Source organism: Salmo salar, chromosome ssa03, assembly GCF_905237065.1.
Source record: "Salmo salar chromosome ssa03, Ssal_v3.1, whole genome shotgun sequence".
In the NCBI taxonomy this organism is placed as follows: Eukaryota; Metazoa; Chordata; class Actinopteri; order Salmoniformes; family Salmonidae; genus Salmo; species Salmo salar.
Genome location: NC_059444.1, coordinates 69,776,814 through 69,898,709, shown reverse-complemented (window position 1 = coordinate 69,898,709; position 121,896 = coordinate 69,776,814). Strand labels below are relative to the sequence as shown.

At 43.8% G+C, this 121,896-nt stretch overlaps 8 protein-coding genes, 2 long non-coding RNA genes and 1 pseudogene across 24 annotated transcripts; 4 read left to right on the top strand and 7 right to left on the bottom strand.

Moving 5' to 3' along the window:
• The first annotated feature begins 1,527 nt into the window (after positions 1–1,527).
• Positions 1,528–5,812, top strand: LOC106601418 (butyrophilin subfamily 1 member A1). Of its 2 annotated transcripts, none has more exons than XM_014193624.2 (7): positions 1,528–1,725; positions 3,166–3,246; positions 3,907–4,005; positions 4,126–4,227; positions 4,336–4,611; positions 4,730–4,808; positions 4,914–5,812. In XM_014193624.2, the coding sequence occupies exons 2-7, from the start codon at positions 3,187–3,189 to the stop codon at positions 5,498–5,500; spliced, it is 1,203 nt and encodes a 400-aa protein (XP_014049099.1). In that variant the 5' UTR covers positions 1,528–1,725; positions 3,166–3,186; the 3' UTR covers positions 5,501–5,812. The 2 variants fall into 2 exon arrangements, with proteins under 2 accessions (XP_014049099.1, XP_014049100.1); XM_014193625.2 differs by having other exon boundaries at positions 1,529–1,725; positions 4,339–4,611.
• A 1-nt stretch (position 5,813) lies between these two features.
• On the bottom strand, positions 5,814–7,675 carry nupl (Nucleoplasmin). 4 transcript variants are annotated; one of them, XM_014193613.2, is made up of 6 exons: positions 7,430–7,675; positions 6,683–6,796; positions 6,498–6,580; positions 6,143–6,353; positions 5,989–6,039; positions 5,814–5,879 (listed from the first exon to the last, which is right to left on the bottom strand). In XM_014193613.2, the coding sequence occupies exons 2-6, from the start codon at positions 6,732–6,734 to the stop codon at positions 5,860–5,862; spliced, it is 417 nt and encodes a 138-aa protein (XP_014049088.2). In that variant the 5' UTR covers positions 6,735–6,796; positions 7,430–7,675; the 3' UTR covers positions 5,814–5,859.
• On the top strand, positions 7,231–22,659 carry LOC106601412 (ATP-dependent DNA helicase Q5). Of its 7 annotated transcripts, XM_014193617.2 has the most exons (18): positions 7,231–7,388; positions 7,647–7,768; positions 7,924–8,445; positions 9,301–9,397; positions 9,554–9,828; positions 9,994–10,076; positions 17,430–17,651; positions 17,936–18,038; positions 18,560–18,596; positions 18,699–18,757; positions 19,491–19,564; positions 19,681–19,774; positions 19,903–20,079; positions 20,315–20,973; positions 21,066–21,111; positions 21,236–21,460; positions 21,561–21,633; positions 21,711–22,659. In XM_014193617.2, exons 1-18 carry the CDS (start codon positions 7,295–7,297, stop codon positions 21,935–21,937), a joined length of 3,189 nt encoding a protein of 1,062 aa, XP_014049092.2. In that variant the 5' UTR covers positions 7,231–7,294; the 3' UTR covers positions 21,938–22,659. The 7 variants fall into 7 exon arrangements, 4 of the variants coding, with proteins under 4 accessions (XP_014049092.2, XP_045571167.1, XP_045571166.1 ...); XM_045715211.1 differs by lacking the exon at positions 21,561–21,633 and having other exon boundaries at positions 7,248–7,388; positions 21,711–21,795; XM_045715210.1 differs by lacking the exon at positions 21,711–22,659 and having other exon boundaries at positions 7,248–7,388; positions 21,537–21,633.
• On the bottom strand, positions 10,562–14,577 carry LOC106601430 (uncharacterized). The gene is made up of 3 exons (XR_001328009.2): positions 13,948–14,577; positions 12,062–12,251; positions 10,562–11,818 (listed from the first exon to the last, which is right to left on the bottom strand). It is a non-coding gene; the product is annotated as an uncharacterized lncRNA (long non-coding RNA).
• A 268-nt stretch (positions 22,660–22,927) lies between the features above and the next one.
• On the top strand, positions 22,928–34,255 carry LOC106601417 (cerebellar degeneration-related protein 2-like). The gene is made up of 5 exons (XM_014193623.2): positions 22,928–23,375; positions 30,009–30,121; positions 31,157–31,305; positions 31,578–31,742; positions 31,924–34,255. The coding sequence occupies exons 1-5, from the start codon at positions 23,297–23,299 to the stop codon at positions 32,909–32,911; spliced, it is 1,494 nt and encodes a 497-aa protein (XP_014049098.1). The 5' UTR covers positions 22,928–23,296; the 3' UTR covers positions 32,912–34,255.
• Positions 34,206–50,049, bottom strand: LOC106601413 (rho GDP-dissociation inhibitor 1). Of its 2 annotated transcripts, none has more exons than XM_045715214.1 (6): positions 49,896–50,049; positions 39,160–39,355; positions 37,491–37,574; positions 36,737–36,813; positions 36,449–36,512; positions 34,206–36,015 (listed from the first exon to the last, which is right to left on the bottom strand). In XM_045715214.1, exons 2-6 carry the CDS (start codon positions 39,347–39,349, stop codon positions 35,816–35,818), a joined length of 615 nt encoding a protein of 204 aa, XP_045571170.1. In that variant the 5' UTR covers positions 39,350–39,355; positions 49,896–50,049; the 3' UTR covers positions 34,206–35,815. The 2 variants fall into 2 exon arrangements, with proteins under 2 accessions (XP_045571170.1, XP_045571171.1); XM_045715215.1 differs by having other exon boundaries at positions 39,160–39,352; positions 49,896–50,043.
• A 945-nt stretch (positions 50,050–50,994) lies between these two features.
• LOC106601423 (THO complex subunit 4) lies at positions 50,995–54,403 on the bottom strand. Of its 2 annotated transcripts, none has more exons than XM_014193632.1 (6): positions 54,026–54,403; positions 52,436–52,582; positions 52,165–52,312; positions 51,723–51,789; positions 51,468–51,639; positions 50,995–51,310 (listed from the first exon to the last, which is right to left on the bottom strand). In XM_014193632.1, the coding sequence occupies exons 1-6, from the start codon at positions 54,266–54,268 to the stop codon at positions 51,296–51,298; spliced, it is 792 nt and encodes a 263-aa protein (XP_014049107.1). In that variant the 5' UTR covers positions 54,269–54,403; the 3' UTR covers positions 50,995–51,295. The 2 variants fall into 2 exon arrangements, with proteins under 2 accessions (XP_014049107.1, XP_014049108.1); XM_014193633.2 differs by lacking the exon at positions 54,026–54,403 and adding an exon at positions 53,072–54,015.
• A 2,586-nt stretch (positions 54,404–56,989) lies between these two features.
• Positions 56,990–59,935, bottom strand: LOC106601427 (mapk-regulated corepressor-interacting protein 1). Of its 3 annotated transcripts, none has more exons than XM_014193641.2 (5): positions 59,615–59,935; positions 58,507–58,598; positions 58,187–58,305; positions 57,874–57,978; positions 56,990–57,769 (listed from the first exon to the last, which is right to left on the bottom strand). In XM_014193641.2, the coding sequence occupies exons 2-5, from the start codon at positions 58,509–58,511 to the stop codon at positions 57,705–57,707; spliced, it is 294 nt and encodes a 97-aa protein (XP_014049116.1). In that variant the 5' UTR covers positions 58,512–58,598; positions 59,615–59,935; the 3' UTR covers positions 56,990–57,704. The 3 variants fall into 3 exon arrangements, with proteins under 3 accessions (XP_014049116.1, XP_045571164.1, XP_045571165.1); XM_045715208.1 differs by lacking the exon at positions 59,615–59,935 and adding an exon at positions 59,276–59,502; XM_045715209.1 differs by lacking the exon at positions 59,615–59,935 and adding an exon at positions 59,225–59,371.
• A 10,118-nt stretch (positions 59,936–70,053) lies between these two features.
• ppp1r27a (protein phosphatase 1, regulatory subunit 27a) lies at positions 70,054–72,161 on the bottom strand. Its single transcript, XM_014193634.2, has 3 exons — positions 71,295–72,161; positions 70,768–70,918; positions 70,054–70,477 (listed from the first exon to the last, which is right to left on the bottom strand). Exons 1-3 carry the CDS (start codon positions 71,782–71,784, stop codon positions 70,357–70,359), a joined length of 762 nt encoding a protein of 253 aa, XP_014049109.1. The 5' UTR covers positions 71,785–72,161; the 3' UTR covers positions 70,054–70,356.
• Positions 70,762–104,807, top strand: LOC123741694 (uncharacterized). Its single transcript, XR_006769212.1, has 3 exons — positions 70,762–70,887; positions 71,285–71,456; positions 104,394–104,807. It is a non-coding gene; the product is annotated as an uncharacterized lncRNA (long non-coding RNA).
• On the bottom strand, positions 96,958–112,375 carry LOC106601429 (platelet endothelial cell adhesion molecule-like; annotated as a pseudogene).
• Between the last annotated feature and the right edge of the window lie 9,521 nt (positions 112,376–121,896).

Sequence of the window (121,896 nt, the reverse complement as noted above, 5' to 3'; positions counted from 1 at the left end):
AACACTGGTTCATACTACAGAGAGGATGCCTTTACAATGTACTGAACAGAGCCCGGTTTCCCGAAAGCATCTTAAGGCAAAGCTAATCATGAAGATGCTTTTGGGAAACAGGGCTAAGTCAACGCTAAGGCCATCAGTTTATATATATATATATATATATATATACACACACACACACACTAGATGATGTCAGGGCTGTCAGGGCTACATTGACGGGACAGTAGTGGAGAGGGTGGAGAGTTTTAAGTTCCTCGGCGTACACATCACAGACAAACTGAAATGGTCCACCCACACAGACAGCGTGGTGAAGAAGGCGCAGCAGCGCCTCTTCAACCTCAGGAGGCTGAAGAAATTCGGCTTGTCACCAAAAACACTCACAAATCTTTACAGATGCACAATCAAGAGCATCCTGTCGGGCTGTATCACCGCCTGGTACGGCAACTGCTCCGCCCACAACCGTAAGGCTCTCCAGAGGGTAGTGAGGTCTGCACAACGCATCACCGGGTGCAAACTACCTGCCCTTCGGGACACCTACACCACCCGATGTCACAGGAAGGCCAAAAAGATCATCAAGGACAGCAACCACGAGGCCAGTACAGGTGCATCAAAGCTGGAACCGAGAGACTGAAAAACAGCTTCTATCTCAAGGCCATCAGCTTGTTAAACAGCCATCACTAACATTGAGTGGCTGCTGCCAACATACTGACTCAACTCAAGCCACTTTAATAATGGGAAAATTGATGTAATCAATTTATCACTTGCCACTTTATATTATTTATATTAGATAATGTTTACATAACCTACATTATTCATCTCATATGTATATACTGTACGCCATACCATCTACTGCATCTTGCCATCTTGATTTAATTAGATGTATCACTAGCCACTTTAAACAATGCCACTTTATATGTTTTCATAACCTACATTACTCATCTCATATGTATATACTGTACTCTATACCATCTATTACATCTTGCCTATGCCGTTCGGCCATCACTCATTTATATATTTTTATGTACATATTCGTATTCATTCTTTTACACTTGTGTGTACAAGGTAGTTGTTGTGGAATTACTTGTTAGATTACATGTTAGATATTACTGCATGGTCGGAACTAGAAGCACAAGCATTTCGTTACGCTTGCATTAACACCTGCTAACCATGTGTATGTGAGAAATACATTTGATTTGGCTGTTTTGATGCCACCTTGCCTCCATCTTGGCACTCCCCCAATGGAGTAAAAATATTTTGGAAGCTATAGAAATGCATTTATTAAAAGTCTACATTTGTTTTTACCACGTTTATTATATTACAGACACCTTCATTCTCCTCTACTGATATAAGAAGGACACGTTGATGGTCATGCATATTCATGAAATTAGGCTAGTAGCGTAGTATCTCTCTCCATTGAATACAGGCGGTTGACGTCAACAAACCTCATCGAATATTCAAAACGGGATTACAATAATGCTATGTATCCACCAATCCAAAGAAAGGATAGGCGGAAGCTAGACAGCCCGCCGTTCCACAACAATCATGGCGGCGCTGTTTGTCTGCCTTCGGATTCAGAAAACGGAGAGAGCCGAACCATCTTCGTTCCTAGGAAAATCTTGTATGTAAACAAGGTCAGTCATACTGCAGCATACAGTCAACTTGTTCTCCAGTAGAATTACTCCTGTGTATAGAAGACACCAATCGGCTTACATTACAACATTGTGACAGGTATGTCTAACAAGTTTGTACGACTCAACTGCATGATTGTGTCAAATTTTCCATAAAATATAATACATTAATTTCGATTGCATGAAAGTCCACAGACGTCACATAACAGCATGGCATTGTTTAGTGTCGCAAAAATAAATGAACCATCATGCATAGTGCAAAATTCGACATGTTGCAATGTCAACCAAGGATATATAGGATCAAGCTCTCTGGCAGTGCCGCAAAGTCACACGACCCTGCTCATTACTTTGTGCGCAGACTGCGTGTGTCTTGACTGGTCTGTAACTGGGTCACTGTCAATCAAACAAAAGATGCAATACACATAGGCCTACTCTGAATACCTGAACAATGTTTCCTGTTTTTGTTTTCATGATTTAATTTGCCTACTCACATTTTTGTTGCATTGTATTCCATTTCCTTCCATTGTATTTATTTGTATTCTATTACTAAAGGTTGACATGAGTTTACCATGAATTTTATAACAAATGCCACCTTGTTTTGCTCTCCACAATGTGTGCTGATGAATATGCATTTCATTTAGCAATATCAGTCATTATTATTTGGTCTATATTGTGCTTGCCATTCTCTATCTATTTGTGCTTGGCTGTATCAGGACCTTAAACCCTGTTTGGAAGTCCTCCTAGGTAATCTGTTAAGGGCTTCAGTGGCACACTGACCTAACTCACGTGCCACATTTACCCTGCTGCTGACAGCAGACTTACTGGCTTAGCCCACAAGGTGTGTTTGTGTGTGTCTGTGTTATGGAAAAACAAAGGCCAAACACATTACTGCTGGCAGATGAGACAGCAGCAAAGAGCATGCAGGGCCAGTCACGTTACAGAGGGCCAAGTAACCTCTGCTCTGACTCATCACTGATCCTAACCAAGTTACTGATCAGTTGATGCCCCAGGCTCTATAAGTGGGTAGGACCCCCTGCTTACCTCACAATGATAATATGACTTGAATAACATCCACACAATAACTAGGTCAGAGTATCATTAAAGATTCCAAAGGGGAGGTATCCTTCATGTTATGATGACCACAGAGGTGTTGCTGTTATGATTTGGTCCAGTACGATTAGCCATATGTTGCCTGTCCTCTGCCCTATGATTAACGATTTAAAGCAATCTTAACAGTGGAGCTGCGTTATTCCTTTTAACTTGACTCGGGACAGAATATAGGGCAGTAGGGTGTAACAGCTGACACATTTCTAATGAAAGTAGGGCAGGGGTAGTTTTAGATTTCAAACCATTTGAGCCCCCTTAGAGAATGTAGGTGGTCCTGCTACCACGGAATCAGATCAGTGGTGTGGTTTTAGTTCAGCAGTAGCACCTGTCAATCTGAAATCCTTACACGGGTAGTGTATATTCTGTCAAGTAGAGGTTCCCTGTCTGTCAAGGTACTTTTATAATGCTATTTTATCTGTCTTTTTCTTTGTAGAGGCTCAGCACAGTTTCCAAGATGATGCAGTGTTTCCACTTTATAGTCGAGCCGGTCAAGAGCATCACAGTCAAGCTTAAGGTACAGTAGGTCACACTCCTGTAATGCATTAAAATCCTCCAAACAACAAAAACCCCATTTACATGTTTTTTTTGTTAAAATCTTTTTTGCTACGGTCAGAGATTTTATCATAAAGGAAAGTGACCTTGAAACGGCTGTGTAGGGGTTGTCATGGTAGCGTCACCAGTCACATGCTTACTCAAGTAGATAGGTTTTAATTGTTTCTGTAGTTTGATTTATATTTAAAACAAATCAAATCAAAGTTGACATGTGTGTGAGTGGTATGGAAAACCCCAGGGAAAACAGATTACTGCTGGCAGGTGAGACAGCAGCAGTGAAGGGCCAAGAACCTGCACGGACTGTTGATTTGATTTAGTTTAATTTGATTGTCTGAACAAGTAAATGAGGGTATTGTTGGGTAGATAATAGATGCTGTCAGGGGGGTTATGGGAGAGAGGAGATCTCTTTCTTTCCTGCTGACAGGAGAAGAGCATGGTGTGCATTTTGATAAGACCAAGAAGGTCCTTTTCTGGGTTGACCTTATTACTTTCTAAAGCACTAGTAAAACACAAATTTCTGTCCTAAATCCGTTTCCTTTCCTCATTTCCTAATATTTATATTTCATTGTTACTTTATGTGCTCTATGGCTAACTCTTTTCACTATTTTTTTTTGTCTGTCAGGAATCTCGCAAGAGGGCGAAGAATGAGAAGAGAGAGCCACTGGAAGAGAATCAGCTGTTTATAGTGGAGCTGGCTAGAGATCTCAATCGAGTGTGCCAGGTACACTGAAATATATACACACCTTTTGTAACATCCATTATTCAAGTATCCATTGTCAGGCCTAGTTTGGAGGATAAACAAGTCTACTAAATCCCCCACTTGTCTATGCCCTCTCTGCAGAGGTCTGAGGTGCTGGGGAACATTTGGAAACTAGAGGACATCTGGCCCACTCCTCTTTGCAGGGCCTTCATCCTGGAGTGGGCGTCTCTGCTGGAGAGCAAGGTATGGAGAGCAGGAGCCAATATACTGTAACAGCTATTAATATATACTGTATAGCTTGCAGGTGACTTTCTCCAAACACGTGTTGAATGAGTCTTCACCTGTTGTCAGCAGAAGAGGCCAATGCAGTCGGATGGCTGGCCAGAGGAGAGCGAGTGGAGGGAGCAGGACCTGTTCAGTGAGAATGAGATGGAGAACGCTAAGAGGACCATCATCAACTGGACCAAGGACCTGAGAGCCCAACCTGAGCAAAGTGTGTGGCCTGGGGAGGCTGTGGCTCAAGTTCTGGAGGACCTCCAGGCTGCATGGAGGAGTCGCCACATGCCCAACCTCCTGACAGCCATGGAACTGCTCATGTGGGTCTTACTGACACAGGGCCTGGACAAGGTGGGGGCCTCCTTAAATATCAATTGTCCCCCTTTAAAATAAATTAATGTATATTCATGTTAACAGCTCTGATATTTACCAAAGCCGCTTTTTTCCCTCTCCATCTTTGTGTTTGCAGGAAGCCATCCCTCAACAGTGGCTCATATGGAAGCAGAGGACTCAGAAGATAGGTGCTGCCCGCTACATTCCTCACTCAGGTATGTGATGCCTTGGACAGGCATTGACAGAGCCAGATGTGATGTTCACAGAACGTATTGTTTATTTGACTAATATTTGTTACTAATCTGTTATGTATATTCCAGTATGGGACTGGATCTCTAATGCAGCAGTGGAGATTTCCCTTGACCTGGACACGGCCAACCCTGACCTGCTGATCTCCAACGACGAGAAGAAGATGCGCTGCGGTTTCGAGAGAAAGGATGTGCCAAACTACCACCAGCGCTTCGATGGCTGGTGGTGCGCCACAGGGGTGGAGGGTTTCAACTCTGGCCGCCACTACTGGGAGGTGGAGGTGGGGGAGCGGGACTTTCGGCTGGGTGTGGCCAAGGAGTCAGCCCTGAGGAAGGGCTTCAAGTCCCTGAACACAGACACGGGCTACCTGACCCTGCGCCTGGAGAGGGGCACAGAGCTCAAGGCTCTGACTGTGCCCTTCACTGCCCTGCCGCCTGGTCTCATCCCCCGCAAGGTGGCCGTCTACCTGGACTACGACCAGGGCCAGCTGTCCTTCTACGACGTAGACAGCCGCTCCCACATCTACACCTACAATGAGAGCTTCAATGAGAAGCTGTTCCCTCTGTTCGGCACGACGGAGATCATTAAGGACCTGGTGATCAAGTCCCCTGGGAGCAAGGCCTTTTGCCTCTGTCCCTCCCTGTGCCTGTGGGGCTGAACTTTCCCTCTTAACACCATCCCTCCACCCTATGGTTACCCTTTCACCACTCCTGTAGAGTAATCAGAACCTTCGTTACTGTAAAGAACTAGACCATCATGATATTGGATAGCTATGTGACCACTGATGCTGCTGCTTCTATGTGATTCTTTCTGCCTCTTCCTTACTTGAGTTATGCTATGCGCTCACATGCTCTGTATTTTCATACATTTGAAAGAATACCGTAGTATTATTGTAATCTATTGTGAAATATTAATCCTGCAATAACAATGCACTTTCCGTGATGAATAAATATACGAAACTCAAAAGGTTCTACTTTTTGTGCTGTGTTTTATTGAAGTCCTTCAATTTTGATCATGTTATTGAAGACCACTGTGATCTGAAATAAAAACACAATAACTATTTCATACTGAACTGTACAATGTCATAAGGGATCAAAATAGGTAATCCTGTTATGAAGCTTAGAAGTTCTAGATTTGTTTACTTACCAAGTGGGGGTGTTGATGAGAAGACCTCCTCCTCCTCCTCCTCATAGACCACTATGACAGCACAAAAATACCAGGTATCATTTGAATTTAACTTAAAGCCAAATAAAGAACTGAGTCCCATTTTCCATCATTTTCTCTTAACTCAATTACTTACATGTCAAATGCTGTCCAGAAATGAAGAGGGGGCCCTGCCCAGAGCGAAGGTTGAAGATGACAGGTGGCATGAGCTCAAACCCACTGAAACTGACCATAGGTTGGCACATAGGGTGAAGAGTGGCAATGGGCACTGGCTTGCAGTATTCCCCAACTCTGTCCTGTACCTCCACTACATGCATCTCCTTACTGGCCCCTGCACTCAGACACATCTATACACAAGGGGAGCAGAGAATAGGGGTTGGGCTGTCATTGGACTATGTTTATTTTTGTGTCACTGACTAAGTCAAAGTGATCTCTGCTAATGGGGTGTGTGGAGAGGGCTGGAGGTGGACTAAAGACTTGAACAGACTGACCGTTCGGATAAAGAACTGATGCTCCAACAAATCCTCTGCTATTTCAAACACTGCGTTTCTCTGGGTGTCATTCAGCTCACAGCCTAGTCAGAGGAGAGAGGAGACCCTGGGTTTACAATACATTGTTGTGCATCTAGGTCACCAATTTCAAACCATGTCAAAGTGGCATTAACCTCAGTACATACCCCAGAGCACACAGACAGTGTCAGAAACAGAGGGTGAAAGGGAAAGATCCATGGAGATGAAGTGGAATTATCCTCCTTTTAATATTCTGCAATCCTATGCCTCTTCTCTCTCTGCTTTAGTGATAAATAAATCAAGGTTTTTGATTGTGTCAGTGTTTTTGGTTTGGGTGTTGATAAAGTGGTCTATGGAGGTCACCAAATTCAACCAGAACTCAAACGTAAACGGAGACTCACCTCACCGATCGAGACAACAACAAAATAATCTAGCATTAAAATCTGTCCTGGCCTGGGTTGTGCTAATCAAGTGCTAATCACAGCGCATTCGACTCTCATTGGCCAGGAAAACAAAGACGTGTACCCATCGATGATGAATCCAATCAGAGTTGTGTGTGTTTGATGTTTTTTGCACAAAACATAAACAGATCTGTTTCGGTCATTTGACATTAAATAAAATGTATATTTAAAAGAGAACCGTAGATAAAATATGTTTAAAGAGATTCACTGGTTAAAATATGGCTTTCTTTATTATGCGCAGACTGGCATGATGTCATCGATACGCGACGACGAGAGAATGAAGTTTGTTGTCAAGTTGGACGTTTTTCTGGATAAGAGATGACTTCCATTAAAAAGGCGTTAAAAACCCATTTTGGGTTCGATAAGTTCCGATCCCAGAAGCAGGAGGACGTTGTTAAAGCAGTTGTTAAAGGTGAGGACCACAATAGACATGTTGGACTTACAATAACTTACCTAGGAACGGCTCTTCTAGTTTTAGCTAATCTTAGCCAGCCGCGGGCTATCTAACTAGCTAAGTAGCTAATTAGCCAATTCTTCAAACAGTTCATTGACTGTTACCTACTACTAGCTAGCATGATCAGTTATTGTCATTAAACATATCTGAGTAATGCCGTTGCCCAAATCGGACTGTCGATGGAATATTGTAAATTACTGCCGCTTTTGTGTGCAGGTGACAGGGATGTTTTTGTGTGCATGCCCACCGGGGCAGGGAAGTCCCTCTGCTACCAGCTTCCTGCAGTGTTGGCTAAGGGTATTACCTTGGTCATATCCCCTCTTATCGCTCTCATCCAGGTCAGTCTCTCTTCTTTAGTATTTTATTCTGTTGTGTAATTTGTCCTGATTACGTGATTGATTCTGATATAGACTGAGGTATCCTTAACTGCATAGCTAGCTGTGTATTTAGGTTTCTTCAATGATGATCCCTTTCTCTGTATCCACCATAACAGGACCAAGTGGACCACCTAAGGGACCTGAACATTCCTGCATGCTCCATCAACTCCAAGCTCCCTGCAGGGGAGCGCCGTCTGATCCTGGCCGATCTGGAGAGTGAGAGCCCCAGGTTGAAGCTGCTTTACATCACCCCAGAGATGGTGGCCTCTCCTGCCTTCCAGCCCTGCCTTACAGGCCTGCTCTCCCGGAGCCTCCTGTCCTACCTGGCTGTGGACGAGGCTCACTGTGTCTCCCAGTGGGGGCATGACTTCAGACCAGACTACCTCAAACTGGGCAGTCTGCGTGCCCGTCTGCCCGGGGTACCCTGCGTGGCGCTGACGGCCACGGCACCCCAGAAGGTGCAGGAGGACATAGCAAAGTCCCTGAGGCTGCGATCACCGCTGTCCTTTGCCACACCTGTGTTTCGCAGTAACCTGCATTATGAGGTGGTGTACAGGGAGCTACTGGAGGACCCCTACAAGCACCTGCATGCCTTCATCAGAGAGGCCCTGACCCTGGGGGAAGGCCCCAAAGGACAGGTTGGTGGACTAGATTCCCCTCTGACTCTCTCTTATATGCAGTATCTCTTCCTACTGTACCCTATATCTAAGGGATGGTGTAATCAGGTAGGGCTGGGCGATATGTCCTAAAAATCACAAGTATTTTTTTATTATGGGTGATTCACGATATATATCTAGATTTAAAGGTCAAATACACCGCATTTCAAACAGTCAGCAATAATCTAATGAATTCAGGGCTTGTGAAATTATACCTAGGGTAAATATAAGCCTTCCACAACCATAAAACCCACTAATAATGTAATTATTTTATCAAAATAGTTTAACCTGCTTTTTTGCAATATTCACTGATCTGGCTGAAAATGCCGTTTTGCAACAAAACTGAACATAAATTTACCAGAATCAGTATTCATTGATTATCTGGTTTTAGTAGTCTGCTCTGCATGCAATTTGAGGAGTTGAAAGGCTAACTTCTTCTCCTCAATTACAGTAAAATCATGGATGGTGTAATCAGAGTAATGTCTTTCGGTGTCCCTATGACCGATTCTGTTGGAACAAACCTTAAATGCAAGTAGCGAGTTGAAACCACTTATCAGGGAGGAAGTGGTGTGTGTGTGTGTGTGTGTGTGTGTGTGTGTGTGTGTGTGTGTGTGTGTGTGTGTGTGTGTGTGTGTGAGAGAGAGAATGGGAAGGTGCAAAGGAGACCAAAAATATATGAGAAAAAGCAGACATAAACGGTCATAAAATACAAAAAGTGATTGTTGCGATACAGGCATTTGGAATATTGCGCTAAAACATTAATTCAATATGTCATCCAGCCTTATAATCAGTGCATGGTACTTAGCTTGGGATATTTATCTGTATGTCTTTCTTCAGGGTTGTGGAATTGTGTATTGTCGGACCAGAGAAGGTTGTGAGACGGTGGCTTACCAACTGACTAAGCTGGGAGTCCTGGCCAAGCCTTACCATGCAGGTGAGACATTCCTCAAGGGCTTACAAACATTGTGGGGTAGGATAGTAAATGTTAAAGTTTAATAAAGACAAGAATCAAGCAGATTATTTTATTGATGGTGAGACGAGACATAAAGTGGGCGGCATTACTCTTGACCTTTAACTCCTGCTTGTGTAGGGTTGAAGGCAGGAGATCGCACAGAGGCTCAGACTGATTGGATGCAGGGTAAGGTGCTTGTCATTGTGGCCACTATCAGCTTTGGCATGGGGGTGGACAAATCTAATGTCAGGTTTGTGGCCCACTGGAACCTTGCCAAGTCACTAGCCAGTTACTACCAGGAATCTGGGCGTGCGGGGCGAGATGGGCTGCCCTCTTCCTGCAGGACATACTACTCCCCCAAGGACAGGGAGCAGTTGAACTTCCTCATTCGCAAGGAGGTGGCTCGCAAACAGGTTACGTCTAACTACACTGTCAACCTGCCTCACAGGCTTGTTAGTAGTATAGCAATATGATGGTGCTGTAAATGCATGGGGATTGCAATTGGTGTGTACAGTATTCAAATATTTGTATGTTTGTTTATTTAACTTTGAGCGAATGATTGTGTAACTTCTCTGCAGGCAAAGCGTGGCTCCGAGAAAGATCAGGACAAGGCTTCCATCACAGACTTCGAGGCCATGGTGTCATTCTGTGAGCAAGAGGGGTGAGTGTTATATAACACAGGGGTTCCCAAACTATTTCACTCAGGCCCCCCCTTCCAGCATTGGGGAACATCCCTGCGCTCGCATGTCTATTTCTGTGGGCACAAGCACTGTTCATGACACACCGCTCTTGTTGGAGCAGAGAAGATTTTGCAGGTTTAAAAGCTTATAATATTTCCTGCAAATCTACACATTTTGTCATGGTGTGCGGAGAAACTTTTGCAGTTTTAAAGGACATTTTCTTGCAATTCTATGTTTTGTCATGTGATATTTGAGTGACTCAAACATTACAAAAAAATCAACAGGCTAGTGGATCTGGACATTTCTGACAAGTTATAAATGGCTCTCTAAGGTCTCAATGACTGAGAAACTGATGATACACTACATCATTTTGAAATTGCAACTTGTGCATTCTATTATTTAAATGTTCAAGAGTGTGTGGGGGGGGAGAGCACCGTTTGGGAACCACTGATATAACTCACCACAATCATCTGCATTTTTGTTTTATTTCATGCAAGAGAGATACAAAAGCGTATTGCACTATTTTAGGCAGGCTAAGAAAATGCTTTTTCAGAAGGAAGAGATGCCCTTTTTAACCTATGCAACAACTATACGGAAATGACAGCATTACTCTTTCTGTTTTTGTGTATAACTGTGAAGCATATTACAAGGCTTCCACACTACCTCAGTTCCATGTTTGTACAGCAGAGGGCAGGCATGGTCCTCTGAATCCCCTGAGGAATGAGATAATGGCTTGTTTTTGCTGAACTAATGCTGCGTTCATGTGCTAGTCGGAACTAGGAAACAAACTTTTTTTGACTTGCTAACTGGTTGTAGTTATACACGTGCCGCGTTCAACCAGTTAGCAAGTCGGACATTTCTGAGTTTCCTAGTTCCATCTAGCACTTGAACAAGGCAATAAAGCAAAGGAAGTCCTTTAGATCGAAGACATATGGCAACACTCTCACAACGGGTTTGGCAAGATGCCTCCATTTAAATGAGTTGTTGATGGGATCTGCAGAGGGCTCTTTCTTAGTCTCTGAGCCAGTGGCAGAGGTTGAGTTGACACTCATACAGCCTAGAACTGACAGACATTCATCTCCCCAAGCAATCTCCTGTGATTCTGTTGGGATCTTTTTGTTACATGTATAGTTGTGTGTGTGTGTGTGTGTGTGTGTGTGTGTGATTCCATGCTCCTGTGTTCCTTGTGTCCTTGTGTTGTGTGGCTCCGTTGAAGCCGTCCTAGAGGTCTAGTCTTGTCCATCTGTCACGTCAAAGACTGCTTTATTAGCCAGCAGAGCCCAGGGATGCCCCATGGAATGTTGATACTCCTGAAAGCCTGGAAGCCAGGCCTGTTTGGCTGCTTCTCAGGGAGGCTCTGTATGTGTTTTCTATGGAGGTGTGTTGTTCAAGGGCCGGGCTCCTTTATAGATGGGCTCCACACCCTCCCCACGGAACCTCCTCATTCCTCCGGGGTTAAGAGGCCCATAGAGTGCCTCTCCAGAATGTCTCTCCTGGTGATACAGTAGTGACAGAGGGTTTTCAGTTCACACCACTCTGCATGGGTCCTCATTCTGCTGGGGTTTAGAGGGCCATAGAGTGCCTGTTTGTTATAATGTCTCTCCTCATTATTGGGGGAAGTGGGGATTGGCTCAGGTTAGCTGACTATGTGGCCCCTTGGTTCTGGTCCTGTGACAGCAGCAGCACGTCAAACAGGTCATCAGCAGCATGAGCAGGAAGACCACTAGGAAAGAACACACGATTGACAACACCTTTTTATAGTAGCAAGCCTACATATTTGAATTATGTCTAGGCTCTGTCCAGACAGTGTGAAATCAATCATCCTATCTAAAGTGATATTAAAGATGTTGGAGTTTCATCTTTTGCAAGACATGTTCTGAAGGACATGGTTAGGTGTATGGAGTATATCTCCACTGAGAGGTGTGTGTGTGTATATATATATATATATGAGAGAGGTGTAGCTTACCGATAAAGATGACGAGGACAGCGAAGGCCCCCATCTCCAGAGGGCTGGCGGTGGGGAGATCCTGCAGTTTGGCCCAGAGCTTCTGTAGCAGGGTCAGCATCTCCTCCCTGGCATCCATCATGTCACTCACACTGAGGGTGGGTGCAACTCTGTAGTATCTGGGTGCAGGTTGGGTGATGTGACCACTTTGCTGAAATAAAAGGATGAAAGATGGATTATTAATTAATAATGGATTATTATTACAATATATTGTTAGAATTATTAGAATCTAGGCATTTGTTTCATTCCTTATTCTTCACCCATAATGGACTGTGAGTCTAGAAGTCAGAGATGCTGTATGTTACTGTCTAACTATGTAGATGACCTGCCACCAATGGAATGTTGACAAACCATTGTGTTCATCCTTGAATATATAGGCTAGCTGCTAGTGCATGTGTTTCTGATGAGTAGGTAGGACAGAGTGAAATCAACTGATTCCAGCTCCTCCTATAAGAAAGAGGGGGATCTAGAAAGTGTGTTATAATCTGGTAATATGTCGGTGTGTAAAGGACTTAGTTTTTCTGGGCCAGTGGGATTGTCTCTGTTCCAGGCTTACTAGAGTAATTCTAGGGCTCTCCCAGCAGCATGGCTGTGGACACACCAGTTATCACAACAGTCATGAGACCGAGAGGAGGGTCCCACTGGCTGACTGTATAAAGGGAGAACTTTTATCTATGTTATTTCAAGGGCAGACACCAATGTTTGCCTTGTTGTGTGTTAAAATATATTCTGTCTAAGTTTCTGTCTATTCTTTATGCACATATGAGTAGGTCATATGTTGCTGTTGCTATGGGAAAGTATGTTCCTATAAACTGTAAATAGCAGTTGGGTGTGACAATTGATGCCAAGACAGGATCCTGCTCATATGAATTATCTCATGATCATCACTCCACAGTTCTCCTCCTCATCACACTCTTTATCTTCTTCTCTGTAGCTGTGCAGCTACGCCACAGTGTTACTACTCCTCTCCCAACCCTCATCACACTGTAGGCTACTTGATTACATGACATGTCTGTTCTCTTCATCACAACACTAGATTGACTTGGATTAGGATAGATTTGAATGTATTGATTCTATTAAAGGGGAAGTCTTTAGAAAAATAGAATAGTGCTTCAATTCATTTGACAGTAAAATGCTTTATTGACTATAGGTGTGGCATGTAAAACAGATGCCAGACTGTTGGCTCAGTCTCTTTGTCCTGCTGTCTGTGTCCCTTTTAAAGAGTTTCTGTTCCTGTTGTGTTGCTGGACCTGCCTGAGTCCATCGTGGTGGAATGTGTTCTGTCCAATGTATTTTGTATGAATTTCGCTGACAATAGTTTTTACTTTAGTTCCGTTTCCACAGCTGCTCTGTCTCTCTCTCCCAGGTAGACTCCCACCAGCTGGTGTAGTGATAGATCCCAGTCAGACTGGGCTTTCACCAGTCTCAGGTTTCATGGCTCGGCTGGGGGGTATGGGAGCAAGTCTTCCCACAGTAGTAAAGTGTAGCTAAATATTCAGCTGTTAGAAATGTCATTATGGTAATGACATACAGGAAGAGAGCTCTCCTTCTAGAGCTGTTCCAACTCTGGTCCACACTGTGTTCACATGTAAATAGCCTCCCTATTAATACACAGCTGGAATACACTGATCACAGCTAAATTACACTCTTCACATTCTTTTGGTTAGGCTATAAAGTATGCTAACACTGTTATTCTGGCCTGTATTTGCATGTATATAGGCCACATGTACACACTCACAACCAGCATACACTCACCTGAACTGTATGGGTAGTAAATAAAGGTGCTAAACTGTGCTTGTCTAACGAAGCGAATCAGTTAGTGATGTAACACAAGAACCAACACCTACCTGAGTGAGTGTGGAGAGCGATTTCCCTGTGTGATGCTGGGTGAGTTGGAGCCAGCAGTGAGACAGAGGTGGTGACCTCGCCTCTTCGACCCAGCGGTTTTGTCAGGATTAGGGTTAGCAGAGATAAGTCCTCAAGTAGCGATTAGCATCGAAGCCAAGAGATGACCGAAAGCCCATCCGCTGCACTGCTGTCCTCTGTACAGTCTGTTCTGGGTTTCAGAAAGGAATCAAATCGGGCTGGAAGTGAGCTTTCTCCAGCTGTCATTGGTTTGCTTTCCACTGTCTCTCGCTCCACTCTTACTCTCTCCTTTTATTCTTGCTTCTCTCCCAGTTAGTAGTAGCTGTTGTCGTCTCTTGGTGCCAGTGGAAAAGGCAGCGGTTGTGCAATAGCAACACTGTTTATCTCCACTTACAAAGGACTCGTGCTGTGTTTTTGTGCTCTCTGCCTGTTGTATTAATATAGGCTAGTTCATCTCCTCCTTCTGCTGTGGGTCATTATCTTTCCTTCACTCCTCCTCTGGAAAGACTCTGTTGCTTCATGAGCTCTGTCTCTTTCTCGCTCTCTGTCTCTCTCAATCCTCTCTCTGTCTGTCTGTCGTCTCTCTCTCTCTCTCTTACTCTCCCCTCCTCCCTTGGTGAGACTGCCTCTTTCCCCCCTCTTTGAAAACTGTGGAGACTGGGTTTCCATCCGAGGTAGTCTTGCTTTGTGTGTTATGGAGGTGGCTTGACTAGTATTCCTCCGAGACACTAGCGTGTGTGTGTGTGTGTGTGTGTGTGTGTGTGTGTGTGTGTGTGTGTGTGTGTGTGTGTGTGTGTGTGTGTGTGTGTGTGTGTGTGTGTGTGTGTGTGTGTGTGTGTGTGTGTGTGTACATGACATAATATTGTGTATTGAGTGAAAGAGCAAGCTGTTATACAAAGAAGCGGAACAGCCATACCTAAAGAGTGATTAGACATTCAGATGTTGAAATCTATTTAAAAGTCATTTAGAACAGTAATGGCCAATCTCACTCGCCTACAAGTCTCGTTAAAGTAGATCATTTTGGTTTGCTATTCAGACTAGACTCTAGGGAAGCAGTTATTTTATAGAACCTCGTGTCTGTTTCACATTATTCACACAGGAGTCATTCCACAGCCACAACCCCTTTTTCTCCTCATCATTCGAGTTTGTCAGAATAGAAGGGAGTGGTGTGTCTATGAGTGAGCAGAAACCGCATCCAGTTCACAGACGTATTGTTAAACTGGTGTTCTTTTACTGGAGAATACACTTCACACTCCTGCAGAGTCACTGCATTTGATTTCCATAACTGTTTGACCGCATCCCTTTTGATTTGAATGAAACTTCCATACATATTTGCCCATGGTAGAAGTGGTCAGAAAGTGTCTTTTTTCTTTGGACCTGAATGCCAAAACATTCTAGCTCAAAGTTGACCCATTGCTCAAAGTGGACCAGTTTTGCATACCCCACATTTCCATGAGACATCCATGTCTTCATCACTGGAAAAGATAAACAGTTCAGTTTTAAATCATTTAAAAGCTTACAAAAAGGGTTGTCAAAATATTTGATCAATTCTTTCGGTTGAGACACAACATGCTCTTGAATACAGGGTGGGTGTCATTTCAGTCATAGAAATATAATTCATAGAATGGACCTATCCCTTCAGACCCCTGCAATTAAGCTGATAAACCATTGACATTTTAAATGTAATTAAAATGTTTACTTCCAATTACTACCATAAAGATGGCTGCTGGTCCACCCACAATTGAATGTCTATTCTATAATCTATATTTCTTTGATTTCAATAGGTTTCCTATGGAAGATTGACAGTGTTATTTAAAGAAACTGATATTCCCATTCAAGTCAACATTCTCTGATGTGTGGACCTCCAACCATCTCTGTGGTACCATTTAAAAGTTGACATTTTTATTTTAGTCACATTTTAGTAAATTTATCAGCCAAAACATGACAACTACCCTGTATTCAAGAGTATGCTGTGTCTCAACCGATGGCAGGCACAACACAAAAACCTCAGATGATGGAAATGGGGTCTACGCTACAACATACGGGAAAATTAGTTTTTGTTGTTGAGTTTGCACGTTTTTAGATGATTGACATCAAAGGTAAAAAATGTTTTGGGAAGAAATGATGAAATAGTTTGACAACCCTTTTTGTACGTTTTTAAATGATATCAAACTCAATTGTTTATCTTTTCCAGTGATTTAAGACATTGATGTCTCATGTTATGGTGGGGTATGCAAAATAAGTCAACTTGAGCACCTATATCGCCTAAATGTTTTGGCATTCAGGTTTCAAAAAGCAGTGGTGTAAAGTACTTAAGTAAAAATACTTTAAAGTACTACTTAAGTAGTTTTTTTTTCTTTGGTATCTGTACTTTACTTTACTATTTTATATTTTCGACAACTTTTACTTCACTACATTCCTAAAGAAAATTATGTACTTTTTAATCTTTACATTTTCTCTGACATCCAAAAGTACTCCTTACATTTTGAATGCTTAGCAAGACAGGAAAATTGTCCAATTCACGCATTAATCAAGAGAACATCCCTGGTCATCCCTACTGCCTCTTATCTGGTGGACTCACGAAACACAAATGCTTAGTTTGTAAATTTTGTCTGAGTGTTGGAGCATGTTCCTGGCTATCCGTAAATGTAAAAAAAAATATAATTGTGCTGTCTGGTTTGCTTAATCTAAGGAATTTAAGATCATTTTGACTTTTGATACTTAAGTATATTTTAGCAATTGCATTTACTTTTGATACTTAAGTATATTTAAAACCAAATACTTTTACTCAAGTAGTATTTTACTGGGTGACTTTTACTTGAGTCATTTTCTATTAAGGTATCTTTTACTTTTACTCAAGTATGACAATTGGGTACTTTTTCCATCACTGCCAAAATGTCACTTTCTGACCACTTCTATCATGGGCAAATATGTATGGTAAGTTTTGTTCAAATCAAAAGGGGTGTGGTCAAAAACGCATTCAAATCAAATGGAACGACCCCTCTCTGCACAAGTGGGATTAACATCTGGTGATAGCGAGTCGGGTCAAAGCCTTATTTGGCCACATGATGGCCAGTTGAGTGTGACCTTGTTTGATCACACAGTATGCGCACACACACACACACACATCGATCATAGACAGAAATGGGGAATCTGTTACACAGTGGTAGCTATTGATCAATGACGATCCTCTTCGTCATTTCTCCATGACACAATCATTGTATAATTCCTCCAATCAGCAGCATTAGCTACCTTTCTGATATCATACTGTGTCATGTGCACTTTTCTGTATTGTGAGTCTTAATGAGGCATGCACAATATCTTGGCTCTGAGCATTTTGAGACACTGTGGGCTCCACTGAGCTACTCTGTGAATGCAAGGCCTCCTAGGGGTTTGACCTCTAGCATGTCTGTGCAATATGTTTGTTTGTCTCTCTCACACCCGTATTTCTGGGCTCTCTCAGGTGCCGCCATGCCACCATCTCCAAGTTCTTTGGGGACCAGAAGCCGGACTGTGCTGGGGCCTGTGACTACTGTCGTGACCCCAAGGCTGTGCGGGCCCAGCTGGAGAAGGGGGCCACTTTGTGCACCAAGACTGGAGCAGCTCGGAGCACACAGCCCAGGGGCCCGTTTGGGTTTGACCGTGACCTCTACGCCGGGGGGAGGAAGGGCTACGGCTTTGAGAGGTCAGAAATGCAACGGTCTAGTAGCCTGGAGGCCAGTCTAACTCTGTTGGTTAAAGCAGAAACAGACTGGCATCCAGGCTAACATTTGTTGTAGTTTTTAGATGCTAACAGGGCAAGATGGGGGGGTCTTTCCTTCTGACTTGCTAGTCATGTTTTGGTTGCAGTATTTGGTTGGATTAGGATTATTTTCATATGTATTGTTGATTTTAAAATGTGTTTTCTAGCTGTCACTCATAGATAGTACAGTAGGAATGCTGAGGTCTGTGGTGATGTCATCTCCTCAGGCATGATGAGGAGGGCTGGGAGAGCGGTGGTGATGATGATGGCTCCGAGCATCGGAGGAAGGAGTTTGGAGATCTCTTCAAGAAACAAATGAACCTGCGCAAGGTGAAACCTCACATTCATGTACTGTGTACATGCTGTACATGGACAGCCCTACTGTTATACACAACATCTGACTCATAAGCATTCCATTGCTTCAGTAAACAAACCTTCATACACTGTAGCAGCTCCCTCTCTCTCCACATCTGTGTTCCAGCTGTGGCCAGCCAGTCAGCCAGGCAAGGAGGCTATGGGGCTAGGGGCCCCTGTAAGGCACCATGTGGTAAATCTCTCCCATATGTGGAGTCAAATCAGCACAACAGGGCTATTCAAATCCATACTATTAATCCTGACAAACAAAAGACGTGTTGAGTTGAGCCATTATTTTCAGACTGTTGGTTTGAGATGCTGCCAGCAACAGCACGGGGCTTGGAACACTGAAACACTAGCAACTAGGTGAGAGAGGCAGCGGTCTAGTGCTGGAGTGAGGGATTTGAGGGGCCCTCTGTAGGTTCTCTGCTCTAACTGACAATAAGTGTGAGGGGGTGTCTTATTTCCCTTTGTTTTCTTCTCTCTTTCCTCTGTAGGTGTCTGAGGGACACAAAGATTCATTTATCCCCCCAGGTGGGTTCTCTATTGTTGTAATATCAGTGTAGACAAGCAAAGTGACTGACTAATAATACTGTTATGTGACTGAATGGGTTTGGATATTGTGTGTCTCTACAGATGATAACTGCCCACTCAGGGAGGCCAGCAGCCAGAAAATCCCCAGGCTCACTGTCAAGGTACAGCTCTACTATGGAAACGTTTCACACACGCGCATGCTCACGTACGTGCAAAGCAATATGTACATTTGCATGTTTTTGATGTTTTTAATGCACATGTCCTTGTGTATTCAGCGTCTCCACCATCATGACCATCATGAGCTTGTTAGAAACTATTTATTTATCCATAATTAAATTCTGCTTTATATCCTTTACCCAACAAGATGCTGGCTTATCCAGGGTCCCAGTCTCAATATGTGATCAAATGCACAGAGCACTAGTGGTTAGAGCGTTGGGCTAGTAACCGAAAGGTTGCCAGTTCGAAATCCCCGAGCTGACAAGGTACAAATCTGTCGTTCTGCTCCTGAACAAGGCAGTTAACCCACTGTTCCTAGGCCGTCATAGAAAATAAGAATTTGTTCTTAACTGACTTGGTGATAAAATTAATACAAAAAATAAATAAACTGAACATCTATGTTTGCAGATTGAGGGAACAGAGGGGATTGTACTACCACTGTGTGGTTCATACATGTATTACAAGAATACCCATTTTCAAGGAAAATATTTAGCCCCATTTGTATTTTTAAAAGTTAAAATAAATGTATGTTAAATGTTGATTTTATTCTGGAGCTGCTACTGACACAGGTACCCATCAATGGCACATTCCTTTTGAATAGAGGATGAAATCAAATGAATACATCTTCACTTGCCTTTAAAACGACGAGAGTGTGCCAAATGTGTGCATCAATTCTAGGCTCGGGAGCACTGTGTGGCCCTGCTACAGGAGGCTCTGAACAACCACCAGGTGGCAGCAGCAGACACACACAGGTACCCGTCACTACTAACCACAGGCACCTAAAATGCCAAATCACTGATGCCACTGGGACAACTGAACTGACACTTGGATTTCTTTCTTTCCCTTTTTCCCCCCGCCCCTCACCCAGCTCTGACACACTCTCCTTGGCAGTGGATATTGAACATGAGGTCTTCAAGATCACCAAGTCTTCCAACCTGTACAAAGCAGCCGTCCTGAAGAGAGTAAGTAGCTCCTGACTACTGTCTGGTTTATTGTACAACTCTAAAGTCACTTTATGTATCGATTCCTATGGAAGATATTCTTTTTAAGTTATTCTTTCACTCATCTAACTTATCTCTTGTTCCTAAAGGTATCAGAGATGAAGAAGGGAGGGGCTGCCTCTGCAGGAGGAGGAAGAGGAGAAGGGACCAGCGGCTCTGGGGAATCCACAGAGATAAAGACCGAATTCAAAGACGAAGCAACCTCCTCCTCTTCCTCCTTAACTGAGGAGCAGCAGGGCTTCACCCCCGCCTCACAGATCTACTCAGTAAGGCCCAACACCACAGCACACAGAGGACTGCTTTTACTTCGCTTTAGAAAATACTGTAGTGCTCCTTTATAAGCAGCAGTAATGACTAAATATGTATCTACTGGCTAATGCATTGAGACTGTCTCAGCCCATTTAGTAACAGGATGCAGTCAGTGTTATTGTGAGTCAGCCTCATACTGGGTTCTATTAGTAACTAAGCATCCTTCCATCTGTGTCTCCTTCTCTCCACCAGCTAAAGCGGAAGAGAATAGGAGCAGGTCTGAGGGGCTCCTCCAACCCCTTCCAGACTGCTAGTGAGCTGCTGAGGGCCTCTAACTGTGAGGGCTCCACTACAGGTCCAGGGGCCAACAGGGGGACAGGGAGCGGGGGCCCTGACTGCCTGGCTGGGTCTGGAGAGTCAGCTGGTGAGAAGGAAAGGGGGAAGAGGAAGGAGACAAAGACTGGAGATACAGCACCAACCATCAGCTCCTCCATCAGAGCTAAAGCCAGTGCAGTCTCTGCCTTCCTGAACAGTCCCACCAAGACAGGAGGCAAGGTCCTGAGCAAGAAGCAGAAGCTAGCGGAGGCTGCTAAGAACTCCCGCAACATTACCCAGTACTTTGGGAAGAAACCGATTGAAAACAGTCAAGAGGTGGAGATAAGAACCAATGATGTGTCGTCTCAGGCCTTTTCAATACCACCCCAGTCACTCCCCACTCAGGAAATCACACCTGCTACTGTCTCCATGGATAGCATCCCTATGGACACTAGTCCCATGGAAATCATCCCCACGGAAACCATCCCCATTGAAACTATCCCTATGGACACCATCCCCACAGAAATCAACAACTTGGATAATGATGATGAGGAGGTTAAAGAGGAAGCTAAACTGGACTTGGACTCTATCATAGTGTAAGATGTCCCTCAGAAGTTGTAGATAAAGTCTTTGACTGGTTTATTCCGTTATGCGCTTCTCTCTCTAAACTCCTTTGTGTTCTTCACAGGCAAAATGCACATGAAAACAAGGCTAAATCGTTGCGAAAACAAAGGGTATGGAGATCAATATTATATTGCCACAACAGTATTATTGTGTCGTCCATGTTTTTTTTAGCAGTATGTAATGATGACATCATTGTTAACATCTACTAGCACATGTTCTCTGTGTGCTTGTCAGCTATGTGAGGACAGTGAAGAGAGGGAGGCCCTCCCCCCAGCCAAGCGCAGCTGCCCCCTACAGGACAGCAGGAAGAAGGTCACCTTTAACCCCAAAGTCCAGGAGACTGTACTGGAGCCAGGGAGCCCAAGCAAAGCCCCCAAGCCTGTGTCTCTGAAGGAGGTGGCTGACATTGTGGTGCGCTGTCTAGACCCCTTCTATACTCAGGGCAAGTTTGCCACCAAGGTGAGGGAGAGAGGGAAGGGGCATAAGCTGGGATGAAGATATTTGGTTCTTCATTTGTCACTTTTTCAAATCGTAGTATTCCAAATCTTCCTTGTTGTAGGAGCTGTTCAAGTCATTTGCCCGCTACTTGTCTCATCTACTAGCAGAGGGGAGGAGTAGGGGAAGAGGTCAAGGTGAGAAAGACAAACATTGTGTGTGCGCACTAGCGCAAGCTGCCTTTTCTAATAAGGAACTATATTTGTGTCCACAGTGAAAATGCAGGCCAAGAATCTGATAAAGAAGTTCTTCAGCGGTGTGAAGCGCTGTGAGAGTGAAGCAGATTGGAAGCACCTGACGGGACCACACAGCACTGAGACCTCTGAACACAGAGGGATGGGAGGAGGCGGGACTATGAACGGAAAGGTGGAGGAGGATAACAACCTGGGGTCTGATCCCTTCATCCACTCTCTTTCTCTCTCTCGCTCGCTCTCCAACTGATTCCCTCACATCTCTCCCAGGCCAAGATACTGAGCCGTTACAGAGATGATATGCTGCTATGCTGTGTGAACTCCAGGCTCATGCTGTCGTGGCGTGTAGAGCCGCTGTAATGGCGGCCATAAAACATGTACTGTATACAGTATGTCTGCTGGTGCTGCTGGGGAACAATTAGTCATCCCTGCTCAACACTGAACAGAGGTGCTTTTTGTTTGATGTTAGCACCATGTGACTAGGACATGGATGCTATGGTTATACCAGGCCAAACCCTGCTGCTACCTGGTCTGTCATTCTGCCTGACAAAAGAGGACAGCCAGCTGGATGTGTAACAACCACACTCTATCCTTGATTGATTTTTAGAGCTGTAATTTAATGTATTTTTCATTGTTAGTTTGTTAGTTAGTAGTTGTTTTCATGAGATTCTCAATGAGAACTTTTGTTTATGCTTAGGAATCCCCCAAAAATATGAATTTGTTTTTTTCTCTTGTCCTTATGGTTATCTGGTACAAAGTTATCTTGTCTAAAATGATCAGAGCTGGTCAGTCTGCCTGGGATGGTTGGTGACTGCATGGGTGCCATTTCAAACATGATGGAATCCAAAGAGCACTTGATGCACCAATGGGGGAAAAACTCCCAGCCATCACAGAAATGTATCCAAAAAACCCAGCCATCACACACTGTTGCTCCATGTGAGACCTGTTTACAATAAAATCTCTAACACTGAATGTCTAGTGATTGGTACTAAATGGCTCATGGGCTCTATACAATTAGATCAAGTGGAAAGACTTTTTATGGAGCAGCATCTTCCCCTGTATAAGGGAAGGGGGTTGGGGATCGTTGCAGAATGGATCAGGAGAGATATCGGTGCAAAGCACGAGTGAGTGGGGGCTTGTAACAACAGCTGGAGGCCTACGTAAAGCACAATGGTGGGGGGAATTATGCGTGGCATTTGCCAGTGTCACACATTTGTTCAGTGAACGTACACGTCTCAATATTGTACAATTTATTTCGTACGTTATTCTCTATTTTTATTGTAGGCCGACAGTGCTGTCGTTGCGTATAGGGACTTGCTTACATTGTCCAGTTTGTGCGAGCATTTGTCGGCCTTGAGATATTAATTTAGTGTCAGGTGCGGTAAATTGATGCATCTGTCTCATTCGAATGGTTCATTGCATAATGTTGGGGGCAGGTGCGCCCGCGGCTTTCCTACTGAATGATAAAGGTTGCTGAAAGGGTTACGGTTTGGGAGGCTGCGCTGTGCGAGATTTCTTGATCATACGAGGCATGCTTTCGCTTCCGGGCGAGCGGTCAGAGATGTTACAGAGCGCACGGTGAACATCCACAACGATAGACCGAGCATCGATGCTTCGTGCAGGCAGGATGGAAGAGTTTGTTACGGAGGAAGATGAGCCATGGTACGACCAACGGGATTTGGAGCAGGGTGAGTAGACTGACACACCATTTGTTGTTACTTTGTGGTCGTTGTGGTTATGTTTGTTGCAGGTTTTGTTTAGCCTTGTATGCGAATCGTTCCGATACAATAAAAATTGTCCCAGCAGAAAACAGCTGATGCTGGCTACCGACCTCATCGCTGTCATTTAATGCAACAACCTGAAGATGTCTCAAAGGATGCTATTGACCCTTCAAGAAAATAAGACAATATTATTGACATTAATTTTAAGAATTCATGACATGTTCTGCAATTTTGGCTCGATATACAAGCGTGCGTGTCTGGAATGGACTACTGTCTTAATTGTCGATATTATCCTTGATATGATCAAACTGAGATTTTGTGATGGCCCTCATGCACTTTCAAGACAGACCCCCATCACCCAAAGTCCCGTACATTTGAGAACGAGGCGTGGGTTCTATCGAAATTCTGCTGCAGGTTTCACCTGTCAGTCCATGTTACACTCTGTTATTCTCTCCTCTGTGTGTGTTGCTCTCTCTGACACACACAGGCCTACTTCCATTTCTCTCATTTCCACCTCTGTGTATAGGCACTGCTCTAGACTTCCCCTTTATCCATTATTTGCCAATTATTCTGATCTTGTCAGTGACGTGCGTGTTCTCAGAATAACCCTGCTGTTTTGTCTGACTTCACCCTCCATCTCTCACATCATATATGATGAACGGTCACGTGCCAACCCTCTGCCCTCGGTTATTTTCCTCAAGTCACCAAAATGCTGAGTCGTGGTTCTCTCTTGCATGGGGATGTGCCGGTGAGGTATTCGGTGATGGAGCCTGACATCAGGCTGACAGACCGAGAGAGGATTTAAAACAAGTGGGATATTCAGGGAGACAACTGGTTGACATTTGCATTAATCTGTGGAATTTTGAACAAAGATTCTATGCAGTTGCAGTCTCTGAGTGAGGGAAATGTCAGTTCTGTCTTTTATAATTTATTACTGGCTAGACTGAAGACACAGGACATTTACTAACCTCATGTCTGTGCTCTGATAAAACATGGGGCTCAACAATGGAGACGCTCCCAAAGAATCTATGTTTCGAGATGCTTGAAAAGGCACATAATACACGCAACCTTTTCCAGTCTGATAATATCCCCCCTATAGAGTGACACACCCCTTTTGTGTATCTTCCTCAATTGTTTGATTTAGTTAACTCAATTGGACCCCATCGTCTGTCTCTTCCTCCACTAATGGCTAGATAGATATAGATGAGGGCCTGTGTAGTCTCTGCTCTCACTCCCTGTGTATTGATCTGGCAGAGCAGTGTCTCCCACCTCTGGTCTTATCCCCATATTTTGAAACAGAACGGGAAAGAAGCAATTGTTTTAGCATTTTAAATGTCCCACAAATTATGATATAGGTCAAAGCTGTATTTTTCCTAGCAATCATTCATTTTAAAGGGTAAGGTTGGTATATTACGATAGTAGGCGGTGTGAGTTCCAGATGGCGTGATGAGGTACAGTTGGAATCGGAAGTTCACATACACTTAGGTTGGAGTCATTAAAACTTGTTTTTCAACCACTCCACAAATGTATTGTTAACAAACTATATAGTTTTGACAAGTCGGTTAGGACATCTACTTTGTGCATGACACAAATAATTTTTTACAACAATTGTTTAGACAGATTATTTCCCTTATAATTCACTGAATTACAATTCCAGTGGGTCAGAAGTTTACATACACTAAATTGACTGTGCCTTTAAACAGCTTGGAAAATTCCAGAAAATTATGTCATGGCTTTAGAAGCTTCTGATAGACTAATTGACATAATTTGAGTCAATTGGAGGTGTACCTGTGGATGTATTTCAAGGCCTACCTTAAAACTCAGTGCCTCTTTGCTTGACATCATGGGGAAATCAGCCAAGACCTAAGAAAACATTTTTTAGTCCTCCACAAGTCTGGTTAATCCTTGGGAACAATTTCCAAACGCCTGAAGGTACCACGTTCATCTGTACAAACAATAGTACGCAAGTATAAACACCATGGGACCACGCAGCCGTCATACCGCTCAGGAAGGAGACGTGTTCTGTCTCCTAGAGATGAACGTACTTTGGTGCGAAAAGTGCAAATCAATCCCAGAACAACAGCAAAGGACCTTGTGAAGATGCTGGAGGAAACAGGCACAAAATGTCTATATCCACAGTAAAACGAGTCCTATATCGACAACCTGAAAGACCGCTCAGCAAGAAAGAAGCCACTGTTCCAAAACCACCACAAAAAAGCCAGACTACGGTTTGCAATTACACATGGGGACAAAGATCGTACTTTTTGGAGAAATGTCCTCTGGTCTGATGAAACAAAAACAGAACTGTTTGGCCATAATGACCATCGTTATGTTTTGAGGAAAAAAGGGGAGGCTTGCAAGCCGAAGAACACCATCCCAACCATGAAGCACGGGGGTGGCAGCATCATGTTGTGGGCGGGCTTTGCTGCAAGACGGACAGGTGCACTTCACAAAATAGATGGCATCATGAGGTAGGAAAAGTATGTGGATATATTGAAGCTCAAGACATCAGTCAGGAAGTTAAAGCTTGGTCGCAAATGGGTCTTCCAAATGGACAATGACCCCAAGCATACTTCCAAAGTTATGGCTTAAGGACAACAAAGTCAAGGTATTGGAGTGGCCATCACAAAGCCCTGACCTCAATCCCATAGAAAATTTGATCCTAACTGACCTAAGACTGGGAATTGTTAGTCTGATTAAATGTCAGGAATTGTGAAACTGAGTTGAAATGTATTTGGCTAAGGTGTATGTAAACTTCCGACTTCAACTGTATGTACAGTGTATGTCCTTCCATAGCCCAGGCCTAGCCTTGTCCTCCACATCACCCCATCGACCGATGACACAGAGAATAAAACAGCTTTGCGTCTCATCAGTGTTTCCCTGGTCAGGGTTTGGGAACCAGGTGGGTCCTGCTGTTCTGCAGCCAGCAGCAGGCTCAATCTCATCTCACAAGCGTTATTGAAAATGGAGAGTTGAAGCATTAAGCCCAGCTGAATGATCTGATTAGGGGGGCCCCCAGACATGGCCTCTCAGGCTTGGATCAGAGATTTCAGCCTGGGGCTAGAGAGATTTGAGGCAGCCCTGCATGTAAAATTGTAATAGTACAGTTTTAGCATGCTGTTCCAACCAATGTGTCATATTGTATTTGCTATGGTCTATTTCCACTCACTTTCACAGAGTGAATATGTGATTATTATGTAAGTGATCTGTATTCAGGGCTGCTCACCTATTGCCCTCAGTGGTCATAATCATCAGCTCAACATGTGTATCCTGTCTGTCCAGATGGTAGGGTATGATGTCGTAGTTGTAGCAGCTGGTGCAATGTGGTTGTGATGTGCTTCACTAGATGCTATATGAGTTATACACATCCGAGGGCATAAGGATGATGCATAGCCACACGTGCAGAAGGCTGCAGTGCACATGAGCTGTGTGTGCCAAGGTTGCCATGGGGAGATGTCAGTTTGACAGTGTCATTGCTTTGTCCTGTTACAATTCTTATGTTATTCACTTGTATTCAATGAAGTGGGTACATGATTTCTCCTATTTACCGGGATGTCTCTTGCCCTCTCTGCAAATGTAGATTCTCATCTGTTTGCCTGCGCAAACAATTGTTGTGCGGCAGCGTTTTGATAGAGGCACAACCATAAGATTACATAACTTTTAAGCTTCAGACAATGTGTACCAGGCACTTTTGTGTTGGTCACATAGCGTCTGTGTTGTAGTGATTTATTTGGAATGCTTGCTCTATTGTCTCACACACACAAGAGCTGGTACTGTTTATAATACAGACCCTTATCACTCTTCTAGTTCTCTCTGTTATCTGTCCATTGTGTTAAAACAGGAAGATATGGTAGCCTACAGATGAGCTAATTACATTTTTAGGTACAGTACCAGTCAAAGGTTTGGGCACACCTACTCATTCAGGGGTTTTTCTTTATTTTTACTATTTTCTACATTATAGAATAATAGTGAAGACATCAAAACTATGGAATCATATAGCCACTTTGTCTTGACAGCTTCGCACACTTGGCATTCCCTCAACCAGCTTCACCTGGAATGCTTTTCCAACAGTCTTGAAGGAGTTCCCACATCTGCTGAGCACTTGTTGGCTGCTTTTCCTTCACTCTGCGGTCCAACTCATCCCTAACCATCTCAATTGGGTTGAGGTTGGGTAATTGTGGAGGCCAGGTCATCTGATGCAGCACTCCATCACTCTCCTTCTTGGTCACATAGCCCTTACACAGCCTGGAGGTGTTTTGGATCATTGTCCTGTTGAAAAACAAATGATAGTCCCACTAACCGCAAACCAGATGGGATGGCGTATCGCTGTAGTCATGCTGGTTAAGTGTGCCTTGAATTCTAAATAAATCACTGACAGTGTCACCAGCAAAGCACACCCACACCACCTCCTCCTCCATGCTTCATGGTGGGAACCACACATGCGGAGATTATCCGTTCACCTACTCTGCGTCACACAAAGACACAGCGGTTGGAAACAAAAATCTCAAATTTGGACTCATCAGACCAAAGGACAGATTTCCACTGGTCTAATGCTCGTGTTTCTTGGCCCAAGCAAGTTTTCTTATTGGTGTCCTTTAGTAGTGATTTTCTTTGCAGCAATTTGACCATGAAGGCCTGATTTCACGCAGTCTACTCTGAATAGTTGATGTTGAGATGTGTTACTTGAACTCTGAAGCATTTATTTGGGCTGCAATCTGAGGTGCAGTTAACTCTAATGAGCTTATCCTTTGCAGCAGAGGTAACTCTGGGTCTTCCTTTCCTGTGGCAGTCCTCATGAGAGCTAGTTTCATCATATTGCTTGATGGTTTTTGTGACTGCACTTGAAACTTTCAAAGTCCTAGACATTTTCCGGATTGAATGACCTTCATGTCTTAAAGTAATGGACTGTCATTTCTCTTTTCTTATTTGAGCTGTTCTTTCCATAATTTGGACTTAGCCATATTTGGTAAAAGACCATCTTCTGTATACCACCCCTACCTTGTCATAACACAACTGATTGGCTCAAACGCATTAAGAAGGAAAAATTCCACAAATGAACTTTTAACAAGGCACACCTGTTAATTGAAATGCATTCCAGGTGTGTACCTCATGAAGTTGGTTGAGGGAATGCCAAGCGTGTGCAAAGCTGTCATCAAGGGTGGCTACAATAAAGAATATCAAATATAAAATATCTTTTGATTTCTTTAACACTTTTTTTTTTTTTGGTTACTACATGATTCCAAATGTGTTACTTCATAGTATTTGATGTCTTCACTATTATTCTACAATGTAGAACATTGTACAAATAAAGAAAAACCCTTGAATGAGTAGGTGTGTCCAAACTTTTGACTGGTACTGTACGTGTTGAAGAAGGGCCTCTTGTCCTCTGCCTCTGTCCCTTTTTGAATTGTTAGCTCCTGTTGCCGTTCATTGCATTATCTCTGACACACACACACACACACACACACACAGCTACTGCTCAAGACAGCCATACTATAATTCAACTCATGTTCCTTAGATGTGTACTGTGCAGCAGCAGCATGGTTTTCCCCACTGTTGTGTTCCTGTTAGTGCTGACACCATGCACTTTGTTGATTTAAAATGCTGCATTCATGTTCCGTAATGGAGGTAAATTGTTCTCAGTTTAACACCCCCTCTCCTCCTCCCACTGTACTGTCATGGTCTCTGAGTAGTGGGGCAGGCATGTTGGAGCCAGCACAGCTCCCCTCCTCATCCTTACTCTCAGTCCAAGTAGGCCTCGTCACTGCAGCACCCGATGAATAATGGATCCATCAAGCTGCTGGTGGAAACCAAGTGGCTCCGTGCCCTTAGCCCTCCCAGGTCTAAAATGGGATCTTGTTTGTATGTGTGTTTTATTTGTGGAAATGTCTGTCAAAGCAGATTGAGAGCAAAGAGCATAGATGTGCTGGAGTTGATTGGTTTCTGGGGAAAATGTTAAACAATCTTGTTGTGACAATAAATATGTTTGTGTAGCAACCAGTGCAGCTAAAACCTTTACGCTTGTATGTACAGACTGTACAGCCGCTCTTCTTTTTTGATTGGGGTTATAAGAAGAGCGATATCTCTGTCATTCTGACCAGGAGTAATAGTAAATGTGTTCTGAGATGACCTGTGTAATCCAGACAGAGCCTGCGCTAACTCGGTTTTCTCCCTTATCCTCCTCCTTTCCCCTGCAGTCAGACTCCATTTTCTTGAGCTCATCTTGGCAGAGATCACAGAAGCTGGTCTTAATCAGAGAAGATGGAGGATTACATTTTTTTTTTTACTCCAGCAGGGGAATTGAATGAGGGGATTTTCTCTCTATTGCTCGTTCTTGTTGAATTTGAAATGAGGGGGCAAAGTCTTAAATTCATCCCTTTTTAAGGAAAGCCAGAAAGCATTGCATTAATGGAGTTAACAGTCTATAATGATCCAATGCAACACTTGAACTGAGCTGGGCTAATGCCGCAACTACCAATATTACTGGCGGATGAAATGTGAATGAAGAGTTAAAATAGTTGATTTATTTTAATTAATTTTTTTCCCCAGACCAGTACTCTCACCACTCTCTCTCGTCCTCCTCTCTGTCCCCTCTCACAGATCTGCACCTGGCAGCTGAGCTGGGGAAGACCCTTTTGGAGCGCAACAAGGAGCTGGAGGACTCCCTACAACAGATGTACATCAACAATGAGGAACAGGTGCAGGAGATCGAGGTATAGCATCATACCACTTTGGCACCACTTTCACTAACTATGTGTGAGCGTGTGTACATGTCATGATTGATGTTGATGTCATGAATGATCCTGCAAAGTGCCCTGGCCATCTTCTGAAAACATCTGAAACCCTACCTCTTCAAACAGTATCTTAAATAATCCTCATCACCTTGACCCCCCCCCCCCCCACTTGACCCCTCCCTCCTTTCTAGCTCTGAGTCTACTGAGAGCTACTTTATTGAGGAAAAATGTACTTTCAATGCCTTTATGTGGTTGTCCCACCTAGCTATCTGAAGATGACTGCACTAACTGTAAGTTGCTCTGGATAAGAGCGTCTGCTAAATGACTAAAATGTAAAAATACAATTAAATGTTGAATTGCTGAGAGGCCATATTGTCAAGCATGGCATCGGACTGGTATGTTAGCTGGAGTGTGTGGGTTTTTAAACTACTGACTGTGCACTTCATGATCCTGCAAAGTGGCTCTTCTCTCTAGGCAAGCACAATTACATTCTCCTTGACGCGCCATCAAGCCAATTAAACCCTGCAGAGCTCTGATAGGAGAGGAGCAGAGTGCAGCTGCATGGGAGAGCGAGAGCGTGTGTGTTCACTTAGTGTGCAGCTGTGCGCTGTGTGGGAGAGGGGACTCCTCTGAGCCAGACCTGCCACCTCATTAGACAAAAGACTGGCTTCCTTATTAGGCAACAACAAAGCTGATGGCTGAATCAACCAATCACACACTTTAATCTTCTGGAGAAGAATAAAGTTGATCCACACTTGTTTGTGTAGACAGGAATTAGGAAACTGTGATGCTATTTTGCTTAACCATCATGGAATCCTGTCATGTCTATGTGACGGATTTAAAACTGTACAGAAGTGTCTGGCATTGGGTGTATCTCAATAGTCTAAAATGGCTTCCTCTCCATCTGCACTGATGTAACATATAGATGTCCAGTTATTTTATATCTGTTTTTAGACTCTTTAAATTGTCTCCCTGTAAGGTCCATGTCTTCATTCACATCTATTCCCCCTGCAGTACCTGTCCAAGCAGCTGGAGATGCTGAGGGAGATGAACGAGCAGCATGCTAAGGTCTACGAGCAGCTAGACGTGACGGCCAGAGAGCTGGAGATCACCAATGAGAAACTGGTTATAGAGAGCAAGGCCTCGCAGCAGAAGATAGACAGGTGAGGGTTGTTCTAGCTGCTATGATCTACAATATGAGTATTCACTCTATGTAAGACTGTACCATGACCTCTTTCTTCATGGTGTTTATACCAAGGATTTCTAAGAAATATTTGGGTTAAGAGTTAACAAGCTTAGTTCTTGAATGGTTCCTACTGTTCAGAGTAAATAAATGTCTCACCGTTTTTGTAACACAGGCTCAGTATAGTCACGGTACATTATGTTGTGATGTAAATAAGATTTAGTCCACTTTCCTGTGTGCGCGCGCTTTCAGGTTGACTGTTACCATGGAGACACTGCAGGCTCAGGTGGATACCATGACAGCTCGTGTGGAGGAACTACGTACACTAGAGGAGCTGAGGGTCCACAGAGAGAAGCGGGAGCGACGCAAGACTGTCCACTCCTTCCCCTGCCTTAAAGAACTCTGCACTGCACCAAAGTACAGTAAAGAGCAATGCTCTATGTAGTCTCACTCAAAAGTCCAAAGTACTGTATGTGAAGTATGCTAATATGCTTAGTACATTTGCCAAATGACCTGAATGTATGGTGTTCAGATTACATAAGAATGTAATCTCCCTGCTGTATCCTTGTGCTCCTCTGTGTGGTGTATCGCTCTTCAGGTATGAGGATGGCTTCCTGGTGGCCAACCCCGGCAGTGTGGACCTGGTGTCTGAGCGTGAGCGCCGGCCCCTGGACGAGGAGAACGAGCGTCTTAAGGGTGTGGTCTCCTCCCTGAGGTCCGCCATGGTGGCAGAACGGGGCCGGAGGGAGGGGGCAGAGAGGGAGTGCACAGCTGTGCTGGAGGAGTTTGAGCTTATGGAACAACGCCTCCTGGGGGCTGAGGGCTGCCAGCTGCGAGTGCAGGAGCTGGAGGCAGAGCTACAGGAGATGCAGCAGCTGAGGAGGTCCCGGGTCTGTCTGTTGGATGAGGGTCTGGAGCAGACCCTACTCAGCAATGCCCCTGAGACCGACACACCCGAGGAGGGACCGGGGCAAAAGGAGGGAGGGGAGGGGACGGGGGAGTCCGGGGGGACAGGAGGAGGAGGGCAGCAGGGAGGCCCCGTGAGGAAGAGCTGCAGCGACACGGCGCTCAACGCCATCTCGGCCTGCGACGCCTCTGGCAGGCGACAGGGCAGCTACGCAATCCACGCCAACGGTGTGCGCAAGCGGGGCATGTCCATCCTGAGGGAAGTGGATGAGCAGTACCACGCCCTGCTGGAGAAATACGAAGAGCTGCTGGGGAAGTGCCGGCGCCACGAGGAGAGCATGTGCCACGCGGGGGTGCAGACGTCACGCCCTGTCTCTAGAGACCCCTCCATGAAGGACTACGGCATGGCCACGCCCGGCCCCTCAGCCATGGCTGCTGCACCCACCACCCCGCCCCAGACCCCCTCCACCCCAGAGGCCCTGGAGGGCATCAGCCGGCAGGTAGACCAGGTGGACAAGAGGCTGGGCCAGAACACCCCAGAGTACAAGGCCCTGTTCAAAGAGATCTTCTCCCGCCTGCAGAAGACCAAGAGTGAAGTGAACTCCACCAAGGGAGTCCCCAAGGGTAGGAAGTCCCCAAGGGTAGGAAGTCCTAAGGGAAAAAAGTCCAAAGACAAATGAGCAGCCTTTGTGATACTACTGAACATGACCTCTCCTGGTACTACTGAACATGACCTCTCCTGGTACTACTGAACATGACCTCTCCTGGTACTACTGAACATGCACTGAAATGGGTACAAAAGCCACAGTTTTCTTTTTCTTAATTTGTTTCTCTTTGTTTGACCGTGTTTGTTCAAAGTGGTCACTTGATGTCTTAATGACAGGTTACCTGTACTTCTGCACTGGGGAACTGATAGTCTACGGTGGATGATCCCCTCCGCTGTTATATCCATCTCTCTGGATACTGCCACGTTTTATCCATCTCTCTGGATACTGCCACGTTTTATCCATATCTCTGGATACTGCCACATTTCACCCATCCCAATATGAATGAATTGTACATCTGACGACATTCATCATCTGGGTAGATGAAATGCCTTGATTCTTGACCTAACTTAAGATCATTTATGACAACCTAGTCGTGCACTAAAACCTGTTTGGCCCGTCTTTGGTCAAGACAATCCAGTACAATGTTTAAATGACTGAGCGTGTATACTGAGACTGCACTAATTCTATTTAAAATGTATAAATAATTGCCATGTAATGTTTTTGATGGCGGACAATGAATAACATGTGCAGAGCTATTCATAAAATGTGTTTTAAAAAAACAATCTAGTTAAATATTCCTGATGTTCTCAATGAATAACACTGTTGCCTTAACATCGTAGGCTTCACATATGCATCTATCCAACATATACATTGGTTTTGAAATCAGTAGACTTCAATTGAGGGAGACCATGGTACTCAAGGAAGTAGTAACTTGTTCTAAAATACTGTAAAACTATATCAGTGTATTGGTGAATTTACCTTTTGTAAAAGGATTCTCAAGATGGATATGATAATGTTGTCTAAGCTAGAGAACTGAGGACCTCCTGATGATGCACTGTGTAGAAATTGAACTCTCAACCACACTTGACTAAGCTACTGTAACTATGTGCTCTCTAAGCACTGACTCAGACCATGGGTACATCTCCATGACTGCTTATTTCAAGTACACAAGGGGCTCTAGCTGCCCTCTTATCAGTACTTTGGTTTTTCATTTTAATATTTTCCTTGTTCTTTTCTGCTCTTCATTGTGTACAAACTTCATGTGATCTGGTCTTCTATACATTGGTAGAAGACCATCTAAATGTCTAACATTTGTTCTGTTCAATGAGAAAGGTTGTTGGTGTGTTAGATGGAGCATGCATGATAGACGGGTAAAGATGCTTTACAGAACGTTGTACTTTAGAGCTGGATCAATAAGAGAACAGTGTAAAAAGTAACATGACTTTATTGATTAAAGACCATGACCTCCAGTCTGAAGACTTTGACAGGTGAACAGTATTCTCCAGGTGGCACAGAGGGTTACAAAGAATCAAAACCATACTGAAACAATGATCCAGTGAAACCATACAAAGCCTGAGCCCAACATCCCAAGTTATGACGTTGAAAAATGGAGTGTAGAAAAATAACATGGTTTTGTAGTAGGTCTTGGCTGTTCTTGTTGAAACTCTGGGTCTGTGCACAAGTTAGACCTGACCTAAAACATCAGGGCCAACGTTCAAATAACTATTTGATGTTGAGCTCCCATTCTGAAAGTCAGACCTTAGCAGAGAGCAGCTGGTGGTTGTAAAGGCTAGAGGGACAGCCAGTTTTGGTAATCCTGGAGTTGATTCATCCTGGAGTTGATTCATACTCGAGGTGAGCGGATTAACAAGCCTTGTGTGACATTCCTCTCTGCTCACAAGGGCCACCAGCAAGGCCCCATATCTGAGACGCTACAGTAATGGAGTTAGTGACTGGAAGAAGGTCTGCTTAGAGGGCATTTGACATAGAGCTAATTTCTTAGTTGTCAACAAAACCAGGTTCTTTATATCAACGTAAACACATTCACATCAGGATCAGCACTAAAGGTGGTCCACGTTGAGACCACCTGATGTGGTGAGAAGGGAAGGGAGCAGCGATGGCTGCTGTTCACTTTCATGGTCTACTTCTACTGGCTAATCTGGAAAGGTAGTACAAGCATCTCAATGGTCTGTCTGAGCATCTGTTAGCACCTGCACTCAGCCTATAACTCAAACCCTGTAGGAGGCTCTCGTAACAATCTGACAGTTCTGTTCTGAAGGCAAATGGCTCTTTGTGATCATTTCTTTCATCGTTAGTTCTACAGGAATCCTCTTTAAGGCCACATGGCTGCTGAATGAACTAGGTAGGGAGGTGAAAACCCTGATCAGGAAGAGGCACACTTGCACCTTCAGCAGGTGGTCAGAGTGCCTCTGGTGGACTGCCGGTAAGTGCTGTTCATGCCACCTCTTAACGGTTAGGAATTCACACTAGTTCCAGAATAAACTAATTGTGTGGACTGGTACATATAATCTGCTCAAAGGCTTTCCACTGACAGAGGGCAACATCCCCAACAAAGAGTACAGAGTGTGGACCTACCACAGCCTTTAACACACAGCAACACCTTTACAAGGCAGATCATGGTTGTATAAAACAATCAGCAGGAAGGGGGGTAAAAAGGAGTGTAAGAGATGAAGGGGAAAGGATGGAATTCACACAGTTGATTATGACATCCATATCAAGAGCATTAACAAATCAATCTTTCATTTAAAAAAAACAAACATTTATATACAAACTAACCAAAACAAATTCATGATTGTGCACATGATTTGCTTTCTCCACATATTCAATACTCAGCATCACAAGGAGTGTGTGAGGGGGGGGTGAATGGCATGTCAATGTAATTGGAATGAAACTACTGCAGGGATTGGCGTGGACGAGAGAGCAATTTGCCTTATCACTTATCACATAATTATGAATTCAAAATAATGGAGGGGGAATAAGAAGAGGGGGATGGGGAAGAATTAAGTCGACAGGGACTCAGTCTTTCCACTCTTTCTTGATGTTAAGGTTCCACTCCCAGGAGAGGTGGTCGTGCTTATCGTCATCAGTGAACTTGGACTTGATGTTGTAGGTGCCGCGGGCCAGCATGCCTTTAGGGGCCTCCTCCAGAGGGGTCAGGAACTCGTACTCTGCCGGCCGCGGCCCGTAGCTCCCCACCATGTAGTCTGACTTGTCAACTACACAGAGAGACAGGAAAGAGAGAAGGGGCTTAGATTTATTTTCCAAAGTTGCCTCTTGACAAAAACAGGCCACTTCTCTGTGTCATCAAATACAAATACTATGGCCACTCCGGAACTATTAACAAGTCATTTAATGACCGTCTAGGAATGCCAATGTAAATACCTCATCTACTAACTTGACCTAATTACTGTGTGCACAGGCAAATAGTCACCGGAGTTGACCAAGCCACTCCCAACATCGGATACATCCCTAACCCCTGTCTCCAATGCACTTGTTGTGGATATCTGAGATAATTGGATAAGTATAAGCAATATGGTCATATCCCCATGTTGTCCTCTAGATGGAAGGTACACTATATTGCTTAACCTTATCTGGCCTTCTCAAATCCTCACAGTAGACAGAGCAAGAAAATGAAACAGCAGAACTTACCCTTGACTCCTTTCCTGTAGGTCTGCTGGGCATACTTCAGTCCTGACACAATCTCCTTGTTGACCTGCAGACAGAGACAACAGTCAGTGATGAGGTCACATCCTCTTTCCACATCCACCATTCGGATAAGACAGCAGCCCTTTCATGATAGGACATGGTGTGTATTCAGCTTACAATTGAATTTCAATGTCCAAAATAGCTTGATAGCGGCCAAGCTGACACTGGTCATGTTAGTTGGATTGGATAAACAGCCATAACACATTGTTGAAAAAGGCCAGGCTCATTCACCTTGAAGCTGATCTTTATCTTGTACTCCACGCCTTCCTTCAGGACAAAGGACTGTTTCTTAAAGGACTCCAGGTCTCCTGAGGCGGTCGAGCAGAGAGAAAGAGGCGGCCAGACCACAGAAAGAGAATGTCAGAGACCCTCAGGCAGAGTGAATGCAGGAGGAGTCTATAATTTTGTTCCAATATATGCAATGTGCAAAGTTCTCCCCTGGAAGTAATCTTGTTAGACTGGATAGGTGAAAGGTGTTAGATCAATCTTTAAAATGCAAGCACAAAAGCAGGATTTCCTAAGCATTCCAACAGGGTTGTAGCCTGCTATTATAGTGTCCACTAGATGGCGCTTCCCTGTATGTGAGCATCTCTATGTTCCTGGTTTCTTCCCTGTAGGTGGCAGAAGAGTCTCAAACCAGCAGAAGAAATGCCTCATTAACTCGAATAATAAAACCAATCCATTAGGAATGGCCCATGGAATTTGCCTGATATGTCTACTGGAAAACGTATGTTTGTAAACCATAGGTGGCCAGGTGTTGCAGCTGCTATGAGGCAATGTCTTTTGTCCCCCCAATGGTAAGCTTTAGTTCCACCCTCACACATTCATATGGAAAATATTACATGTGCTCACTACAAAGGCTTCTTTTCACACTAAAACACATTAGAAGTCTTTCAATATGGAGCCTTTTCTCAAAAAGTGCACCTCAGCGATTCATAAACACACCCTCCAAATACCAGTACAACCACTGTGCTGCTCTACTCACCCTGTAGGTCAAGGGTCAGGGGCAGCGGCGCCGTCTCACACATCAGGGTCAAGCGTGTCACCTGGACATTGGGAGCGTTGGGGTCTAGAAAAAATAAAACAAAGCAAAGTACAAAAATGTAAAAATAGTTAATGGTAAGCACAAAAAACATTGACTATTATAAGCAGTGCATGTTTAATTATTTAGAGTCTAAGACATTGGGGGGTTAAGATGCTCATACTATGGATCATTTAGCTATTTGATTTAGAATTTTAGGACCCCTAATTTTTTTAAATAAAATATTGATTTTGGCCTTTAATACTATAGCCCATAGAAACGCATTGAATAACACATTCATGAATGGAAAAAAAGGTCAGTCAAAAACAAAATCCTAAGAAATAAGGTTTTAAAGTCCTAGATCTAGGAGATATAAAAACTCTGGAAATATTTTTTTTTACATATTTAACCACTTTTTTGGGTAGGCACAAAACTACCATACTTCCATTTGTTTTTAAAACCAGTGACACAAAATGGAGAATCTCCCCTTTCAATGGCTCCCGAGTGGCGCAGCGGTCTAAGGCACTGCATCTCAGTGCTAGAGGCATCACTACAGACCTTGGTTTGATTCCAGGCTGTATCACAACCGGCCGTGATTGGGAGTCCCATAGGGCGGTGCACAATTGGCCCAGCGTCGTCTGGGTTTGGCCGGGGTAGGCCATCATTGTAAATAAGAATTTGTTCTTAACTGACTTGCCTAGTTAAAAAATAAACAAATAAATAGAGTGGTCATAATAGTTTCTAGGTCAAACCGTTCCGACACTACAGATATTTAACGTGAGAAGACCAATTTTCAGGATGTCTCATGGTCTGACAAACACTGTTCTAGCTGTGCCAACTTTCAGATGCGGAAGTACGACATCGGAGGATGTGGTGGATTGAGATGCATACAAATGCAAAAAAAATAACTTGTCTCTAGGTTAATTTGACTGATTTTGATGGGGATTTTTTTGTTATGCAACTTAGATTGGTGCACCGGTGCGTCAATAAACTCAAGGGGGTTAAGTCAATAGGCTGAAGTAGAGAACTACTGCAGTTCATAAAGAACAGTTCAACTGTGAATAATGACATTTGCAACAGATGGAAGTGAGTATCAGACATAAAACAATGTGAAACTATTTCTACCAGCGATCAGTGGTTCATCACAGTCTTTGATACCGCAGCTCTAACTAAAGCCCAGTTAGTTGGCCTCCTTTCCAGTCAGCAGCCTGTATCTTGCCAGCATGCATCTTGCCAACCTGTATCTTGCCAGCCTGTATCTAGCTCACAGACTGTTGCAGGTGTTACCCCCCCATCTGAGGGGGGAGGGGTAATTGTCACTGCTGTACCCACTGAGCACCAAGACTGCCAGCCTGTTGCCCTCTCCCACCCTCTCTTATGGTATTTGCAAACTCATTCAATTAAATCCCTGAAAAGAAATCCTGCTGAAGGACTTGAAAGTAGGAGGGGATTATAAGAAAATAAACAGAGATGGTTGTACGAGATGTGCATTGTGGATGTGGGTTTGTTTGTTAATCAGGTCGAGAGGGAGAGAGAGAAACAGTCTGCAGGGCTGGTGTGTCCAAATTGCATGAGTGTGTCTGCAGTGTGTATGTGTCTCTACAATGTGTGTAGTTGGAGCAGCAACACAAACCTGCAGCCGCGGCGGCGTTCCCCAGCAGGGCCTCCTTGTACTTGCGCAGGCTCTCGTCGTCCTTGTCCAGCTCCTGGATCTCCTGCAGACTCTTCTGAGCGGGGGGCTTGTAGTTGACCCCACCCTCCGCTTGCTCGTTGGCCGCGGCGATGGCCGCCAGCTGTTCCGGGGTGGGATCCTGCTCTGCCATAGTCTACTGAGAGCGAGAGAGATATACACAGGTCAGGAGGTTTGGTCCAATACGTTGAAAATAGATCAATAAACTGCAAGGCAAAACACTGAAAAACACTGCTGTTGCGTAGTGAGCACAAAACACTTAAAAACCCTCCAAGGCAATGTCTTACCGAAAAATGTTAAATCCTTGATTTAGTTACATCGCAGGTGGACTAGATTAAAAACAGCACCCTTGAGCGTACTCCCTGAATACCTTGTCAGGGTGAAAAATGTGTCCTCCCTACAGTACCTCAACTTGAGGTAAACCACTGGTCTGAAATGACTGAATTGGTAAAATGTGTGTAGTAGAGACCTCACATGCTACCAACTGATGAATCTAATGATTGGTTACTTTTACAAGGGAGGGAGCAGGTAAGGATGTTGTATTTCCAAACTATTCAAGCAGGGCCAGAGTTTGAATGATGGTAGCAGCAAAGATGGTTTAGTATGAACCAATAGGAATCCCAGATCACGCTTGTAGGCGATGTCATGGCGACGTTGGCTAGCTGAGCTCATGTGCAGAAATACATCATCAGGTCTAGCGGTCGTCTCACGCCGAACTGCAGGCCGTCAAATCAAAGGCACTCCTTTCATTTAAAGTTGTTTTTGACAAAAATGAAAACGTGTCACTTTGTTGAGTAATAACATGTTTCTCGAAAATAAACAACTAAGGAATCAATTTTGCACTTCTCAAACTCTGGTCTGGCCTCCAGTCTGCTTCGCATGGGTTCCCGGAAGTCTTGCGATATTGGGCATCTGGGTTTAGAAACTCTGTGGCAGTCAACACGCCACTTCCCAGATGCTCATTAGGATCCTTTAAATACATCTGATTTGCATGCAGTGTGAGGCAGGCACCAGGTTAATAGTGTCCTGGTAGATGATTATGGATTTACATCCTTCTCTCATTGCACTTTGACCTCAGCAGCCTCCTTGCTGCTCTGAAACAATACCCAATCACACACACAGAGCCAGGGCATGTGACTGAGCCTAACCAGAGCCTTCTATTGCGATAAAGATCTCTGGGGGTGACTCACACGTCCTGGCTTGGACTACATTGGACACAGTCCCAGTATGGAGGTAAGACCAGAGGGGCCAGCGCTGTACACGCGGGGGGGAACCACGGAGGGCTGGTTGGTCAAAAAGCAGAGCTTTATCTCAACTCAAACCCTCTCCCTCCCTCCTCTACCACGATGTAGTGAGCTACAGTCAAGCTTCTGTGGATCAAGCAGATAACAACATGCTAATGTGGGGAGCAGCACCCAGCTGCACTGCATTACCAGTCAACATCAATTAGGGTCTGGGGAGAGTGATGCTACGCAGGAATCAGGACAATGATATTAGGGGAAGGGTCCTCTTGCCAGAGAGGTGGGTGTCGTGAGGAGAGAGCTGCGAGTGTTGAAATCAACCTTTCCCCCCAGATAGGGAGGGGATACCTAGTCACTTGCAAAACAGAATGCATTCAACTGAAATGTGACTTCCGCATTTAACCCAACCCCTCTTAATCAGAGAGGTGCGGGGGGGCTGCCTTAATCAACATCCCTGTCATCGGCGTCCAGGAGCAGTTGTTGTTGGGGGTTAACTGCCTTGCTCAAGGGCAGAAAAGCAGATTTGTCCACCTTGCCAGCGACATTTCGGTTACTGGCCCAAAGCTCTTAACCTCTAGGCCAGGGGCTCACTTTTTTACTCAGGCCCCCTTCCAACATTGGGGGACATTCTACACATTTTGTCATGGGGTACATAAATGTTGTTGCAGTTTTAAAGCTAATGTTCTTGCAATTCTATACATTTTGCCATATCTAATGTTTATTCATGTGTTATTTGAGTGACTCAAACATTGCAACAAAATCTATGTGCTATAAAATCTTTAGCCGACATGGCCTAGTTGATCTTCGGACATTTCTGACAAGTTATAAATAGCTCTCTAAGGTCTACAATGACTGAGGAAAACTGATGATACACTAATCAATTTCAAAAATCGCACCTTGTGCATTCTACTATTACAGCTTTCAAAAAGCCGGACAGAGTTTTTCTTTGGGGGGGGGGTGTGTGTCCTTGCCCCACAGTTTGGGAACCACCGCGCTAGAGGCCTACGTCTACCCTACATGTCTAAATGTATATGTCTAGCTGGTGTAATACCTCTGCTATACTGCTACACCAAGGTGATTTCATAACACTGATGCTCTATGCTTTCTGTCTTCTTAGAAGACTGTCTTTGTCCTTGGGTAACGCCTCAATTTCATAACACTGATGCTCTATGCTTTCTGTCTTCCTTCATGAAGACTGTCCTCCTTGTTCCTTGTGGTATTGTGAGTGATTGGCACAGAACGCCTCTCTGTATCCGTGTGCACACCACAGACAGTCAGCAGTGCAGTCTTCAGTGGTAGCAGTTCAGCGTGATGGCGCCAACGCCACGCTGCATTTTCTACCGATGCATTAGTGATTTACTGCAGTACTGCATCTAATACTTTAAAAGGTTCACTTTACCACAGACTAATATTTTTTCCCCCACAGCAATAAATGACAGGCCTATTCCTTCTCTGGGTAAAAATCTTAAACTCTCCACCGACAGGGCAGGTCAAGGCTACTTCTAGTGCTTTTATCAGCTTACTGTACTTTGTTAAGTGGAATTTCAACTGAGAGACTGTAAATCCATTGACTCTATGTGTTACTGGGGAACTGACACAAGCTGGCCCCAATTACATTGCAACAAAGCAAATCAACTCGGAGAAAAAGCTAATCAACTTGGCCTGTGCTGTAGCACTGTGTAATTACACCGTAATACACAATTGTGTATTAGTGTAATACAATCAATTAACTGAGCAACATTGAGTATCTCTGACGAATTGTAAAACAGAAAATGGCAAGAGCAAGAATACTACTTTGACAAAGGGCACTGGCAGACCTCCACTGACACCACAGAACAATGCCAGTATGTTTGTGGATGTCAGTCAGTTCACAGGAAACCACCTAACCAACAATGAGACAGGAAGCCTAGACTATGCTATATATCACACACTGTCATGCTCATGCAGCAGTCGAGTTTGAAACATACTTGTTCAAGGACCGTAGTAGCTCACACATTCCAATATAACGAGAGAAACCTTAGGCCCATAACAATAGTAGAACAACATTCCATAACAAAACAGGCTTGTGCTCTAAAAAGCCACGTGGAACACCTCGAGGGAAGAGCAATGTGTGAAATATGTTATTATTGGGCTACACACAAACATGCACTGCAAAGAGAGAAAAAAACAAGTTCAACATTGATGTTGTGCCATGAGCAAGGCTCCAGATGTTGAACACAGATGCCGGTATTACCTTGGTGACATAACACACCATAAAATCACAGCTCAACATGCAATCCCAGCAATAGTACATTAAAATCACACCACTGCAAACAAGGGCTCCTGCCTGGCTCTCAAACCTCTCACCACACTAACCAGTTCCACCCCCCTCCTCGCTCTGTAATCCTCTCCCTCCCTCTGCTTTGCATAGCGCCTGACATACACAGCTGGACCTGCACCAAGCAGGAAAAGGGAGCACATTGTACCCTTTTCCCCCCCAAACAGGGCCTCTCCACGTTCTCATTAAAGCAGAAATTCCTGTTCTGTTAGCAGAATGTGTATTTTGGTAGCTCAGCTGTGCAAATGTGTGCGAAGTTGGCGAAATAGTGAGAAGGACTTGTTGTTAGGAGTGGGAGGATGGGACCAGATTCAAGGATATTGTGCCATCTTTCTCACGTCATCTCTATTCATTTGGCAGTCGCTCCTCCTCATGTGCTAGCCTAGATCCAGACCTGAGCCTTGGTGGACTGCCGCTACATACCGAGCTGTCCCCCAGGATTGGTGTGGTGATAAATGAGAGGGACATACTTTAGGAGTGCTATATTTCTCTACTGCTAACGCACACCACAACACAGCCCCTCATGACTGGCCTACTGTTGGGTCAAGCGGCTACAGCTGGAGGGGATGTGTGCTTCAGAATAAGTGGATCGATAAAAAGAGGGGGTGAGGTGGGGGACATCAGGAAATAGTGACAAACAAGAGGGTGAAAAACAAAAAGCATACTGTTGAGAGTACTAGGATGGGAGTCAGGGTGGCTAGAGTTTTAAAAAAAATTATCATGACAACCTTAAAGAAATACATATTTTAGTAGAAAGTTACAACGGATGTGAGGCAGGCACCCTCCGAGCAGTGACCCACTTCAGTCTCACACGTTTATCAGTGTGGCCATTGCTTGGCATGACTGCCTAATGCCCATAGGTAAATAAGTAGACTATAAACCCTGTTCAGTAGTTGGCAGCCATCTCATTCTCAACACAGTTTGGCTTCCATAGAATAAGGTATTGGAGCACATTCAGTTTCTGGCTTGACCTACCACGTCAAGATAATGATTCATATGTGATCTTCACTAAGCACGAAATGGATGATTGGGTCAATTATAGGTCCATTGAGCTCAATGAAATAGATTAGGCCAAGTTTCAACAATAACATAAGTCCCAATACACATTTTTCCACCAGCTGACATGGCACAAATACTGACTGACTACAGAAATAAATAGGCCTTGTTCACTCGTCACTGCTAAGTGACATGTTTTGGTATAACTGAGGTATAAATTCAGGTAGTGATCGGCTTATGTGTCAACATTGAACCCCTCACACTGGTTCTTACCATTGGCAGCTAAATAAATACCACTAGCTTTAATTGGAGGATTATCCCCATTTGATCAGGTTCAGGAATAGTCATCCAAGCACTCTGGTTTCTAGAGTAGCTGACACCCAGATTAGGGCTGTTCCTTAGTAACAATTCGAGCAGTAAGATTATTGGGACAGAGATTACTGCTAATAAGGCATTGGGGAATAGCAAAGGGGAAGTGTTTGGTGGTGTCAGTGGTGACACATCAAGAGGATTCCACTGACAAACCTCTTTGGTGTCCTCTAGCGATTCAAGGGTCTTCATTACCAAATTGAACAAGGGCGAGACGCCTCCTGAGTTGATGAAAATTAGAGGTTGACCGATTATGATTTTTCAACGCTGATACCGATTATTTGAGGGCCAACAGCCGATGCCGATTAATCAGCCGATTTTTTTAAACATTTTATTATTTTACAATTACAACAATACTGAATGAACACTTATTTTAACTTAATATAATACATCAATAAAATCAATTTAGCCTCAAATAAATAATGAAACATGTTCAATTTGGTTTAAATAATGCAAAACAAAGTGTTGGAGAAGAAAGTAAAAGTGCAATATGTGCCATGTAAGAAAGCTAACGTTTAAGTGCCTTGCTCAGAACATGAGAACATATGAAAGCTGGTGGTTCCTTTTAACATGAGTCTTCAATATTCCCAGGTAAGAAGTTTTAGGTTGTAGTTATTATAGGACTATTTCTCTCTATACGATTTGTATTTCATATAGCTTTGACTATTGGATGTTCTTATAGGCACTTTAGTATTGCCAGTGTAACAGTATAGCTTCCGTCTCTCTCCTCGCTCCTACCTGGGCTCGAACCAGGAACACATCGACAACAGCCACCCTCGAAGCAGCGTTACCCATGTAGAGGAAGGGGAACAACTACGCCAAGTCTCAGAGCGAGTGACGTTTGAAACGCTATTAGCGCGCACCTGATAACTAGCTACCCATTTCACATCGGTTACACCAGCCTCCTCTTGGGAGTTGATAGGCTTGAATTCATAAACAGCGCAATGCTTGAAGCACAGCGAAGGGCTGCTGGCAAAACGCATGAAAGTGCTGTTTGAATGAATGCTTATGAGCCTGCTGGTGCCTACCACCGCTCAGTCAGACTGCTCTATCAAATCATAGACTTAATTATAATATAATTAACACACAGAAATACGAGCCTTAGGTCATTAATATGGTCGAATCCGGAAACTATCATCTCGAAAACAAAACGTTTTTTTTTTCTTTCAGTGAAATACGGAACCGTTCCGTATTTTATCTAACGGGTGGCATCCCTAAGTCTAAATATTCCTGTTACATTGCACAACCTTCAATGTTATGTCATAATTACGTAAAATTCTGCCAAATTAGTTCGCAATGAGCCAGGAGGCCCAAACTGTTGCATATACCCTGACTCTGCGTGCAATGAACGCTAGAGATGTGACACAATTTCATGTTAGCAGGCAATATTAACTAAATATGCAGATTTAAAAATATATACTTGTGTATTGATTTTTAAAAAAGGTATTGATGTTTATGGTTAGGTACATTGGTGCAACGACAGTGCTTTTTTCGCAAATGCGCTGGTTAAATCGTCACCCGTTTGTCGAAGTAGACTGTGATTCAATGAGAAATTAACAGGCACCGCATCGATTATATGCAACGCAGGACATGTTAGATAAACTAGTAATATCATCAACCATGTGTAGTTAACTAGTGATTATGTTAAGATTGATATCTTATAAAAAACTACGTTTAATGCTAGCTAGCAACTTACCTTGGCTTCTTGCTGCCCTCGCGTAACAGGTAGTCAGCCTGCCATGCAGGCTCCTCGTAGAGTGCAATGTAAGGTAGGTGGTTAGAGCGTTGGACTAGTAACCAAGGTTGCAAAAACGAATCCCCCCTGAACAAGGCAGTTAACCCCCGTTCCTAGGCCGTCATTGAAAATAAGAATGTGTTCTTAATCTGACTTGCCTAGTTAAATAAAGGTATAAAAAATAATTATAATAATAATAAATAAATAGGCTAATCGATTGTTATGAAAACTTGAAATCGGCCCTAATTAATTGGCCATTCCGATTAATCGGTCGACCTCTAATGAAAATGGCTAAAGACATTGTGGTTGATGGAGGAGGCTTTCTGTAAGCAGGACACAAACATAAAGAAGTTCAGCACAGGTCAGAGTTGGAGGGGAAAGTGATAGGAACTCAAAGAACTCAAAGGAACCTTAAGTTCCTCTTTTCCTTCAAAGTTAGTTCAGTTTAATTTTTAAATCCTTTTTACTCTGACTCCTAATGTCACACACAAAACATCTATGGCTAGTTTGATCCTCTCTGTTCTGTCTCCCTTCCTGTCATAGACCTAGCTGTGAGAGTGAACTTTAGCATTTCTCCCTTTCCTCCCCACAGGATGCCCTGTTTCATGTGTCCTTGTGATGTAGCTTTGTGACGCCCTTCTAGACTTATGTGCCATTCACCAGAGTGCTTGACTTCCTTATGCTCTGCAGCACTTTTGTCAACTATGATTGCACGTTTCCTTCGTGTTCTGCCGACAACATGACTCACATCCGCCAGTTAGAGAAGAGAACTGTGTTTAACCACATAATGTTGGACTGCACTTAAACACACATGGTAATGCAAAAGGCTTCTAAATGATCCCCTTGACTTCCCCTGTAAGCCTTTCTCCACCTGACGTAAACCCCATTGCAGTCTTGATTTGTTAACAGGTATTCAGGTAAGCAACGCTGGCTTGATGTTATGTCAACAGACACACGCTGGGCTGCTGCACAAAGCAGAGGATGCAGCACTAAATGCAGAACAGTGCCTTCAGGAAGGAGGATTGTGCCTGGCAGCGCTGATGCAATGCAGGAAGCACTCATTTCCACAGAGTGAGACATGAATAAACAGAGCAGAGAGGACTCAAAATTGAGGAAGTAGCAGACGAAAGAGAAAAATATATTCTACCTCAAGGGGGAAAACTAGAACAAATATGGTCTGAGCATTAAAAATAGCCGGTCTGAGAAATCACTCTGTATAGACACAGCAGGAAGCTGAGAGTGAATGGAAGTGCCAAGGTGCCAGCTGAAAGGTCAGGGCTCTCTCCCTGCACGGTGGGGGGGCTTAGCGAGTAGCGACACATGCCCAGATTATGTCTGCCTCCCTTGGTAACAACAAGGCAACAGCATCCACTATGGACAGTAATAAGCCCACTGTTGTATGGTGGCTCCATTCAGTTGGGATTTTTAATGTGGTGTCATTGACAGAGCAATGACCTGATGATGGGTGGTAAACTTGATGGCAGTAGTCATGTGGTCTGAGGAACATCTCAACATCCGCAACAAGAAACAGAAAAGTATGCACAGTGTAACGTTTGCCCTCTGGTAGATGATAGCAATGACTAAATAAGGACATATCCAGCATGAAGGGAAGCCATTTCCTTTTGAATGAGGTGTATGTGAAGGCTGATATCCCCTGGGGGACATTTGGGGGTTGTGTGCTCTGTTGTTCAGTCTAAGCCACAGTACAATGAGGAGGAACAGCAGAAGAGAAGAGCTAATCTTTAACACTGCTGTATGTGTAGAGATGCTGGACAGTGTCCTTGTTTCTAGTCCCTTGCGAGTTACAGCAAAAACAGAAGGGACTGATGTGCCACTTAAAGGCAGAAACAGGACAGATAGCCAACTGGCTCTGAGAGAAAAGGAGTCACCATCAGGCCTGGTTCTTGTCATGACAGGCTATAGGAGGGGGTGGAATGTGTGGGAGGCGTCATTAAATGCCTCCATACCTCCATTGTGGCGAGTTGTCTTTATGTACACTGTGTGCTACATATTGTAGGCCATCAGATGGTGCTGTGCTCAGCCCTGAATTTAATCTCCTTTGGTTTGCTACAATTTCCCCAGCCAGATCCCCTCCCTTAATGCAGAGTGACAGGGAAGTAGAGACAAGGAGAGAGAAGCGTAGTGATTACCCACAGCCATGTAGCTTATCCTGTAATGGAGGTTAGAAATCAGCTTGGAGAGAGATGGACGCTTGCTCACTTTTAAGAAGAAATATAGCTGTGCATCTTGATCAAAAATCAGGTTAAGATTAGTTCCTGGAATCATGTGGAGTAATGTCCAAGGCATGTGGTTGTCAAATGAGAAGTTAACAGTTACATATCAATCCAAAGGCAGGAAAATTCTCTAAAAAGTGCTATTAAATAACATAGCATAGAAAACATGAAGCCAATTATAGTTGAATGGGGTGTACTGAAAAACATCACATCAGAGATTTCAAATCTCTAGTCCTACTCAAAACAAAAAAAGCCTGTAGAAAAACAGCATTCCGGATGAGAAAGCTATGGTGGTTGCAGTGGTGAGCTACCATTGATTGGATAGTGGTAAAGGGGACAGATGCCCAAAGTATCCCTATGAATCAATACCCCCTCCCCTCTCTCCATTGCCACAAACTGACAGGGAAATACAAAATGTCACATGAACTGAATAACAGACTAGTGAAGCCCTAAGGCTGAAAATATGAAGACGCTATTTGGCTTGAAGTGTATACGAATTAAGTCAACATTACATGTCCCTGGTCCTCTGGAAAGATAAATATTAATATGTAGAGTTATTGTTTTATTCCTGTTGCATAGAACATTGTAAGCTTGTTGAGTTAACAATAACAAGGCTAGGGGACCTTTGAGCTGCTGAACATCCAGCAGATACTATAGTGTTCTTATGTAGGTCGATATGCGCAACAATTGGAGTAGTCTGGCTGTTGAACTTTTAGTATGTTTGCTTTACTTTACAGATACTAGAAATCGTTTTACTTACAGTGAGTGAACTGCCTGTAAATGGATAATACTAGGAGGAAAGAGTTAAGTTTGGTGAAGACCTAAGACTCGCCCTGGCCTACTCTCCAACAGAAGGAACTAGAACTCTACCGCGCCATTCGTCAGAAACAGGAAGGAAAGGGAGGCTTCACGTTCGGGAAAAAGCCAGCCCTCGTAGTTTTGCAAGCATGTCACCGCCAGTCTATCGGGTTACTGGGCCTAATGATTTTCAGAAAAGATGCACACGTTTGTATGCCACAAAAACACGTCGTAACAGATAGGCTGACTGGGTTTAAAAGTTGCATTATTTGAAGTGTGCCCTCCTGGATCCGTCTGTCAAATCCGAATTTCACTAGGCCTATTTTAAATACACATCTGTAAGAAACTCACTTTCAGAGAGGGTATATAAATAATATTTGTAGCAATTTACAGGATTCGCTCATTCCCTTCAATCAAGTTTAAGAAAAACATGTTCAATTATGAATCACCGCGGGAAATGAACTTGCATTCCAGGAAGTGTCAACTGCTGACAGAACGTGAGCAACTTTCATGAGATGAAAAGTTAGCCTATACATACCCATTCATTGGGTCTGATCAAACAAGTAACTTTTTTCCCCTTGAATAGTGTTGTTTTGAAATTCATTTAATGACTTGCTTTGAAATTCATTTAATGACTTGTTTAGTCAACAGGATCTAATCACAGATCAATTTAGTGGATATTCACAAGGATAGCCTACCCCAATGGAAAGAGAAATTATCACTGTATAATTAAACTGGCAGTAACCACAGAGCAAACATCAGTGATAACAGTTCCTGGTCTGCGTCACATTTAAAATGAGTAATCTACGCTAGTCGAATGAACCTAGACATCATGAAGTTGCTAGTTAACATGTAACAAGTTGCACGAATAACCAGAGCTTGCGACTTTGTACTACCAAAAATGAACATACAAATGAGCTATCCGCGTTTTAGCTTAAATGTATAGACAAATGTTTGAAAAGTTGATCAAATATTTTCTCGGACCTTACCGTTATGCTGCTGCTACGCTGGAGTACGCGCCACTGAATGGCGAGGAGGGAGCAGCTAAAATCAAACGCACAGCACGCTTCCGGGAATATTGACTCACTACAAAAGCTGTCCGAACGTAGGCGGGCGCTCAGCAACAAGCCTGGTGTAAAGTGCACTAGTCAGGTTAATGCTCGTTACTATAAACTCGCAAATGTATTTGTAGACTAGAATACACGTATAGTAAATTAGCGCAATTACCTTAATACAGTATGAATATTCGCAGTCAATCACGTCATTTGAGAGCCCAGACGGGACAGGAATGACCTTATCAAGTACACAGAGTACAGACCAACATGTTTTTAAACATCAGTAATGGACAGACCGCAAACTTCACAAAGTAGCCATAGCAAAGCAATGTTTACACTCAATGGACTACGCGGCCATCTAGTGGTTTAGCCTAGGTAATGCAGTCACTCATACAGCCTTTGGATCTGGGCGACATGCAGCAGCTTTCAAATCAAATGGGTCTCAGTTGCGTCAAAGTTTGCGTAATTCTAGTAAAACGACATGATATTTTACGTCACCAAATATGACAAATCTTTAGTTTCCCATGTCCTAGTGCACCGTTGGGTGCAGTGTATTTCAGCTAAGATGTGCATGACAACCACAGTACTGTGTTACACAATGTTTGGAACCAGGAAGATATTTGGCACTGCAAAACTATTTGGCAGAGCCCTCAAAGCCATAAGAACGCAGAATAGCTAAGATGACCGCACTGACCATCTTCCTTGCCCCTTTTATTTTTTGCTCCATGCACACTACTTGCTCACACTGACCCAAAACGCACTTCTGCTGCTGTTTATCATATACCCTGATGCCTAATCACCTTCACTCTACCCCTAATATCCCATTCCCTGCACATTGTAAATATGGTATTGGCACTAACCCTGTAGAAAGCTTGCCTTTGTTGCGTTTCTTGTACTTTATAGTACCAATATTGATCACTGCATTGTTGGGAATGAGAAATCAAATCACATTTTAATTGTCACTTGCTTTGTAAACAGGTGTAGACTGAAACCCTTACTTGTGCACTTGACAATAAAAACAAAGCAGTCAGAGTATGGTTAATATGTACTGTAGGGTTTATTACAATGATCTACCGGGAAAGGAATCAGAGCAACAGGGAAAGCCCCACCCACCCCCTTAAACCTACAGTCAAAACCAAGATTTTTTTCTTCCAAAAAACAAAAATTGGTAAAAAAAACACATCGGAGCATTTAAAAGGATTGATAAACAAATATAAATCACATCAGAAGACATCCAAGTGTAAAATGTCCTGCATCTTCAACGCTGTAACAACTGCGACTGTCCTCATGTTCAGCCTGGAGTGTAATGCAGCCTGGAGGATTCACCTAGGCTCTTAGCTTGTTTCCATCTGGGGTGGGTGGAGGAAAGGCATCAAATAAGACGCATGCTAACATAGGCCTGTCCCATCATTAATTTCCAACGTTACATACATGTAGGCAGACAAATGTTTTTTTCTTCCCTATAACACTACATAACCTTTTTCTCATATTCAAACCAAGACTCACCCTGGCATTGTAGGCATCTAGCTGGGCATCCAGCTCTTCAGCGGAAAGTGGCTTAGTGCTTCCCCCACGGCCACCTCGGCCCCTGCCTCCTCCACGACCTGCTCCACGTCCTCTCTGCATCCCTCTAAACCCACCACCACGAGCCCTGTTCATGCCACCGCCTCGGTTCATACTGTAGAACATCAGCACATTCCATTCATGATACTCATCATTGGCTCATGTTGTTTTGGTAAACAGGTCAATCTTAACACTTACCCCTGCATGGGTGGTCGTCTTTGTGTGTCGATCTGTGATGTGACGAGTTGTATGTTCATGGGACGCCCTGCAAGAGAAAGTATTCAGGTTATCACCAGCAAGAGTAGTGTGCTGAAGAAAGAAAAACATGCGTAAGGCGCTGTAGTTCTTTGCATCAGTGTCGACTCCAGAGGTGTGGTTATTTGTTTACATTTTTCTTTAAAAGCCACGAGTTGGCTTTGATGAGTTAAACGTCCATTTTCTGAAAGAGAACTAGCAAAACAGGCTAACTACCTGGCATGAACATGGATGGCAACCAACTGAGCACCCAACTTGAAGGTTGGATGAATATACAGTGTCAGCATGGTGAAAGACACCTCAGCAGCACAAAACAATTGTTTCAGCAAGGTACAAATGAGATGATTATATGTGCGGCAACTATCAAGCCACTTGAGAAACCTACCATCAAGTGGTACACCGTTGTACTGTTTCATAGCTTTTAGAGCATCTGCTTTCCTCTCAAAGTGGACGTCTGCAGTGCCTAAGCTCCTGCCCGACCGGTCATAGTGGACAGCTGCCTTCTTCAGTGTACCAAACTCCGCAAAGAGCTCCTGCAGTGAGAGAAACCATGTATTATGACTAAGTGATTTCAAGTGCCATTTTGGAAATGCTAAGCCAAGGTCAATACCCAATTTCTAAAGAGTCAACCAAGTCAAAAAGAAAATAAGATGTACCTGAATATCTGCGTCTGAAACACCAAAGTCGAGATTGGAGACAAGAAGCTTCCCTCCGGTTTCCACACCAGCGCCACCCCCAACACTGGCATTGAAGCCATGATTGCCGTACATGTCGTGTTGCCATTTATCAGGAAGCTGCTTGGGCTGCAACAGATGAAAGAGAACGAACCTGCTGACTTCAGGCTCCCCTGTCTCTGCCAATCACAGAGTCCAGTCCACACAGCTGGGTAGGTGCTGGGGAGACCAGGGACTACACAGCCAACAGGGCCAGGTGGTTGGCACACTGCTACCCCATTGAGATTCCCAGCATTCCGTGCCCACCCCATTACTACAAGCAAGTAAACCAGTGCAAAAACAGGACACATGGCAACATATCAATTCTAGACACTAGACCGAGTTAACAGGCCATAAAGCATTTAGCTAAAACTGATGGGCCCTACTTGTAAAAAATGAAACATTCCCATAATAGAATGAAGAAATGTATGCATTGACATCTGTTGAGGCTATTTTGATCAACATTTAGCAGTAAACAAGTTATTAATAACAGTACACCTTTACTTGCTACCATCTGCACTCCGCTCCCACCCCCTTGTTGGCTAACTAGGCTAGCAATGTTGCCCACTGTTCTCTTGCCATCTGCTCCTCCACCAAAGGCTCTCCAGGCGGCCATCCCCAGCGAGAGTAGTATGCTGAAGACATCCATCCGTATGGCGCTGTAGTACTTTGCATCAGTGTCGACTCCAGCTGTGGTTATTTGCTTAAATTGTTCTTTAAAAGCCATGAGTTGGCTTTGATGAGTTAAGTGTCCATTTTCTGAAAGAGACAACTAGCAAAATAAAGTAGGCCAACTACCTGGCCTTAACATGGATGGCAACCATCTGAGCGTCCATTTTGAAACCACGCCATTTTGATTGAGTTGTGACTAACATTACTAGAAATGTGGAGATAAAAATATGTATGTAATAAGAGGGGAAAGTCCACTGCCCCATCCATAAAGGACACCATTCTGTGTTGATATGGTGCTGCTCAAAGGGGATTGTGTTAACCCGCCAGCCACTCCCAAACAAAAGGATAGGAGTGCAGGATGAAACTCCCCAAAAGTTGCCTCTGCTACAAAAATCATCCAAATGCAACGATATTCTTCGATGCAGTGCCGTTCGGTGGTCCAACAAGTGACTTTCTGGGACGAAAGATACTGCGACAGACCATGAAATAAATATTTCATTGATTGAAGATGCTGAATTCAAAATGGCGCCGTCTGGGCCTTGTAGGTTAGCAGCTATTCCAGTGTTAGCAACTAGCTAACCTGCTCCAAAAGCTTATTCTCAAAAAGTGGTAACACATGGGTTTGGGTGGACAAGGACATATGTGCATTATATTTCCATATCAACCGCAATTTAAAGGGTTTCCCTTCGTTAATTCGAGAGAAATTCGATTTGCTAGCTAAGTGCCTCTCGACTAGCAAGTTAGCCATTGATTGCATTGGGAGCAGTTAACAAGCCTGAAGATTAGAGGACGTCGCGCAGGCATTTTCAGGTTACGAGGCGTTTTCCTTTTTCTCAGCCCATTCCTCTAAATTTCTCATACCCTGCTGTATGGCGTAGGTCTTGCTCTGCCACGGCTCAGGTTCGGTCGGTTCCTCATGGGGCCCGATCCTCCACCTCGGCCCCCAAAGCCTCCAGCTGCTCCACGGCCAACACCACCACCTCGGCCCCCGCCAGAGCCTCCCCGGCCACGTCCTCTTCCACCACCACGGCCTCCTGCGCCCCCTCTCTGCTGCCTGTTCTGCTTGATGATGTCGTCTAGAGACATATCCATCTTATCGGCCATTATGAAGTTTCAATAACGCTAAGAACTGTTAGCGAACTAAAAACTAGCCTGACTGATCCCTGCCTTAAATAAAAAACCTTGGTAATAACCCGGCGGTAGTACTCAGCTGCGTGAGAAAAAAAAACACTAAAATAGAGCGCAAGCTGTCTTTATAGTCACGAGCCCTCGTTACGTGATGACGGATGACGCTGTCAGTGTCCGCTTGCTGTGCACCGCCCCTTCCACAGTTTTACTCAGGTTATGCTGTCAAATCAAGATGGGACGATTTGAAGAACCCCCTCTGCAGTTTAGAAAATGCTGTCATAATGCTGTGCTGATAAACATTTACAATACATGCTGTCATAATGCTGTGCTGATAAACATTTACAATACATGTTTAACGTTCTTATTCCTTGAGTCATATCACTACAAAGACCTGTGCTACTATTATCAGTGCAGCAGCTTAATGGTCTCGAATTTACTGTAGTGCTGGTTATACAAAAATAGATAGATCTGACATATTCCTTGATAGTTGGTGCAATTCGGCTTGGCCCCTCAGCCATCCGAGACATGGCCTGGTCACCCCTCTACCATCTAGAAGGCCGAGACAGTACAGGTGCATCAAAGCCGGGACCGAGAGACTTTAAAACAGCTTCTATCTCCAAGCCATCAGACTGTTAAATAGTCACCACTAGCCAGCTTCCCCCAGTACACTGCCCTGAACTTAGGGCACTTTTACTAGCCAGCTACCTTAGGGACTGCTGCCCTATGTACATAGTCATTGAACACTGGTCACTTTAATAACGTTTACCCACTTCATATGGATATACTGTATTCTAGTCCAGAATCATCCTATAACTACCGCTGTACACACTGTTCCTGTTCATACAGTATACTAGCCATACTGTCTATGCACACCATTATATTACACAATAAGACACGGAGGGGGGGGGGGGGTGCCACAAACCCCTGAGGTACCTCATTGCTATTATAAACTGGTTACCAACTTATAGTAAAAGTAAATGTTTTGTCATACCTATGGGATATAAGGTCTGATATACCATGGCTGTCAGCCAATCGGCATTCAGGGCTCGAACCACCCAGTTTATAATTGCTATTATAAACTGGTTACCAACATAATTAGAGCAGTAAAAATACATGTTTTGTCATACCCGTGGTATATAAGGTCTGATATACCACGGCTGTCAGCCAATCAGTATTCAGGGATCGAACATCCCAGTTTATAAATATATATATATCCCAGACTCTGACATTGCTCGTTCTGATATTTCTGAATTTCATTATTTTTAGGATTTGTGTGTATCGTTAGGTATACTGCAATGTTGAAACTAGAAACATAAGCATTTAGCTGCACTTGCGATTTTATTTATTTAACCTTTATTTTACCAGCATGCGATAACATCTGCAAAATGTGTACGCGACCAATAACATTTTATTTAATATAAGATTCCTGAGACAAAGGTGTAAATAAATGTGTTGCGTTAATACCATGGCCTACACCAACTGTATCCACATGTGAACTTTGTCAACACAGATGCATCAACACCTACATTTGAGTGCAGATTCACATAGACCAAAATATCGTTAAAATATATCATGCCGCCATGATTGTATCTTCTTGTACTTGTTTGCACTACTAATAGGTTTACCATTATGGAGTAATTCTCTCTTTGCTAACTTTTGTGAATACTGGCTGAGCCCTGTTGTTATAACTACTTTCAGACCATAACCGAGCACTTCATGATTCCCTCTGTGATATGAAGGAACTAGATCAGAGAAAGAAATATGGCTGACTATACATACAATGAAAATAAACGCAACATGTAAAGTGTTGGTCCCATGTTTTCCATATGCACAAAAAGCTTATTTCTCTCAAATTTTGTGCACAAATTTGTTTACATCCCTGTTAGTGAGCATTTCTCTACATCCCTGTTAGTGAGCATTTCTCCTTTGCCAGGATAATCCATCCACCTGACAGGTGTGGCATATCAAGAAGCTTAAACAGCATGATCATTACACGTGCGCCTTGTGTTAGGGACAATAAAAGGCCACTAATTTGTCACACAACACAATGCCTCAAGTTTTGAGGGAGTGTGCAATAGTCATGCTGACTGCAGGAATGTCCACCAGAGCTGTTGCCTGATAATTTTATGTTAATTTATCTACCACAAGGTGCCTCGAACATTGTTTTAGAGAATGCGGCAGTACTTCCAACTGGCCTCACATCCGCAGACCACGTGTAACCACGCCAGCCCAGGACCTCAACATCCGGCTTCTTCACCTGCGGGATCGTACGAGGGGGGTGTGGAGGGGTTGCTGAGGAGTATTTCTGTCTGTAATAAAAGCCCTTTTGTGGGGAAAAACTCAGTGGGTGGGCCTATGCCCTCCAAGGCCCACCCATGGTTGCATTCCTGCCCAGTCATGTGAAATCCATAGATTAGGGGCTAATTAATGCATTTAAATTGACTGATTTCCTTATATGAACTGCATTCAGTAAAATCTTTGAATTGTTGCATATTGCAATTATATTTTTGTTCAGTAGCCTATTACACTGTTTTCAGTAACAATGCACAAACAAAACAAAGAGCATGAGACAACAATTTACCATCCTACTGTAGGTTCTGTGATGTTTGTACATACATCATTGGGGAGTATATAGGCAACACACCCAAAAAGAAAATTTAGGTCAGAACATCTATGACCAATGCATTGAGAGTTAAATATTGTAAAAGTATTTTATTTAATATTTTTTTTCAAGGCTGGGAAGTCAATGTGGAGTTGTCCATTTTAGGGGCATGAATTTATATGAAAAATGTTGGCATTTATCCTAAACAATTTTTGGTTTCCAAAACTCGCCCGTACAATCGGATTCCATTCCAATATATCTACAATTCAACTATCTTCCAAAAAAAGAATGTCAGCCCTTCAGCATTATCCTTTGTAGATTGAAAAGAAAACAGTTTATATTTAAGACTGCAGTCCTTTAAAGTGTCCCATTAAGAATTTGTACACAGTCTGTACTTCGGCATCAGGATGTCAGCATATTTCATTGAAACTCTGCATCAGACCCATTCACATAAAAAAAAGAGTGAAAATGAAAAATTCATGGCTGTAAAACCAAGAACCGGAAGAGAGAATCCCTGGAAATCAAATGCCAGCTTTCTTGCATTCCACGTCAACCAGATGGGAGGTAGGGTAAGAAAATATTGAGCCTGGACAGAGAAAGAGAGGGGGGGGGGACTCCAAAAATGTTGTGGTTGTTAGGACATCAGCCCACTGCTGTTGAATGGGCAGACTGTTAGTCCAGGTGGGCAGAAATAGGACCGGCATTCTGGGCAGGACTGGCCAAAAGGTTGACTTGCTGGCTGACAGAGGAAGAGAAAGTTCTCAAGGATAATTGGTGCAGAAAAAAAGCTGTTGACTATAAAGAGAAAGACTAGGACTTCTTGGAGTCCTGTGTGTTGCGTTTCTTGAGGTCACTCAGGTCAACTGGTGTGAAAGCTGCAAGAAAGAGTAGTAATGTTATTTTGATCCTGTCTTTTTGACAAATCTAGTAAATAGCCTGTTTAAATGACAAACATACTCAGATCCATCAAGTCACTTACAATTTAAGTTGGGATTTGGGTTCTTTTCCACATACTCCTGTGGTCCACGGTCTTTGCGTTCGCTGCTCTGTGGTGACCGGATGTCTCTGAGCACACACTGCCAGGCTGTAAAGAAGCATACACATGCCAGCTTTCAACCATCTCCTTACATACAACATTCCATCCAAATGGCTCATCTGAGCTCAGTGGTACAGGGGCTCTGTAAGGAGCTTCTTACAGTGGATCATGTTGATCGCCAACATATAAGCCTACTCAGGTGAGAGACGTTAAGGGCTAGTCTTAGTAAGATATCGGCCTTCTGAGGCAGACTCACTGTCGTGGATGAAGCGCACATTCTCCTCATGCGCTGGAGTGAAGAGCTCCCCACTGTTCGTAGGAGACCGAGGGCTGGAAGTACGCTTGTAGTTGTTCACCATCCTGGGAGCAGATGAGCTATAAAGCAGCAAAGATACAAATAAAAAACAAACAAAACAAACAGCAAAACAGCAAGAAAGAATGAAAACACAGGACACAGGCTGGAAAACAGAACATATGTTTTTCTGGCATGCATGCAGTATACCTGATTCTACAAGATACAGCTTGATATACAGTCAGCACACAACAACCATAACAGGTAAACAACTCTCTTCCAACCTCATTCTGTGTGCAGTCTGTCTCTTGCTCCTTTCTAATGAATAGTTGGGGGGTTGAGAGAATATGAACCTTCTTTAGCCTCTGTTGGATAGCTAGTGGAGGAAACAAGGCGTGACATGATGAATTCTAAATAAAGACACCAATCACAAACAATAGAGGAATGTTGACATTTGAAAGCTAGCTAGCTAAAACAGACTGCGAAATACAGTTACTTAACTATACAGCCAGAAAGCTACATTGGACGCCACACTATCGGCATTAGCTTGCTTATTGATGTTAGTTATGCTTCAATGTTTACATGTTTGTATCTGACACTTAACGTTACACAAGCGAGATAGCTAACGCAGCTAACAATAGCTAGCAAGAAATTATACTAGCCAACTCATATTGACCAGCGACTCGTAAAATATAAAACACCTAGCTTGCTAACTAACGTTACCCAATAACGTATATTTTAAATTGACATTTTTGTTGGTTAGAAATTAGCTTGCGGTTGAAGTAGTGGCTGACAGATAAAGGATAACGTTAACTAAGTAGCAAGCTAACGTTAGATTATTCGGTACCATAACGTTAGCTATCCAGCGAATGTTTGCTACATGTTATCAACATCTAATATTATTAACTAAGCCATTTAACTTTATCTAGCTGAATATATCCAGACAATAGTACAAATTAAATGTTTCCAACAGCAGTGGCATATTAATTAATAACGCTATACCTAGCTTGAAATAATCCGAAAATTACCAAGATGTAAACTATGTTTACAAACCCGTATTTAGATCCGGCTTCCTTTCGCTTTCTTTACTCAGCCAACAAGATGTAACTAGCGTTAGCTAACTAGGCCTCCCGTCGGCTAAAACGGTTGCCAATGCCAACCAATCATTTCTGGGCAAGTAATTTAAAACGGAAGTCAACAAAACTTAATAGGTTTGTTGGTTCAAAATAATGTTAAAATCCCAAAGGAATGCTCGGGTCTTTTTGGTACCTGTCGAAGTTAGAAAAAGTATTGGCTAAAAATACCCTTACCTGAGTTTATAGGCCCTAACAAAATGCACCCTAGCAATTAAAAAACATCATCATAATGCACCATAGTTATTAAAAATATTACCAAGCCCTAGTCAGACCATTACTGTTCCAGCTGGCTTATAGGCGTTATTAGGTAGGTAATGTTAAGTGTTGCACAGATCATTTTCGACACACTTGACGATGTTCCCGACTTGGAAGAACGCATTTCTTCTAAATGTCCATGTCTAGTTGCAGTGGGGTTCGTTTGAATTTAGAAATTGCTCCAATATTAAATTAAATACTTTCTTGGGGCTTCATGAAGTAATCAAAAAAATGTGTACACCAGCATCTTGTCTGTTTAAAATATATTCTCATTGATTGAGAAAGGTGTGTTGCTTTCTTTTTCTTCTTCGTGTGGTTTTCCGGCAGACTAGACACTTTGTTGCGTATTGCTGCCTTTCACAGTTTGGAAAGTGCATTGCAAATTTGTTCACAATAAAAGGAAACTGAACCGCCATGTAACCCTATATTACCCCTGTAGTGGCCTACTACTCAAATCAAATATGATTTGTCACATGCTTCGTAGACTAACAGTGAAATGCTTAGTTATGGGTCCTTTTCCAACAATGAAGAGTTAACGATAACAAGTAAAAATAGCATGGCTATATAGAGCCCCACGGAGGCGCTGGAAGATGGCGGCGAGTGTAGACGAGATTTCAGCTTGCTCCGAGTAACCTTAACTTTTATCCCTCTCAAACTTACTTAAATGTAACGGAACTTGGCTTATAGTAAACACAATAGAGAACAACACTTAGTTGACCGATAATTTGATTCATAACTTTGAGAAATGGAAGGAAAAAATGTGCGAAAGAGCAAAGGGAGGAGAAGGCAGTTGCTAGCTGAGCACTCATACGTTGGAGAAAAACCGCCACCTGACTCATCAGGAGAAGAAATGGAGGATTCTGGACATTCGGTTGATTCTGAAAATGCAGTCAATAGTCCTGCACCCAAAAAGACACAGAAATAATTGTCTTTGCGCGAATTACAGGTCAACATAATCGATGCTGTCTCTGCAAAGATAAACGAAAGAGCCGACGGTCTGGAGAAAATGATACGCGAAAACACATCAAAAATAGTTGACCTCGAGACCTCTCTGAATCATGCATACAAGAGTATCGAAGAGCTTAAACTTGCAAACACTGCTACGTCTGAGAAATGCATTGCTCAGGAGAAGACCATCGCAGACATGCAAGAGCGCTTATCGGAAGCAGAGCGATACCGGAGAAGGTGGGGGCTACGGCTTTACGGTGTCCCCGAGAACCAGGATGAGAATGTGAAGCGCTTAGTAAGAGACATCTGTAACCGTGTGGCACCGGACTTTCCCGATGGATATATGGATATGGCTGTGGATGTCGCTCATCGTATTGGAAAGAAACAAGATGCCATCGTCAGCCGATCGATCATCATCCAGTTTGCTTTTCGCACAGCGAGAGATGCAGTTTGGAAGAAAGCAAAGGAAAGCGCCTTTCTGAAAGAAAGAAAACTTAGATTCGGTGAGGACTTGACTGCAGCAGACAAGGCAGCAAAGGCAAAATTGTGGCCTCTCGTACAACAGGCCCGAAATCAAGGAAACGGTGGATACTACAGGGGAATCAGAGCTTTTTTCGCCAACGGTAAAGAAATACGACCGGGGTGATTTGATTTGTTCTGTCGGTAGGTTTACAAGGTAGTTCCTTCCCCAGTGCAAACTGAACGTTCTACTTTTGAAACATGGTGTTACTATTTTACAAGTTAAGAATTCTGTTAATGCATATATGAAGCAACTTTTTATAGGTAAAGTTGAGATTGCATAGGATTTTTCTTTCTATTCTATAGATATGGACTTGAAGTTTATGTCAATCAATGCCAGGGGGATACGTAACATGTTGAAGAGAAAAGCTTTTTTTTTGTTTTGTAAGGACTGCAACGCAGATCTTGTATTCGTTCAAGAAACACATTCATGCAAAGAGGACTATAATTATTGGAAAAATCAGTGGGGCAGTGAAATTTTTTTGGCCCACGGGACAAATTATTCAGCTGGGGTTGCAATTGTAGCACACAATTTCAAAGGGAAATTTTTGTTTACTCAAATGGACTCCAATGGACATTGGCTAGTAGCGGTCATCAACCACATGGACAGATTATTTGTGTTGTGTAATGTATATGGATACTGTTCTAGTCCTCCAAATAACTTACTTCTAGAGGAAATTGAAGAAATTCTTAAAAATCTTCTGAGAAAATATCCATCCAGTCAGATAATAGTTGGTGGAGATTTTAATATGGTTTATTCTAATGAGACTGATAGATTGCCTCATAGGCCTAACATTGGTGTGAACAAGTTGGTGAATTTCTGCCAAAGCCTGGACTTAATTGACATATGGAGAGTAAAAAACCCTGGAGAGATACAATACACATGGAGTAATAGAGATCGTTCCTTACAATCAAGAATTGATTTGTGGGTGATAACCTCTAGTCTTGTGCCCAACACTGTAGAGGTGAAAATACTGCCTGCAGTCCTGACAGATCATAAAGTCATATGGTTGACTGTAAGAATATGCAGTAATGATGGTAAGAAATACTCTGGTGGTTACTGGAAACTAAATAACTCATTGTTATTGCATGATGATTTAAAAAATGTGATAAAGAATCTAATTTCTGTTTACTGGAGTTTAGCTACATCTAATGCAGAATATGGGAAATATTGGGAACTGCTGAAATTTAAAATCCGCTCAGCCTGTATTACTTATGGAAAACGGCTTGCTTTAAGAAGGAGATGTGAGGTAGCTGAACTCTAAGACAATTGCCGATATCACAGATATTGAGCATCTTGATCTTAATGAGAAAGCTAAATTGAATGATTTACAGAATCAACTAGATACATTGTATGAGGAAAAGGCTAGAGGAGCTTTCATAAGATCTAGAAAACAATGGCTTGAAAAAGGAGAAAAGAACGGTAGATACTTTTTTAATTTGGAGAAGAGGAGAGGGGAACTCAACACACTTCGGAAACTTAAAATTAATGGGGTTACCACTGAGGATAGAGAGTTGATATCAGAATTTACCACTAAATTTTATGAGAATCTTTACTCCTTAGATAACAATTTGAGTGACTCTAAGGATCTCCTTGATTCTATAGAGAATGTTAATTCGATTAGTGAAGAACTCAATCAGTCTTGTTGCCAAGATTTATCCATTATGGACATCCAGTACGGGGTTGCTCAGTTAAAAAAGAACAAATCTCCAGGTTGTGATGGATTAACCTCTGAATTTTACAAAACCTTCTTTGAAGAAATAGCACCTTTTTTACTTGAAACCTTTAAGGAGGCTATAAAGAAGGGAGAACTACCTGCCTCTCTGAAGCAAGGGGTTATTACTCTTATACCTAAACCACACAAGGATCTCCTAAGTATTGATAATTGGCGTCCAATCACACTCCTAAATAACGACTACAAAATTATAGCCTTAATCTTTGCAAAAAGGTTAAAGTCTTGCTTAAATGATCTGATTGATGAATGTCAATCAGGGTTTATGAAAGGGCGCCATATATCTAATAATCTGAGGCTGATATTAGACTTGGTTGAGTATCGTGATCTATTAGATGACTTCCCTGTTATCCTATTTCTGGATTTTCAGAAAGCATTTGATACGGTAAGTCACAATTTTATCTTTGATTGTCTTAAGCATTTGAAATTTGGTCGTTTCTTTGTTGATGCTATTAGAACTCTGTATAATGGTGGCAATAGCTGTATCAAACTCTGTCATGGAACATCCTCAAGATTTAACATTTACAAAGGAATACGACAAGGTTGTCCAATTTCACCTTTTTTATTTTTGTTAGTTTCTCAAATGTTATGCTCATTAGTTCATAAAAGTCCATTTGAAGGCATTACATTCCAGTCCAGAGAGATCAAGATATCCCAACTGGCGGATGACACCTCACTTTTTTTGAAAAATGTATCTCAAGCTAGATTAGCATTGGATATCGTGAAGCAGTTCTCCAAAATCTCAGGCTTGACTTTAAATCTTTCCAAATGTGAGTTGTTTGTTGTGAAAGGAGCTGTCAACCCAGCAGATTGTAACATCTCTGAAAAAGATACTGTAACCTACCTCGGTGTAAAGATCACCAAAAATCTTAAGGCTATGAATGATCTTAATTTGAACCCTGTAACTGAATCTGTCAAAAAAAATTATCCTCATGGTTAGGGAGGGATTTAAGTCTTCAAGGAAGGGTGCTTTTATCCAAAGCTGAGGGGCTATCTCGTGCATCCTATCTTTTTTCATCTATTGACATTCCCAAATCCACTTGCTGTACCTTAGATAGGCTTTTGTACAACTTCATATGGAAAAACAAGCCACATAAGATAAAAGAGATGTTATCACCAACAGGGTTTGTGATGGCGGTCTAAATGTCTTAGATTTCACTCTCTTCAATCAGATATCAAAGGTCAACTGGATTAAAAGGTACATAAAAAATCCTCATAGCTTCTGGAATATTATACCTCATTTTGTTTTTCAGAAGTTCGGCGGGCTTAATTTTTTACTACAATGTCCATATATTGTGGGTAAAATTCCTGTGAAACTGGCGGTTTTTCACAAGCAGGCTTTAATGTGCTGGGCTTTGTTGTATAAACACAACTTTTCACCTCATAAATGTTTTATTTGGAACAATGGGTCAATATTACATAGAAATAAGATGTTATTTAACCATAAATGGTTCTCGAAAAACATTGTTCTTGTCAGCCAATTGGTTAATAACAGTGGGAATCTATTTACACAGAGAGAATTTATGGAAATATACAACTTTGAGGTTTCAAGCAAGGAATATGACACTGTTATTAAAGCTATACCTAGTGGGATAAAAACTTTACTTCAGAATAATGCATATTTTGGAATATCTCCGATTGTAAGCGATATTCAGGTGAATGGCATTGGTCTACTAGATACGAAATTCAACAATCGTTTAATAAGGGATATTTTCTACAGGAAGTCTATTCCCTCTGCGATATTTTGTTGGGCTTCATCGTTTGATGTAAACTGGCGCCGTGCTTGGCTCACTCCACACAGATTTATGGTGACCAATAAAGTAAAGGAGATCTCCTTTAAGATAATCCATAGATGCTATCCGTGTAATAGCTTGATTTCTAAATATATATTTGACGTTACCAGTGAATGCAGTTTTTGTGAACTAGAAACTGAATCTATTGAACACTTATTCTGTAATTGTTTATATAGTGAAGTGTTTTGGACTGATGTAAAACTATATCTTAGCCGCAAATTGCATACAACCATTGATATTACTAAGTTTGACATATTATTTTACTACACTGATTCCACAATTGAACGTGAGTATGTCATAAATCTCTTTATTTTATTAGGAAAATCTTTTATCCATAAATCAAAATTTATGAAGAAAAAGCCCCTTTTCTTAATTTTTTTATCTGATTTGGAACAGTACGTAGAATCTTTAAAACGTATACAAAACAATATGTCAAAAAAATGTATTCGATATATGTCTGTATTTGATTTGATATAATAGTTTTTTTTTTTTTCTCTAATTTCTTTGGATTCCCTCTGGCTGTTATGTTATGTTATGTTTATGTTTTGCATGTTACTGTTATTTACAGCAAGTTAAATAAAGATTTGTGCAAACTTAAAAAAATTAAAAAATTAAAAAATATATATAGAGCCCCACACCATTTCCCTGTTTGACCGCTAGGTTTTATGGGTATTATGACACCACTGTGGGGCTCTAAGCAGTGTTGCCAACTTAGCGACGTTGTCGCTATATTTAGCGAGTATTCAGACCCCTCTAGCGACACATTTTTTGGAGACTCTGACGTGAAAGCACGTATCGTTCTTACTCTTCTCAACGAGCAGCGGGTGCTGCCGTGGGCCCCACCCCGTCCCAAAGCACTCACAGGCGGCCCAGTCCTCGCGCAGCAGTCCCTCCCAGCTGCAGTCAGACCAGGAGATCTTCACCCCTCTGCGTCCAGACTTCAAATGAATAGTGCATGCGGGAAGCCGCCGCTGACTGATCCCGTCAAGGCTTACATTCAGGGCGGGATGTAAATGTAAAAAAATAAATAAATAAGTAACTCCGCCAGAGTGTCACTTTTGCCAGTCCCAAGCCCGGATAAAGAAGGAGGGTTGGAATTGTGACATTAAAAAAAACAAGAATCGAGAGAAGGAAGTTCATTTCTAGTTCTAAACATATTTAGGGTGTTTTTTACTCACTTTTTGACTCTCCCAAGACGTTATTCCTCTCTCCTACAGCATCCATCACAATTACATGCACACGGCCAATCATGCAAATTACGCGATGTCATTTAGCGACTTCTAGAGACTTTTAGGACAGCTAATAGCTACTTTCCTTACTGAGGAGTTAGCAACACTGAAAGGGAGTACCAGTACCTAGTAGATGTGTAAAGGTATGAGGTAGCTACAGTTGAAGTCGGATGTTTACATACACCTTACATGCTGACCAGACCTGACACCTCGCGAGCGTTGCAAAATAAATGTAGAAATCCATGTTATTCAATTATTGCACCCACACTGCTTGCGCGCACCAACGAGCATCTGCGTTGCCAAGGGCTAAAATTGAAGTCATTCCTATTTCTGACGCAGATCGCGCTGCAAGTCCTGCCTCTCCCATAGGACAAATTAGCTAGCAAGTATAGGCTAACTAGCTAAATTGCCATACATGTTTAATGCTTTTTGACCTGTCCCCAAATTAATGTCATTGGTTCAGAGTTTGTTTTGATATTTTAACCTGCGTGTCGTGATCACGTTTGGTGTAGTTGGACAAAATAAATGTATGCACGATAGCGCACGATGGCGCACACGCACAGCCGGTTTGGGTTCCGTGTTAGCCAAATACATTTAAACTCACTTTTTCACAATTCTTGACATTTAATCCTAGTAAACATTCCCTGTCTTGGGTCAGTTAAGATCACCACTTTATTTTAAGAATGTGAAATGTCAGAATAATAGTAGAGATAAGGATTTATTTCAGCTTTTATTTCTTTCATCACATTCCCAGAAGTTAACATACATCAATTAGTATTTGGATACCTGAAACAAACGTTTCAGGTAGCCTTCCACAAGCTTTCCACAATAAGTTGGCCGAATTTTGGCCTATTCCTCCTGACAGAGCTGGTGTAACTGAGTCAGGTTTGTAGGCCTCCTTGCTCATGCACGCTTTTTCAGTTCTGCCCACAAATGTTCTATAGGATTGAGGTCAGGGCTTTGTGATGGCCACTCCAATACCTTGACTTTGTTGTCCTTAAGCCATTTTGCCACAACTTTGGAAGTATGCTTAGGGTCATTGTCCATTTGGAAGGCCCATTTGCGACCAAGCTTTAACTTCCTGACGGATGTCTTGAGATGTTGCTTCAATATATATCCACATAATTTTCCTCCCTCATGATGCCATCTATTTTGTGAGGTGCACCAGGCCCTCCTGCAGCAAAGCACCCCCACAACATGATGCTCGTCGGATAGGCTCGTGTCAATGGACAGCTCACAGCTGGGTTTCCCTTTGTAATCCGTGATCGTTTGCAAGCCCTGCCACATCTGCCGAGCATCAGAGCTGCTGTAGTAGGATTCGATCTTAGTCCTTTATTGACACTTTGCCTGTTTGATGGTTTGTCGGAGAGCGTACGGGTTAGTGTGCCACTCCTTGAAAGTGCCAGCTCTGGCCTTTAGCTCAGTGCGGATGTTGTCTGTAATCCATGGCTTCTGGTTGGGATATGTACGTACAGTTACTGTGGGGACGCCGTCGTCGATGCACTTATTAATGAAGCCGTTTACTGATGTGGTAAAACTCCACAATGCCATGAATCCAATAACATATTCCATTTCAGGTGATGTCAATTATTTTGCCCTCTAGTTGCACAGGTGACATGCTGGTAGAAATTAAGTAAAACAGATTTCAGTTTTCCCGCATTAAAATCACGGCCAGTAGGAGCGGTGCCTCTGGATGAGCTATTTCTTGTTGGCTTATGGTCCTATATAGCTCGTTGAGTGCGTTCTTAGTGCCAGCATCGGTTTGTGGTAATAAATAAATAGGATCCTCTCAGGCTCCCTCACACTTTGCCCATCAACCTCTACTTTCCTTACTGTCTCAGCATATGACACTTTCTGCACTGCTCTCACCCTGGAAACTTCAATCTGTCTCACTTGCACAGGACATTTCTGATTCCCAGCAACATGGCCACCCCCACAATTGAAACACTCCCCCAGCCCACACCCACATGCACACTTCTCACATTTAGGAATCTCCCTCCTACATACTGCTGCAACATGACCATAAACTTGGCACCTGAAACACCATAGTGGGTTCGGAACAAACGCTCTCAACCAGAAAATGTATATACCCTAGCATGACTTTATCCGGCAAACACTCTAGTCTGCGCAGCACTAAACAACGTATGTCACAAACATCGGGGATCCCCAACTTCAGTTCATCCACTCAACCCCACCTCAGTTATCACTCCTGTCAGCGGCGGTCTGCTCCGGAGATCAAAGCAGGACATTGCTTTTGTCTGAGCAGCAGACACACAAAAAAATCAATACCAGTCCATCTCTGGTACTTTGACCGAATTGACAGAACCCCACTCCTTCACCCAGTTTGATACCACAAACGGATTGGCCAAAAGGCATGGATCCACTTTCTCCATGAATCGTACTCCCACTGGGCCAGAGTCATCTCATGCATTTTCCTGATCATTGGGGTGAGGCTTGGAAGTCTTCACTTCACCTGACGACGCAGGTTCTTTCTCCTCACTTTTGTCAGGATCAATTTCAAGTTCATCATCCGTCGACTGCTCAGGATCTTCAGGTGCGTAACATGCATTTTTCTCTCCTGTACTTGACCCAAAGGAGAAAGTACTCAGCTTGTATTTCACCGTCAGTTCAGGTTTGCACCTCGCACCCTTCTTTCTGCCTCGCTTCTTCTCGCCATCCATCCTCTTGCTCACCAAGTCCTCCGACAAAGGTGTGCTACCGTGTTCAAAACTTCTTCTTCTTCATGTGGTTTTCCAGCAGAGTAGACGCTGTGTTGTGTATTGCTGCCTTTCGCAGGTCGGAGTGCAGATTGCACATTTTGGTCACAAACAAAAAAGGGAAAAGTGAATGGGAAAATCTTAAATTGCACCACCATCTAAACCTGCACCTATACACTATCCCCAAAAACCCACCACCCCATCCGACTACTTTGACCCTAAGCGAAATAAATGTTTTCTCATTGGAAGAAACATGATGGAATTTTGTCATTAAAATTGTATGCTTGTATTATTATATACCTGTGTAATTGCATCATTCAAGTCACGAGTGTGTCCCGAAGTCGATGGGTTTATTTGGTCCCCTCGCCACTTTTGCAGTCACCCTCGGAATTTTATCAGTAACACGTAAAATTGAGGGCCCTACAAATGAGTTAGTTGGTAGGAGCGAGGGCCTGGTTTGGGATTCACTGTATGACTTGAGGGTCGTTCAAGTGAAACTTCCAAGTCAGAACTCCACACTTCAAATGATCTCTGACAGCATGTGAACGCCACACTAAGCCTAAACATAAACCTCAAGTTGATATGAAATTACTGTTTAAAAAACGTAAAAATGTTATTTTAATGAAATGATGTGAATTAGCAGCTCGTTACCCTTTTCCTCTAGGTGATCCTTATCATAACCTATAATAGGCTACATAGATTTTTCCATCATGGGTCAATCAGTGATATAGAAAAGAGTTGCGTCCCCACCAATTCATTTCATCATAATTTATAAAAAGCACCTTTATGTGTGAAAATATTTTGTAAAAAAATAAGTTTTTCATTGGTGAAATTCATTAGGTTATTTGAAATGGGCAGAATACCACTTACACTTTCAGCAACACTGTTAACTATTTCAGAAAAGAACAACTGCCAAGCATAATAGGAAAAATGCCAATACAGCAGCACCAGCGTATGTATGGTATAGCAGCTATTTTCCAATGATCTCTGGCCTACCAAATGAAATGTAATTTTTGATGTGAATTGTTATTGACGCCCTCTCTCTGCTCAGCAGAGAGGATACACACAACCTTTCCAAAGCCATAAACATACAGGCTAAATGCAGAGAACAATGTCAAATACAGTCTGTACTTTATCTGTATTTTGGAAGCAGTGAGTTGAAAATAGTCTCTGCCCATATGCAGGAACTCTCCTCAATGCTGCGTAGTTTTGTGGAAAATTCAAGCAATGGACAGTCAGATTTTTATAAGATTGACCACAGAATTGGGCTGGATGATCTCATGGGGTAATCAGAATGAAGACATACCCTATTGATTCATTACACAGATTAAATAACAACTGTTTACTGTGGTGTGTCACACTGTATTTTTTGGTATGTGGTGTTACATGATCTGGGAAACTGAAAGCTGCTGGTGCTATGAACAGCCTGAGATGCTGTTTGTGACAACTAAAGTGACAAGACTGGTTTGCATGTTTTTGTGGAAAAGCACCAAACAAAAAGTAGCCAACTTCTTTTAAGCGAAGAATGAAAAAGATACAAAAAATTATAACCTTTACAAAGCATTGTCCAACTTGATATACAAAACCTCTCCAAAAAGCATTGTCAGTCACAATTATGCATTTAGCAAAGAATAGGCTACAAGTGCTCTGTAGCAGGAAAAGTGGCCTGGTCCCTTGTCCCAGTCTTTCTCCTTCTCTCTGGCTGGGCTTTTCCATTCCAAGAAGCTAGTCTCAGGACCAGGGTACACTATCCATCTGTCCACATCAAGCTCCTTCAGGTCCTGTACTGTAGGTGGCCAGTGAGTTACACACAGCCTGCCTCAAATAGATTGACCAGCTCCTTACAATCTGGGTCAATGAGGTCCGCTGGCTTCTCCCCGTTCTCGTTCTCTGCAAATGCACTGGCACCAAGAGAGAGCAGGTAGCTAAGGAGGGACAAAATACAGTGTTGTTCAGCACAAGTCACATTCACACAAGGCATCGTCATTGTCTATATTCACACTGGCTATGAAATGCTGCATGTCTGGTTCAATCAGGTCACCGAGGTCAGTATGGTTAGCAAATCACTACCTGCCTTTTGTCAGAAGAGTTATTTCTCAAAGAGGCAGCAATGTTGCATGATAGATCAATTGAATGTTATGTTTTGTGGTCTCCGTACTGTAGGGAAATATTTCTGTGGACGTTTTGTGAGTTTGTGTTTCATTTGTACACCAACCTGGCGATTTCGGGGAAGCCATCACTGCAGGCCATGTGCAGCGGCGTCCAGCCATCCTCATCTCTCTGGTGGACATCAGCTCCATATCTCACCAGCAGCTTCACGCAATCCAGGTTCCCTGTGAGTACGGCCTCATGGAGTGCTGCCATACCTGTACACAGAGCACCATACATGGGCACAGTCAGAAGAGGGCTCAGCTGCACTGTACATACCCTTACACTGCTTTTCTGTCATTTCAACCCCTGCTTTTAACTTCAGAACTTTTCAGAACTTTCACTATGCATTTGTCAAACAATTATTTCGAGCCTTTATTCTTTTACTGGTTTAGAATAGAAATAAATATTTGAGACCCTTTAACTTCTCAGTAGTTTTCTATTTGTCAACACAATATCACTCCGAAAAATATGCTGTTGTAGTTAGTGACTATATTTTCATGCAGACAGCTGTAGGTGCCATTGCCTGCTGTGGTAATTCCTGTCAATCTCTCAACACTTCCTCTGTCTTTATGTATTTGTAGATTCACTCACCAGATGGGAAGAGGGTATGCAGACGTACTTTCTTCGCTCTCATAAAGCGTCCAATCTGCTCCATCTCACCATGTCGGACAAGGTCCTGGAAGATAATATCATTGGAGAAGTGCACAGCCCGGACTGGCTTGAGTGGTAGAGGTGCAGGAGTCTGCTGTGCAGGTATGTGTGCTGTGCGACGTGTAGCAGCACTGTAGCGTGTTCCTTTGCTGTACGAAGGGGTGTAACTGGAACTGGTTTTGTGTGTAGGTGTGTAAAGTGATGGGGTGTAGCTTGTGGGGGTGTAGTGAGTTGAGCTGTACCTTGTTGGGGTATATGAAGTGGGTGTGTATTTGGTGGGGGTGTAGTGTGTAGGTGTGTAATTGCTGGGGGTGTAGTGCGTAGGTGTGTAATTGGTGGGGGTGTAGTGTGTTGGTGTGTACGTCATTGGTGTGTACTGACTATATCGCGTGGTGTACGATGACACTGGTAGCTGGTAGCTATACTTCATCCCTGCGGTCAACACGGTTCTTCCTCCCCCTATGCGCTCAGCCCAGGAGGAGGGGTGGGAGAAATCCAAGAAAACTTTGCAATCCAGTCAGGGGAAACAAATTCCTTTGTCCTTTTCACGCTTATCGTCCTTGACTTTTCTCACTTCCTTCTGATCCTTGAGTTTCCAACCAGAGTAGCACGGCTACTCTCTCTGCAGAGTACCAAAACTTTCCCAAAGTCAATTCTCACTGGCCAAACTTCCTCTTTTTATTTATTTATTTCCTTCTGTTTCTCTGGATATCTCCCTCGTGCCTCTTGTCTTGTTTCTCCAGTCCTTTTGTATGTCACTACAGTATCCTCTGGCTTTGTACAGGCTGGTGGTCTGATGGAGCAGGTGGGAGAGGGTCCCTATATACACTCTGGAGGGCTATTTTGGGGCCCGTCATCCCTCATATCGAGTGACTTTAGCTTGGAACGGAGTGGTCTCTGCCAGGCCAGGCTCCTCCCACTATGCGGTCACATGACCCCTGACACTGCCTCCACCCCTAACCCCATAGCACAAACATTTATGGAGCTTTATGGAGCTTTCCCAACATGTCTAATACCACATCACATCAAAATGTCCATGATCAACATCAGCAGAGGAACAAACTGTCATTAACAGTTGAGGGAAATGAAATGTTTACAGTTCAGTGTAGACGTGTTTTTATGGCCCCTGGGTACAGGTCAGGCAGCCTTTTTTGGAATTTCACAAGCGACAGCACTGACACATGGTCATGGTAGTCAACAGTGTGAGAGTCACATGTCGAGTCAAATGGCTTATATGTGATTTTCAGAATTAGTTTGACATTTTGTTTTTGTTACCTTGGAAGGGTTCAAGAACTCTCGCCTCAAAACAAGAAAAACCTGAATACTTCAACTATTTCAACAGAGGTAATGTACGAGAATTTAGGACACGTTATTTGACATTAAGAAAATAGCAGACAAACAAGGTCTTCAAAAGTTATTTTATTTGCCATGAAAGGATAACATACTTTTTGGTTGCTTGAACAACTACGGTATCTATTCTTATTGTGACAGGTCTTGAAACTTTGGAAGGATCAATATTTTGACCGTAGCATCTCTGCTATTAGAACAAACAGTAACCCCATCACATGGTTGACATCTGATCTACACTCACTTGCCTGGACCCATTGGACCAATAGTATCCTGCCATACAGGACGTTCAGGAACCACTGGGCCAATAGTATCCAGCCATTCAGGGAGTTCAGTGCAGGAGCGCAGTCTTGGCCAACAGTTGTGTCATAGGGACATAAATCTATGCTGCGAAAGGTAACCCATTTCTCTAGATGGCATTAAAAGATCAGATGGTTTTGGTTTAAAAAAGAAGGCCCTTTACAGTGCAGTGATCTTTCAATCTGTGTGACCTTCAATCATATTGGAACATCTGATTAGCTCAAATCCCAAAGCAATGTTTTGAAATGTAGTAAAGCTGGTACTGTGGTTACTCCATTTTCATGTCGTATGATTTTGTGAGTTGGAAGTTGTGCATGTGAACCGTGACAGCCGGGACATTGTGCCAGTGCCAGCTGTTCTCAGCAGGCAGGCAGGAACTTCTAAGAGTGGCAGAGCTGGTTCAATCTGGATTTCAAAGGCTTTGGACTTGGACATTTCACAGGAGCTGCTCCATGCTAGCCAATGAAAATAGCATGGCTACCATCCCACTGGTTTTCTCTTACCAAGGTCTCGCAGGGTAGACTTTACTGTGCCCTAAGGGGCAACCTTTATGGTTGACTAGAATCCACAACATAGGCTTCATCTTACTATAAGGCTTGGCTTGAGAAGCAGTACATTCTACTATAATGTATATCCTGTTATGTGTGTCCTGTATTTGTCATTAGGTACAATTCCACTATAAGGATCCACTGGCTCACTTACTGTCAAAATGTCAAGGCTTATGTTATATCACATCATGGCAAATTGTATTACAATGAGGGAGGAGATAACAGCTTGTTGCAAAACCATCCTTCTTCTAGAACAGTTGATTGTAATTAGGGGTATAATAGGCTTGTGTATTCAGTTACAAAGAAATGAAGTTACATACATCCATTAACTCTATCCATGACCTAACTGGAGGGTCCCTTTAAACTCATTATGATTATCCACGTTGGGATTGGAACTGTATGGGTGACTTTACCTTCGGATTAGAACTGACCCCGGCCCTGAACATAAACCTTTTTTAGCCCTGCACTGTCTCCACCCAGCACAGCTGGCCATTCTGCACAGAGGAGCTGGTGGAAAAGTCTTAGAGCTCATGTCTAGACAAATTGAGGTGAGAGTAATTTATAACCGCAGCTCGGGGAAGAGACTTTATGCACTGATTATAGAGTTCACCAGTCCCTCATAAAGAAGTGTGGTGAGAGGGTGGTGGTTCCATGAACTATGGTGCTACCCCTTCCCAAAGCCCCTACCCACCCAAGACTGAGAAGGGCCTCGTTTGGTGGGAGTTGTTTGTTTGTTGTCCTCTTGCATCACACTTGGATACATGCCAAAAGGAGTGCTCACGTGATCTGTTGGGGTTGAATCACCCTCCATTCAGTGTGCTATACATAGATACAGGCCCACCTCCTGCATGCCTTATAGGGCATATACAGTATTACATACTGTCAATTACCACCAAGCAGTTCCATGTTAAAAGCTTCCTGGTGTGTGAATCGCTGTAATGTTTCAAGTTAGTAATCACTATAATCACTATAGCAGTAGCATATGTGGTGAGTGGGTCTGTGCATGGTGATGAGTGTAAGTGTGTGGTGTCATTTGTGAGTGTGGGTGCGCGTGTGTGTGTGTGTGTGTGTGTGTGTGTGTGTGTGTGTGTGTGTGTGTGTGTGTGTGTGTGTGTGTGTGAGTGAGAGAAGAGTGTTAGTGTGTGCCTGTAGGTGTGTGTGCCTTAATGGGTAGACACAAACAGAAGCACACACACACACGATAACAGCAGCTAATGGGGATTCATAATAAAAACCTATGGATGAGCATAGAGTCCGTGCAGGTCGTGCAGTGGTAGCTGTCTATTGAACAGTCTTATGGCTTGGGGAAAGAAGCTGTCTCTGAGCCTTTTGGTCCGAGATCCGATGCTCCGGTACCGCCTGCCGGACAGGTGCAGAGAGAACAGTCCATGAGAAAAGAGAGAACAGTCCATGAGAAAAGAGAGAACAGTCCATGTTTTCCAATTGCAGCTGTGTCATGACTTTGGCAAAGCCTTTATGTATACAGTGCATTCGGAAAGTATTCAGACCCCTTGACTTTTTCCACATTTTGTTACGTTACTTCCTTATTCTATAATGGATAAAACAAAATGTCCCTCATCAATCTACGCACAATACCCCATAATGACAATTTATTTATTTTTGCCAAAAAAATGTATAATAAAAAACGATATTTACATAAGTATTTAGACCCTTTACTCAGTACTTTGTTGAAGCACTTTTGGCAGCGATTACAGCCTCAAGTCTTCTTGGTTATTTTACATTTTACATTTTAGTCATTTAGCAGACGTTCTTATCCAGAGCGACTTACAGTAGTGAATGCATACATTTCATACATTTTTTCTCCGTACTGGTCCCCCGTGGGAATCGAACCCACAACCCTGGCGTTGCAAACACCATGCTCTACCAACTGAGCCACACGGGACAAGCTTCACACACCAGTATTTAGGGAGTTTCTCCCATTCATCTCTGCTGATCCTCTCAAGCTCTGTCAGCGTCGCTGCACAACTATTTTCAGGCCTCTCCAGAGATGTTCAATCGGGTTCAATTCCGGGCTCTGGCTGGGCCACTCAAGAACATTCAGAGACTTGTCCCGACGCCACTCCTGAGTTGTCTTGGCTGTGTGCTTAGAGTCGCTGTCCTGTTGGAAGGTGAACCTTCACCGAAGTCTGAGGTCCTGAGTGCTCTGGAGCAGGTTTTCATCAAGGATCTCTCTGTACTTTGCTCTGTTCATCCCTCCCTCGATCCTTACTAATCTCCCAGTCCTTGCTACTGAAAAACACCCCCACAGCATGATGCTGCCACCACCATGCTTCACCGTAGGGATGGTGCCAGGTTTCCTCCAGAAGTGATGCTCGATATTCAGGCCAAAGAGTTCAACCTTGGTTTCATAAGGCCAGAAAATCTTGTTTCTCATGGTGTGAGAGTCTTTAGGTGCCTCTTGGCAAACCAAGCAGTCATGCAGCCTTATGTGCCTTTTACTGAGGAGTGGCTTCAGAGATGGTTGTACTTCTGGAAGGTTCTCCCATCTCCATAGAGGAACTCTGGAGCTCTGTCAGAGTGAACATCGGGTTCTTGGTCACCCCCCTGACCAAGGCCCTTCTCCCCAGCTCCAGGAAGAGGCCAGCTCTAGGAAGACTCTTGGTGGTTCCAAATTTCTGGTCAGAGGAAGAAAAAAAACAATTCAATCAATTTTAGAATAAGGCTGTAATGTAACAAAATGTGGAAAAAGTCAACCGGTCTGAATACTTTCCAAATGCACTGTATAGTTTAAGATCTATGTTATAAATTACCTGGCAATGCACATTTTCCTTCTATAAATAAGCGGTTGAACCAGTCAGGTATCTGTACCCACTGCAAAGTATTAGGATCCTTATAACGACCGACCTTCAATAACAGACCAAAGGTTTAGGACACAGCCGAGGACAGACAGAGGCATCGTGATGTTAACAACCTGTCAAATAGGTTTATCATGTTGACCGGACAGCTATGGATTCCAAAACACTTTGATGTTGACGTTCATCAAGCTGGTGGCTGGACAGTTGGTGACTCACTCTCTAAATATGTTCAAGGTGAGATGAAACCATAGAAACCAGAACAGTGAAACATCCAATGTCAGCAAAGATTTCACAAGAATTCATAGAATATTGGCTATTCCTGGATCAACACTGGAGTCCCCTGCTGCACTCCATTGTATGATTGACATACACATTATTTTCAGGATCATCCTTAGATATGAGCATACATACAGAGTGGACAAAACATTAGGAACACCTTCTCTTTCCATGACATAGACTTACCAGGTGAGTCTAGGTGAAAGCTATGATTCCTTATTGATTTCACCTGTTAAATCCACTTCAATCAGTGTAGATGAAGGGGAGGAGACAGGTTAAATAAGGATTTTTAAACCTTGAGACAATTGAGACATTGTGTATGTATGTCATTCAAATAGTGAATGGGCAAGACAAAAGATTTAAGTGCCTTTGAATGGGTATGGTTGTAGCGGCCAAGCACACCAGTTTGAGTGTGTCAAGAACTTCAACGCTTCTGGGTTTTTCACACGCAACAGTTTCCTGTGTGTCAAGAATGGCCCACCACCCAAAGGACATCCAGTCAACTTGACACAACTGTGGGAAGCATTGGAGTTAACATGGGCCATCTTCCCTGTGGAACGCTTTCGACACCTTGTAGAGTCCATGCCCCAACGAATTGAGGCTGTTCTGAGGGAAAAAGGGTGTTCTAATGTTTTGTACACTCAGTGCATATTCTGAGCTTTGATTTATCTCCTAACAGATTTTGAGCAGGACTAGGGCATGGGGCTGTCTGCAAAACGCACACCTTTTGCCAAGTTGGCAGACAGCATCCTTGTACTGATGATGGGGTGCCAGGTATCGCGTGCCTCCTGTGCATGGCGTGATGAGCCTCTTCTCAGAACAGCCTGGCCTGCCCCGGTCACAGTGAGCCCCATTGGTGGCAGCACTATGCTCTCATCAGGGGGGCAGAGACAGGGAGCAGACTAACACACCTGGATTACTGGACAGTGAACACTGTGGGGCTGGATCTCAGTCTGGATCCTCCAGGCCCAGTGGGAGATACACGCTCGGGCCGGCTGGATCCAGTTACGGCACGTGTGGCTAGGCCAGAATAGGAAGCCTACATCTAAATCAGGAGCCAGTAATCCTCAGTCCTTGCACAGGGAGCCTCCACCATGCCAGCTGCAATCACCAGTAACAGTGGCAGAAGTGTGAGACTGAATTGACAGCAGACATGATGTCATTTATAGCAGGGAAGTTTCCATGTTAGAAAAAGTGATGAGGAAGCGTATCCATGGCTTCTCGATTTTCCCCCAACAACTGGTTGAGCCACACATTTAGGGCCCTAAATATATCCCCCTAGAGTCGGTTGTAGCATCGGTGCATCAATCTAAGTAACATTTAAACTAAATCCCCATAAAAATCAGTCAGTTTAAGCTAGAGATATCAGTTTTGCATTGCATGCGTCTCAATCTACCGCATCCGCTGATGTCGCACTTCCACGTCTGCAGTGAAAGGTGGCAGAGCTAGATTGGTCTTCTCACAAAAACGTCTGTAGCGTCCGAACGGATACTACAAACTAGTATGACCACTCTATGGAAATATGAGACTCTCACGAACACTATGGTGATCTCAGTTTTGTTCTACGACACCGACAAGTGTCAGGGGACTCGTCTCAAGTTTTTTATTTTTTTATGTCACCTTATTTAACCAGGTAGGCAGTTGAGAACAAGTTCTCATTTGCAACTGCGACCTGGCCAAGATAAAGCAAAGCAGTTCGACACATACAACAACACAGAGTTACACATGGAATAAACAAACATACAATCAATAATACAGTAGAAAAAAATCTATATACAGCATGTGCAAATGAGGTAGGATAAGAGAGGTAAGGCAATAAATAGGCCATGGTGGTGAAGTAATTACAAAATAGCAATTAAACACTGGAATGGTAGAATGTGCAGAAGATGAATGTGCAAGTAGAGATACTGGGGTGCAAAGGAGCAAGATAAATAAATAAATACAGTATGGGGATGAGGTAGATTGGATGGGCTATTTACAGATGAGCTATGTACAGGTGCAGTGATCTGTGAGCTGCTCTGACAGCTGGTGCTTAAAGCTAGTGAGGGAGGTAAGAGTCTCCAGCTTTAGTGATTTTTACAGTTCGTTCCAGTCATTGGCAGCAGAGAACTAGAAGGAGAGGCGGCCAAAGGAAGAATTGGTTTTGGGGGTGACCAGTGAGATATACCTGCTGGAGCGCGTGCTACGGGTGGGTGCTGCTATGGTGACCAGTGAGCTGAGATAAGGCGGGGATTTACCTAGCAGAGACTTGTAGATGACCTGGAGCCAGTGGGTTTGGCGACGAGTATGAAGCGAGGGCCAGCCAACGAGAGCGTACAGGTCGCAGTGGTGGCTAGTATATGGGGCTTTGGTGACAAAACGGATGGCACTGTGATAGACTGCATCCAATTTGTTGAGTAGAGTGTTGAAGGCTATTTTGTAAATGACATCGCTGAAGTCGAGGATCGGTAGGATGGTCAGTTTTACAAGGGTATGTTTGGCAGCATGAGTGAAGGATACTTGGCTTTCGAAGACCTTAGAAAGGCAGGGTAGAATAGATATAGGTCTGTAACAGTTTGGGTCTAGAGTGTCACCCCCTTTGAAGAGGGGGATGACCGCGGCAACTTTCCAATCTATGGGAATCTCAGACAATACGAAAGAGAGGTTGAACAGTCTAGTAATAGGGGTTGCAACAATTTTCGGCAGATAATTTTAGAAAGAGAGGGTCCAGATTGTCTAGCCCGGCTGATTTGTAGGGGTCCAGATTGTGCAGCTCTTTCAGAACATCAGTTATCTGGATTTGGGTGAAGGAGAAGTGGGGGAGGTTTGGGCGAGTTGCTGTGGGGAGCGCAGGGCTGTTGACCGGGGTAGAGGTAGCCAGGTGAAAAGCATGGCCAGCCGTAGAAAAATGCTTATTGAAATTCTCAATGATTGTGGATTTATCGGTGGTAACGGTGTTTCCTAGCCTCAGTGCAGTAGGCAGCTGGGAGGAGATGCTCTTATTCTCCATGGACTTTACAGTGTCCCAGAACTTTGTGCTACAGGATGCAAATTTCTGCTTGAAAAAGTTAGCCTTAGCTTTCCTAACTGCCTGTGTATATTTGTTCCTAACTCCCCTGAAAAGCTGCATATCACGGGATCTGTTCGATGCTAATACAGAACGCCACAGGATGTTTTGGTGCTGGTCAAGGGCAGTCAGGTCTGGAGAGAACCAAGGGCTATATCTGTTCCTGGTTCAATTTTTTTTTAATGGGCATGCTTATTTAAGATGGTGAGGAAGGCACTTTTAAAGAATAACCAGGCACCCTCTACTGACGGGATGAGGTCAATATCCTTCCAGGATACCCGGGCCAGGTCGATCACAAAGGCCTGCTCGCTGAAGTGTTTTAGGGAGCGTTTGACAGTGATGAGGGGTGGTCGTTTGACCGCAGACCCATTACGGATGCAGGCAATGAGGCAGTGATTGCTGAGATCTCGGTTGAAAACAGCAGAGGTGTATTTGGAATGCAAGTTGGTTAGGATGATATCTATGAGGGTGCCCGTCTTTACGGATTTGGGGTTGTACCTGGTGGATTCATTGATAATTTGTGTGAGATTGAGGGCATCAAGCTTAGATTGTAGGATGGCCGGGGTGTTAAGCATGTCACAGTTTAGGTCACCTAGCAGCACGAGCTCTGAAGATAGATGGGGGACAATCAATTCACATATGGTGTCCAGGGCACAGCTGGAGGCAGAGGGTGGTCTATAGCAAGCGGCAACAGTGAGAGACTTGTTTCTGGAAAGATGGATATTTAAAAGTAGAAGTTCGAATTGTTTGGGTACAGACCTGGATAGTAAGACAGAACTCTGCAGGCTATCTCTGCAGTAGATTGCAACACCGCCCCCTTTGGCAGTTCTATCTTGTCGGAAAATGTTATAGTTAGGGATGGAAATTTCAGGGTTTTTGGTGGACTTCCTAAGCCAGGATTCAGACATGGCTAGGACATCCGGGTTGGCAGAGTGTGCTAAAGCAGTAAATAAAATAAGCTTAGGGAGGAGGCTTCTAATGTTAACATGCATGAAACCAAGGCTTTTATGGTTACAGAAGTCAACAAATGAGAGCACCTGGAGAGTAGGAGTGGAGCTAGGCACTGCAGGGCCTGGATTAACCTCTACATCACCAGAGGAACAAAGGAGGAGTAGGATGAGGGTACGGATAAAGGCTATCAGGACTGGTTGTTTAGTGCATTCAGAGCAGAGAGTAAAAGGAGCAGGTTTCTGGGCGTGAGAGAATAGATTCAAGGTATAATGTACAGACAGAGGTATGGTAGAATGTGATTACATTGGAGGTAAACCTAGGCATTGAGTAATGATAAGAGAGATATTGTCTTTAGAGACGTTTAAACCGGGTGATGTCACTGCATATGTGGGAAGTGGAACTAAATGGTATGTTAAGGAATATTGAGCAGGGCTAGAGGCTCTACAGTGAAATGAGACAATAATCACTAACCAGGACAGTAATGGACAAGGTATATTGACATTAGGGAGAGGCATGCGTCGCCGGGTGATCAATAGGGGTCCAGTGAGTGGTTGGGCTGGCTGGAGACACGGCGATTCAGACAGCTAGCAGGCCGGGGCTAGCAAGCTAGCAGTACCATCGATGTGCCAACTTCAGTTTTTAGCGCCTGAACCGTTTGGGCTACAAAGTGTCACGGGACTCATCTGAAGGTAACCGGTACCGGTTTAAAACATTAATGGAAGTATGGAGGTAGTTTTGTGCCTACTCAAAACATGGGGTTAAATATGTGTAAAAAATATATACAGTACCAGTCAAAAGTTTTTACAAATATTTTCTACATTGTAGAACAATAGTGAAGACATCAAATCTATGAAATAACACATATGGCATCATGTATTAAGCAAAAAGTGTTAAACAAATCAAAATATATTTTATATTCTTCAAAGTAGCCACCCTTTGCCTTGATGACAGCTTTGCACACTCTTGGCGTTCTCTCAATCAGCTTCACCTGGAATGCTTTTCCAACCGTCTTGAAGGAGTTCCCACATATGCTGAGCATATGTGGGATTGTGGAGGCCAGGTCATCTGATGCAGCACTCCATTACTGTCCTTCTTGGTCAAATAGCCTTTACACAGCCTGGAGGTGTGTTGGGTCATTGTCCTGTTGAAAAGTAAATGATAGTCCCACTAAGCGCAAACCAGATGGGATGGCGTATCACTGCAGAATGCTGTTTTAGCCGTGCTGGTTAACTCTGCCTCACAGACAGTGTCACCAGCAAAGCACCCCCACACCATCACACCTCCTCATCCATGCTTCACAGTGGGAACTACACATGCAGAGATCATCCGTTAACCTACTCTGCGTCTCACAAATACACGGCGGTTGTAACCAAAAATCTCAAATTTGGACTCATCGGACCAAAGGACAGATTTCCACCAGTCTAATGTCCATTGGCGTGTTTCTTGGCCCAAGCAAGTCTCTTCTTATTATTGGTGTCCTTTAATAGTGGTTTCTGTGCAGCAATTCGACCATGAAAGCCGGATTCACGCAGTCTCCTCTGAATAGTTGTTGTTGAGATGTGTCTGTTACTTGAACTCTGTGAAGCATTTATTTGGCCCGCAATCTGAGGTGCAGTTAACTCTAAGGAACTTATCCTCTGCAGCAGAGGTAACTCTGGGTCTTCCTTTCCTGTGGCAGTCCTCATTAGAGCCAGTTTCATCATAGCTCTCGTTTTTTTTTTGCTACTGAACTTGAAGAAACTTTCAACGTTTTTGACATTTTCCGCATTGACTGACCTTCATGTCATAAAGTAATGATGGACTGTTGTTTCTCTTTGCTTATTTGAGCTGTTCTTGCCATAATATGGACTTGGTCTTTTACCAAATAGGGCTATCTTATGTATACCACACTTACCTTCTCACAACACAACTGATTGGCTCAAACGCATTGAGAAGGAAAGACATTCCACAAGTCAACTTTTAACAAGGCACACCTGTTCATTGAAATGCATTCCAAATGACTACCTCATGAAGCTGGTTGAGAGAATGTCAATAGTGTGCAAAGCTGTCATCAAGGCAAAGGGTGGCTACTTTGAAGAATCTGAAATATAAAATATATTTTGATTTGTTTAAAAATGTTTTGGTTACTACATGATTCCAAATGTGTTATTTCATAGTTTTGATGTCTTCACTATTATTCTACAATGTAGAAAATAGTACAAATAAAGAAAAACCCTTGAATGAGTAGGTGTGTCCAAACTTTTGACTGGTACTGTATATACATATTTCCTGAGCTTTCTTATATCTCCTAGATATAGGACAGACACCTTAAAACCTTATTCCTTATGAATTATTTTTTATTGTCTTTTTTGCCATTTATGAATGTGTTACTCAATGCGTTTCTGTTGGTGGTAGTAAAGGCCAAATCATTTGTTTATATTTCTCTTTCATACATAAAGGAGTCCTAAAACTCAAAATCAAATACCTAAATGATCCTTGGTGTGACCATCTTAAAACAATTCCATATGTCATCTTAAATTAAACAGCATGATCATTACACAGGTGCACCTTGTGCTGGGGGCTATAAAAGGCCACTCTAAAACATGCAGTTTTGTGACATAACACAATGCCACAGATGTCTCAAGTTTTGAGGGAGCGTGCAAATTGCATGCTGACTTTACGAATGTCCACCAGAGCTGTTGCCAGAGAATTGAATGTTCATTTCTCTACCATAAACTGCCTCCAACCGCAGACCACGTGTAACCACGCCAGCCCAGGACCTCCACATCTGGATTCTTCACCTGCGTGATCGTCTGAGACCAGCCACCCGGACTGCCATTCATGCCATTCAGTCGTGCCATTCATCCGCCGCCATCACCTCAAGGTTTCATAATGATAATGCACGGCCCCATGTCGCAAAGATCTGCACACAATTCCTGGAAGCTGAAAATGTCCCAGTTCTTCCATGGCCTGCATACTCACCAGATATGTCACCCATTGAGCATGTTTGGGATGCTCTGGATTGACGTGTAAGATTGTGTCTTCCAGTTCCCGCCAATATCCAGCCATTGAAGAGATGTGGGACCATTCCACAGGCCACAATCAACAGCCTGATCAACTCTATGCCACTATTGCAAAACATGGAGGCTACAAAGTTTGCTGTGCATCACATAATGTGGCACATTTCCATTGACTGCTTATCAGCGCTGCTCTCTATGCGTGTCTTTGAACATGCTGTGGCAGGCATCCACAAACGGATGATCTGACAGCTTTCAGAGCCTCTAATCTGAGCCTTGCTCCTAGCACGGACGGCAGACCACCCCAAACTAAATCGGGCTATTTGCTCTGCAAATGGGAGCGTCCGGCATCCACCACCTGGCCCGAGATGTATGGCATGGCCATCATGGTTCCCATGCCTCTGGACTCTAGAGTTGCTGAGCCCTCAAGGCACAAGGACATAGTTTCCATGGGAATTGGTCAATATTTTCTTACAGAGAGAAGACCAAAATAGTGTTGCCCAGAAAAGTATCAATGATAAATTAATTTGTTTGACTTTCAGTGTTGCCTTTGCTTATTTTAAGTTGACATAAAAGAAACAGGAAAGTTACAACATGTTTAACAGCACATAGAAAAATGAATTGTGTACTTTGGCTTGGATGCACTTCGATTGTGGACATTTTGCCTGAAAACTATTATAGGTAGGCTTATCATATGATGTGCTCAGACCCAGAGAAACTAAGACACACGTCTTCAAGAACACAAACAGTAGGCCTGCTGCTGCACCCATCACAAAAGGAGGGCACCATGGGAATTTCAAGGCTGTATTTAGTTGGGGCTCAGTTTTAAATAGCACCCTTTCTGTGTAAACGCACCAATCAATGTAAAAGTCAAGGCTCCAAAGATTGTTGGAGAGTATTCCTTGAGGTAATTTAAGCTGAAAGAAAGAGAGTTAGAATTGTGACTATTTGTGGTCACAATTCAGGGCTGAAATATATCACCTTGACTTTCAAGGAGGTTCACTGGTACTCTGAAGTGTATGCCTATACCATGGTCTGAACAATGGTTTAGAGCAGGCTATTAGACATGAGCCTATGCTTAATTCAGGGATATATAGTTCATGCTAATTATGATCACATAGATTAATGCAGATGTGTAAATCCACTAGATAAGCAGCTCCTACCACACAGATGGAACCCACCTAAAGATAGATGTAATTGAAAGTTGTTCACAAACTCACTCAAATCTCTCCTCAAAAGGATACAAATAGATAGCCTGTAAATCCCTTGGCTTCTTGAACTGGTTCACACACTGTCCTCAATGTCTCAGGCTGTCTTCAGACCAAATCGTACAGTCAAAGCCAAGAGCTTTATATGTCATCAAAAGGTGGAAAGGAGATTGCATTCCTTAATAATATAATGGTTATATGTAGATAATAAATGTTTAGAAAGACCAATGTTTGTTAGTGATCTCTTTCACTGAGGCTCATTATTTTGAGTGTGTAAAGTGTGAAGTTGGCCAAACACTTGACTAGTCATACCTTTCCTTTATTACCATATAGCAGATATTAGAGAGTGAGAGTGTGTTATTTGTTCTGAGGAAAAGATATTGAGGCCCTCTCCAAGCTAAGGTATACAGTGGCTTGCAAAAGTATTCACCCCCCTTGGCATTTTTCTTATTTTGTTGCCTTACAACCTGGAATTAAAATGCATTTTTTGGGGGTTTGTATCATTTGATTTACACAACATGCCTACCACTTCGAAGATGCAAAATCTTTTTTTATTGTGAAACAAAGAAGAAATAAGTAAAAAAAGAAAGAAAACTTGAGCATGCATAACTATTCACCCCCCCCAAAAGTCAATACTATGTAGAGCCACCTTTTGCAGCAATTACAACTGCAAGTCTCTTGGGGTATGTCTCTATAAGCTTGGCACATCTAGCCACTAGGATTTTTGCCCATTCTTCAAGGCAAAACTGCTCCAGCTCCTTCAAGTTGGATGGGTTCCGCTGGTGTACAACAATCTTTATTAAGTCATACCACAGATTCTCAATTGGATTGAGGTCTGGGCTTTGACTAGGCCATTCCAAGACATTTAAATGTTTCCCCTTAAACCACTCGAGTGTTGCTTTAGCAGTATGCTTAGGGTCATTGTCCTGCTGGAAGGTGAACCTCCATCCCAGTCTCAAATCTCTGGGAGACAAACAGGTTTCCCTCAAGAATTCCCCTGTATTTAGCGCCATCATTCCTTCAATTCTGACCAGTTTCCCAGTCCCTGCCGATGAAATACATATCCACAGCATGATGCTTCCACCACCATGCTTCACTCTGGGGATGGTATTTTCGGGGTAATGAGAGTTGTTGGGTTTGTGCCTGACACAGCATTTTCCTTGATGGCCAAAAAGCTAAATTTTAATCTCATCTGACCAGAGTACATTTTAGTCATTTAGCAGACGCTCTTATCCAGAGCGACTTACAGTAGTGAATACATACATTTCATTTCATGCATTTTTTACTTTTTTGTACTGGCCCCCCGTGGGAATCAAACCCACAACCCTGGCGTTGCACAAACCATGCTGGCGTTGCAAACACCATGCTCTACCAACTGAGCCACAGGGAAGACTGTACCGTCTTCCATATTTTTTGGGGAGTCTTGGCGAACACCAAACGTGTTTGCTTATTTTTTTTCTTTAAGCAATTTCTTTTTTCTGGCCACTCTTCCATAAAGCCCAGCTCTGTGGAGTGTACGGCCTAAAGTGGTCTTATGGACAGATACTCCAATCTCAGCTGTGGAGCTTTGCAGCTCTTTCAGGGTAATCTTTGGTCTCTTTGTTGCCTCTCTGATTAATGCCCTCCTTGCCTGGTCCATGAGTTTTGGTGGGCGGCCCTCTCTTGGCAAGTTTGTTGTGGTGCCATAGTCTTTCAATTTTTTAATAATGGATTTAACGGTGCTCCGTGGGATGTTCAAAGTTTCGAATATTTTTTTTATAACCCAACCCTGATCTGTACTTCTCCACAACTTTGTCCCTGACCTGTTTGGAGAGCTCCTTGGTCTTCATGGTGCCGCTTGCTTAGTGGTGTTGCAGACGCTGGGGCCTATCAGAACAGGTGTATATATACTCAGATCATGTGACACTTAGATTGCACACAGGTGGACTTTATTTAACTAATTATGTGACTTCTGAAGGTAATTGGTTGCACCAGATCTTATTTAGGGGCTTCATAGCAAAGGGGGTGAATACATATGCACGCACCACTTTTCAGGTATTTTGTTTTAGAATTTTTTGAAACAAGTAATTTTTTACATTTCATTTCACCAATTTGGACTATTTTGTGTAGGTCCATTATATGAAACTTAATGACCGTACATATCACCCCATTAACACCGCTCCCCCAATAGTTTCTTATGACTGAAAGCAAACCAATGTTAAAAGGCTTCCCGCTTTACAGAGCCAAAGCTGTTCCAAAGGGGGATTACTAGTTTTATGTGTTTAGAATGTTTAGAATAGTGCTTTGTGTGCTCCCGTTGGAGACACAGGCCACAGTATAGGGCTGTAGCTGCTGACAGTGACCAGGTATGAAGAATGCTACCCCGTGAAGGGCCGCAGCAGTAAACAGAGCCAGCAGCTGTCCAGTCCACAGCCAGAGCAGGAGTGTCCGGACTTCACATGGAGGGGAGAGAGCCAGGATGCAGCCCTGCTTGTCTGGGGATAGGGTTACCCGAGCCGGGCCTGCATCCATGGAAAATGAGGGTGGGGTGAAAGGCCAGCCGTGTGGACATTTAATTTGTTGATGTTTGATTACACAATGGGGGTATGTGACTGAGTTTTGCCCTGGGAATGGTTGGCATTCAGCAGCCAGTGGATAGGAGGACGGATAGTGATTAAAACAAGTAACATGCAGTAACTAACCTTTACAAACTTGTACCCTCCACATCAAAGAACAATGGCATTCTGGACAATCTTCAGATGGCATCCTCTATAGCAAAGTGCTGACAAGACCATTTACCAGTCATCATTCCTACCTATGAAATTTGCATTAAGGAGAGGACACTGACATTAATGCTAAATATAAGATCCCGTGTCATGGTGGACACACAGGTCCATAATAACTGTGACAACTAATGGATTTATTTAAACTTACCTCAAGACTAATCCCTCCTTAATCTCTGACACAATATCCATGTAGTGTGTGCCCTTACCAACACTGCTCCCACCATGGAGGATCAGCCTGTAGGAGCTCTCGCCCCTGTGACCTCCTCATATTGTCACACCATTGGGGCATATCTCTGGCATATCGTTCCTCATTAGTAGCTGTGGAGGTTGCATGACAGGAATTAATTAAACTGAGGAGCCAGCGGGCAAAAGATTGGATGGTAAAAAAAAGGGGGAAGCAAGCTGTGTGACCTAATTATGTAACACAAATAGAATCTCCAGCTGGAGTTTGACCTATTGCAGGCCAGCAGGTTGGGGCTGCGCTGTCTTCAGTCATGCACCTGCCAAGAGAGCTTTTCAAGGAAACACAGAGGTTGTGTAAAATATACACACCTATCTATAGCCAAGCTGACAGGACTTATTAGTCCTATTAAAGATGACAACCACACACAGTCAATCTCTGCACCTGCAGCCATCCATGCTTACCAAACCTCCTCCTCAGCTCTGCTCTTCAATCATCACATCTGTTTACCAGAGGACAGAGAGACCAACCTATGAAAGGTTATATGAAGAGTTGATTTGAGAACGTAAAGTTCCTACAACCAGTTTAGAATTAGTTGCCATTAGGGATGAAATAATGCTTGATATTATGAAGAGACAGATATTATTAGGCCAAATAGTTAGTTATTAAATGAGTTATAATCATTACTCTAAATACAATTTCATAGTATTGACTACTTTAGATACAAATCATATAAGAATTGATCATTGATTGGTTATTATTGTTTATACAATGGGTGGTTTGGAATTCCCATTGTTAGAGTCTATCCTGACCATGATATACTAGACAATATACACATGGCCACTAGAGTCTGGACTAGACAGACAGGCAGAAATCCCTTATAAAAGTCAGGGTAGGAGTCGAGAAACCTGCCTAAAGCTATACGATATTACAGAGAACAAGTTAATTATCTTAAATCCTGGAAAAGATTTGTAATGTTGAGCTTCTTGTTCATGCAATTCTTGCTCGTGTTGGGTTTTTGTGCTAGCGCCATAAGTGACTCCTTGAAGGAGAGTTCTCCTTGTCGGAGTTTACCCAGAATGCACCGCACGGCCCATTGACAACGTATGGGCAACGTACACAGTGGGTGCTAATAGGATTCCAATGACATGTTATGTCAGTGGTTGTCTACCCCACAGGACTCCTGAGTGGCGCAGCGGTCTAAGGCACTGCATCATGCACAAGTGGCGTCACTGTAGCCCCTGGTTTGAATCCAGGCTGCAACACATCTAACTGTGATTGGAAGTCCCATAGGGCGGCGCACAATTGGCCCAGCATCTTCCAGGTTTGGCCAGGCTGTCATTGTAAATAAGAATTTGTTCTTAAGTAACTTGCCTAGTTAAAGATTGCTTAAGTAATTACCATTTTACTATGTAAATAACTGTGCTACAAAAAAAGTACTACACAAGTATGATATATTCAATATCTGAACATGCGAATTATCTAAATCAAAGCTTTACCCTCTGTAGTTATACTGAACAAAAATATAAACACAACATGTAAAGTGTTGGTTTCATGAGCTGAAGTAAAAGATCTCAGAAATGTTCCATACTCACAAAAAATATTATTTCTCTCATATTCTGTGCACAAATTTGTTTACATCCCGTTAGTGAGCATTTCTCCTTTGCCAAGATAATCCATCCATATGACAGGTGTAGTATATCAAGAAGCGGATTAAAAAAAAGCTGAATTTAAAATCAAATACCTAAATTATCCATGGTATGACCATCTTAAAAGAATTCCATCTTAATGTAACGGTTGTCGTCTGGAATGGAGGACCAAAAAGCAGCAGGAATGTGGATGCTCATCTTCATATTTATTTGAAAATAAAGTGAACACCAAAATAACAAAACAACGAAGAACTCACGAACAACCAAACAGTCTTGTCATGCTCACACACGCAAAACAAGAAACAATCTCCCACAAACACTAAACCAAACAATTACCCATATATAGGACTCTCAATCAGAGGCAACGAGAAAGCACCTGCCTCCAATTGAGAGTCCAACCCCCCCATTAACCTACACATAGAAATACACCAAACCAGAAAGAACATAGAACATAAACCAAAACCCGGAAATAATAAATCAAACGCCCTACCAAATAAACCACCACCCCGAACCACATAAAACAAATACCCTCAACCACATCCTGACCAAACTACAATAACAAATAACCCTTATACTGGTCAGGACGTGACAGTACCACCCCCAAAGGTGCAGACCCCGGATGCACCTCATATAAAAATAAATAAAAAATAAAAATAAAATAAAAATCCCCCTAAACTAAAGGGAGGGAAGGGAGGGTGGCTGCCGTCACCGACGGCACTTGTGCTACACCCCCCCTCCCCAACCCACCTATACAGGTGGTGGTTCAGGCTCCGGCCTACTGTCCTCCAGAATGCAGACAGACTTGATCAGTTTCGGGCCGTAGGCAGACTCCCCTCGTTCCGGATCGTAGGCAGACCTCTTCCATTCCACACTGTAGGCAGACTCATTTGAAACACAGTTACTTATATTTAGTTCCGGATCGTCAATAGACTCCCTTGGTTCCGGGTCACAGGCAGTCTCCCTCGGTCCCGGGTCGCAGGCAGACCCCCTCGGTCCCGGGTCGCAGGCAGACCCCCTCGGTCCCGGGTCGCAGGCAGACCCCCTCGGTCCCGGGTCGCAGGCAGTCTCCCTCGGTTCCGGGTCGCAGGCAGTCTCCCTCGGTTCCGGACTAGACACTGTTGCCGGATACTCTGGACTGCACACTGTTGCCGGATACTCTGGACTGCACACTGTTGCCGGATACTCTGGACTGCACACTGTTGCCGGATACTCTGGATTGCACACTGTTGCCGGATACTCTGGACTGCACACTGTTGCCGGATACTCTGGACTGCACACTGTTGCCGGATACTCTGGACTGCACACTGTTGCCGGATACTCTGGACTGCACACTGTTGCCGGATACTCTGGACTGCACACTGTTGCCGAACTCTCGAGGCTGGGCTGACGCACTGGAAGCCTGATGCGTGGTACTGGAACTGGATGTGCCAGTCTGGGGACACGCACCTCAGGGCTAGTGCGGGGAGCGGGAACAGGCCGAGTCGGACTGGGTTGACGCACTGGAAGCCTGATGCGTGGTGCTGGTACTGGAGGTATCAGCCTGGGAACACGCACCTCCGGGCTAGTGCGGGGAGTGGGAACAGGACGAGTCGGACTGGGCTGACGCACTGGAAGCCTGGTGCGTGGTGCTGGTACTGGACGTGCCAGACTGGGGTTTCGCACTTCCAGGTCCGCACGAGAGACAGGAACTGGAAACACCGGGCCATGGCGGCGCACAGGTGGTCTTGATCTCACCTCCTGCACAACCCGTCCTGGCTGGATGGAACTAGTAGCCCTGTACGAGTGGGTGCTAGTACAGGGCGAACTGGGCTGTGCAGGGGCCTGATGGTTGCCGTGCGTAGAGTGGGCGTAGGGTAGCCTGGTCCTAGGAGGTGCGCTGGTGACCAGACGCGCTGCGCAGGCATCCTCCTACCAGGCTGGATGCCCACTCTAGCACGGCATCTGCGAGGGGCTGGAATAACTCGCACTGGACTGTGCGTGCGTATGGGCGAGATTGTGCGCACTTCAGCAAAACACGGCGCCCTCCACTCCATACGGTCCTCCATATAAAACACGGGTAGCTGGCTTATGGCTCATCCTTGGCCCAGCCAAACTACCTGTGTGCCTCTCATGCTTCTCCCTCAGTGCGTACAAGGCCTCGTACCTCCGCCTCTCTGCCTTGGCTGCCTCGATTTCCTCCCGTGGGCGACGGTATTCCTCAGCCTGGTGCCAAGGTCCAGCCCCGTCCAGAATTTCCTCCCAGGTCTATTTCTCCCGCCAGTCCATATCGAATTCCCCTTGCTCCTTACTCCGCTGCTTGGTCCATTTGTGGTGGGAGATTCTGTAACGGTTGTCGTCTGGAATGGAGGACCAAAACGCAGCAGGAATGTGGATGCTCATCTTCATATTTATTTGAAAATAAAGTGAACACCAAAATAACAAAACAACGACGAACTCACAAACAACCAAACAGTTTTGTCAGGCTCACACACGCAAAACAAGAAACAATCTCCCACAAACACTAAACCAAACAATTACCCATATATAGGACTCTCAATCAGAGGCAACGAGAAAGCACCTGCCTCCAATTGAGAGTCCAACCCCCCATTAACCTACACATAGAAATACACCAACCCAGAAAGAACATAGAAGAACAAAACATAGAACATAAACCAAAACCCGGAAATAATAAATCAAACGCCCTACTAAATAAACCACCACCCCGAACCACATAAAACAATACCCTTTGTCACGTCCTGACCAAACTACAATAACAAATAACCCTTATACTGGTCAGGACGTGACACTTAAATTAAACAGCATGATCATTAAACAGGTGCACCTTGTGCTGGGTACAATAAAAGGCCACTCTAAAATGTGCAGTTTTGTCACATAACACAGTGCCACAGATGTCTCAAGTTTTGAGGGAGTTGGCGTGCTGACTGCAGGAATGTCCACCAAAGCTGTTGCCAGAAAATTGAATGTTCATTTCATTACAATAAGCCGCCTCCAACGTCATTTTAGAGAATTTGCAGTACGTCCAACCGGCTTCACCACGTGTAACCACGCCAGCACAGGACCTCCACATCCGGCTTCTTCACCTGCGGGATCGTCTGAGACCAGCCACCTGGACAGCTGATCAAACTGTTTGTTTGCACAACCAAAGAATTTCTGCACAAAGCTCATCTGCATGCTCGTCGTCCTCACCAAGGTCTTGATCTGACTGCAGTTTGGCGTCGTAACCGACTTCAGTGGGAAAATGCTTACCTTCGATGGCCACTGGCACGCTGGAGAAGAGTGCTCTTCACGGATGAATTCCGGTTTCAACTGTCCGGACAGATGGCTGAAGGTGTCATGTGGGTGAGCTTGTGAACAGAGCACCCTATGTGGCTCTGGGGTTATGCTATGGACAGGCATAAGCTACGAACAATGAACACAATTGCATTTTAACAATGGCAATTTGAATGCACAGAGAGACCGTGAAGAGATCCTGAGGCCCATTGTCGTGCCATTCATCCGCCGCCATCACCTCATGTTTCAGCATGAAAATGCACGGCCCCATGTCGCAAAGATCTGCACACAATTCCTGGAAGCTGAAAATGTCCCAGTTCTTCCATGGCCTGCATACTTACCAGACATGTCACCCATTGAGCATGTTTGGGATGCACTGGATTGACGTGTAAGACAGCGTGTTCCAGTTCCCGCCAAAATCCAGCAACTTCACACCGCCATTGAAAAGGAGTGGAACAACATTCCACAGGTCACAATCAACAGCCTGATCAACTCTATGCGAAGGAGATGTCACGCTGCGTAAGGTAAGTGGTGGTCACACCAGATACTGACTGGTTTCTGATCCACACCCCTACCTTTTTTGTTTTGGAATCTATGGCCAATAGCTGCATATCTGTATTCCCAGTCATGTGAAATCCATAGATTAGGGCCTAATTCCTTTATATAAATTGACTGATTTCATTATATGAACTGTACCTCAGAAAAATCTTTGAAATTGTTGCATGTTGCATTTTATATTTTTGTTCAGTGAACATGGGGGAATAGATAGTAGCCACCTGTTTAACATTGCATGAGTTATATTATCACTGTTCTGGTATGAGACAAGAAGTCAATGTTAGAATAAAGATGTGTAAATTACAAATGTAGGACTATGGGAGCTGGGCTTGTTTGTGTAAACCTGCTCCATTCTTCGTATGTAGTGTTATACAGTATGACATACCTTGTTGCTTGTTTACATGACTTAAATTACTGTCTGAGATTTGAATCAGATGAGCTCATCCATTACTCATGAAAGGGGGAAAATGGACATAAAGTTTACATCCAAAATGTATGCATGGAAACACGAATACCAGGGAATATTGAGAGCAGGGTAGAAATTGAAGGAACAGTTGTACTGAGAAGAGTTAGAAAAGAGATGATTGAATCTCTGCGTTTCCTGGTGACGTGTGTCTAATGATAGGCAAGTCAGGTAACTAGCCGTACCATGAGGAGGAAGCAAAAAAAGGCAGAAGTGTAAGTTTGCTTCACCTGATCAAGTCTGACCACAAGTCAGAGACCACTATGATGACACAACACATGTGTTTGATGGATCCTTTCTGTATCCTCCTCTAGTCTACAGACTGGGTCAGACTGGGTCAGACTGGGTCAGTGTATCATGTTGACAATCTGCCACGCCCTCAGGTCTTTGATTATAATCTTTTTTTTTATTTTCTTTTACTTAAAACAGGTATTGCAGAGGCAGTGCTTAGTGTGCTGCTGTGGATTATCAAGTACATTATTAATAGGGGCTTTAGCTGTAACTATGGTGTCTGCTAATAGCAGTATTTTGCGACATCTGTAAAACACAGTAAACTTGAACACTGTGTACAACTGGAAAGCACAAACTCATAAGTACCTGGAAACGTCTTAATTTGTGATAGTGGCAAATCTAAGAACAATGAACCTGCTGCCGCGATGACCTCACCACTGAGTCTCAGCAGTGCACAACACTGGCCCCATAAGGCCAAGTGAAAAACATAATATTCATAGGGGTCAACGTGCCAATTTTAGCAGCGTAGCCAATGGCGTAGCTGGAATCCTGCTTCAGATACAGGAGGTGCCGGATCAGGTTTCCTTGCTGAGACACGAACACACAGGCAGTAAAAATAAAGGGACACAGCGTCCCACACTTCTAAATGTGAAAAGTTCCAAAGACACATTTATCACTCTCTCCTACTGTATCAACATTATAAAGACATTAAGAAAACCTGTCCTATCTAGTTACCACGCCATTGGTCTTGTGACTATGGAGGATATACCGTCTGGTCTTCTCCTGTGCAGATGGGCAGATGACATATAACAGGAATCCACAGCGTCTATGACAGCACATGACCTCACATGATGGATGCAGGAACATGGTAAATGCAGCAGCGTGTATTTGACAGGGTAGACAGGCTCTTCAAACATCAGACCAGGCCCTCTGAAGAGGACAGCACCATCCATGGACAGGACATGTCAGGGTTTGGAGGGGATGGTGGCTGGGTTGACACCGTGAGGTATGCAGGAGATGGCCTCAGCAGATTCACCAAACTTGGGGTTATTTCTGTATGTAGTGTCCTTGCGGAGGAAAATAGCATAGGACACAGGGTGTAAACATATAGCACTTTGGCTTTATTATTATGCAGTTGAAAATTAAAAAAGCCAATCTGAGCTATAATAAATGTCGTACAAAAATAGCTTGAACAGGTTAATACCCGCTCATTAATACCCAGCCACCATATTCTTATTTAATCTACTTCTGCTACAGTCATTTTAATTCCATAGTGGCACATGACCTCCAGCTGCCAGTTCTCAAAATATGCTGCTGACCTCTGTCAGGGCAGACCTGTTAAGTAATATGATTAATTCACCCACACTCTAAAAGCTGAAACTGCAGCGTGTGATGTAACGATACAGTAATAACAACCTGCAGAGATCCAGACTGCTGAGACATGGAGATGGATTCGGTTTTCATTTTGGAACGCATTTTGGAAAACTATCCATTCATAGACGACTCTTTGGACCCAAGGCCTCCTCTTAAAGGGGCCGTCTTTATCGATAGTTTTGTCTTCCCCTTGGGGGATTACCTAAAATAGGAGTACTTATTTTCTTTCTTACCGTATCATAATACAAAATAGATTTGCATGGACATTAAATATTATAGTGTTTTGTTACATTTTGAACTTCCCAGTACGAGAACCAATAGTGAATAGTTTGACTACACTAAAGGTGGCTGGACTTGTCACTCTGAACTTTTCCTTACGTTTTTGCTTGCTAGGATGGTGATTCAAACTCAACATGACCTGAGGTGGGGAAGGAGGAGCCCTAGCTTAGACATACTGTCACTAGAGCTCTCTCTTTCTCTCTCTCTCCCTCTTGGGTTCACCCTTACTTCCCCCTCTGTACTGCTCCCTCTCTGTCACACACAGGTGCGCACACAAACACACACACAGCTGAAACATGCACACACAAATAACTGAAACATAATCCAAACAAGGGACTGGGCTATCTCTAATGAAGATAAATGCTTCATCCTAAGGGCTGTGATATACAGTATACGTTAGACTGAACTGGGAATGTAGTTGAGAGCATTTAAGTGGGTGGCAGGCTATGGGTGTTTAGCTGTGTTGTCGGGGTTTTATGGCTTTTCACACAGGGTTGGTCAGTCTTTCAACGTCCCTAAGAGCTTCCTGTCAAAAAGCAAATCCACATGAGCTGGACTGTCAACAACATGTGCCATGACATTAATGAACGAATCAACCGCTTGTGGGCTATAGGCCTTTGTCTCATTAAGCTTTTTTGAATAAACAAATACAATATAGCTAATATAGATATTTAGATTTTGTGATCAAGGATATGTGATGGCACAGACCTTACTAATGTTATGTTGTTGTGTTCCCTTGGCATGATGACTCCACTAGCCTTCCGGACTGAAGAGAGGTTCTGAAATTACTGCAGTTTGGTGTACAAAGACAATATAGCCTACACTTTAAAGTTTGTTTGTCTGTTTTTAATCTCCTCTGGTAGCCAACTACTGAGAAAAGGAATTGACTCCTGTATGACCTCATAACTAATTGAGTCACTACTCGTCTGAGTCAATCAAAGCCATGAAAGGATGGAAACTGATATGCCTTGATGCTAAAACACAGTGGAAACCTCTCACATGATTTCAGCAGCGTGGCACCAAGTTTCCCTACTGAATCGTAAGCAAGGTGCTGCCCTCCTCTGGTCAGGGAGAGTGGATTGCATGGTCACCCACCAGGGGGTACAGACTTTCTTTTGTCATATTGTCACGCTTCTCTACGGGGGTGTCACAGCGCTTGACTGTCACTACACCCCGCAGGCTTCAAAGGTTTCCTTCCTGTCCATGGAGCTCAGCTCACAATGGAAGAAAATGTATTTGTGTGTATTTTCCTCTGGGTCACAACACACATCCTATGTGCACGTTCTCAGGAGAGATGACGGAAACAGTCAATAACTATTTTGTTGTCATTGAGACACAGGACAAGGTCTCCCATTCTGCTGCATTGTTTTATTCTCAATTCACAAAGGCATAATTACAGGCATTTAAAGACTGTACGAAAGGTTAAGAAGAAGAGGTGTAAAAAATATAGAAAATATATGTCACGTCCTGACCAGCAGGGGGAGCTGTTGTAGTAGTTTTGGGGTCAGGACGTGGCAGTCTTGTGTGTGTGAATGTTCTGTGTTGGTCTTGTGACTCCTGATCAGGAACAGCTGGGGATCGTTGTTCCTGATTGGGAGTCATATATGTAGGAGTATGTTTGTCACTTGGTTTTGTGGGTAGTTGTTTTTGCACAGTGTTTGTGAGCCTGCAAAACTGTTCGTGTCGTGAGTACTGTCTATTATTTTGTTTTTCCTGTGGATGCCCTTTCGTTTTACCATTAAAAGCATGAGTATCCACAAACCTGCTGCGCCTTGGTCCTATTCTCTCCCATACGACATTTTCTGTGAGGAGTACGACATTTTTTGTGACAATATACAAATGGATTCAAATCAATAACAGCTCCAGTTGTTCAATGGGCTGAATAAATTAGAGAATAAATATTGATGGTGGTCATTCAAGTTGTCCGTCTTGCTCTGATCCTTGTTCTGGTTCTGGCTCTGGTTCAGGCCGGGGTTCTTGGTCTGGTTCGTACTCTGGTTCTTCTGACTCATGGTCATTGTGGTTTAACTGGGCATACTCAACTGAGCCTTGCTGAAATAGAGAAAATAAAATAAAAATTACAAGAAGAAGCCAGTGTCTGTTTCTACAGTATCTGTCTATTCCAGCAGTTTCCTCCTCCTGTGTTGAATCTTATTTTCTCCATAAGGGCTCCCTCTAAGACAAAACAGTCATAAGGTCTATGTACTGTATGTAAAACTGTCACGTCCTGACCAGTAAAGGGGTTATTTGGTATTATTGTTTGGTCAGGACTTGGCAGGGGGTATTTATTTTATATGGTTTTGAGTGTGTGTTTATGTAGAGGGGCGTTTGATTTATGTATTCCGGGGTTTTTGGTTTAGTTCTATGTATATTTCTATGTCTATTCTAGGGTGTTTAGATCTTTGTTTAGGTATTGGGATTGGGCCTTCAATTGGAGGCAGCTGTTTATCGTTGCCTTTGATTGAAGGTCCTATAATTAGGAGTATGTTTGTTTTGGGAATTGTGGGAGGTTGTTCTTAGCACGGCTGTATTAAGCATGCAAGACTGTTAGTTCGGTCATTTCTTGTTTTGTTTATTTAAGTGTTCACTAATAAAGTTAAGATGAGCACTTGACCCGCTGCGCCTTGGTCCATTTACTACGACGACCGTGGCAGAACCTCCCACCTCCAACGGACCAAGCAGCGGAGAAAGGAGCAGCAGGTGGACTATCGGGAGTTTTGGACATGGGAGGAAATTCTGGATGGGGCTGGACCATGGCACCAGGCTGGGGAATACCGTCGCCCACCGGAGGAGATAGAGGCAGCCAAGGCAGAGCGGCGCCGGTATGAGGCTATATATGCGCCGATAAGGAAGCAGGAGAGGCGGGGGGGCACACAGGTAGTTTGGCTAGGGCAGGCAGTAGACCTGAGCCAACTATCCATGATTATTATGGGGAACAGAGGATCAGAGGAGCACCGTACTATGCGGAAATGCGCACGATCTCGCCTATGCGCACGAACAGTCCGGTGAAAATGATTCCAGCCCCTCGCAAGTGCCATGCTCGAGTGAGCACTCAGGCCGTAGGGGTTGTATGCTCCGGACCGCCAGTAATGCTTCACGGCCCAGTGTATCCTGTTCCCGCTCCTCGCACTAGCCCTGAGGTGCGTGTCTCCAATCTGATACCTCTAGTACCAGCACCACGCACCAGGCTTCCAGTGCGTCAGCCCAGTCCAGTACGTCCTGTTCCCGCTCCTCGCACTAGCCTTGAGGTGCGTGTCTCCAGTCTGATACCTCCAGTACCAGCCCCACGCATCAGGCTTCCAGTGCGTCTGCCCAGTCCTGAGCTTCCGACGACAGTACCTCGTCCAGAACTTCCAGCAACAGTGCCTCGTCCAGAGTGTCCGGCAACAGTGCCTCGTCCAGAACTTCCGGCGACAGTGGCCCGTAGAGAGACGGCCCACTGTCCGGAACCGAGTGAGACGGCCCACTGTCCGGAACCGAGTGAGACGGCCCACTGTCCGGAACCGAGTGAGACGGCCCACTGTCCGGAACCGAGTGAGACGGCCCACTGTCCGGAACCGAGTGAGACGCCCTACTGTCCGGAACCGAGTGAGACGCCCTACTGTCCGGAGCTCCCAGAGTCGCCCTACTGTCCGGAGCTCCCAGAGTCGCCCTACTGTCCGGAGCTCCCAGAGTCGCCCTACTGTCCGGAGCTCCCAGAGTCGCCCTACTGTCCGGAGCTCCCAGAGTCGCCCTATAGTCCGGAGCTCCCAGAGTACAGTCCAGGGTCTACAGTGACGTCCTTCAGGCCGAGGTATTCAGTAGGGGTGGACTGGTCAGGTGGGGGACTAAGGCCTGAGCCTGAGCCACCTCCACTGTAGGAGAATTGGGGAGGGGGGGTGTAGCACGGGAGCCGTCGGTGATGGCAGCCACCCTCCCTTCCCTCCCTTTAGTTTAGGGGTTTATTTTGTAGAGATTTTTTTTTGTTAGGTGCATCCGGGGTCTGCATCTTTGGGGGGGGTGTACTGTCACGTCCTGACCAGTAAAGGGGTTATTTGGTATTATTGTTTGGTCAGGACGTGGCAGGGGGTATTTGTTTTATATGGTTTTGAGTGTGTGTTTATGTAGAGGGGCGTTTGATTTATGTATTCCAGGGTTTTTGGTTTAGTTCTATGTTTGTATATTTCTATGTCTATTCTAGGGTGTTTAGATCTTTGTATTGGGATTGGGGCCTTCAATTGGAGGCAGCTGTTTATTGTTGCCTTTGATTGAAGGTCCTAGAATTAGGAGTATGTTTGTTTTTGGAATTGTGGGAGGTTGTTCTTAGCACTGCTGTATTAAGCCTGCAAGACTGTTAGTTCGGTCGTTTCTTGTTTTGTTTATTTAAGTGTTCACTAATAAAGTTTAGATGAGCACTCGACACGCTGCGCCTTGGTCCATTTACTACGACGACCGTGACAAAAACAGTACTGTTACGTACATGTGTGTATTTGTTAGTACATTGCTCTACTTACGCCGTCAGCTTGTTCGGACTCTGACTCACCTGCAAAAACAAGAGCAGGAGACAAGCTCAGGAAAACATCACCCTCCACCCAGAGCCTCCCCCTTCCCCAAAACAACACCCTCCACCCAGAGCCTCCCCCTCCCCCTTCCCCAAAACAACACCCTCCACCCAGAGCCTCCCCCTTCTCCAAAACAACACCCTCCACCCAGAGCCTCCCCCTTTTCCAAAACAACACCCTCCACCCAGAGCCTCCTCCTTCCCCAAAACAACACCCTCCACCCAGAGCCTCCCCCTTTTCCAAAACAACACCCTCCACCCAGAGCCTCCTCCTTCCCCAAAACAACACCCTCCACCCAGAGCCTCCCCCTTTCCCAAAACAACACCCTCCACCCAGAGCCTCCCCCTTTCCCAAAACAACACCCTCTACCCAGAGCCTCCCCCTTCCCCAAAACAACACCCTCTACCCAGAACCTCCACCTCTCCTCAAGACTGACGCCTTGGGCTTATCGCATTACAACTAATGTGTGCGTTACTAGTCAGTTTCCCTGCCGACAAGCCCATTGACAATATAGAGGCAGGCCAAAGCCCATGATTGTTTTCTCTTCCCCTGCGCTGCAACATTGTTTGATAAAAATACCATTGATATTTACAAGGAGTAGGTCAATTACTCAACAATGGACAATATGGTTGGCGTGTGGGTTCTTATTTCAGGGGTTAACAAGGGAGCAGTCTGTCCTCTGACTCCGCTTGACAGATTCACCCTGTGTTTGGTTTGGATTGTAATAACAGGAAGTTCCCTTTGACGAGAGCAAGAAGTGGACAGCTGGCTAAGCGGCTGGCTTAACGGCACCCTCTCTCACTGACAATGCAGATGTTTAGAGTTAGGCCTGGCCTGGTTTCCTGCATGGCACATTTCTCATACCCCAGAGAAGAAGCCCATCTAATTTGCTGTTTCTTAGTATATAGAGGGCCTCAGTGAACATTCAACAGGATGTTACTCTTACCTTGATTCGAATTCAGCACTTTGCTGTACACAGTGTCTGTGCCTTTCTTCACGGGGGCTAGAAATGCATAAACAAATGCTTCATAGGGACATAATCAAAAAATGCAAGTGGACAGCTCATGATTATTTGACATTAAGCAATAGATCAATAATAATGTTGACATGCGTATTTGAAGCCTAGCATCCCAGCTAAGAGGATGGGTCAGTCTCTTACCTCTGGTGAGGTCTACCTCCTGGGGATGGACCTCAGTGTATTGTGGCACAGGTACCTCAGTAGTTTCCTCGCTGGTCTGGTCGTCAGACTCTACAATAGTCACACTTAATGTTAGACATGAATAGTTACATATTTAATGCTCCTACTGTTGAAATATAGGAGTTGACCTCATGAACTCTGGTACACTCACCTGAGACGTGATCACTCCAGACACTCCTTCCCATTACCCCAGGAGTGACTGCAAAACACAGAAACCAGGGGTCAGTCATACAGGACACCGGTCACATCCAATTGGATGAAACATTCATTGCTTTGCCATATTAGGTATGCATCCCCTCACCTGCTCTTTACCCTGAGCCAAGCTAGGTGGAAGGAACACACAGAGAGGAAGAGAGATGACATCCTGAGAGGGTGAAGGGTTGGAGCAAGGTTAGGGCTGCAAGACTCCATCAACTTTCTATCATGGGCCAAAGGTTTAGTAGTGTGAAGTCCTGACAGCAGGTATAGGTTATACTGTACAGTAAATCAGTAGACAGATCTTACCATTGGCAGCCTCATTGACTTTTCCATGGGTCAGTCTCAGAGTCTCGTCTGTTTTAGTGCTTGCTGGTTTCCTGAGAGAGGGGAACAAGAAAACACAATGATCAATTAAACAGGAAAATCCTATATTACCTTTGTCGTGTCTTTGGGGGTACCATTAAACTGAAGACATGTTTATCAATTAGCTCCCTGTAATTATTATCACGCGATTAAACTGATTAATCGTTTAATTGCAATTAACTAGGAGATCGGGGCACCAAGGAGAATATTCAGATTACAAAGCTATAATTTTCCTAATATAACTTTCCTGTACTATAATATTCTATTCTATTATAGTATAGGCCGATTATCTTCTGGTTTAAATGGTGTATTTTACCTCGAGTCCAGTCTCATTCCAAACGTCGTAAATTGTTGTATCTGCACGAACCCAGTCTTTACTAAAATCATCCATACATCAATTGTCTTAAAATCATTTATTTACTACACTAAGTAATTAACAGAAAACATACAAACAGTAATTATCGTCACAAAGGATTGGTATAGTAATGTGCGCTAATGGCTAACAGGCATGGCTGGTCTGTTAGACAATGGGTCATAAACGGTCAGCTGAGAATGCACACCTACAGAGTTCATTAATATTAACAATTGACAATTGAAGGCTCACTCATTCGGGAACAATTGCAATCAATATATATTTACGCTCAGTGTGTCGTTCTGATTCTTGTTGGAGAGTTCGGTTCTGTTGGGGAGTTTTTGTCCGCGTTCTCTCTCTCTCTCTCTCTCTCTCTCTCTCTCGGTTAGAATGGATCTTTCAGAGCGACATTCATTAATGGCGTCATAGAATGGATGTTTCGTTGGTCTTCGCGTTCGATGATATAATTTACTTAGCTGCAGACTAATAATTCATATCAAAGACTTGTTCTTATTCTGTTGGTATCAATAGTCAAAAAGTTAACCACGTGGTATTTTTCACTTTCAGTATCGGAATTGGATGGTAAAACCTATTGGCCATGGAGTGGATGCCTGGTCTGGGGAAATGTAAATCAGGGGGTGTTTTATAGTGCCCATAGAACAGGCTTATCAAATGACGCCTGGTCCTGTCTGTGTCCCTGGGGGGCGGGCCGATGACTGAGTTAAACTTGGTACAGAAATACAATTCTATCACATTAACATCAGTACATAGCATCTCTATGTTTTACAAATAGCTTTATCCTTATTAATACATTTTATACAACCATTATGATGCAAGTCTCAAGCTGAGGCTATTATATAAACAGTTTTATGGTAATATGGCTATATTGTCTCTTCTGAGTATCACAAAATTGTACCAAGCGGACCGGTTCGTAGCTGGATTCTTCACCAATCTTCCATACCTTCTCCAGAACACAAATGTCGCTTGGCTCCCCAATTCTGTGAGTTGGAAGAATTTCCTGTGTCTCTCTATGGGCCATGTGGCCAGAGACTCTCCTGGAATTTTAGAGTTTTTACAACCCTTTCACACAGGGCCTGGGTTGGGGGGAAGGTAGGTTGGGTGGTGGTGCAAAAGGGAGGGGGTCAACTGTCCTCCCTGTACCAAAAGAGGCCAATGTCATGACACCTTTATCGCTTTAATATTCACATCTTCCCAAACAAAGAATTGTGCAACACCTGTACATTCAATGGTTTGTGAATAGACAATGGTAGTATGATGAAATCAAAGCCACGCCTACTCACACTGACAGTTCCACTGTTCTCTCTCTTCTAAATGGAAGAAGGCATTTCTTAACCAGGATGATGATGATGAGAGACACTGTGCAGGATGCAGAATGCTGCGATCAGCCCCTTCTTCCAGCCAGCCAACTTCACTGAAGACAGCAAGGTTACAGAGGTTACCTCAGGTCAAGTTCAGCCACAGTGGATTTACCTAAGGACTTCTAGTCACACACCAGTGTGTTTATGTGATAATACTTTCATTTGCAAGATCCCTTCCCCTCTCACCTCCAACAGTGACCATGGCACTCCTCTGGCTGTCATTGGATGGGTTGTTAGTGACGCAGTAGTATCCGCCTCCATGCTCTCTACTGACACCTTGAACCAAGTGGGATAATCGCATGTCATTGGTGGTCTTGGACAGCAGGGGCAGGGCACTCTTTGTGTGATACCATGTGTAGGTGATGGGCGGCGTGCCCCGCTGGACAGTGCAGGTTAGGGTCAGGTCCTCCCCCTCAGCCACGTCCCCCATTTTGGGTGTCACGGTCAGTACTGGCCTGGACACTGGCTCTGTGGGGAATTAATGTTGTTGAGTCATTACAGTAAATCTACTATGTCATCAGTTAGACTGACTGTACCAGCATCTCCCTTTTATAAACCAGAGCCATATGTATGTATGTATGTATGTATGTATGTATGTATGTATGTATGTATGTATGTATGTATGTATGTATACATTTGTTTCTGTTATAAACAGGTGGTGTGGCCAACTCACCTATGATGGTGGCAGTGCGTCGGAGGTGCTCTCCTGAGCTCTCCATGTGGGGCTGACTGGGGTTGTTCTCGGCCTTGCAGGAGAAGCTGTGGATGTCAGTGCTCCTGTGGATGGAGGTGATGTTGAAGAGGGCTAGATCCCAGGGACTGCGAACCACCCTGAACTCAGCTTGTCTGTAAGGGCTCAGCAGGGTGTAGGTGATGGGCAGACTACCGTTGTCACTCTGACACTGGAAGGGCTTGCCCAGGATCAACCTGCCCCCTACCACGCTCAGAAGAGGGACTGACACAGGCACTGACAGAGGGAGAGGGGGAACAAAAAAGAGAATGAATAAGACCGAATGAGACCAGAGAAGAAAAAAACTGTTAGAAAATCAAGCACATGCAATGTTTGAGAATGTTGAATGAGAGTGTTTTTAATATGACCCCATCCACTGTCAGAACAGAAATTACAAGATTGTTATAATGCTGTTATTGCATCAAATGGTTGTTTTATGCAACATAATAAGGGGTTGTTAGAACACTCATCTGTCTGTGTGTGTTCTACTGAAAGTGGGCCTCTAGGAGATTTAAAACTGACAAAAGATCTGCAATGTCTTCTGAGTGATAAACCTAACAAGACCGCATTCCATAGCATGATTAGTGTCTGTGTGCCTGACTGGAAGCTACCAGGGAGAGATGGCTCAGGGCCAGACCCTGGTTTCTACACAATGAGAAGTTTTTACAGCAGATACTTATAATTCACAGCAGACAGTATCTTTCATACAAATCTTGAACTTGTAACCCATTCCATACATCTGTTGTTTGTCATGTAGACTGAAGGGGGTGTATCTTGGCTATAAAGACCTTTGTACCTTTGTCTCGAGGCTCTTAACGAATCATCTGAGGGTGATTCGTCGACCAGCCATCATTATCTTAGGGCATTCAATCGATTCACTTTATATGTGTGTGTTGTATTGACCTGCTCCCTTATTAATAAGTGAATAAAGATTCAGTTTAAGTATATCTCTGACTTGTGTGATAAGTTTGTCTCTTCTCATTTGAAAGTAAAGAAATTAACCACCACACCACACAGAGAGACTCACCTTTTGCCTTGAGGACAATCTGTGTGCTGTTTTTGAAGATATTTTTGGTTTGGCCTCTTCCTTGGGCTTGGGCCAGGCAGGAGTCATTTCCATTAAGGGAGGGGTGTGCTGTGGCACTGTAGTTCCCTCCTGATGTCAGTAGGACCTGGTTCCTGTACTTCACGTCCCCAATGTTGATTCTCTCATGGGAATAGCGGTCAGTATCACAGTTCAGTGTAAAGCGCTCTGTCTCAAACACCTCTCTGGGCTTCATCACCAGGACTGGCTTGGAAAACAACTCTGTGGGGATCAGACAGAAAAAGCAAAGTGTCAAACACTAAATTCAAAGATACTTTGGCATGGCGAAACATTAAATTCAAAGATACTTTGGCATGGCGAAACATAAATTAAGTTAGAAAACGCTCACTATTACATGTCATGTGGCCCAACCTTTTACAACCCAGTCAGACATCCAATACTTGCCTTTGACTTTGATGCTCTCATAGGCTTCTTTCTGCACATTGCCTCTGTCCGCCTTGCACACATACTCCCCAGAGTCCTCTGCCAGCACTCTGAGCGTATGACTGAAACTAATGTAGGCTGTCTTAAGCACCCTCTTGTCCTTGGTCAGGAAGACCACCACATTGGGTGGGGGGTTCACCACTCGACAGACAAACTTGACAATGTCACCCTCAATCACTTCTTTACCAGGAAGAATGTTCATGACGGGTGTGGTGAAAAGTTCTAATGATACAACAGAAGAACAGGGAAACTCTTTAACCCAACATTTATTTTCTTACAGGTGATCAAATACTGAAGCACACAGAAGCATAATGCCCATAGCTACTATAAATCTGAACCGGTACCTTCCAATGACAAATGCAACAGTTATAGTCAGCATTCAACCCCACACTTACCTTCGACCATGACCTTGACAGTGTTACTGTTGTTGGACCTCCCAGCGTCGGGCAGCATGGTAGAAGTGGAAGAGCAGGGAGCCAGACTCATCTGGGGCGCTGCAGGTAGCTGCCACCTCATCCCCCTCAAACAGGATCTGGGAGGTCACCTGCAGCACAGGCGTCTGTAAGCCTGTAGTCGAACAATCAATGTCAGTCACTAGGATTTCACATACCATGCATCATCAGGAGGAATATACTTGATACTGTATGTACCTACATATAATGGATTACGAATGAAGATATTTTATTTTATTGAACCTTTATTTAAAAAGGCAAGTCAGTTAAGAACAAATTCTTATTTACAATGACGGCCTACCCCGGCCAAACCCTAACCCGGACGGCGCTGGGCCAATTGTGCACCGCCCTACGGGATCTAGAGATCTAGAGAGTTTTACCAGAAAGTCAATATAATCATGGATCCATTTCAGCAGTACCTGTGACGGTGAGTCTGTGGGTGCTGCTGCCTTTGCTCTTGTCTTGAACTATGACCTGGCACTTGTAAGTGCCAGAGTTGGCAGCCCTGGCCGGGGTGAGCTGGTGAAGGACCGCAGGTTCGGTGGTGTTTTTAGAGTAGACCAGGACATCGTCTCTCAGGAAGTTGAAGCTGTGTGTCAGGGGGTGGGACTGGTCATGGCTCACGCTGACCTCACAGTTCAGGTCCATCAAGGTCCCACTGGTTACCTCGAAAATAAGGGAAAGCCGCACACTCTAAGAGCTCAGATGCAAAAATGTAATAACCAACGTTTCGACAGCAAAGCTGTCTTCATCAGGGTATCATCACAAACACTGCGAGATGAGTCATTTATATAGTGTCAAGAGACACACAGGTGTTTGTAATCAAATCAAATCAAATCAAATCAAATTTATTTTTATATAGCCCTTCATACATCAGCTGATATTCTCAAAGTGCTGTACAGAAACCCAGCCTAAAACCCCAAACAGCAAGCAAAGCATGTGAAAGAAGCACGGTGGCTAGGAAAAACTCCCTAGGAAAAACTCCCTAGAAAGGCCAAAAACCTAGGAAGAAACCTAGAGAGGAACCAGGCTATGAGGGGTGGCCAGTCCTCTTCTGGCTGTGCAGGGTGGATATTATAACAGAACATGGTCAAAATGTTAAAATGTTAAAATGTTCATAAATGACCAGCATGGTCAAATAATAATAATCATAGTAGTTGTCGAGGGTGCAACAAGCACGTCCGGTGAACAGGTCAGGGTTCCATAGCCGCAGGCAGAACAGTTGAAACTGGAGCAGCAGCACGGCCAGGTGGACTGGGGACAGCAAGGAGTCATCATACCAGGTAGTCCTGAGGCATGGTCCTAGGGCTCAGGTCCTCCGAGAGAAAGACAGAAAGAGAGAAAGAGAGAATTAGAGAGAGCATATTTAAATACACACAGGACACCGGATAAGACAAGAGAAATACTCCAGATGTAACAGACTGACCCTAGCCCCCCGACACATAAACTACTGCAGCATAAATACTGGAGGCTGAGACAGGAGGGATCAGAAGACACTGTGGCCCCATCCGATGATACCCCGGACAGGGCCAAACAGGCAGGATATAACCCCACCCACTTTGCCAAAGCACAGCCCCCACACCACTAGAGGGATGTCTCCAACCACCAACTTACCGTCCTAAGACAAGGCCGAGTATAGCCCACAACGATCTCCGCCATGGCACAACCCAAGGGGGGGGCGCCAACCCAGACAGGAAGACCACGTCAGTGACTCAACCCACTCAAGTGACGCACCCCTCCCATGGACGGCATGGAAAAACACCAGTAGGCCAGTGACTCAGCCTCTGTAAAAGGGTTAGAGGCAGAGAATCCCAGTGGAAAGAGGGGAACCGGCAAGGCAGAGACAGCAAGGGCGGTTCGTTGCTCCAGCCTTTCCGTTCACCTTCACACTCCTGGGCCAGACTATACTTAATCATAGGACCTACTGAAGAGATAAGTCTTCAGTAAAGACTTAAAGGTTGAGACTGAGTCTGCGTCTCTCACATTGGTAGGCAGACCATTCCATAAAAATGGAGCTCTATAGGAGAAAGCCCTACCTCCAGCCGTTTGCTTAGAAATTCTAGGCACAATTAGGAGGCCTGCGTCTTGTGACCGTAGCGTACGTGTAGGTATGTACGGCAGGACCAAATCGGAAAGATAGGTAGGAGCAAGCCCATGTAATGCTTTGTAGGTTAGCAGTAAAACCTTGAAATCAGCCCTTGCCTTAACAGGAAGCCAGTGTAGGGAGGCTAACACTGGAGTAATATGATCAAATTTTTTGGTTCTAGTCAGGATTCTAGCAGCCGTATTTAGCACTAACTGAAGTTTATTTAGTGCTTTATCCGGGTAGCCGGAAAGTAGAGCATTGCAGTAGTCCAGCCTAGAAGTAACAAAAGCATGGATTAATTTTTCTGCGTCATTTTTGGACAGAAAATTTCTGATTTTTGCAATGTTACGTAGATGGAAAAAAGCTGTCCTTGAAACAGTCTTGATATGTTCTTCAAAAGAGAGATCAGGGTCCAGAGTAACGCCGAGGTCCTTCACAGTTTTATTTGAGACGACTGTACAACCATCCAGATTAATTGTCAGATTCAACAGAAGATCTCTTTGTTTCTTGGGACCTAGAACAAGCATCTCTGTTTTGTCCGAGTTTAAAAGTAGAAAGTTTGCAGCCATCCACTTCTTTATGTCTGAAACACAGGCTTCTAGCGAGGGCAATTTTGGGGATATTAGGCCAAGTGTGGCCTAATATCATTGGTTAACTCAAATATTTAAAAAAAAATGGCATACAAAGAACATACAAAAAGACAAACAAATGGATAGCATACGATCATAGCATTTGTAGTCTAAAATGTATCTAACAAACAATTACAATGGCAAAATCACAATAATCACAAGAATGGCTTCAGATCAAAGTCTATGTTGAGACCGAAGGGAGCAAGGGTCTTTAAATTAAAGATCCAGGCAGCCTCTCGTTTTAACAATAAATGATCAAGGTCACCCCCTCTCCTCGGGAGGGTGACATGTTCGATGCCAATATAACGCAGAGACGAAATCGAATGGTTTGCTTCCAAAAAGTGGGCCGCAACTGGGTAAGTCAAGTTTTTGCACCTAATGGTGCTACGATGCTCTGAGATACGTACTTTTAATTCACACACATCTACATTTATAAGTGCCATTGCATTGAGCACAGCCATTACACTTGTAATTTCCATCCAGTAGGGGCGCAAATAGACGTTGTTCAGGAATATCTTGGGGTGGTAAATCAGAGTGTACCAATTGGTCTCTGAGATTTCTGCCCCGCGAGAATACGACCAGGGGAAGGTCAGAAAACACATTACCGAGACTATGATCATATTTCAGAATGTGCCAATGTTTGTGAACGATTCCTTTAATTTGTTCAGAGCACTTTGAATAGCGGGTAGTGAGAACGCAGGAATGCGTCTTTTTGCGAGACTGACCTTGAAAAAGGTCATGTCTCGTTTTGTTTTGAATTTTCTCAATGGCAATATTAATCTGATCCTTGTTGTACCCCCTCTCCTTGAATTTATCCTGCGTCTCAGCCCATACTGGATGGAAATTACAAGTGTAATGGCTGTGCTCAATGCAATGGCACTTATAAATGTAGATCCTTCAAACACCCCCAAACAGGGAAATCTATCCCAATTAAAGGTGTTATTACGTGTTCCACTAAGGCAGTTATTTATCTTATAACTTGTCCTTGTGGTAAAAATTATGTGGGTAAAACAAAGTGTGAATTAAAAGTACGTATCTCAGAGCATCGTAGCACCATTAGGTGCAAAAACTTGACTTACCCAGTTGCGGCCCACTTTTTGGAAGCAAACCATTCGATTTTGTCTCTGCGTTATATTGGCATCGAACATGTCACCCTCCCGAGGAGAGGGGGTGACCTTGATCATTTATTGTTAAAACGAGAGGCTGCCTGGATCTTTAATTTAAAGACCCTTGCTCCCTTCGGTCTCAACATAGACTTTGATCTGAAGCCATTCTTGTGATTATTGTGATTTTGCCATTGTAATTGTTTGTTAGATACATTTTAGACTACAAATGCTATGATCGTATGCTATCCATTTGTTTGTCTTTTTGTATGTTCTTTGTATGCCATTTTTTTTTTAAATATTTGAGTTAACCAATGATATTAGGCCACACTTGGCCATGATTACAAACACCTGTGTGTCTCTTGACACTATATAAATGACTCATCTCGCAGTGTTTGTGATGATACCCTGATGAAGACAGCTTTGCTGTCGAAATGTTGGTTATAAAATTTTTGCATCTGAGCTCTTAGAGTGTGCGGCTTTCCCTTATTTTCTAGTTTTCTACTCCGCTAGCCAGCACCTCGCCTTTATAGGTGTGCGTTTCTTTTTTCTAGATCCCACTGGTTACCTCGCCACTGGGGTCCAGTTTGAGTGTCACACTATCTATGGTGAATACTGGACAACCACACACACAGACACACAAAGACACCATGACATCCAAGGCTAATGCAAACTACTATTTGGGGTACAAAATATCCAAGGCTAAATTGACTATTCTTCAAGACTAGCCTGGGAGTTCCCTCTGTGCTTTCTCCTTTACAGTGCAGGTAGAGTCCTCCAGACAGAGGAAGGCCCTTCCCTGGTGCCTGGCGGCCCTCCACAGTAAGCAGGAGATGTGCCTGGTGACCCTCCACTCCACTGCACAGTAAGCAGGAGGTGTGCCTGGCGGCCCTCCACTCCACTGCACAGTAAGCAGGAGGTGTGCCTGGCGGCCCTCCACTCCACTACACAGTAAGCAGGAGGTGTGCCTGGCGGCCCTCCACTCCACTGCACAGTAAGCAGGAGGTGTGCCTGGCGGCCCTCCACTCCACTGCACAGTAAGCAGGAGGTGTGCCTGGCGACCCTCCACTCCACTGCACAGTAAGCAGGAGGTGTGCCTGGCGGCCCTCCACTCCACTGCACAGTAAGCAGGAGGTGTGCCTGGCGACCCTCCACTCCACTGCACAGTAAGCAGGAGGTGGAGGAGGAAGGAAAGGAGGAAAACACTTTAACAAACACAGACCAACCTTCCCCTCCCCTGGGAGGGCTGTGGCTTTACCTTGGCTCCTGTTCGCACTCAATACCAACAACACTATTGGGCCTGAGCTGCCACAACAAAGCGGGCATTTTGTTCCACATCCTCCCTGGTAATACTTTTAGAATAGGTACACATACAGCTCAGCCATGCAGGAGAAATGGTTGAGACCTGAGCCAAAAGTACTTTGGAGCCAAATTTGTGACTCAGCCTTCGGGGAATAGATACGATCTGTTATTACAGTTATATACCACCAGCTCCCTCTCAATACCCCAACGAGAGCACAGAATGAACTAAGTTGCTGAGAAAAAATAAAACCATTACAGTATCTGAGAATGTAGGTGGATCAAAGAGGTTTAACATCTCAGAAGCTCGTTCACATGCTGACACAAAACAATGAAACCAGCTGCGTATTCCGCTTAAAATACCTTCAATAAATCGAATGAAAAACATGAAAATATCAAGGAAGCCAGATGCTCACAATACCCATTTCCTACAAAAATAACTATTTTGTGTGAGGCATAAAAATAGCCGCTTATCAACCGTAGAGAGGACCAACTGCCCTCAAACTGTCTCTATGCTGGGACTCTTCCAGCTCTCTGGTGCATTTATTAAAGTGGCATCAAATACAGAAAGTAATTGTGTCTCATACTTACATGACTGAGCTCCTGCCCCTTGCCCTGTGAGTGGAGATAGGTGGAGAGAGACAGAGGAGGAATAAGAATAGAAAACAAGTGATGTGAGAGACAGACATACATATGAATAGAAGGTGAACTAAAGGTAACCTATCTGAGCTCAGAAAGTAGAGTAGAGTGCTGGGTCCTTACAGGGTGAGCAGACTGGTCAGCAGCAGCAGAGGCAGGTAGAGTGGTGGGGAGTCCATCCTGAGTGATGACACTGATACAGCACCACAGCCAGGAGCAAGAGTGGCAGGCGCTCACATAGGGACAGGGGAAGAAGGGAAAGACGGGCCGGGCCACAGGGAATGAGAGGTGGAGTACGCAAGGAGCAGGAAGGTGGAGAGGGCGGGGCATAACTGTCTAAGTGTGTGTGTTACGCCTTCGTCTTATCATTGGCCTTCTTTTTGTTTCATTGACCAGGAAATGACTGTTGCTTCCTCAGGATATGCAAGTTCCCAAATGTAAAATGTCTTGACTTACCCCAAATTTTGTTGTGTTACAGCTTGAATTCAAAGTTGATTAAATTGTTTTTTTCCCCTCACCCATCTACACACAATACCCTATAATGGCAAAATGAAATATTTGCAAATTTATTGAAAATTAAATACAGAAATATTTAATTTACATAAGTATTCACACCACTGAGTCAATACATGTTAGAATCACCATTGGCAGTGATTACATCTGTGAGTCTTTCTGGGTAAGTCTCTCAGAGCTTTGTACACCTGGATTGTACAATATCTGCCCATTATTAATTTCAAAATTCTTCAAGCTCTGTCAAATTAGTTGTGGATCATTGCTGGACAACCATTCAAGTCTGGCCATAGATTTTCAAGCAGATTTAAGTAAAAACTGTAACTCGGCCACTCAGGAACATTCACTGTCTTCTTGGTAAGCAACTCCAATGTAGATTTGGCCTTGTGTTTTAGGTTATTGTCCTGCTGAAATGTGAATTCATTTCCCAGTATCTGGTGGAAAGCAGACTGAACCAGGTTAGCATTTTGTCTGTGCTTCATTCAGTTTATTTTTTATCCTGAAAACTCTCATCTTAACGATTACAAGCATACACATAACATGAGCAGCCACCACTATGCTTCAAAATATGGAGAGTGGTACTCAGTAACGTGCTGTATTAGATTTGCCCTAAACAAAAAGTGAATTGCTTTGCCACATTTCTTGCAGTATTACTTTAGTGCGTTGTTGCAAACAGGATGAATGTTTTGGAATATATGTATTCTGTACAGGCTTCCTTCTTTTCACTCTGTCAGTTAGGTTAGTATTGTGGATTAACTACAATGTTGTTGGTCCATCCTCAGTTTTCTTCTATCACAGCCATTAAGCTCTGTAACTATTTTAAAGTCACCTTTGTCCTCATGGTAAAATCCTCTCCGGTAACTGAGTTATGATGCCTGTATCTTTGTAGTGACTGGGTGTGTTGATACACCATCCATAGTGTAATTAATAACTTCACCATGCTCAAAGGGTTATTCAATGCCTGCTTTATTTATGTTTACCGATCCACCAATAGGTGTCCTTCTTTGCAAGGCTTTTGAAAACCTCCCTGGTCTTTGTGGTGGAATCTGTGTTTGATATTCACTGCTCACTGCTCTTACAAATAGTTAGTTGTATGTGTTGGGTACAGAGGTAAGGTAGTCAGTCAAAAATCATGTTAAACACTATTATTGCACAGAGTGAGTCCATGCAACTTATTATGTGATTTGTTAAGCAAATTTTGACTCCTGAGCTTATTTAAGCTTGCCACAACAGAGGGGTTGAATACTTATTGACTCAAACATTTCAGCTTTTCATTTATTTATTATTATTTGTATATTAAAAAAAAAATCACACTTTGACATTATGGGGTATTGTGTGTAGGCCAGTGACCAAAACATCTCAATTTAATCCATTTTAAATTCAGGCTGTAACACAACAAAATGTGGAAAAAGTCCAGGGGTATGAATACTTTCTGAAGGCACTGTATTTGTTATTGTCAGTAGTTAAGTATTAATTAAGCCTTGCCTGACTTTGTTAGTGTACATAGAGGGATGAAGTCATGACTTCAACAAGTGTGGATTCTAGCCTATAGATAGGACCCTGGTTGATTGGCAGACATGATATGATGTTATGATGAGTCTGAGTGTTGACATTGAAGCCAAACCCATGCAGGAGTGTGATGAGTGTATCTAGGCGTTCATCCCGCCTGGCCCTCCCTGCTCATTACTCAATGTAGTCTTTGATACCACCTGCTGTTAAACTTCCAGCAACACAGCAGGGGTTCATACAGTATGACCTGAATCTTATTCTAACCTCTCATTACAATGCTGTTCAAAATAATGAAAGATGACAAGAATCCTTAGATTAACTCCTTCAAGATATTCTTAGCAATATCATCTTCGTCATTAACGTCAACTCTCCATCATTCATGTCCGCTAATGGAAATTGAGTTTTAAATTAGACACACCAAATACAGACCAAAATGTACTTTGTCCCTGCACTTATTGTTTATGAATGATTGGCAAGTCCAACAAAACCCTCACTAGGTTTTAAGTCAGTATGACCATACAACACATAAAGGGTTAACCAAAAAGGTTATGTCTTCTAGCCAGGAAATTCAATATTATTGTTAGTGGGAGAAAGTCAAACCGAAAGACTGTGCTTCATTACTGCTTACCTTGTTATGACAACTTCTTTGCTGCCCCTCAGACAAAAGCTTTGGGCTAGTGTGGTTCTGATGAGATCTACATAGGATCTACATAGTACACTAATAGGGGCTTGACAAACAGAGAATGTCTGAAATAACTACTCTGTCCAAAGAGCATATAGGGGTATTTTACATACACTGTCTGTCTGTCCATGTTATGGTGTGAATTCCTGCTCAGTCCTGATTGCAATTCTCATATCTCACCACTAAGAGGTGCTAAAGGCTCACAGGGAAAAGGGCTACAGCAGCCAACATCACCTACTCTATGTTCTTCTCACCGCATCCACATCTGCATAAGGCCCGTAGCCTGTAATGTTTATGTAGCATTGAAATATTAAGTGAAATTTGCTGTAGGTATTACTACAGGAGTCATGTAATGAAACCCAAAGCCAGTACAGAGCCTGAGGTGTTGCCCTAATTGCTGCTGTCCTTGTGATGTGTTGTGTTTTGCTGTGCTGTGTTGTGTTGTGTTTTGTCCTGTTTTGCTGTGCTGTGTTGTTGTGTTGTGTTGTGTTCTGTTGTGTTCTGTTTTGCTGTGCTGTGTTGTTGTGTTGTGTTGTGCTGTGTTCTGTTCTGTTTTGCTGTGCTGTGTTGTTGTGTTGTGTTCTGTTCTGTTTTGCTGTGCTGTGTTGTTGTGTTGTGTTGTGTTCTGTTCTGTTCTGTTTTGCTGTGCTGTGTTGTTGTGTTGTGTTGTGCTGTGTTCTGTTCTGTTTTGCTGTGCTGTGTTGTGTTGTGGTGGGTTGTGTTCTGTTATGTTTTGCTGTGTTGTGTTGTGTTCTGTTATGTTTTTCTGTGTTGTGTTGTGTTCTGTTATGTTTTGCTGTGTTGTGTTGTGTTCTGTTATGTTTTTCTGTGTTGTGTTGTGTTCTGTTCTGTTTTGCTGTGGTGTGTTGTGTTCTGTTCTGTTTTGCTGTGCTGTGCTGTGTTGTGTTCTGTTAGGTTTTGCTGTGTTGTGGTGTGGTGTGTTGTTGTGTGGTGTGTTGTGTTCTGTTATGTTATGTTTTGCTGTGTTGTGTTGTGTTTTGCTGTGCTGTGTAGTGTTCTGTTCTGTTTTACTTTGCTGTATTGTGGTGTGTTGTGTTGTGGTGTGTTGTGTTCTGTTATGTTTTACTCTGCTGTGTTGTGGTGTGGTGTGTTGTGGTGTGGTGTGTTGTGTTCTGTTATGTTTTACTCTGCTGTGTTGTGGTGTGGTGTGTTGTGGTGTGGTGTGTTGTGTTCTGTTATGTTTTGCTGTGTTGTGTTGTGTTTTGCTGTGCTGTGTAGTGTTCTGTTTTACTTTGCTGTGTTGTGTTCTGTTATGTTTTGCTGTGTTGTGTTTTGCTGTGCTGTGTAGTGTTCTGTTTTACTTTGCTGTGTTGTGTTCTGTTATGTTTTGCTGTGTTGTGTTTTGCTGTGCTGTGTAGTGTTCTGTTTTACTTTGCTGTGTTGTGTTCTGTTCTGTTTTGTTGTATTGTGTTTTGCTGTGCTGTGCTGTGTAGTGTTCTGTTATGTTTTACTCTGCTGTGTTGTGGTGTGGTGTGTGTCTTTGCGTCTCCATATGACCCAGGACCTGAGTGACGACCTGTATTCGTTAAACATTCATGGGACAGGTTAGTGCTTAATTGCACCGCTGGCTCATGGGTTAGTGTGAAAAAGCTTTGTTTTCTCACAAAGTCACTGAGGGGTCCAGCACACACCCACATACTGTACCCTAAGTCTTTCAGACTCAATGTTGCAATATAGCTGGAAGCTAGCATGCATATATAGATGTAACATCCCCTGTGCAGTCATTTGCTTACATTGCTTACATAAAATGCCTTATTTCATGTTTTGTACTCATACTTTTAAGTTTTCACACATTGGACAAACGGACTTTTCAAAGTCACCTGCCTTACACATACTGTATATTAACTCCTTGTGCACCTAATTTAAGCTAAAACATACTGTTTCGCTGCCCTAGATTGTCATTAACAGTGTAGTTGGCAAACATTCTTCTACCCAGGATGCTGCTGTGTGTAATTGGCGCCCATGGCCAGTCTGTCTGTCTGTCTGTCTGTCTGTCTGTCTGTCTGTCTGTCTGTCTGTCTGTCTGTCTGTCTGTCTGTCTGTCTGTCTGTCTGTCTGTCTGTCTGTCTGTCTGTCTGTCTGTCTGTCTGTCTGTCTGTCTGTCTGTCTGTCTGTCTGTCTGTCTGTCTGTCTGTCTGTCTGTCCACACAAGGGTGCACAGCTGACTGTGACTGATGTACAGTAGAGATGGAGCTGACTGTCTGAATGGATCTGGCTGAGCTCCTCATCATGCCATGATGCCCAGTCACTTGGAAATCATCCTACAGGTCCCACAGGGAGGGGAAGAGTCACCCGCCTGCTGCGGCAGAGGCAGGGCTGGGTGCAACAGGGAGGTGGTGGGGGGTGTTATTTGAGCAGAATGTCTGTCTACTTGACATTTTCTCATTGTTTCTCTTATCAGGCATACATTACGTTCAGTGAATGACCTCCAAAACCGACGATAGTGTTGTTGAGAGAATAGAGTGGCAGGCAGCATGTGTTTGTATTCACCATTATAGAGCATTCACATATGAGAGTGATTGATGGTGCCCTGTAGCGCTGCTGTTGAGGCGGTTAGTTCTCTGTGGGTCGTGGGTACAGAGATCTGATTGATGTCATAGCCCCGGGCGGCACCGCCAAAGCTCCCCTCCTCTCTTCTGACTGGCTCAGGCTCTGCACACCGCACTGCTATGCTTCTGCCTATAAAACCTCTCACTGTGCTAATAATGCATGTCATCAATACCAGAGAGGGAGAGAGAGGGAGGCAGGGAGGGAGCGAGCGAGAGAGAGAGAGAGAGGAAGAGAGAGTGGTAAAGGGCTAGAGAGAGAGGCATGGAGGGAGAGAGCGAATCATGTAAACTGCACATTAGCAGCCTAATAAATGAGAGCACCATTGTCTTATAACTCAATCAGACCAGCAGCGTCAGTGTCCTCTTACTAATTCGTTAGCATTTCTCTTTGTGATGTTACCCTGGAATTTATCTCTCACTTTGAATTAGTCTCAGCTAATTTAGCTTGTATTAGATACAACCTTCAAAAACTGTACTGTACTAGCCTCATTTCAAGCTTCTAATACACATCACCTAGTAAAGTAGCATGACACATGACGACAACTTTTGGGTCTTGAAGCAGTAGAGCACATATCTAGCTCAATGCAAAAATGTCCTACTGTCCAATAGGACTGGTATGAGAGTGAATTGTTATTGACATTGTCATTATTGAATTGGTGTAACACAGTAAAATAACACAGATACTATATACATAAATCATTGCAATGATCAATGTAGCCACCGCTAGCTACAGCCTTTTATCAATACGTGGCACTATACTTCACATAGGCAGTTATAGGAAAGCAGTGATATTCTATTAGACCGTACTCCATGGTTTGACAGTTCCCACTAACAGGTGATCCTTTACTGAGTCAACAACTTCACAGACATTAATGATTTTTCTAAAGCAAATTAAGTTGCCAAATTTCTCTTGCTTCTGACACACTGAAGTAGAGACAATGATGCCAATCAGTCATTCTTACAGTAAGTTAGTCTGGCACATTTTGAATAATTCGTTTCCCTAGTTCGTGCTCTCATGTTCTCTCATATTTTAATTGTGTTTGTGGTGCCCTATAGACCAATAGCCCTTTAAAAGATGTGGAAAAACTGTACTGGAATCTAAGGTTATGTATCAAGTCAGAAATCAAATAATTCAAATAGAAACACTACAGAGGTATTTCTCTACAGGAAGAACAGGTAGTGACAAGGACTTAACATAAAAAAATAAATATCATAAACAACATTTTCCTCATCACCTCAACAGTGTAGTCAAGCGAGGCTGAGAGCCACGGTTCTCATGTCGAGAGCTTGGGACTATTTGGGTTCTATCTGCATTTTTGTCAAACTTTAGTTATTGACATAGCTTTCTACCTATACCAATGTTCTCTACCCATTTAGTACTCTAAATAAATCAAATCAAAATCAATGTTATTTGTCATATGTGCTGAATACAATAGGTGTAGACCTTACAGTGAAATGCTTACTTACAAGCCCTTAATCAACAATGCAGTTTTAAAAAATACCTACAAAATAATGGGGGTAGAAGCTGTTTAGAAGTCTCTTGGACCTAGACTTTGCGCTCCGGTACCACTTGCCGTGCGATAGCAGAGAAAACAGTCTATGACTAGGGTGACTGGAGTCTTTGACAATTTTTAGGGCCTTCCTCTGATGCCGCCTGGTATAGAGGTCCTGGATGGCAGTGGAAAGTGTTGCGGTTCCGGCGGCATCCGGTGAGCTCTCACTGGCCTTTGAAAATCCGGGGGAGAGGGTGTAAATCTCGCGCCGGGCCGTACCCATATCTGTAGCAGATCTCCAAGCTGAACAGCCTCTGGCATGTTAGAACAATGTAGGTAAGGGAAGTTGGCAAGTCAGATCTGTAACTTCGGGATAAGGATTGCCTTGACCAATCAGCCCAGGACGATAGTAAAATGGGCAATAAGTTATACTTCAAGAAAGGGAACAAATATATAACCGTAAAAAACGTCTGCAGGTCCGAGGGCCATCAAACAAGTGCAGATTGGAGGGCTATCAAGCGAAACAGACCAAGGAAGCACGGGTAAACGGTGGGAGTATCTATGACTCTCTGAAGACTGGGTAGGCTTCTCCCTTCCCTCTGTGTGGTTCTGGGCCGGGAGGGTGGCTTCGGCTCTCGCCCAAGCTTAGTTCCCCGCTTCTCCATGTCGCCTGGGTTGCGCCCGATCGGCTCCATCCCCCCTTTCCTCGTTAGGCACGGCCGCATGGTGCACCTGTGGGCAGGTGCATCGACCGTGTACGAAGGGGATCGGGGGTTTCCGGTGAACTGGGTATTCCCACCTCGGTCTCCAATATCAAGCGCTCGGGTCTCGCCCGTGCGTGGCTCCGGTTACCTTGTCAACCGCTCTGCACCCTGGCGCAGGCGGGGTTTCAATGTCTACCCCAATTCATGCTGTTAAGTATAAAAGAATACAATAAAAAAAACTGCTGACACCATTCAAACCAATGGGGGTTTCGGAATTTAAAGCCAATTATCTAAGAATCATATTTTTGCAGATAGAACCTTATAGTCCCAAGCTCTCAATGTGCTCATTTGATTGGACATCCATTCACAAACATCTAATACTGCACATTGGATTTGATAAACCAAAATTCTATATGGCATCACTACAGAACATCTCCGTGTGATGGCCGTATCTCCACCTCTCCCTCTCTCTCATCCCTCTCTCCTCGCTCCCTCTCTCCCACACACAGCCTCACTCAGCAGGCTAAGCCACTCTCTGTCCGTCTCCTCCTGGGTCTAGTCTGTTATGACAGTAAGTGTCCACCTCTGTCTCCAGGAGCATGTAGTGGCCTGCCACTCTTCCCAGGCACAGTGACCGTAGACTGGGGATGCTCTTTCACCGTGACATGGGATTCAACCACTGAATTATGAGACATGGCTACAGCCTCCCACCCACCCAACCACCTGTAGGATGATGTTGTTACAATGTGGATGCTATTTCTCTCTTTATCTGGACTCTTATTCTCCCTCCCTTGCTTTTTTCATCAAAGCATTGCTACCCTCTTTTTCTTGCTTTTCGGTTTCATCCTAGAATAGATAGCTAGCTACCTCTTTTCTCTCTCTCTCTCTCTTTCTCTCTCTCTCTCTCTCTCGCTGAATAAAAATAAATGATCTAAAAGGCTTTGCTATGACAGTCTCTTTACTCTGGCTCTCTGATGGTTGTCAGGAAGAATTGGGACAATGCACCAAGTCCAAATTCTGCAACTCGGCAACAGGGAAACAATTGAAGTAAAACATTTGGGGGTCACACATAGGGCTTTGGCGATATCAAAACAGTTGGTGCTTTTCTGTGTACAGACATATCACTGTTTGCTATTTACGGCTGCATGTGTCTTAGCACAAGCTTCAAACTTCAAAGTTTTACTTGTCGCACTACGATAAACACACACGCACCCATACACACACACACACACACACACACACACACACACACACACACACACACACACACACACACACACACACACACACACACACACACACACACACACACACACCCATACACACACACGCACCCATACACACACACACACACACACACACACACACACACACACACACACACACACACACACACACACACACACACACACACACACACACACACACACACACACACACACACACACACACACACACACACACCCATACACACACACACACACACCCATACACACACACACCCATACACACACACGCACACACACGCTACGCAGAGAGCTCCATCTGAGTCTCCACAGGGGTCTATTGTTCTCAGTCGCCCGCTGTGAGCACACTCTTCACAGAGAGCTGGGCTGCATGATCCAGCATCACCCGGCTATGTACTGCTACACTGATGGGATGGATAAACAGGGGCTGGTAACAAGGCTTGTGTACTGAGACTTAGATGTCAGAGGTGGTGTCTGTCTCCAACTCAGAGCTTCTCTAGCTGCTGACCTGCTTTGAGGGTGCAGGAGAGCTCTCCTAGAGAGAGATATGGGGAGTTTCGGTAACAGGGTTGTGGTCTTGAGAAATCCCCCTCATACAAAGGACTGAGTCAATGAAAATCAAACATGAATAATAAACTCTATGATATCAATGTATCATGAAGTACCATGTTGACCCCACACATTCACAAACACATAAAATCATCACAAACCACATGCTGGTAGCCAAGAGGGTGAGGGTGCTGGCGCTGAGTGGAGTGCCTCTAAATAGCTTGCCCAGAATAGAGGCTTTGGGTCCTCATACAACATGAGATGGGCACAGGCTCATTTTCCTGGAGATAGTGCTGACACACCAAGTCATCTAACGCACAGAACCTGCTGAGCTACAGTACCAGCGAGGGAGAGGGGAGACTCATAATCAACCACCACCCTGACCCAGGCCTAAGCCCTCGCTGACTCCAACTTATCCACTAACACTGGTCACATGCCATGTTTTTTGTAAATTGCAATTGCAGTCAATACAGCACACAGGAGCAAGAGATTAATGCTCTTCCCATTTCTCTCGCTCTCTCTATCT

What these genes read in the sequence shown, in the direction of transcription:
- LOC106601418 (XM_014193624.2), top strand. Translation starts at nt 3,187, where the DNA reads ATGATGCAGTGTTTCCACTTTATAGTCGAGCCGGTCAAGAGCATCACA. An exon ending in CGTCTCTGCTGGAGAGCAAG is followed by an intron (nt 4,228 to 4,335) that starts GTATGGAGAGCA and finishes ACCTGTTGTCAG; the next exon opens with CAGAAGAGGCCAATGCAGTC. An exon ending in TGACACAGGGCCTGGACAAG is followed by an intron (nt 4,612 to 4,729) that starts GTGGGGGCCTCC and finishes TTGTGTTTGCAG; the next exon opens with GAAGCCATCCCTCAACAGTG.
- LOC106601423 (XM_014193632.1), bottom strand. Translation starts at nt 54,268, where the DNA reads ATGGCCGATAAGATGGATATGTCTCTAGACGACATCATCAAGCAGAAC. An exon ending in GACCTACGCCATACAGCAGG is followed by an intron (nt 52,583 to 54,025) that starts GTATGAGAAATT and finishes CATCTGTTGCAG; the next exon opens with CCCAAGCAGCTTCCTGATAA. An exon ending in CAACGGTGTACCACTTGATG is followed by an intron (nt 51,790 to 52,164) that starts GTAGGTTTCTCA and finishes TTTCTCTTGCAG; the next exon opens with GGCGTCCCATGAACATACAA.
- LOC106601413 (XM_045715214.1), bottom strand. Translation starts at nt 39,349, where the DNA reads ATGGCAGAGCAGGATCCCACCCCGGAACAGCTGGCGGCCATCGCCGCG. An exon ending in GAACGCCGCCGCGGCTGCAG is followed by an intron (nt 37,575 to 39,159) that starts GTTTGTGTTGCT and finishes TATTTTTTCTAG; the next exon opens with ACCCCAACGCTCCCAATGTC. An exon ending in AGATAAAGATCAGCTTCAAG is followed by an intron (nt 36,513 to 36,736) that starts GTGAATGAGCCT and finishes CTCTGTCTGCAG; the next exon opens with GTCAACAAGGAGATTGTGTC.
- LOC106601427 (XM_014193641.2), bottom strand. An exon ending in TGTGCGCTTCATCCACGACA is followed by an intron (nt 57,979 to 58,186) that starts GTGAGTCTGCCT and finishes GCTTCTTTACAG; the next exon opens with CCTGGCAGTGTGTGCTCAGA. An exon ending in CCCAAATCCCAACTTAAATT is followed by an intron (nt 57,770 to 57,873) that starts GTAAGTGACTTG and finishes TCTTTCTTGCAG; the next exon opens with CTTTCACACCAGTTGACCTG.
- LOC106601412 (XM_014193617.2), top strand. Translation starts at nt 7,295, where the DNA reads ATGACTTCCATTAAAAAGGCGTTAAAAACCCATTTTGGGTTCGATAAG. An exon ending in AAGCAGCCGTCCTGAAGAGA is followed by an intron (nt 19,775 to 19,902) that starts GTAAGTAGCTCC and finishes TTGTTCCTAAAG; the next exon opens with GTATCAGAGATGAAGAAGGG. An exon ending in CCGCCTCACAGATCTACTCA is followed by an intron (nt 20,080 to 20,314) that starts GTAAGGCCCAAC and finishes TCTCTCCACCAG; the next exon opens with CTAAAGCGGAAGAGAATAGG.
- ppp1r27a (XM_014193634.2), bottom strand. Translation starts at nt 71,784, where the DNA reads ATGAAGTATAGCTACCAGCTACCAGTGTCATCGTACACCACGCGATAT. An exon ending in GCATACCCTCTTCCCATCTG is followed by an intron (nt 70,919 to 71,294) that starts GTGAGTGAATCT and finishes CTCTGTGTACAG; the next exon opens with GTATGGCAGCACTCCATGAG. An exon ending in GGCTTCCCCGAAATCGCCAG is followed by an intron (nt 70,478 to 70,767) that starts GTTGGTGTACAA and finishes GTCCCTCCTTAG; the next exon opens with CTACCTGCTCTCTCTTGGTG.
- nupl (XM_014193613.2), bottom strand. Translation starts at nt 6,734, where the DNA reads ATGGATCTTTCCCTTTCACCCTCTGTTTCTGACACTGTCTGTGTGCTC. An exon ending in CACTGTCTGTGTGCTCTGGG is followed by an intron (nt 6,581 to 6,682) that starts GTATGTACTGAG and finishes TCCTCTGACTAG; the next exon opens with GCTGTGAGCTGAATGACACC. An exon ending in CTCATCAACACCCCCACTTG is followed by an intron (nt 5,880 to 5,988) that starts GTAAGTAAACAA and finishes TTTTTATTTCAG; the next exon opens with ATCACAGTGGTCTTCAATAA.
- LOC106601417 (XM_014193623.2), top strand. Translation starts at nt 23,297, where the DNA reads ATGCTTCGTGCAGGCAGGATGGAAGAGTTTGTTACGGAGGAAGATGAG. An exon ending in AACAGGTGCAGGAGATCGAG is followed by an intron (nt 30,122 to 31,156) that starts GTATAGCATCAT and finishes TTCCCCCTGCAG; the next exon opens with TACCTGTCCAAGCAGCTGGA. An exon ending in GAACTCTGCACTGCACCAAA is followed by an intron (nt 31,743 to 31,923) that starts GTACAGTAAAGA and finishes ATCGCTCTTCAG; the next exon opens with GTATGAGGATGGCTTCCTGG.